Genomic DNA, 116,852 nt, shown 5'->3' with positions numbered 1-116,852 from the left:
ATTATCTTAAATAACCTATGAGATTCAACCCTTTGTAGACAGTGAGGTATTTTTTTTGTCAATAATTCGAATTTAAAATAGGCGTGTATTACCTAATTACTAGGTTATAAAAAAAAATAATTGGCAATTTTATATCATAAAATAAATCCTTAACAGTAAGTAAATTGTTTCAACTATATATGACAAGTTAAATATCCCTACAAACATTATAAGAAACAAAAACGTTCAGATTTTCCCTGTTTTTTTCCTTTTTCCCTCCCAAAATACCATAAAATCAGGGCATTATTCCTGGATATTTTTGTTAATAGGACGTTTTTGGTTGATCAGTGTAGTGAAGTGTGCTTAGAAAATGTTAAGATTTGATAATCAGATGAGAAATTTTTACGTTCACACTCCCTTTAAAGCAAACTTGAAAATAAACAAGATTAACAGATACTGAAAGTAGTGCAGCTACACAAATAAACAAATTTTTGGCCACAGATAAATAGATTATATTACTAAATTTTATAATAGTTTAGTTCCGTTGCTAATTGTAGTAGATCTTGTAAAGAATTCTTAGGGTGCTTTTCAAGGAGGATTTGTTTTGGTTGACAGTTTATTCCTATGTGATAGGTCAACTCCGAAAATGGGAATTTACAAAAATTTTAATTCAATTGAATAGGTTTGAATAATTAAACTTTCAAAATGAATTTTTAATACCATTATAAACAGAGTTGATATCAGACCAAAGAAGATAAAGTATAGAATAGAATCCAGGTAGAGGATTTCGCCAGGCTAGTCTAAAATAAAAATTTAAAGAACCAAGAATTCATATGGATTTTAGTAGAATCACATGATTTAAGAAATTATCCACAATTAATATTCAAAATAAATGACTTTTTAATCATTTAATTCTAGGAAATATTTGGGGTTTTCAGTTCTATTCCTTCTTATTCAGTGTATGAATAAAAGCACAAATAGTAAAATTTATTGTTACAAGTTTTACTCCTTAAAATATGTCTCCAGAAGAATTTACAGTTAATTATTTAACCCCTTTAAAATATCTAAGAATATAAAACACATGTGGTAACAATTTTTACAAAGTTTTTTTTTGCAGACATGCCAATTAATATGTGTTTACTTATCAGTCACATAAATCAAATATTTTTATACCCAACACATGTCAGTAGCATGCTATAACATATGTATACATTAAAGTGAAGAAATCTTGTAAAAATAAAGGGGCAATTTATTATTATTGAGTATTAATATATCATACGATTTTTTCTTATCAATAAGCTAGAATTTGATAATATTTTGACATAATGCATTTTATATCATAGAGAAAGATATAAGAGGATGAAAAATGTAATATTTGAAATGAATTTTAGTTCATTTTACATATTCTTTGTTAATTTAAAACAAGTAACTATCCATCTACCTAAGAAAAGAAAAACTTTATACAGTATATGAAAAATAACAGTAAAATATTGCTTTTAACACATTATTTTTAAAGCTCTTGACATGTTTTCTCTATGATTTTTCTTGAGCTAACATCTCAAGCATTTTTTGTAATCATTTTTTGACAACTTGTCAGTTCAGACTGGTAATCATACATTTTTTAATTTTCAAGCTTTCAACTGGAAGATAAAGTTATTCGATCAGGAAAACATTTTGCACATTTTGACAATATCTTGTTTCTCATCTGCGAGTCAAGTTTCTACACGTTTAATTGGCTATTTTGACTTGAGAATATATAGAAAAATTTTATAATAGGTATAAGTTTTGACAGATCAATTTAATTTTTAAACAAAAAAATATTGTGTATTTCATCTAACTTCCCAAATAAATATCTTTGTCCAGACTTATTTTTTATAAAGAAATTAATGTTATTAAGTAGCAAAATCATGAAAAAGCCATAAAATGATAATCAGACCTAATCAAAGGGAGCTTAAATACCAGAAAATCAATATTATTGCATTAGAAAGAAGCTGTGTTACTTCAAAACAAATATATATTAAAAGATTTCTTATTCTATGTCAGTATGATTGTGAGTACAGAGGCCACCAGGATGGTGTGTGTATCTGTAATCTGGCAGGATGAAATCATATCCAGGTAGAATAACAATAAGATCTACCAAGTAAGGTTTAAATAGAAAGTACACACATTACTTCTGTACATATCTAGTTTATTCATAATGAAAACAATTTGAAAGATTATGGTACCATAAATTGGAGACAAATTTATCAGCATGGTTTTAAACTTAATATTCATAAAAGAAAAAATTGGTAAAAAACATAGGACACATGTATTATACCTGTACTTTCTATTTACATTGTCACATAGATTTACTGAAAATGAAAAAAGTAACACAACTAAAAATATAAATATTAAAAGAAATTTTATGTACCTCTTTGTTTAACAACCTGATTAAGTATCAACATATAAAAAAATTTATTTTTACAATGTATGATATCCATTAATGATCATATTAAAAACCATGAAAAGTAAATTCTCCATTCTGAAGTAATTTTGAAGCCTAACCGGGTAACCACTATTCACCACTCGTCTAATTCATTAGCAAAATAGTTTAACTACCCGAGCAGCACACACACAATGTATACCATACTGTTGGGTAGGCATACAAAACAACTTAAATTAAATGTGTACTTTAGCAAAGTCCATAATTGATCAGTTATCAGTAGAATCTTACAAGATTGTGGTTTAAAGGTATTGTATGAACTCTAGCCATTGTCTTTACTTTTATCCTTGCAGATTATAAGAGTATAAGTCATGGCTATAATGAATGAACACCATCTATGGTCCACACATACATACTTGCAGGTTATAATAGAGTGGAAGTCGTGAGCACCAGTTTGCTTTGTGTTTAGTTTATAAGTCACGACCTCTGTGGAATGGTTGGGCAACTAGTATCAGATCTCCTTTCTTAACAAAAACTCTTATCCTCAAGCATAAAGTTTAATGAATGATCTTCTGCTCGTTGGGAACTTTTCACAGCTCTCCTTATCCATAGGAACAGAAAAGAAAGTTGAATCTCTTTTGTTTGACACGAACTTACAATGGTCAACAGAAATAAACCATATCTTAGATATTATATTTGTGTACCCGCTGACAACTGTCAATAACCTATGCAAGAATTTTATACTTCATATTGCTTCAAATGGTTCCTTTAGCTTTTATTAGCTTTGAATCACCATTTCTTGGTCGGTCAGGTAAAAATGAAAACTATTTATAGATAACCTTTAGAATAGATTAATAGGATAATGAATCGGACAAGTGCCTTTACTTTTAGAAAAAGGTCGTGCAATCAGAGGGTTTCTTTCAGAGAAAAGACCTGTCTAAAGGGGAAAGTGGCAATATGGAGGTTTTCAAAAGAAAACAAAAATTTGTCATTCGCCTTACTGTAGAAATCTGTGGATAGGTGCGTGAGCGGAATTGGAAGCCAGATTTGATTTGCACATGGTGGCTCAGATACAAAAGGATATTTAAATTAGAGCAGGTAGCAATATGTGTCATTAAATCACAAACAACTAAAGAACGCTTTTTCTTCCCACAAAAAAATTATTTTTTATCATAGAAAAGTAGTGAAATATATATGTGTACGGTTAAATCTCAAAAACTTTTATACTGATAGAAGGAATTAAACATATATCATGTACAAAGGAATATAAAATCCAGTAAAATCTCTACAAAGGTTGCTTTAACCAGATTCATAAATCTGGGGATGTTATTAGTAGGAACTACTACACAAACTCAAAGGAAAATAGATTAAAACCAAAACACTAAATATGTGTATTCCTTATTAAAAATAACTATAGACAAAAATATAAGTATATATTATCGTTCTACTACTGTTTTTAAGCCTTAAAACTCACACTCTTACGGAATTTTAGCACAACCTACCTCCCCTCTGATTATTGATAATTTCTATATTGCTTTCATCTGGTGTTTTTTACCCTTCCAAATGGTGTATAGATTCTTCAGTAAGGTTAGCTGACGTTCTATATCCGCCAAACTAAGAAAGGAGTATCTTTTTTTAGACATGGAAAGATTGGGATATTCAACGAGAGGGGGGGTTATACTGTTCCATTGAATGTATAAGAGAAAATCCTCCAAGATATTCTGTATACACATAACATGTATGTATATAACTTCATATGCAATAACAATTTGGAGAAGAGTACTTGTCGTAAAATATACATCATCATTTCATGTTCCAGCTAAATTGACTTTTTAACAGACTCGCCCGAATTTTTATAGCCTTTTCAGTTTCTCTCTCTCTTTTTTTTACTGTGTTCCGCCCAAGTGAATTTGGGTTGTGGCGATTTATCACAATAATGAATATTGTGGCACTATTACTGTTAGAGCATAATTCAGCCGTTGAAAGGCAACGGCGTACTGCAGCCCAAATTGTGGACAGTCACAGACGAGGCCGCTTGAAAATCAAAAGTCAAGACTACACAATCTGCAAAAGCATCATAAAGGACGGCTTATTGCAGAAAAATTCTGAAAATTCAACAGCCACCGCCATTATTTATATTAAACTGTAGGTCTCAGTAAAAACTAGCGGGTGCTAAGCCCTCGATTAAACTGAGTCATTTAAAGTAATTCTAAAAGGCTTGATTTATTTGACAAAAGTTAAATTGTAAGTAATAATAAACTGCCTAGTCAGAGGAGAATAAAAATTGTTATACACAGAAAGTTGAAAATATCATCTCGCTAAATCATTCTGAATTTACATTTTGTTTTATGAACCAACATAAACCTGCAGTTAGTTTCAGTTTGCATCATAAATTACTAAAGATGCAAAGTCAGGTAGCCTACATCAAATTTGTACTTTAACACTTTTTTGAAATCCTTCTATATATTCCTACATAGTACATAAGTATCATTCTATTCTACAAAAAGTTCTTTTAAAAGGTTAGAACGATTCCTTTACATATTTTATAGATGTTAGGTGATAGTCCAAGGAAAGTTTTTAGTTTGATTTGATTGTAGTCTATTAGTTGGAAAGGGTGAGAGGAAAATGACTCTGAGAAAGATTTCCATTCTTCAATTTCTCTAAAAAATTTTACAAATTCAACTAAATGAAAGTTCTAAAGTTTTCTAATGGACTATTCATAGTTTAAACAAAATTATCAATTTGTATTCACGCAGACTTCAACATTTCACTTTTATTTCAGTTTCCCCTAGGGACACAACACACATATTCTAGAAAACAAAATGAATAGCTAGTATATAAAATGTAAGATGAAAAGCTGAATAATATTGTGATAAAGGTGTAAATCTACTCCCGTTTTGATGTTCAGCGGAATACTGCACACATAGCGATTCTAGAGCAAGAAACTTTAACTTTCAGCAATCAACAAACGAAAACTTCAGTCCTATGTAATTTTGGGTCCAGAATCATAATCTGTTAAAACTAAAATCCTATGTCTTCCTATTTGCAATAAAATCGCATTAAAATTGCAACAAATATTTGCGATACCTTATTTTCATCTTATAAGAAACAATAATCCATTTTGCTAAAATAAAAATTAAAGTTAACCATTTATTAAATACTTTCATATCTTTAAATTTGCAAAAAAAGATATTTTTTTGCAGAATAATGCCATTTATGTCAGCGATATAAAAAGTCTCCTTAAAAACAGATTGTTAGAAAAAAAAAGTTAATGTAAGTATTATAATATGTTTTTCTGAAGTCATTTAATAAATTTATACAGTAAAAACCAGAATTGTGCAACTTATTTCAATGAAAAGCCAAAAAACGTAATTTGCAAAAAAATTGCAACCCCTAAATCACCTAGAAAAATAAACTTTTAACCAAACTAAAGTAATATGTTTTAAAAAACATTAAAAAATATTAATCTTTTATAAAAGAAAGTTTGTTAGAAAAGTTCTAATTAAATAGAACAGGGCAAAATTATTTTTTCAAAATGTAAACAAACACTTAACTTTGAATATTTCTATACTTTTTCTAAAACTTAAAAATCAAATCGTACTTAAAATCAATGTTTTGTTTGTTAAATCTTCTTGTGGCGAGATTTTTAAATGTTACTTTTTCATATGTATTGAATAATCATAAAAAAAAAGATAAAAAATTGCATTAAGACGATTCAAATATATTAAATATTTCCTTATAAAGGCAGCAAAATAAAAAAAGGTGTTAAATAAAAATTATTTATATTTATTTCTTAAGCTGTATAACTTTTAAAAAAAATTTTAAAACATGATTTTTGCTAAAATAGATATTTTTTCATTAAAAGGAAATATTGTTTATCAAATCAGCTGTTATCAAAGAATATATTGTTTTCTTATGTTGGGCTACGAAAAGTAATTTCAAAGGGATCGACAGCCGCGCACAAGCCTAAAATTCCGCAGGTGTGCAAAATAAGATTTTAATAAGGAGAATTGTCTGTTAAGAAACAAGTTTAGATTATCAGCTTAATTTTAAAGATATAATATGACGATTTAACTGAGGCTTACCCGCGGCTGTTGAACCCTGTTAATTTAAATTAAAAACTATATATCTTTAACAGTCTTTAACCCTCAAAAGTAGGACCCCTTTCCGCATCTTAACCAGTTGTACTTAGCAGCTCCGCCGCAGATGGTGGTTGGCGGGAAAACTTTTTCATGAAATTTTTTTCATGAAGCTTTAGTTTAAAATTTTTAGTTTCCAGCCTAAAATATAAGAAGTAGGATGTCCTCCTTATTGAACAAAACTCAAATAAAAGTTGGGTACGATTTAGGAAGCAAAAAAGCTATATATTTCTGACCACAAAATGCTGATTTTTACTTTTCTAACAGCTTTTGTTGATATAATTATCATATTCATCTGATTTTTAGATTACTCACAACAATTTTATAAGCGAAGCATCTCTATATTCAAATGTATGTTCTTCAACAGTATTTACCTAATTTTGCAACTTTATGTACAATTTTGTTTAATAACTACAAATTAATTGCCTGCTTATAAAGTTCTCACATTCTACTTTTGCACGCATCTGGGCCCTATTTTTTCATTTGCAAATTGAATACATGTTTGCGGGAGATAATTTAAATTTCGTCTTGGTTACCGCAAAATAATGCGGCACTGCTTTGACTGTAATAAAAAAAACTCCAATGCTAATTGCCTAATAACACGTTTTTTTATAATATTATTTCTTATAAAATCAAATACGAACGCTAATGCATTAAAAATCTGTTATAAATTACAACAAATTAATATTATTATTTTTTTACCACTGAGAGTTATTTATATGAACATTTATGTTATGTTGTGAACAGTTTAGCAGACAATTATTTATTTTAAGTTTATAAAGGTAAAATTTTCAGGGATATAAAAAAAAGTTTAGATTTTTTTTCATTTTAAAAGATAATTTAATTAATTGTCAATAATCGTATTTCAATATAATATATTTTTGATAGGCAATATATTAGTCCTAAAAATTGAAAGTCGTCGTACTGATTTTAATGATAAGGTTTTTAATTTTAAAAAAAAACTTAAATATCTCTGAAGAAGGGGAAAGAAGGATTTAACTGTAAATGAAAACATGAAATATAGGCCTTAATTTTATCGCCACACTTTGCGGATTCTTGCGGAGAGGTGTGGATAGTATAATTCGCCTCTGACTCGATGTGTGCACCTTTACAATAAAGTTTCGTTAACAAGCAAGTTCTTAAGGCACGACTTTATTAAATATCTTAGTTGTTTCAATGGATATATGTACATATAATATAAGTGAATACTATAATACAGGGGAAAAATTGTCATCAATTTAGGTTACTAACATGGAACTTATTTAGTGGTCAGTTCGTTCATCCAGTATATGGAAGTGAATGGGGTAAAGGGGTGGATGGCGGGGTATTTTTTAAAGCCCGCTATATACAAGTTTCACTTTATAAGAAAACATGAAAATCTGATGTAAGATCCAAGTAATTATTGGTTTCTTTCTATTTTCCCTTGTTTTTTTATTTGTTTATTGTTGTCCCAATCCCTGAGTCCCCCATGCTATCTGTTCTCCAATATTGTACACACACACTTCAAATTCAGAAACACGGGGAGTTCAAGTAAGAAAGTTTAGGAATAGAGGGACAAAGAGTTACACAAACATGCTCATTTTGCAATAATAGAGATGTATAGGCAAGGCATAAGAAAATGGAAATAAATTAATGTACAATGTGCAGTGCATCCCCAGTGATGATACAAAAAATACCCCTTTTATAGATTAAAATTAGTGGTGGAAACTTGTGGGCACTTAACTGAACCAAGCAATCAAAATTCAATAACAGTCCCCATAGTTGTTAATCCAACAAATAAGAAAACATTTTGATAAAACTTTGGGGACTAGTGTAATAAACAGACCGATGTCCCCTCCCTCCCTAAAATATTATGCAAGCATGCAGCATATTCAATTTAGGAGTTATCAGCTGAAACTGAAAACTGTGCATAATTTTTCCAGGTTTTCTTTTTAAAACTATGCCTAAACGAGTTTCTTTCTTGGCTTACATCTCTTCTTTATGTTGATTGGTTCAGTTTTTGTTAACTTTCTGAGTGTACATCTATTCTTGCCCTCTTTTGCCTTAGTTTTAGTTAGTTAACCTATTTAACATAAAACAAATACAAAAGCTTTTGAAAAACAAGGATGACAACATCCCTATAAGGGAAGCACTGAAACGGTAGGACAAACAAACATTAACACATGTTTAGTGTAAAAACTGAATAATCAGAGTATAAATGTAGAAGAGTCTAAGCAAAATTGTAAGTAAATTTGTTGAAAAACTGCTTGATACAGGATAATGTTTATGGACATACTTACATTTTTTAGGACTTGATTATAGAGTTGCTTCGCTTATAACATTATACTTTGTTGTCCCAGGAATCAACATACCAAAAATCAGATCAATCGGATGATTAGATCACATAAAAATTTGTTATTAAAAAAGTAAAAAAATCAACATGTCTAGTAATGCTTATAGAGTTGCTACGCTTTCTAAATCGTACCTAACTACAATAGGAATCACCATGCAAAGTTTGAAATCGATAGGACAATACTAGCATGCCTAAATTAACGAAAAAAGTTACCTCTCTGTGACGGACGGAAGTACGGTCCGACCCTAATTATAGAAAAGCTTCGCTTTTAATAAATACTTTCTTTCCAATTCCTCCTGTGTTACAATAGATATATTATTACTAGTATGTTGCACCAGATTTTCATCTTCTACCCCCTTTACACAATCCTCTCCCTTCCTACTGGATATACGAACGGACCAATAAATGATGTCCATGTTAGCAAATAACGAAAATTTTCCCCAGTCATAATATCCACACACAATCTATATCCATTTGTGTAACAGAAGGTCAAAAATATCTAAAATTTCTTTAATTATGATGAGTAAAAAACAAGGACAATTAAGGATCATGAATAGTTCAGCAATTGCAAAAGAAAGTGGCTGCGCCAAAGCTGTTTTGTCAATCATACAGACTTATTTAAAACAATAATCCAATATAATTACAAACTTTGACAAATCATTTTCGTTTTTACAAGAAACAGTTTTAAGGTTTCCAAGAATAAACAAAACAAAATAAGACATTAAATTAAATCATTTTGCATAACTGTAATCTGCAAAATCCAGAATTTTGCTAATGGCACAAGTAATAACGTCCTACCCCCCCCCCCCCAAATTTTTTTCTTTCTATTTGTTACAGTCTGTCTTTTTTACCGAAGGATCTCTAGACCAATCTGACTTTCTTTTACAATGAAGCTACTACTTATATTCAAATATTCAGAAACCATTGAATTAATAGCCTAATGTATTGATATCAAAATTTTCTGAATTTGCATAGGGTATAGGCGATAAGTGGTCCACTTGCGAAATTAATGTTTACTATCCGATAATCTGCTTTAATGAAAACTCTCAAAGATTCTCAATGCATTCTCAGTCAAATTTCCAATTTTGCCAATGCAGCAAAGATTTGGATTTAGATTAGTTGTAAATCAAATAAAGACTATCCCAAATATCCAGAATCAGATTAAATGTAACAAGAATGACAGCTATTTCAAGTAGTATGGCAAGGTGTCCAGGGAGAGGAAAGGTTTTTCAGTACCTTTGGCTTTGAAACCGATTAATATATGCTGGATTAGAACTGGTTCTCAGCCATACAAATCATCTATCGTATCGTAATTGTAGACAACCTATCACAAAAACAAAATACTATGTATAAGCCCAGGCTTTCGGCCCCTTAAGGCTGACAAAATTATCTTAATCTTAATATCCGCAGTGAACTGTCTATAATACGATTGGTACATAAATAACTATTGTTTCATTTTAATGTGCTAAAATTCTTACATTAAACTTTTTACCATTCGTCTGCCTTGTTCTACAATAATTTTTTAAACACATCTCCTTATCTCACTTTCTCAATATCTATAGATAAAAATCTTAATAAGCTTTATCAAAAATTTGATTATGGTTTTTATTTTAAATCCTAATCTAAGGTGAAAGAATGTAAGATGTAATACATTAAATTAAAAGCATGTAAGAATCTTTGTAATTAATTAAAATGTAATTGGTTGCAAAGTATAATGTTTCATTACTGTGGAGAGAGAGATAGTTGAACCTAATACCATCCAAGTTGTAAGGGGTAGGCAACTGCAGTTGCTCCTACATTCACATTTAGAAATCAAGCCACCGCCAGTCACCTTAACATGCAGCAAAAAAGTCAGAGCAGCAAAGCATATCTTATTTTTTACATAATTTGCAACGAAAGAATTGCAGTTAATAAAATTGTACTGTAGTTATTTTCTCCATTTTTTCCTCCAGCCGCATCTACAGTTGAGCCATTTCTAAAAATAATTTTGCAGCCTTGTCATTGGCGGATGCCGAGCCCTTTCAAGATAATTATGAGTAGTTGGTAGTCATATCAAATACAACTTTCTATTTGGCTCTTAAATATAATGAAGCTCTAATGATAATTGCACAGAACAATATAATAAACCTTACAGCACTCTCTCTCTCCTGGAGTTATTGAATCACGAAGAGAGAAACCTACTCTGTAGGTAAATTTTAGCATTGAAACGGTATTTGTAATTGTAGTGTTTTTTCTTAAATTAAAAGTAATGGCCAATTTAAGCCATGTACTTCTGTCAGAAATTAATCATTGATATCTTATTTTCTATATTGACGTGGGTAGTTTTTTATAAAAAAAAAACGAGATATTAATGGTTAATTTCTATCAAGGGTAAGTGAGTTAAATCAGCAAATACTTTCAATTAAAAGAACTGTTCTAAAATAAGACTTAAACAAATACTAAACTTTCCTAAAAGTTGTTGTACTTTAGGTCCATATTAGTAAACATACAGAAATCCTATATAATATAGTAAATGTAGGTTATTGAATTGCTTACAAAAAGTAAGAGTAAAACTGTTTTTTTTTATTTGCTGAAAATAGTTAATTATAGCATCCTATCATAGACAGCTTTCCACGGATATAAAAATGAAAAAGTGTAAGATTAAGACCGGTTTTGATAGCCCAGGCCTTAATATTATTTTAATATTCATGGAAAATTGTTTGTAATATGATGCTATTCATGATTTTTAAGTATAACGGAGAACCGGTTCTAATCCAGCGGATATCAATCGGTATCAAAAAACATACTAGGAAGTTGTATGTTATGTTTTAACCAAATATTCTTAGTTTCAGATTCAACTTCCAAATCCTTTACAGCTTGTGTGAGTATGAATGGTAAATGTAAATGAAGTTGTCTGTAGGCATGCAAATTGATCACACAGTAGGATGGCATCCTTCTCTTTCTCTCTCTCTGCTGCGAGGTAGGTAATGCATGCCAGAACATTCTAGAAGCCATGTTCAACTTAAATTTTTGTCCTACAGAATATATTATTTCATATTTGCTAATACAAACAGCAATATAATTATTCTAAAAAAAAGGATCTTAGAACAAAATGTACTTGTATGTCAAAACCTAATATTAATAGGTACTCATCAAACCTAATCCCAGAAAGCATTTTGGGGATAGAATTCCTATGTGCTTTTTAGCTAAAATCCTGACCAGGGTCAATAAATAAACCTTCCCTTTTCTAATACTTTAGAACATAGTATGAATGATCATTTCCCTGAAAAGAAATATCTTTTCCAATAATTGGTTATTCTAACATAATCAACTATTTGAAATTCTCCAATACGATATCCTAACACCAGGATATAAAAAACTTTCTTTTTAATTAAAACAGCAAGATATCCCACAATAATTAATGAATCACAAGTAAATAAATTTATCCTCTATAATACAAAGTTGCTTGATGTCTGTCTGTCCGTCCGTCTGAAGCTTAAGATCTCGGTAACAACTGAACCGATCGGATTCTACTCTTCAGGGTATACACCTATTGGTCCTGTGGTGGTTTTAAGCTATTTTCTTGGGGGGTGGGACACCCCCAACCCCCCCAAAAATGATAATTTCCCCCTCATTTTCTTTTTTTCTTATTTTTTTTGATGATGTATAATTATAATATGATTAAGATGAGGATCCTAAATTTTTTTTTTTGATAATGCATATGATGAAGATCCACCACATGTACTACATTTTTTTTTAATTACCTCTTGGGGCAAAGCCCCTAGAGGCAAGGAGCGAAACCGCTAGTAATTATGATATAGTGACAGACAGACATACTTTCATTGTAGAGTACCTGCACTTAAAAAATTTAAACAGCAAGACTCTAAAAAATGTTGACAAACTATCAAATTGTGTGAAAAGTTTAAGAGGTTTGGAGAAAATTAATTGTTGTTATTATATGAAAAGCTTCAACACATTTTCATAGAAAAAAAAACACAATCAATTCTTAATATAAATTCCCTAGGTTCCTAATAAATCAGTTTTTAATATTCATACAGTTAAATGAGCCAAGCTTTTTCCTTTTTCCTATTTACACTGCAGTATTACTTATTAATTGTATACTTAGTGTAAACTTTGGATTGTGTGAAGGGAAGTGGGAAATGAAATCAATTCGCATATACACAACATAATTTATTTACCAAATAGTTAATAGCAAGAAATCCTTTATTTTAGTTTGGCTCAAGTTTTATTATGCTTGCCTTTGCCTGGCCCCTTTTAATAATAAGGATTAAGACATATTTTCTTAAAAACAAATTATATCACTGGAAATACAAATATTATAGTACAGTATCAGTAAATTAAGGCAACTGAATAACTGAGAAAGGATCAAATTGAGGGTTAGTGACTTTTATCTGTGGTTTAATCATTGTCTGTCCTGTTGAAATAATCTATTTTACCAATACATGTCTCTGTCTGTGCTTGTGCGGACCTATGAACACATCAAGTGTAAAGGATTGATGTCTCAACACACTGGAAACTCATGAGATGAGTGTGTGTGAGGGCCAAACCTTCTTATAATAACCATCTAATCACTAATTTAACAGCTTAGTAATCACCACTTAGGACCCCACGTGGGTGGACAAAACTATTGCAATTTCAGCCAATCACAGCGCGGAATTTCACAAAATGCTGTGCTCTCATTGGTGGAAAGTTTCCAGCCAACGTGGGTATTTAATTTTACTTCAACACAAGGGACATCTATAGGTTAAATTTGCCCTTTTTGAAAGAAAATAAGTACAATTATTTATAATAAAATAATCTTAATGCAAAATTATTAAGATTTTAAATACAATTCATTAAATTTGCCCATTATTTCATGAATATTTTCATAATATCAATACTTATAAATTTTTGTTATTTTTCATAATAATATTTAGTTGACCACAATATTTAACTAAATCAATCATTGATGGATTTATAAAAAAAATACATTTAAGATTCAATACAAGCAATAGATGAAAATTTTTGAAAATGTTATTTTTAAGTTTATTTTTTACAAAATGTGCAATTTATTTTAAAAATGAGTGAAGCTAAAGAGTATATCAACAATGATTTTAATACATATATATTTGGTAAAAGAACAATCAAAACTTTGCAGAAAAGTTGAAAATTAATTAGGAACAGTTTGAGTGTGACATCTATACCACAGTTACTGCACTAATTCAGCTAACAACCAACGTGGGTAAAACTACATTAAGCTGTCCCAACAGCTGTTTTACAAATATCTGAGCTCTCATTGGTCAAATTAGAATTGGAGGATTGTGATTGGCTAAAGCCCGTGAAAATAACTCACGTGGGTTGGAAAATGATTATTCTACAAGGTTTATAAGAGTGAAAAGAAAATATGCGAAACATCAAGATCTAGCCGGGAGATAAGATGTAATACACAAAACCCTGTAACCCCCCCCCCCCTTCCTACTTTTTTTCGATACCCCTAACTAAATCTCTCCCTTCCTTCTATTGCTATCTGTGTGCCCCCTGGCGTTTCAGAAGGAAACTCTTGTGGATTGATCACGTGACTTCTTTGTTCGTTCTAGCGGGTAATGAACTAAACCGCCGCGATGCATGCCCCTTTACTTTTAGGTAGGTTTTATAGCTACTTTAATAGAAAGAACACAATACAATTTCAGTTAGAAAGCATCTTACAGTATTATCATTATATGTTTTAGAACCAGCCATTTCTCTCTCTCTCATTCTCTCCCATCTATCTCTACAATTTTTTAAGCACGAAAATAAGGGGACCATTCTCAACCTTTTCAAGAGTTGAAAAGGGGGGCGGTGATAAAAATTTCCCTTCCTTTGCCAATCTCTCTCACCCCTCTATTTTTTCTACCAACCAAAAACATTAAAAATCTTTACCCCAATCTTTGGTGCTTTGAAGCCCCCAAGCCATGGCATATTATCTTCTCATGGAAACCCATTGTTTCTCTGCCATTTACCTATACACCCCAATTACCCTTTCCTTAATTTGTTTCCCCCTTCCCTAGTATTATAACCCCTTTTTCAAGATAATAGCAGAATATATATGTTTGCGTAGAAACATTTTGTAAAAATCATAAAATTCTTATCTCCCTCTTACTTTTCTTAGCTGAAAATCCCATGTAGTCAAATTCTGGTATATATATAAGTTTTCAAATTTCTGAATGTTGATTTTGCAAACTTTTATAAAAATTTGCACACAACTATGGTGGTTATACAAGACTTTCTTGTAAACTTGTATCCAATCCTAACATTTTATTTTGTGACAACTTTAATGCATGATTTCCGTCTTAGAATAGGAAAATTCTTTAACCAAGTTAGCAGCATGAAAAGCATTAACTATTTTAACAAAATGTTTGACTTTAAATTTAATTTTAAAAGTTTGCAACTAAGAGGCTTACTCAAGCGGTAAAAAGTATATTTGTACATCAATATCTGTGTAACAGCTTAAATCAATTAAAATTTAAATTTCAAGGATTAATGATAGTGTCCATAAGAAGCGAAGCCAGATAAATATAAGAAATAAGATGCAATCTTAGGTTATGAGAAATGAAATATTCAAAATACTAAAATATGAAAAAAACTGTATGTATGTTCCTGTATTTAGTGAGAAAAGTTATTTTTTTTCTGCTTAGGTATTGGGAATCTACACCAAACAATCAGATGCCTATCTTACATAGCAATTGAAATATTCTCCAGAGCTGGATCTTTAAATCATTTCAATGGTGCGCCAAATCGAGTTGCGCCGAATTTCAGCCAATCACAGTGCGGCATTTCGTAAAATGCTGTGCTCTCATTGGTGGAAAGTTGACTCTACCCGATTTGGCGCACCATTGAAATGATTTAAAGATCCAGCTCAGATGCTATACATTATTTTTCAGTATGGTTGAGAACCTTGTCTAATCCAGCGGATTAAAATCGGTTTCAAAGCCACACTAGAAAAGGAAAAAAAGGTGTTCATAATTTTTAATAACAATATTGTCTGACCTCTGACTTTCAAGAGTTAAAAGTTTTAGAACTTTGGGATGAATTATGGCTGTTGGGGTTTAAGCAAACGACAATGCAATTTTTGGGACAAAATATCTCTTGACACTTTGAAGACTAATAGCGGCTCCTAAGATCTCAGTAAGCCCAAAAATTACTTCTACAGATAATTCAAATAATCCTTTATCTTTCATGTTATGTTAAAAACAGAATTGCCTTAAAAACCTGCAGCCCTTTGGTTTTAAGTACCCTACAATTCACTATTTTTTTCTGAAACTTCGCTTATTTAAAGCTTAAACATTTTAATATCTGAAAAGCACTTTAACAAAAAATATAAGTAGTTAGGTCCTAGGAATAAAGAATCAACTTCAAAATAAACTATTGAATACCTAGTTTTGAAGAAAAAAAAATTTCTTCAATATTTTTTGAAACCAACATTAATTAGTCATTTTTCAGGTATGGCTTTGAAACCGATTAATATCCGCTAGAGCAAACCCAGTTCTTAGCCTGAGTATGAAAAATTATGATTAGCATCGTATTACGGACAGTTTTCCACGAATATCGAAATGAAAATCATGAAATTAAGGCCAGTTTTGTTACCCGGGCCCCTTGTGTCTGACAAAACTGGTTGATCTTATAATTTTTCATTTCAGTATCCGCGGAAAACTATCGTTCTACATAAAACCAAGCTTTATATGTTAAGTAGAAAACCTTATATACTAGGTAATAAAAATAACTTTTACTTTCTTTCAAGCTAGGACTATTTATTACGCCTTACCGTTAATTTATATTTTGTCATTTATGTTTAATATATGTAACACAATCAAGTCAATAATAAGAAAATGATTACTTTTTAACTATGGGATACAACAAGGATCAAAATACCATGAAGCGCAAAGCTCTAACAAACAAATACATAACCAAAGATGCGGATAATATTAGGAAAGGGGTAGTTTCACGAAATGCTTTGAACTTAATTTCGTGAACCGCATATTTTTTGCTAGTTGATGGGTTTAACTATATTTATATATGGCATATATTTGAAAGAATTTCAATTTTCTACCACATAGTTTTGAAAATATCAAGACTTGAAAATCGTCTTTTTGTGATATATGCAATTTAAAAAGACGATTTTCAAGACGTGATATTTTAAAAACTACGTGGTAGAAAATTGAAATTCTTTCAAATATATGCCATATAAATGTAGTTTAACCATAAGCAGGAAAAAATATGCAGTTCACTTAAATAAGTTCAAATGCCTTTCGTGAAACTACCCCTTTGCTTAGTATCGACAAAACTTTATTGTAGAGAGGCTTTGCTTGTAATATTGTTCCTCATTGTCAGGGGAATTGCCATTTAAAAATTAAAAAGGATTGACTAAAAGACTATAAAACGAATGGAGATACCTTGTAGATGTAAAAAAAATCTTTACAAATGATAAATTAAGCAACACAAAAAATATAAATGATACATGGCTTTATTCATTAATCTCCAGAAGCAAAGTAATAAAACAAAGTCATTAAACTTATTATTTATGTTTTGAAATTACAAACATTATATTATAATAATTATAATTCCATTATTCAGTAGGAATAAAACTTTGTGTAGGTAACAAATATATTTAATAATAATAAACATAATTAATGATAAGGGTCGTATACTTCATGTAAAATAGTAAGTTTTGAGAAAATATGATTATTAACAAATCGCAGCGAGAGTCAATAACTTTAAATTTCAATCTTTAAAACAGAACTTTTAAGAATAAACTAGATTCTTATTTTTTTTATTAATGGAACAATAATGAACCATCTAGGGATGGCAATCCGTCAAATTTTTTGACCGGATTCGAATTCTTACAAGAATCCGTCCAAAAAATGGCGGATTCTAGCGGATTCCGGATTTGGATTCTAGCAATATTTTAAAAGGCTTTTAAAAAAATTTAAAAAGGGGGGGGGGCGAAAGTGACACTTTTTGAAACCAAAACTAAAAGTCAAAGGAACTCAACTAAAAAAGAGTTACAGGTCTGACATTTTGCATGGCAGTTGCTTTATAAGGGTACAATATGGAACTGTGAAAAACGGCGGCGCAACCGCCGAAAACCGCCGAGAAAAGGCAAAAAAAAATTTGGCGGGAAACGGCGGTTTTCGGCGGTTGCGCCGCCGTTTCTTCACAGTTCCATATTGTACCCCTATAAAGCAACTGCCATGCAAAATCTCAGACCTGTAACTCTTTTTTTAGTTGAGTTCCTTTGTTGACTTTTAGTTTTGGTTACAAAAAGTGTCACTTTCGCCCCCCCCCCCCCTTTAAGTGCTACATATGTAATAAAAATTAATGTTCTTGGTTTTTTCTATAATTCACTTCCGAGAATTGAACCAGATTTAAAAGATATATATAATTATAATCTTTGCCTTCAAAAAAGGGTGAGTAGAAAGAAAAAACTCAAGACGCTAATTTTAGCCTACCAATTAAGAATCCGAATCCGCTATTAAAGAACGGATTCCGGATTCGGATTCCAAAATTGGCCAAAAATTGGGCGGATGCCGGATTCGGATTGCCAACCCTACTAATTATGGATATTTTTAAGGCATCTAAATGCTATAATTTGTGTTTAATTAACACTTTTTTTGTGCTTCAACTATATTTGATTAAATCTTTATTTAAGAACCATTGGTTTGAGATAATACAGGGTAATTAGGCCAATTTTGACATGCACGCAGTTGCACAACAAGTTTTTCTATACATGTACAATTAAAATGCACAACGTCTTATAATCTTATTACATTTTATTAATAACTTTTTTGTTGTTTTGTTAATATAAATATTTTGTATTTTCACAGCTCTACTACAATCAACCTCACTTGTTATGTTTTTTCATTGATCATAATCATATTTTTAAAATACTGGTAACTTTGTGTTTTTATAATATATATTCTTCTTAATTTTTCACTTCATTTCTTGTGTTTTTAATACATGATTTCATAAAGAGTTGCTTTCTTATCTCCTGAACCAGTTACAATATATTTATCATCAGTGCTGATGTCACAACTCAAGACAGAAGAGGTTTCCTTAGAAACAAAAATTGAGGCTCCATATGGTGTCCTCCAGGCGTTCATGAGATTATCCTTGCCCGTTGAGACAAACCACTTTCCAGAGTTGGCAAATTTAAGTGAGAGGACACAGGATTCATGGAGGTGGAGCTGATATTTGTCAGGTTTAGAACAGTGAAGCACCTCCACATTAGAATTCTCCATTCCTACAGCCAACCAGTCTCCAGTAGGACAATATCCCAGACAGAATATCTGGGAGCTAAAGTCATGCTGCTGAAGCTGTCTTCCTTCTCTCAGGTCCCAGGATCTTACTGTGTTGTCCAGACCTCCGGTCCACAGTTTGGTTCCATCTGAGGATATATCAATACAACTAGCGCCATCGGTGTGGCCCTGGAATTGGCGGATTTGAGTTTGATTGTGCAGGTCCCAAACGGCGATATTACCATCGCTACAACAGCTGAAGCACAGCTTGGAGTCTGGACTAATAGCAAGGGCATAGCACGCCGGGGCAGAACTTGGCATCTCAGCCTTGATTCTAGGCGAAGGCGAGGCAAGATCCCATATGGAAAGATTGCTCGCCTCGCCGCCAACTACTAAAGTACGGCCGTCCGGCAGCAGTTTAATTGACCGAATATAATTTTCTCGTTGTAGACAATCTAGCTGGCTAATACAAGTTTTTGTGTTTGGCTGGGTTATATCCCAAACTTTGACACAACCCTTGCCACCGGTGTAAACATATTTCGTGGGATTCGACATGGCCACCGCACACACCACTTCGCCGTGTGAAAGCGTGTTGATCTGGCGGGCGTGCCGAGGTATGCCGGGCGCGGTCAGCGCGTCTGGCGGGAAGCTAACAGGCTGCAGCTGATTGTCACCGCCAACGTGGAATGAATAGGATCTGAAAAAAATACATCAAAATAATACTTTGGAATTTTTTTTATCTAAAAATAAATATTTTGGATAGAAAATTCAGTAGAAAAATGATTGATGTAATTAGAATGAAAATGCTAAGCAGTGCGTTTTTATCTTAATATTGATAGAATTCATATTGGAAATGTCGAGGTTAATAAAAAAACATGGATTAGAAAAGATATTCTTAATTATTATTTTATACATTAACTAGTGACATCACCCCTAGCATCCAGTTCAGAGGCTCTGTATTCGTTTAATAATATATTAATATATTTTTTCCTAAAAGCAAGGCAACAATACCTAGGTACCAATGTTATATTCAAAAAAGTAACTTAATTTAAAATATATGGGTTTAACTGGGTTGAGCACAAAAAAAAACTTACGGTTTAGTTGAAGGACCACTTAGGCCAACACCATTTGTCATTCCATTGGCAGCAGACGAGGGCACCCGAGGGTTAGGATGTGGATCATGGGGTCCCGGAGGAAGTGGCCCAGCACCAGGAGGACCATGAGGCGGCCCAATCATAGGCGGGCGTGGGGGATAGCCTTGAGCACCGGGGGGTGGTGGCGGATATCCCAATGGGTCACCGGGTGGCCGTGGGCCGAGGCCGGGATATCCGGGGTAGGGGCCGGGAGGTAGGCCCACCCCAGGAATGGGGGGACCATGTGGGGGCCCTCGGGGAGGTGTGGGCACCTTCTGCCCCATGGGAATGTCGTTGGGGGTTTGAGGTTTGCTGCCGGGGGTTCCGGGCTTATCACCATCCTGTAAAGTAAAATATTTTAAATCTAAGATAAGTTTTTCATGACAAAATTAAATTTTTGAAGACTATTGTTTAAGAGGTCCTTAGAGACATGCAAATAATAAAAAGGAATTAAAATGATAATTGAAATTGATTTAAAAGTATTTATACTTTATAATTTTTTATTTTACTATCCGCAGAAAGGTGTCTATAATATGATCAGAAAAATAACTATTCCTTATGAATACTTTAGATGCATATTATACATTATGTAAATGGGTTCATACCTTGTGTCTTAATGAGGGTGTGCTTCTGGACGAAGATGACATATTTGATGGTGGCCTATCCCTTCTATCCGGCCCCGGCGGGGCACCATTCTCGCCCCTGTGGTCCCCGTTCATTTGGGGCCGTCCAGACTCGTCTTCATTGCCAACGTCAACAACAAGGTCACCGTCAGATTTGTCTCCGCTGTCACTCTCCTTAATTTGATTAAGATAATCAAAATAATTCTGCTGAAAATAAAAGGATTTGTAAGGAATCTTGAAAAGGAATGGGGGAGAGCGGATATAACCCTCTACCTACTAGTGGACCAGTCAAAAATCCTATGAGGTTAAGTTTATAGTAAAGAGCTTCTTACCAAATTACTCCCCAAAGAAACTTAAAAACAGGTTTTAAAAAAAAATAAGGGAGGGGGAGTTTGGTCCACCAGATGAATAAAGGGAATTTAACAGGAAAACTTAAAATAATATGAAAAGGAAAAGAAATAAGTAAATTAATCTAAGGATTATTTATCTTTTAAAAAGGAGAAAAAATGATACAACAAAAGTTTAATTTGTACTAAAGTGATAATAGATGATAGGTATGAAAAAGTACTTTTAAAATAGTAATAAAAAAGATTTAAAACTTACATGTCCAGATTTTCTAATATCATCGGTTTTTAATCGTTTAGCTGCCATTTCATCGTTAGGTGTTGATGCTCTGATGGGTGATCTGGCAGAAATAGGAGATCTGGGGCGACCTAGACCATCACGTCCTTCCCGCGGGTCTCGACTAAAAAGAAAATCGATTAGAATTTTTTTATTTTCAATTGGGTAGATAGTTTTATCTAGATTATATTGAAATGTTCAATAATCTTAAGATTTGGAGTGGGAGTCATCTGTCAATGAAAAATAAATGAATCTACACAATTCTCTTAAGTATTTACATTCTGTCTAAGAGAGAGAATTTCACATATTTTCTAGTTGGAAATTAAGTTATTCTCAATTGTTATATCCCTGTAATTCAGCAAAGATTTTCACATATGTCAAAATGTAGACCCACTATCTGACATTTTATATTTTCTTAGAATATACATGTTTTTTCTAATTTCTCTAATTTCATTTACATTTTGATTTAGTAGTTATTAACGATTTAATCTATTTTAAATTGAGACAGGAGAGGAATGACAAACAAACAGATAAAAAGTTTAGAATAGGATAATCTTTTTAACACATAAGAAGATGCTCTAACATAGAATGTTGGCATACCTGCTAGCAGGGGATGCGGATGATGAATGCTTGAGCCGTTCCTCCATAGCGGCCAACGGACTCTTATCCTCCTTCATTTCCGCCCCGTGGCGGGCCATTAGCTGCTGGATTGACGTCGGTGGCATAATACCATGACCGGCAAGGCTCAATAAACCAGCGGCGCTGGAAGGTGGCATGCCTTGAAGGCCGGCGAGGGAGGGCGGTAGGCCGGGGGCTCCGGGAGGAACACCTGGAAGTCCTCCAGGTCCACCAGCTGCTTGCTGAAAAAAAATTTAAAATATAAAATAATGTTTTTTACTTTATAGAGAAAAATCAAATCCAGCGGCTAGCAAGAACGTTTGTTACAGACAAACAGACAGACCGACCTTGATTTACATGTATATTATAATAGATCTCCTTTGCAAAGATTTTATTTTTTTGCAAAATAAAACTATGTCCTCATTCAAGATAGGGCATTAAAAAATATTTGCATGAAAAAAATAGTTTGAAAATGAGAGCGGTAGCTTATTAGAATTCTGCACATTAACACCATCTCATACAAACAACACACATACACAACACACCAAAAGACATAAATGTTCCCTTTATTTGAACTTCAACCCTTCAGTTATTCTGTGTAAATATGTGTGTGTGTGTGTATGTGTGTGCATGTGTGTTTTGTGTATGTGTGTGTGTCTAATACACCACTAAAATTGAATACATTATAATGTATATTGGACTAAATTCATATATATTAATCTACACATATAATAATATTGATTATAGAAGCAACAAGGACAGTTAGGAGCTAAGATAATAAGTAGCGCAGCAAAAACAAGCTCTATTATCAATTTTGAAAGAACCCCTTAGACTAGAGCTCAGATTAAGTGACATTAAGTTATCAACAAATGTTTAACCAACGAGATCTTAACATTTTACGTATCTACTTAAATGCTTGACATTATAGAATACCAACTAGTTACCCATAGAGTACTATAGTTTCGCTACTAAAATAAGGAAGGAAAGATAGTGGCAGATGTTTGTTTGACAAATCCATGTATATATCCCCCCCCCCCCAACTTCTTTACTGACTCGATTCATCCCATAAATAACACATGTCAAATCTTCTCATACCCAAAATTGTTGTATATATTCCCCCCACCTAAAATTCCCCATGTCAAATAGGCCATTACTGAAGTCTAAAAATCACAGCACATTTCTCGGCTAATCCATATTCTATTTCATGTTATTTTTAACACCCCCAAGAACTTTAAAAACCCAACCTAAAATTCCTGTAACCCTTTCATAATTTCTCTCCCTAAATACATAAAGGGGACTATCCACGAACGGGAGCACATGATTCTAAGTACCTTCCAGCATTGATCCTAAGTATTTTCTTCCAGAATATAATAGGTCACCATATATCATTGATGTATTAACGAGAAAATTTATGTTTCACCATATTTTTTTAGGTATTTTAATTGATTTTGAAAACTTTTATGAAGCTAATTCTTTTAATAAAATGGATATTTGATGATACATATGCGAATACTCGTGTTATATTGATTGTAAATTAATCCATACTAGCATTAATTTAAACATACTTATGAGATATAGTAAATATGCTTTTAACTTTTTTTAATTTTTATCATTTGACAACATGGACAATTAAAGACACCCCGAACTCAACAAAACGTTTGATAGAATTTTGACTAAAAAACCTGAACATTTTTTTACTTTTCTTCAACTTGAAGTGGTGAAACATAAATTTTCTCGTCAATATATTAATTATTAATAGTGACCTATTATATTTTGAAAGAAAATACTCAGGATCAATGCTGGAAGGTACTTAGAATCACGTGCTCTTGTTCGTGGATAGTCCTCTTTGAAATTCTATCAGCCTTTCTGAAATTCTCACTGGATTATTATGATTTGAGTGATTGAAATATCATTATTATTTCAACCGAGGTACAAGGTATTTCTGTTTTGTAGCGAAGCTACGTAATATTATGGCATGTCTATACGTCTATATCATGTCACCAAATCTGATGAATCAAGGGGGGGGGAATTTCTGACACATTTGCGTAAACCTGGTGTATAGGCTTTATCTTTGGACTGAGAGGATAGGTTATTAGGGATAAAATCATTCTTATATGATAAATTTCCCCCAGATTTAAGCTTTTTTGGATAGGCCTCCAGGTTCCGGAGCTCCAGGCCTCCAGGTGGTCTCTGTACAGGTAAAAATTAAAAATAAGATTTTTTTTTGAAGAGTTAGAGGTTAACTTATAAAACAAAATATGCTTCTTTTTGATTGTTATTCACATATTTGAAGAAAAAACATACATATTTTGTCTCATAAGCTGACATCTAACTCTTAAAAAATTTTTTTTTTTTTCATTTTTACCTGTAGAGAGACCACCTGGAGGCCTGGAGCTCCGGAACCTGGAGGCCTATCCAAAAAATCTTAAATCTGGGGGAAATTTACCATATAAGAATGATTTTATCCCTAATAACCTATCCTCTCAGTCTAAAGATGAAGCCTATACACCAGGTTTACGCAAATGTGTCAGAACTTCCCCCCCCCCCCTTGACCACCACTCGTTGTTAATTTGTTGAAAAATGTAATAAAAATATCCTTTCTATAAAATGCAAAATGATTCCAAAAGATATTTTGAGTACGCTTCGCGCAAATCCAAAGCATTCTTACCTGCATTACAGCATTTAATTCAGCCATTGTAATTTGTTTCGCTCTCTCTACAGCCACGGCTACTTGTTGTTGATGCTAAAATAATTAAATTTACAAAAGACGAACTTAAAATCGAACACAAGAGTTACGATAATAAACAAACATTTCATCACACTTAAAAAAAATCCTTTATCTTTAATGTAAAAAGTGATTAATAAAACAAATACATTTTTATTGGTTTTGTATTTTAAATTTTTCTAAAGTGACAAGAAGTTATTTTTAAACTTTATCTTTGGAATTGGTCAATCCACTTAACTTTAACTTGTTTTTATACACACCACAGATGGATTCTTAAAAACGGAATTGGACAATCGTCTATAGACTACTTGTACTTATGTAGGTCCAATCCATAAGTTTCTATGGCTAATCAAACAATCAATGTATAGAATGAAAAAACTATCAAAATCATTGAAAGAATCGTCTAAATTTTTATATTATTGAATAATATGGCTTATGATTTAAAGACATATTTTAAAAGAAATCTTTAATTAAAGGTAGATAGTATGAGTACCCTAGAGCCGATGCTATAATTTTTAAGAATCCACCTCAATACTTTTAATTAACACAGAAAAACACAGCTATATATATTGCTGCTTTATCTCAAGAATTTTAAAAAAAAGTTAACATGATTGAAGAAATTACTGAGGGGGTAAATATCACCCTAAGAAAAACGTGTCAGTCAGTTGGAAATGTTGAATGCTTTTTTTCGTGTATTTTAGTTTAGTTTAGTTAAAAAATTTAAGCAATATTGCTCAGTTTTCCTAGTTCTTACCTCCAGGGGTCTAAAGGGATAAGACAATGACTGATTTATCGATGTACATCCCAATGTCGAAACAAAATTACCCCTTCTGTAAGTTAATGGGCCAACGAATACGAAAATGTTATTATAAAACTTTGGGAACTAGTTATATAAACAGCCCAATGTTCCCACCCTCCCTGGCTTACCTCTCCTGACAGGAATGGAAGAACTTGTCTGATGATGGCATCCAATCTTTTACATATTTCAGTCTGTTTGTGCATCTCAACGTTCAGCCCGTAAGACATCTCATAGTACTAAATTATAAATATCAATTTAAATACAAATAAGAACTACACAGTAGATGGGAGAACAGTTAAAGATATTAGCAGTTTTAGTGTCATTGTTATTATACAAATTTAGTTACATGGTAGCTATAGGTTTTTAGTAATTATAGTTTCTTCCCTTTCTTTAAATGTTGTATTGTGAGCATTTTAATACTTTTTAAAGACTTATTTATTGTCAAGCACTAAATGGTCAAAATATCTAGTAACTTAAGCTGTAAAGCAAAAAAATACAACATTTAAAACTGAAGTGCTGTTGAAAAAAAAAAAGAAAAACATTTTTATTTGCCTTAAAAGCTGTTACTGTGCAAAAATAACTTATTTATTTTGGCCCTAATTGTCCTTAACAATTTTGAGTTTGACCTTTTTATTGTGGCAAAAACAGCATTTTGCAAAGGGAAAGAATTTTAAATCAATTTTGGGGGATAGGTATCTTAATGCATTTTGGTGTTATATCGAGGACAGGTTAAATATTCTATAGAAACTACAACATGGATATAGGATACATGTTGATATTATGACAGCAGAAAAATTGTCAATTTAAGATGCCAACATTGAAGTCATTTATTAATCAGTTCGTTTATCCAGTAGGATCGCAGGGGATAAATGGGGTGACTTTATTAGAGAACATGAAAGCTGGTGTAACATCCAAGTAATAATGTATCAATGACAACAAGAAAGGCATGAGATTTAAGCATTTTACAATAAATAGAAGTTTAATGAAGTTTAACGGCATATTAATAAATGTACGGCATGTTACATTCTGCATTATAAACCAGAAACTTATTTCCGTCTATGTGTAAGATCTAGAAAACGGCTGGATTATTTGTTCCTTAAATTTCAGGAAAGAATAATTTAGGTCAATGGCAGGTTTTAGGCTATAAGGAGTATAGGAACTAAGTGCAAAGCCACTAGTTACATAAAGCAAAAGAAATGAAAATTACCATAACATAATGCCGTTGCATTTCTGTTTTCTCCTGGGCCAACTTTTCACATTCCAACTTGAGTGAGTGATATTGGTTCTGGATAAAGTTGAATTCTTCCTTTATTCTTTCACAGGTCTCGGTTATGCCCAGTTTCATAGAGCCTCCAGGGCCGCCCTAAATACAAATAAATCAAATAAGTTTTATGTAATTCTTAAAATAAGGTCATCCTTCTGTCATAGCAGCAGTATTTGCCATTTGTTTAGGTATTAAAAAGTCTAGGACAGATTATACTCCATAATGACAATTAGCAAACTCGTTAGCTTTTCTAATTCTTCAAACTAAGTACATAAAATATTATCTGTATAGTTCTTAATTAAATGTGTATTATTATTTTACCATTAGTTTTATTTTAGACTATTTTTGAACCATTTTTTGTATAGAATAGTGAACTCTATAAATAAACTTCAACATTGAATTGAAAGGAATGTATTAAACAAATAAGATATAAATAAATCTTAGCTATGATAAAAGCAAAGCTCTTCAAAAAAATAATAAAAAAAAACTAAATAAACAAAATAAAATAAAAATTACATTTGTCATGCCGGACTTTTCTTGTTGGGATTGCATGGCAGAGGCGGCCGAACTCATAGCAGCAGCCTGAGCCGCGGCCGCGCTGCTGGCGGCTAAAGACATCAAATGCTCTTGGCGGCTGCCGGCTATACTGGCCGCCAAACTTACAGGCGGCATGTCTAGTCGTGGTCCGAGGCCTCCGGGCAATCCGGGCAGGCCTGGCAGCCCTCCAGGCGGCCCGCCACCTGGAAACTAAAAAAAAGGAAAATAAATAAAATGTCATGCTTAATATAACATAAAAAAAGAAGAAAACATGGAACATTCAAAGTGTAAAATTTGGGAAAATTCAAAAACTAAGAATTAACCAACTTTATCAGCCAAGTTCTACCAATAACATTTAAGTAAACTTTGTAAACATTAAAGGATTTGAATAAAGATTATTTACTAATGAATTAATTCTATTTGAGTACTTAAAATATATTTTCATATCTAATATTTTTTTCTTGACACTTTTTGTTTTCTAAAGCTTAAAAATTCTATTCATAACATAATTGAATTGATTTAAAACATATTTATAATGAAAAGTTTTTGTATTCACCTTATTAGCCCAATTTTCTCTAGGGATTAATCTATTAAATCATTAGTTAAATATTAACAGCCCTTAAATAAGGTTTAAATAGCCCAAAACACTTTTAAAATGATTGATGTTTTTGTTCAATACAATAATATAACAAGAACATGTATTCTAATAAGTAGTGCAGCAATAACAACCCCTTGTAACTTTTATAATAGGTATGTTTTTATTTTAGTTTGAAAACATAAAAATTAAAATAAGAGGTTTTGTGAGTTTTAAGTTGTTTCAAATAAAAAATAAATGCCTAGTTAAATATTAAACTTTATAGCAGTAATAATATTTTTTATCCTTGATCAATCTTATAAACACACCAAATTTCTCAACCGTCCCACGCCAATTCCCTGTGAAACGGGGGGTCAAAATGTTACCACAGCAAGATTACTTAAAGTGACGACACACATAGTGAATTCAGAGAGAGGGGGGGGGGGGTATCTAAAGGGGTAAAACCACAATTCTGGGTTCCTTACGACCACAGGAACCACAAAATCTCACCGCAAAACTGGCCTAAAGGATCCCTCAACATACACTCATATGTATTAAGTATATAATATAAACATATGCATATAACAAGCAAAGATCTATGTAGAAATAATAAATATAAGGGGGGGGGCGAAAGTGACACTTTTTGAAACCAAAACTAAAAGTCAAAGGAACTCAACTAAAAAAAGAGTTACAGGTCTGACATTTTGCATGGCAGTTGCTTTATAGGGATACAATATGGAACTGTGAAGAAACGGCGTCGCAACCGCCGAAAACCGCCGAGAAAAGGCAAAAAAATTTCGGCGGGAAACGGCGGTTTTCGGCGGTTGCGCCGCCGTTTCTTCACAGTTCCATTTTTTACCACTATAAAGCAACTGCCATGCAAAATCTCAGACCTGTAACTCTTTTTTTAGTTGAGTTCCTTTGTTGACTTTTAGTTTTGGTTTCAAAAAGTGTCACTTTCGCCCCCCCCCTTTACAAATTATGGCCATGTATGTAGTATACAGTCCTTAAATATTGTGATCTTAACTATTAAATATACATAATAGCCGGGAGGTATGAAGACTGTAAGGGTTGTATGCATGTTATATTATTTAATATTATATTATGCACTAGTGGGCAATAAACATTGCTAAGCACTTATTATTACTATTAGAATTGTATATTTGCATAAGGATTAATGTTTAATACAAAGCATATAGAGCCAATATAAAAAGTAAAAAGAAAAGCTGTGTAAAGCCGCTCTCTCTCTCGGTCCAGAGCTAATTACTAGCCAAAGTGGGAGGGTTTAATTGTCAGGGGTACATGGTGTTTTGGGGGGTATTATTTAGGGAATACCCCCTCCCCCCAACTTTAAATACAAAAATTAAGGGTAGTAAATTGGAAAGGAAGGGGTGGGGGGGTAAGGATGGTAATTGAGATTGAAATCTTTTAACCAGGCGACTACAGGACATCGTAGAAAAGGTGTTATCTGATTTTCAAGAAAATTATGTTCAAATGGAAATAAGGGGGCGGGGCAGAAGAGATATTAAAAAGAGGGAATAATTTGAGTTTTGAAAATAAAGGGGGGTGGCGGGGGGGGGGACTAAATAGATGGTATTACCAGCTTAACAATATCTATTCAATACTCACTGTTGTATGTTACAATCTACAGACTAAAAGGAATAAAAGAAAAATGGGAGGAGTGGAAACAAGGGAGGGGGGGGGGGGGGATAAAAGAAATAAATAATGGGAGGGAATGGTGTAGGGAAAATTTTGGTAAGAGGATTAATGCACAGTGCATTTGGGGGCGGGGGGATTAGAATAATCCAGATCTAATAACATTTTATCTCAATGAAAAAAAAGGTAGTTGAGCAAACTTTAAATATATTGAGTAATGTTGGAATAAAAAAACTTAAAAAAAAACATTACGTTTGCCTTCATTTTAATTATATTTATTAATCATTAACATTATCGAACACATAGCCTTATAGCTAAATCAAAACCGAAAATATACATTAATTTCTTTAATAGGATTAAGGATTTTTAAATTTGAGGGTCAAGTTATAATCTCAAAATCTAAAACCTCTTATAAAGAAAAAAAATGTTTAATATTTTAACTAAACAAAAAGATTTTTGCACATATTTAGCAATATTGAATTTGTATTTTACATGCCACGCTTTTTATTTAAATATTAACATTAAAGTTTTGAAATATAGAAATTAAGAAAATAAATAACAGTTTGTTAGAAGAATTAAATAAAAGATAATTGCAGGGACGTCCAAGCTTTTTATTTTGAGGGGGTTTTAAAAGGAGGGGTTATACTGGCTTGAGGAGTGTAATCTAAAGTGTTTTATTTTTAAATTTAAGGTGAGAAAACACCCCTTTACCACTACCCTTGGACATCTATGGATGATTAATATTAGTCCTGAGCAAATCTATCGTTAAAAATGTTGCAAAAACTAGAGAAAAGGTTAGGTAAACTTACCCCTCTGGGGTCCACGGGGTGCCTCGAGGGCCCCGGGTACATCATTTGTAGGCTGTGCAGTGTAGGGCTGTGGGGGGGAACTGTGGGGTGTGAACAAGTACAAGAATGTACACTAGCAGTACATCACTAGAAAATTACAGTACATGCAGTACACAATAAGATTTCACTTCATCTTAATATATTATATATATTGTTTCCACTATTTTTTTTATCACTTTTTTTATTTATTTACTCATACAGTAATTTTTCTCTTGATGGATATATATATCTGCAAAAATAAATCACTTCTTAATAGCTTTTATTTCTTTAAATCATTGATATAGATTAAAAGAATTTAAAGGAATCTCAACATTATTTAACTAAATCAAATTAATTTTAATTTCACTTGCAAACAATAATATTCTAATAATAAAATAATAGAATAAAAAATACAATAAATACCGTCATTAAAACACCCAAATAGACAAAATTTAATAACAAATATAATGTCCTTTTCAGTATTATATATTTTCAATGGAGAAATGTAAAAAAGAAAAAGATTTTTATTTTATTTATTTTTGGTTAAGAAAATATCATATCTTTCAACTTTTAGCAGCTTTTTGGGGGTGAATTGTCACTAAATATTAAAATATAAGATAATAATAAATAAAAATCTTAAAAATAGATGAAATCACATAATAAATAAATAAAAACATTTAAACACTTTCAAATATAAAATTTTGCGACACTCTTGCTTAACTGTGTATGGCATGGAAGCATAGTTTCAACTGTATATATGTATATGTATAATGTAAAGTAAAGCTAAGTGAGTGAGAAGGTATTCTCTTGCCGGCACCAGACAGGCTGCCAACTATACACAATATTTAATACCACATCTTTTTTACCATAGAAAGAATTTAAAATCTAACCTACTATAAGCTTCAGAATACCAAAAAAAAAGTGTTGAAAAATTTGGACTGAAAAAAGATTCATAACTACTTTTCGTCTTTTTTTTGTGAAGATTTTTTAAATTTGATACGAATTTTTTTTCTAATAACATAAAAGTCAAAATATTCAACTCTTAAGATTTCAAGATTTAATGAAAACTATGATGTTTTATTTTTTCAAAAAAATTAACTTTATATTCATAAAAATTTAGTTTTTAGACCAAAATATGGTATAATGCATATATGGTTGGAAAAAATAAATCTTCCAAAAGCTGAATTCATTCTCGAAATTGACCAATAGGAAAAAAGCAATTAGAAATTGTCCAATGAGAGGCGAGTACCCAACGTGGGGTAGGCTTCAAAGTTGTTAGACTAGAACGGAGTCCATGTCTCTCTGCAACAACGACTAGAAAAAGAAATCTGGCCAATCCCAGCGCTAACAAACTTAGCTTGGGTGTAATTGGTTAGATTTTCCCCTTTATTGACAAAAGAGTATATTTTACAGTTTGTTCCAAAAAAAATTTTTAAAGTTTTGACTAAAACTACATTTGAATATTCAAGATTTGTATTTTTTGAAAATTCATATTTAAATTCGTCTGTAAAGGGCAATATTTAACGGGACGTTAAAGGGGAAGAGGGGGGATAATAACAAATTTTTTTCTGTCTGCTAGAAAAATCTAAACAAAGACGATATACATCTTTTTCGCGCAACTTATTTTTCAAAAAAGTTGTTGTGCTATTATTATTTTCCTTTTTTAAAATTAGTGTTGAATTTAGTGACTTGTTTTCTTTAAATATATATTATTTTAGACAATTATTTGTAAATGAAACGTTTATAAGTGGAGATAACTTTTAAATCTTGCTAAAAAGCCTTTTTTATAACTAAGTTAAAATTTTTATCAAATTTGCATCAGTGTTTTTGCACTAAAACGATTCCCCAACAAGAAATGTCATGTAACAAATGGTAGTTTAAATAGTATAATAAAAAGTTGTCCCAAAGATAAAGGAATACATATAAACGGGCATCCTTAATGGGCATATCCAAATGGACATAGCTATTTATAATTCTTAATAATTATTCTTTTATCCAATTACTAGCGGCTACGTTTCTAGCATCTAGGGGCTCTATCAAGGGCGCCCAAGCTTTTTGATTGGGTGGGGGGGGGGGGGGGGTAAATAATTGAAAATCGAAAATTTGGGGGGGGTAATCTTTCTTCATAGAGACAAGGAAGTCCAAGCTTTTTTATTTGGAAAGGGCGGGGGGAGGGGGGTGAAAATTCCCCCAAATTTATTTGAGAAGAGTTATCACCCATTTACCCATTTAATCTTCGTCGCACATCTATTCTACTATTTGTTTTTCAGTAAGTTTGTGAGTGTCCGCGATTATCTGACTGCTCAGTGAAACAAGACAACAACAATTTTGAAGTTCCAACAGTGGTGCTGTGCTATGCTAGGCTGTGCTGTAGTTTTTATGTATATATACATAGATACATGTATAATAGTACAACACTTAGATGTGCACTTCATATTACAAAATAAAAGTATAGCCTTACTTCGATACCCCTCTACGTTTTGCATTTTAGTCTAAATCCGACCAGGAGCGAAATAAAGCTAAATTTTTATAGAGTTGCCTGTTGTTTGCGAGATCTTACTGAATACACGAACGCTCACTTTCCCTACCTAATGTACTTACATTTTATTTTTTTTCCTCTAAAATTTTGAAGTTTTCCTTCTGTTAGGTATAGATTATTGTTTGTACGATTTATTTTATGTGATTCTGTACTTCGTAAAGACTTTTGCTAATATCAAGTCATTACTTCATGCTGGTTTGTAAGTCTATATCGCCACTCTGTGTTCTTTCTCTGAGTCTCAGCAATCTGTGCACTACCACACCACTCCTGTAGTTGAGCTCTGCCCATTTCCCCTTGCTTTTTCCCTTACTCTTTATGTCCGTTCCTCTCAGAAACAGCCAGGGTTGCCAACAGGGAAATAGAGATCATTTTTTTTAAAATTTTGTCTTTGATATCGGTGCTCTAATTATAATAGCTGGTTGATGGTTGTTAAGGGGGGGGGGGGTAATGCAACCATCTTGTAATCAATGTGCAAATGAAACTTAGAATCAAAAGAGGACTATCCACGAACGAGAGCACATGATTCTAAGTACCTTCCAGCATTGATCCTAAGTATTTTCTTCCAGAATATAATAGGTCACCATATATTATTAATATATTGACGAGAAAATTCATGTTTCACCATGTTTTTTTAGGTATTTTAATTGATTTTGAAAACTTTAATGAAGCTAATTATTTTAATAAAATGGATACTTGATAATACATATGCGATTACTCGTGTTATATAGATTGTAAATTAATCCATATTAGCATTAATTTAAACATAACATATAAGATATAGTAAATGTGCTTTTGACTTTTTTTAATTTTTATCATTTGACAACATGGACAATTAAAGACACCCCGAACTCAACAAAACGTTTGATAGAATTTTAATGAAAAATGGTGGACATTTTTTTACTTTTCTTCAACTTGAAGTGGTGAAACATAAATTTTCTCGTTAATATATTAATTATTAATAGTGACCTATTATATTCTGAAAGAAAATACTCAGGATCAATGCTGGAAGGTACTTAGAATCACGTGCTCTTGTTTGTGGATAGTCCTCTTTCAGTGTGAAACTTGGCATGAGTAATCCTTGGTAGGTCTATTTCTCCAAAATCGAACAAAAAGTAGAAAAAGTAACAGCTAACAGCTCAGCCGTTTAGCTGTTTTTTTTGGCCATTTTTTTTGGCAAATCTATTATAAAATATGTAGAAATCAACGTTTTGAAACATATTTTTACTTTAACTCATGTGAAATGATACCATTTTTTAGTTGTCCAGTACCAGCAGCTACTGGCTAGAACCAGTTGAAAACTTTTGGGAGCGGCTAAGAATATGATGTGTAGATAGGGCTTGTAACGGATTTGCCCTAAAAATAGCCAAAAAATGGCTTAATGGCTGAATCTCTAGCCATTAGCCGTTACTTTTCCATCTCTTTGTTCAATTAATTTGTTCAAAGTGCCCTATTATTTATTTTAGCTGAAATTTTTATTCTAATAAAAGTTGTATAAGGGGGGGGGGTCTAATGCAACCATCTTGTAATCATTGATTAAATGGCACTTAGAATTCGAATTTAGATCTGAAATTTTTTATGAGTAATCCTTGGTAGGTCTATATTTCCTACATCGAACAAAAAGTTGGAAAAGTAACGGTTGGCGGCTCAGCCGTTTATCCGATTTTTTTCCTTTTTTTAGGGCAAATTCATCATTAATTACGTAGGAATCAACTTTTTAAAACATATTTTTGGTTTAATTCACGTTAAATGATAGCAATAATCATTTTTAAAATTTCTAGTACCAACAGCTACCGCTAGAACCGTTTGATAAGGTTTTTGAGCGGCAAAAAGTATTATGTGGAGATAGGTTTGGTGACTATGCTCTTAAGATTGGCCAAAATTGGCAAAATGGCTAAGCTGCCAGCCATTAACCGTTACTTTTCCAACTTTTTGTTTGATTTAGGGAAAATCGACCTACCAAGGATTATTCATGCAAAATTTCAGATCAATATTTGAATTCTAAGTGCCATTTAATCACTGATTACAAGATGGTTGTATTACTCCCCCCCCCCCCTAATTAAAGATATCTTACATCAATATGTTCAAGTAACAGTAGCTATATTTTGTCTTACTAGGTGTATTAATTGGAACATTTTTAAAATTCTATCACATTTCTTTGAGAAAGAAAATTTAAAAGTTCTGTCTAAAAATCATTAATATCTAACTCTAGATAAACTTTTGTTTTCATCACCAATGCCATTATCTCTTAATTTTAAGGCATAGGCCATAATCTATCATCTTTAGGTTTGGCATGACTAGAGGCATTGCTGAGATATGATATTTTCTCCTCTTGTAGTTCAAAGAGGAGTACTTCTTTTGTCAGTATGATGTCTGATATTTAACTGCAATTTATAAGCACTTGTTTTGTAATTTTTAAAATTGTCAAAAGGGGTGGAAATTTGTAGATACATACATAATCAGTAAACTTTGTATTGTATTATTTTTTTCATTTTTTATGCCTAAAAGTGTACAAATTATAAAAAAAATCCTCAGAAGATTGAAATATTACTTAATGTTTAGTTGTATTCATATATAACTAAATTTTTAACAAAATGGTGCAAGGTGCATTTATCCTTTGCTTTTGTTCATTCAAACTCAAATATAAGATTAAAAGAATATCTATCTATTTTTGAATAATTTTTTGTTTGTTTCAGAAGTGTTTCCCATGGCAACCTCGGTCTGAAACACACAAACTTACACTCCACTCTGTCATGCAAACACACACACACACAACTGAACTCAGCAGCAAGCAGCGACAGCCCACAGTCGTAGAAGTTCAGTTTGGAGCTCCTTCTCGCTGACGTAACAGACCATTGTCGAATTTTTTTTTAATTAAAAGCTAAGTGCAGGAAGTTTTTCCTTTGATACATATAGCATATAGATAGTGATAGTCTTCCATATGCCTTAGCCTGTGAAGTGATCCTGTGGGTGTAAAGTTCGAGTGTACAAAATTGTGGTGACAAAATGGAATTCAAGAATGTTGTATTTAATGCAGCTAGGGATGGAAAACTACGAAGATTAAAGGTATGGTTGTGATTATGTGTGTGTGTGTGTGTGTGTGTGAGTAGGCCTATCTGTGTTGTATTTTTTATGCAAAGGTGTTCAATGATTGCGTAACTATATTGAGATGTAATAAATTATCAATATCATGGTTTTCCTACAGACTTTATGAAAATAGTTTAATTTTCTCTTAATATTTATAAATTATAAATAGTTTATGCAACTAAAAATGTTTTATAATTTATAATCTAAAAATAACCTCTTTAATATTCTTTTTATGAGAAATGTCATAAGATTTATTTATAAACCCCGAACTAACATATTATGCAAATCTGAATTTTCAAAATAGCAGCTTTATTATTCATTTAGGATGATTTTACAATAAATATGAAATTTAGATGCCTCTTTTGGTTACAAAATTAAACTGTTATTTTTTAATTAATCAGCATCAATAAAGCACAAGATCTCAAAAACAGCATTTGGGGGAAATACTGGTGAACAAACATATAATGCAAATCCAAAACAAAGCAAAAAAAAAGGTTTTTTGGCACTTTTCTCCTCTTTTAAAGATTGATTATGATAAAATAATAATTTTTTTAAGGGATTTATGCATTAATTATTATGAAATATAGTATAAGGTAGAAATTAATGATTTTTCTAAATAAGAAATGTTTGAAAAACATAAATTCGATCCCTATCACTTTAGAGGACAGCTGCTGACCCCCAGTCTTATGGATAAACCTAAATACATGTTAAAGATAAAAATTACCCTGAAAATTATACAAAAATGTTTTTTGGTGTGTTGAAAAAAACTATTTTAAAATCTTAATTTTGAGGATGATGACCTTTAAGATGCCCCTATTGGTGGTGATGGTGAGCCAAATGTTATCAAAGTGCATGTCCATGATGACAACTTTTATATTAAACTATGATCCAATTTTTGTAGTTATAGCATCCTCCAGCCCAGCATTATTAAAAAAGAAAAGAATTGCAATTTTATTTACTTCAATTCATAAGAGGGAAGGTAGTTTTTAGAAGATGGTTATATTTCTTGTCGGAAGGCTCCATTGGAGGCTGCTATGACTACAAAAAATGGTACATAGGTTAATAGACAAGTTGTTGTAATGGGCATGTACTTAGATACAGTGGCGTGCGAAGCACTTTGTCTAGGGGGGGGCATTTTGAAGATTTTGTAAAATTTTGCCCCCCCCTAAATCAAAGTGCCCCGGGGGGGCACTTTACTTTAGGGGGGGGCATTTTGATTATATATACTAATTTTAAATAAGGGCGTTTTAAGGGGTGGAATTATATGATTATGGGCCTTCTAGTTCTTATCCCTTCTTCCCCATCCCTTCCCCCATCCCTATTTCCCATTTATATCCCACTTCTCTTCCCCCCCCATCTCTTCTCCCCCATTCCTTCTCCCCACCCTGCAATGACCGAAGGGAAGGGAGCTAGAAAGCATCTTCAAAAAAAAAGTACAGAAGATAATTTAAACTTCCCCCCCCCCCCCACCACAAAACAGTTTTTATGGGTGGAAGAGGATGTTATAAAATCTCAGCAGGAAGGATGAATAACCCCATTAAAAAAATTTTTTGGGGGGGGAGATAAAAACACTCATTTTGGAAATAATTTACCAAAAATTAACCTAATATGTAAAACTAATTTTAAATATTTCTTTATTGTATGACAACAAGGATGACAACATCTTTAAGTAGCAAAGCACAAAAAATCATTAATAAGAATACAGACAAGTAGATTTAAAGAGCATCTGTTGAAATAAATATATATTTTAGGTAGAAAAAGTCACAAATCCTTTTTCCTGTATGTTGTGTGATGACAGTCAAAGTAAATTACATACTGGATGCTCGAAACAGCGAGATTTTTTTTTTTTTATATTATACACAAAAAAATTTATCGTACCATAAAAACCAAAGATATAAAGAACTATGTAAAAAATAAAAAAAATTACTTGTGGAAAATATGGAAAACTTTGGGGTATAGTCTCTTTTGTGGCAACGCCTCTTAAGGGGCATTTCATCATATTTTCATAGTAGCTTTTAATAGGTTAAGTTAGGTCAGGTGATTTCCCCGCAGGGTTAGGCAATTGGCCCCGCAGAAGCTATAAATAGGTGAAAAGCTACTGTGAAAATACAACGAAATGCACCTTAAGAGGCAATATCACAAAAGGGACTACACCCGAAATTTAAAAGATACAAAAATAGCCAAAAACGTCCTCAAAAGCAGTCTGACCTCCATTAATTTTAAATAGTTAATTATACTCCATAATGATGGGAAAGTTAACACTAAGTTTTAGCCTTCTATCTTTAATTGCAGTTGAAAAAATCACATTTCCCCCTTAGCATTACGTACCGACAGCCATAGTGAATTATAGAGAAGCTAAAAAGTTATCAACATATCCTACCCTCTTTAAATGGCACTTTAGAACTCTGTTAATTTTTGATTAAGTGGTGTTTCCAAGGATTTATAAAGGGTGGTGCGTGAAGCGCACCTAAAAATATTTACTCCCCCTTTGAACTAAAATCAATTAAAGACAGCAAGAGTGGCGTATTTTATCAAGTTATGAATATAGAGTGTAGTTAGTTTTAAGGGTTTTTAATGAAAATTGCCATAAAAAAAACATGTCTTTTTGTAAGGGTATGTACACAAAAAAAATTATAAACTTATCCTGAAAATAAAATGACATCATATATAGATATTCATTTAGACAGACATACAGTGTTGAGAAAAAGGCTTAGATAAATATCAATGCTGTTTCTTTTTTATATAAAATAACTTTTTGATTAAATATTTGTTGTTTACACATGTTTTTATAGAAATAAAAACAAAATATATGCACAATGTGATAAAAAGCAGAAACCATTTGGAAGGGCGCGAAGCGCAAATTTTTTTCTTCAAATATGCAGGGAGGGAGGGGTTTTTGGGCTATTTATTACACTAGTCCCCAATATTTCATATACATTTTTTTTATTTGTTGGCTCAACAACTTTAGGGACTTTAATGGAATTTTGATTGATTGGTTAATTAAGACGAGTTTCCATACATTTCATCCACTAATTGTAATCTATATAAGGGGTAATTTTGTGTATCATCATTGGGGATGTACAAAATTTCTTTGGTAAAAAGTTTATATTATACAAAATAAAATACTTTCTATTACCTGGTTTGTTAAGTTCAGTGAAAAAAGATTATAACCTAATTTCTACACTAATTTAAAAATTTGGTAAGGTTAAATGAATAGCAACTGTCTGTTTGGCGCGAAGCGCCAAATTTTTTTTTTTGTTGAGTATTTCTTGATCTGGGATAGTTTTGCTTTTTGTAATGTAGGGGGCAAAAAGGGGCATTTTTGTTTACCAGGGGGGGGCAAAATGGGGCATTTTTCAACATTTAGGGGGGGGCAGGGGGGGCGGTGGCAAGGGGGGGGCAGGGGGGGGCGTTTTGGTCGCTAGGGGGGGGCGATTGCCCCAAATGCCCCCTTCGCTTCGCACGCCACTGCTTAGATAACATTTGGCTCACCATCACCACCAACAGGAGCATCTGAAAGGTCATCATCCTCAAAATCAAGATTTTAAAATGAATTTTTTCAACACATAAAAAAACATTTTTGTATACTTTTCAGGGTAATTTTTATCTTTAACATGTATTTAGGTTCATCCATAAGACTGGGGGTCAGCAGCTGTCCTCTAAAGTGATAGGGATCGAATTTATTTTTTTCAATCATTTCTTATTTAGAAAAATCATTAATTTCTACCTTATACTATATTTCATAATAATTAATGCATGAATCCCTTAAAAAAATATTATTTTATCATAACCAATCTTTAAAAGAGGAGAAAAGTGCCAAAAAACTTTTTTTTTGTTGCTTTGTTTTGGATTTGCATAATATGTTTGTTCACCAGTATTACCCCCAAATGCTGTTTTTGAGATCTTGTGCTTTATTGGTACTGATTAATTAATAAATAACAGTGGAATTTTGTAACCAAAAGAGGCATCTACATTTCATATTTATTGTAAAATCATCCTAAATGAATAATAAAGCTGCTATTTTGAAAATTCAGATTTGCATAATATGTTTGTTCGGGGTTTAGATTTATAAAAGGTATAAATTTGAAGGACCAATCTGAACAATATAGTAATTTTCAATAAAAAAAGTATACCTATAAAGTTTTAGAAGTGTTTTTTTTTTGGCTTCCTAGAAACACGTATTAGGCTATTGGGAAGCTTTGAGAAAAAAACCTATTTATTTCTTGTACCTAAACGGTTCAAATACTGCTATTTAACGTATTTGTTATATATTTTTCCCATCAGTTAAAATCATGTATAGGTTTGGGACTGGGTAAATTTTTATTTAATGTTTTTTGATTTGCATTTCAATTAATTTTCCTATCATCCCCCCCCCCCCTAAATCATTTGAAAACCCCTCATTTTACCCTCATCAAAAATAGCTTGGGGAGTCCTTGTTCCTAGAAGTTGTCTTAAGAAGTTATATGCGAATTTTGTGAATTTTTTTAGTCCTAGAGGTTCCTAAAGAAAAATGAACCCCTCCTCCTTAAAAAATATTAAAATTTTTATTGTCCCCTCCCCACACCTCCTAGATTTTCTTTATTGGAGGGTTTTAAAAGCATCCTGTTTATATTCTCTTTAAAGAGTTGTAGTTTTAACTAAAAAGAACATTATTATGGTTTCCTATAGAACTAAAATTATATTGTATTATAAATTAAAAGAAATTAACCAATTTATTAAAAAGAAATTTAGAGAACTGATTTGAAAAGTAATTTTTTTTATAAAAGTCAATAAACTAAAAAGTTATAAAAGCTATTTATGTTTTTAATTCGAAGGAAGCCAGTTAAAAATTGGACTTTGAAACTGATATTTTGTTATGAAATGAATAATATTTTTACATATTTTTTTTGCATTTAACAACATTTTGATACAGCATCTAAATATTTTATTTATAATGGTGTTCTATTACTTTGTCCCCAATTAGAGCTTCAAACTTTTTGTTGTAATATAAACTTTATAGGTCATTAACCAGTATACTAATATTTTTTTAAACTTTATAAAAACTTTAGGTAAAATGGCAGGTAGCTTCAATACCTGGCATTAACTAAAAGAAATTGCAGTTGCCTAAAGAAAATAAGAAGTGGGATGGTTTTAGAGTAGCAGCAGAAAAATGATACTATTTTTTAAAGCAATATACATGGACGGAAAAAGCTTTACACCTAATTTTCCCAGGAATCGCCATTTAAATTGTGAATACATAGGATGATTTTGATATCAAATCAACCCTGTATTACTCATTCGGTTATTTTGTAAATTCTAATTGGTTTTGTGAATTGATTAAAAGTAAGGGTTAAGTCACTCAGCATAAATAGGGAAAAGACCAAAAAAAGGAATTAATTCAATATGTTATTTAATTAATAAATTTGCTTATAGGGGAAAGTTAAACCAAAAGGACATACCTTAAGCAAATATAATCAATATATTAGCATAAGTTGTATTAATAATATGTATAAAATAATCAATATATTACTTGAATATAGTACCCAGTATTATCAAATTTGACTTTAACCTTCATTTTTTATTTTTGGTTGCTTTTTAAATTTTAAATAGATTTACTTGATTGTTCTGTTAAATCTAAATTATCTTTAGCTTGACTTATCATCGTGCTACTTATTTTCATTTTGCATATAGCTTTGTTAAAAAAATTACCTAGATATTGGAAAGCCAAATTTCCAAATAATTTGGTTTCAAATCTGTCATGAAAAATTCTCTGGTTTGAGGTTTCATAGTATTTTAACCTTAAAATTAAATTTTTATTAGCGCAGATACTCTTGAAACAGGCTAATCCGTCCAAATGTTTTTCCTGTAAGTAAGTAATGAAAATACTAATGTATCAAAAATTAAAAATTAATTAGGTGTCATTTTTAGCTGTTTACTTCTGCACTGCAAATAGTTGTCCTTGTTTTCTTGATGAAAGGAAAGTTGTTGTTTTTTTACATGAATTTAGGAAAACCATTGAATTATTCTTGAATATTTTATTAATAGAAAATATAAACAGTACCTACATTTTATCTAAGAACCTAATTAGATCCTATTTATCAGAAAATCAATAAATTTTTTATTAGATAATTAAATTTATTTTTATGTTTTTCTTTATTCAATCTTAGAAGTCTCCTAAATACTTTTTGGGGCTTATTCTACCTTTAATGAAAAAAATGATTTTTTTAGTGCAAAACTTGTACATAATTCATTTAAAGTACCTACGTATTTGAATATTCAACTTATCTGTCGACGACGTAAAAAATATCAATTTTGATCAGGGAGGGAGGGGCCATTGGATTGTAAATACACTGTTGCCCAAAGTTTTATAATTCTATTATCGTATTTGTTGGCTAAAAAACTTTGGGTACTTCTGGTTGGTTGGTTCCAAACTAGTGGATCCAAAATTTTTAACCGTTAAAATTTATCTCCAAAAGGGATAATTTTGTTAATCACCATTGGGGATGTAGAGTAATTTATCTTCAATTGTCTTATCCATTAAGATCCCTGTGCTGTGTTAGTTGTTTTGTTTTCTGATTGTTGCAAATTTCATTGTTGTCAATGAAATGTCCATAGTTTTTTTTTTACAAGATTAAACCATTAACACTTTCATAAGATAATATTTAGTTCAGTTGTGTGCGGTGGGCGGGGGGTTGTCAACACCCCCCTAATTTATATAATTTCAATGGTTTGACTCAGGTTTTAAAGGGATAAGACAATGGCCGATAAAATTATGTACAATACATCCCCAATGATAATATACAATATTACCCCTTCTGTAGATTACGATTTTTGGTTGAAACATTTGGACACTAAACTTTATGAACCAACCAATCAAAATTCAAATTAAATTAGGGACTAGTGTAATAAATATTCCAATGTCCCCTTAGCTCCCTTCATTTTGGTTTGACTTCTCTTATTCTTCCACCTCTTCAAAGTTCTACATCCCCTGTACAAATGTCTGTGCACGACATGAATTGGATATTACTTAAATTCAGAGTTGGCATAAAAAAAACACTTGGTTTAAACCAAAAAAACCAAGCTTAAAAAAAAACCCAAAAATAAGGTGGGGATGGTTTTTTAAAAAAAAATCTTTATACAAAGGCCTATCTTTCCAGTTATATATTTTTATAATGTAAATAATACAGTAAATTAGTGTCTTGAGTTTAGTTGGATGTTAAAAGTGTTGTAAAAAATTCCAACCGCCTCCAGATTACTTTAATTTCCAATAAAGTAGACTGGCGGATTTCCATTTTTTGTTTGATTGCTTTGTTCTACTCGCTTTAAAAAATTACATAATTTTACCCTTTATATAAAGGGTATTACTTTACTTTCAGATAAATCATGATAAACAATAAATGGAAAGTAATGTTAACAATTCTGAAATGGTTTGCCTTTGCGAAACCTTTTACTTATTTTGATTTACTATGTTGCTCCTATTGTTTTCCTAAATTTAAATAAAAATAACCTTAGCCATAGAGGCAAATGGCGAAGCAAGTAATATTAAGGTAAATCATTTAGTAAATTACCAATGTGATTACTAGAATTGTCTCTTTTCTTTTTAATTCGGTAGCAACGACCATCAAATAAGAAAAGGATAAATTATCTGAAAATTTTAACTTTAATGGTTTTTGTTTTGGTATTTTTATAGTTTAAACAATTTTGTATAGTGATAAGTACAGGGATCTAAAGGGATAAGACAGTGCCCGATTAATGTAATGTAATGTAAATCCCGAATGATGATACACAAAATTACCCCTTGTGTAGATTACAATCAGTGTTTGAAACATTTGGTCATTCAACATAACAATCCCCAAAGTTGTTACACCAACAAATAAGAAAAAGTCTTTTAAAAACTTTGGGGATTAGTGCAATAGCCCCTTCCTTCCTGGAGAGAAACTGTTACTTTCAAATAGATGAAAGTTGAAGTAATAAAGATTAAAATGAAATATTGAAATTTTTACATTTCATCTTTAGTATAATTATAAAAAAAAGTTTCTTTGAATATTAATCTGTGTTTTAACCACGACAAGAAAAATTTCTCGCATGATGTACTTTGTATTGTAATGAACTCACAACAATTATTTTATCAGGGATTAAGAAATGTGAAAATAAAATTCCTTGTAGCTTGATATTATATATAATATATGATATTGTAGTAGGTACTACTACTAGATAAAATATTTAGATAAAATATATTGCTTTATTTTATACATGATATTTCACTATGCAATCTATTTAAGGGAGTGAGGGGACATTGAGTTGAGTGTCCAAAAGTTTCAACCATTAATTATAATCTACACAAGGAGTAATTTTGTTTACATCAATTTGTCGGCCAATGTCTTATCCCTTTATATTCCTGACAATATGCTAAGATTGATATCAACAAAGAATATTTGATGATTGTTAGAGGGATCATGGTAGTTCTATTTTTTAGCCTTATTAAACCTTTCTTTATCCCTGAAAAATTACATAGGCCTGCTTTCTGTCTATAACTTGTAAACTAGATTTTAAATTATTTTATTTGGATCAATAACATTTGTCTGCATTTTGTTATATTTTTCAAGCAGAATTAGTTTATTCTTACTATTTTTTTAAAAGGCATATTATGTTATATGTTACACTAGCAGCAGCGCCCCTAGAATCTAATGGAAGAAAAATAGCATAAAACCATCCCATGACTTAAATCTCTATAATGATTTAGCCTAAAATCATTCCAGGACCTATGTTAAGCTTCCCTTCAATGGAGACCTCAATTGGTTTAGTAGTTTTAGAAATATTAAGATTTAGAAGAAAAAAATTTAATACTTAAAGCTATACCTAAACAATATGAAAATGTCATAAAGCAGAGAAGCTTAAAAAACTAAAACTTATTTATGAGCTAAAATATTGGTTAGGTAGGTATTATAAAATAATGTTTTTGTTTAAAATACCCACTGAATTTTTGGCACAACTTCAATGTTAACAAACTTAATTTTGATAGACATAGTGCTAGATACAAAATCTTCAAAAACATTTCATTGTTCAAAAAAAATTTCAGTGGCTAAACGTCTGTAGCTTGGGATCTGATGAAATCAAACAATAGGCTTTCACAATTCCCCCCACCCTCTCATCATACACCTACCCAATGATATAATAACCAATCCCCTTTAAACTAAACCCCTGATATACTGTAAAAAGTCTTTGTAAATGCTATCGAAGCCATCCCCCCATACCCTTACACAAAGCCCACACTCGCCTCTGTGTGTGCTGTTGTCTGAGTGTTGTAACGTAGTATAGCGCCTATCTGAAATAGCGTGGAAACATGTTTTCAAAATTTCGTGTGTGTTGCCTAAAAAGCCACAGAAAATGCGCGGTTTTTCAAGACCAATAATTGCACTGAAATCACACCAAATAAACACGCCTGACTATCGTCTAATTCTACTGTTAAACTATTAAAAATAACAATTATGTTAACCAACGAATATTGGTTGTTGAATCTTCTTTATAACAACTCTACCTGCCTTAAATCATTAACATTTATATAAGTAAACGTCCAATTGTGTTAAGACACAAAAATATGTAATTTTCCACAAAAAATTGATAAAAAAAGACTTAATCTAAAGTTAAAATAGAACAAAATTAAGTAAGATGATATTTTAAAGGAAAAATTACTTGATTTCAGCTCGATTATAATGATAACCTTACATAATAATCTGCCTACTTGAAATGGTTTTTAGGGTGGTCCTAGTAACAATAAAATCCAGATCTAAACAAGCCTCCTGCTTTTTTGTAATACCAAAAAGACTAAGAGGCTTTGGAAACCAGTTGAGATTGAGAGAAAAGTTCGTTGAAGCTTGTCATTTTTTAAACATTATTATATTTGCAGTCTTTACAATTAAGATTGCATTCAGACGACGGGTTTAATTATAATATTAAAGAGTTTATTAACATTTAATTGTATCCCTTATTATAAAATAAGGCCGGATCTAACATTATTTTATATTTATTTGCAGGTTTATCTCATAATATTTGGTGATTGAAAGGTCCTTTAAACGTCTTGAAAATTGTGACTTCTGAAAAATATTTCATTTTCAAGACATTAATTTTCTAGCTTTCAGTCATGATTACAAAAACAAGAAATAAAAAATAGTTTTTTAGATATTGCCATTCAAAGTACTCTTTTTTCTTTATTTTTATTAGCAAACTTCTTTAAAAGCACTGCATACCCTTACGTTCATTCCCTTTATCTTTAATAAGAAGGAATTTTTCATGTGAGCGAAGAGTCACATAAGAGATGTGCAGGATTTCTAAAACAACGAGGCAGTAATTCAACATTCAATAATTTAACTTTGGCATTATCATTTACTAAAGAAATTTAATGGTTGCTCTACTTATGGAAAGTATTGTTCTACATTAAATAATTCTAAATTTTCCCCTATCAAAATGACGTGTTCGATCCCGGATTTGAGCCCGCTAAATACGGCGATAATTGTCCAATTTCATTTAATGATTTCCTGATATTTATTTATACTACAATATACCTTTCAATACGATATTGTTATGAAAAATGAGAAATAGTAATTACCGTCAATTTTTGCTAACAATATAAAAATTAATATCAATATGAACAAGGATGAAAATATCCATAGGCTAACTTTAGTTTGAGTCAATTAAGAGTTTTGAATAGGGATATAGTTACAAAAGAAACAAATATTTCACTGCTTAAAAATCATTATGGAGAAGGATAAATATTTATTTCAAATTTGCAGTAGCAGTTTGATTTTGATCAATAAAGAAATACCTAGTAAATATTGGATATCAAACTACAGGAAGCCACTTGTAGGCTTTATCTAAATATCTACATCTGTAGGATTGACACACACATACTTAAGAGACAAAACAAATTATTGAGAAGCGTCGCTTTTAATAAATTTTCTGACTTGACTGAAACCGGAAGGAATTAAACTTAGGCCTACCAGGGCATTAACATTAAACTTTAAAAGTGGTTTCTTTAAATTGTGATATCACATTATTACAGCAGAATAATAGCTTAGAATTGTTTGGCACAGTAATGTTATTATACTCAATTGTAAGACTATAGGAAAATAAAATTAATATAAACACCCTTCACCTTCACTTAGATTCATACGCTTGGCGGATTTTTGGAATTTTATTTGCTATGATAATGTAAGGGTGTAAATTTGTATTTTATAATTTGTTCTGTAAATGGTATAGGTTTTTGCATTAAAAATTCTATAAAGTAATAGTTTTCAATCATGTTCTTTTGCTCTTACAGGCATTGTATATCATTCATGTTTTTCTTTTAATGTGTAACCACATTAGCAGCTACGCACTTTTAAGGTACTTTTAAGATAGGGGTGTGGAAGATCGACCCACCACCTTAAATATAAGATTTAAAATGTTACAAATATATTGTTGGATACACTAATATAGAATTTGTAATTTATGCCTTAATTGTAGAGAAGCATTGCAAAAAGAAAAAAAATCTCTCGTGCCTAAATGTAAAAACTATGTTTGAACTCAGGGAGTAACGGAACAAAGAGGGTAAAATTAGTTTACAACCTTTCCTAATCAGGTGGGGAGGGGACATTGGGCTGCTTATTACACTAGTCCCCAAAGTTTTATTATTCGTTACCTTCACAACTTTGGAGACTAATGAAATTTGAGTGTCAAAACGTTTCAACCACTAATTGTACAGAAGTGGTAATTTGGTGTATAATCATTGGAGATATACAAAAATTAATCTTATCCCTTTAGATCCCTGTTTTTTGATATAATATATACCTGCCTTTAAAGATATTATATCACTCACAAGAATTTGGATGGGGCGTATAAATTTGTAGTCCTTATCCATACCTGTATCTCTGAAATGTGCCTAAATGAACTTTCATGCACACAAGATTTCTCTCGATCTTTGATCCACAATTAGACGGTTTTTTCAAACCAGAATTTTTATACACCAAAAAATTCATACATTTTAACAATAAAAAATATTCGGGTAAATCCAGGAAGGGAGAGAATAACAACTGCTTGATTAATAAATGTTTAAGTATAGATGTATAATTACCCAGACAACTACCTAACCCAAGAAGTGGGGACTATTTTCGTAGCGACTTGGCTGTGTTTATATTACCAACACTATTGGCTGATTTTCAAAGTCCCAACTGGAAGTCGTCATAGGGTTCCCACATTGTGGGTTGAGTTACATATAGCTCATGCTTTTACTTTAATGCTCGATTGATTACCTTCCTCCAGAAGACTATCATCTATAATACAAAGTAGAACGATGTCTGTCTGTCCGTCTGTCCGTCTGTCCGTCTGTCTGTCCGTCTGAAGCTTAAGATCTCGGTAACCACTGAACCGAATGGGCTCTACTCTTCAGGGAATATACCTACTGGTCCTGTGGTGGTTTTAAGATATTTTCTTGAGGGGTGGGACACCCCTAACCCCCCCAAAAACAAAAAAATCCCCCCCTTAGGGGAGACTTCAACGTCAAATAAGGAGGTATCGTACATAAAAAATTAAATTTAACAAACAAAAACATTTAAAGTGCCACTAGAGGCCTCTAGGGGCGTAGCCGCTAGTGTTTTTATAAATTAGAACTTAGTCAGTTAACATTTTAATTATCTAATAAAAAAGAAATATGGATAAATTTGCAAACGTCAACATCAATTTTAAAAACTAGTTCGACATTGATTTATTACTTTTGGGCGACTAAATTAGTCTGAGCTAAGATAATGGATATAGGATATCCATGGATATATTGACAGGGGACAATTTGTTGTCAATTTAGATTGCTAATATGGCCCTTATTTATTGGTTAGTTCATTCATCCAGCAGGAAGGAGTAGATGGGATAAAATGGTTGGATGGAGGGTATCGTTATTTTCGCCAGCTGCAAGTATCACTTTATCAGAGTTTATGAAAATCTGATGCAACATCCAAGTAACAACATTTCGATTTAGTGACAATATTTTATATTTGGACTTATATAACTAGTTTTTGATAGCAAATTTTACAGCGCATTTGGATTACTTAAAAGATATATTTTTTTCACAACATTTTAAAAGTCATTTAATACTTAATTTGGAATTGAAAATTTTCTATTTTCTTCTTCACCTTTCTCTTTCTTTGTTCCTTTTTTTCCGTATACAGTATTATTGAAAGAAATTGCTTAATTGTTAGCTATTATTAGTTGAATTAACAACTTTGGGGACTATCAATTGTTATTGGTTGGATCATTGGAGAGTCCAAACGTTTGAACCACTAATTGTAATGTACAGAAGCGGAAATTTTATGTATCATGATTTGGGATATACAACAATTATCGCAATTTTTTTTATCCCTTTAGACCGCTGGCTGCTAGACTTCCTTGTAGACATATTTGTCCTTGTATTATAATTTACTTTGCTTTTCCTAATTCTGTCATTCTTGTTATTTGATAACATTGATTTATTATTTCAAGACTTAATAAAGAGCCAATTTATCAATGCACAATATTTTATACCTCATGGCATTTAGCAAGATAATTAGTTGTGTTTTAGTTGCATAACTGACAAAATGATTTTATAAGATAAGATTTTTAATATATCCTTATACTAAAGTAACAGGATGTTTGTCTGTCTGTGTGTCTGTCTGTCTGTCTGTGTGTACCGAAGGATCTCGCTAACCGCTGAACCGATCGGGTTCTCCTGAACAGGGTAGCTTCTCATAAGTCCCGGGAAGGTTTATAACTATTTTGGGGGAGGGTACCACCACCCTCCCAAGAGAAATGACAAAAAAATCGAAATTTTTCAAAATTTAGGTGAGACTTCAACGTCAAATAAGGTGGTATCGTACATAAAAAATTAACTTTAACAAACAAAAACATTTAAAGTGCCACTAGAGGCCTCTAGGGGCGTAGCCGCTAGTAATATTATAAATTAAAAACGAGTTTTCTCATCCTTTCCTATATTATAAAGAAGTAAAGTTTTTTGTCTGAAGTTAAAGATCTCGGAAACTGGCAGTCCGAATCAATTGTACTTTTCAGAAAATTTTTAAAAATGTCTTTGGGTAAGTTTTTTGCTATTTTCGCCTTTAACTAGAATCTAGGGGCAAGACAACTAGTGGAAATATAAATTAATTTTTTTAAGTAACTAAAGTATCTAAAAAACCATAGTAGAATTACCCTAATATTGTCAAAAAATACCGACAAAATTAAAATAATCAACATAGCCTATGCCCAAAAATTGACAACGTTTTATAGTCTTATAAAGGCTATAGGACATTATGAATATAGCAACTTTCTTTTCTAAAAATCTTTAAAATACCTACTTTTAAAATAATTGAGGAAAATAAGGAAACTTTAAAAAAATTTCAATTACAAAAAAACATTTTTAGAAACTTAAACTTTGTCTGTTATTTGAATTATTTAATACTAAAAGTTCAAAGAGGTTTTTTTTAAAGATATTTTATCTTGTTGTATTAAAGTAATTTTTAACCTAGGCTAGTCAGTGGTGTTTTGTTTAATGTAATTCATCACTGTGAAATTATTTTAGAAACCACTTCAATTTTTGCAATCTTTCCTGTTTAAACATTTAAGAACATCCCGTTTCTGTGAAGAAAAATCGTGAGCGTCGAGTTTTTTCAATCCGCACAATTTTAAATTCTCAAAAATAGCCAAATTCTGAAAAGGGAATTTTTATAAGGTACTGAGGTAATTTGTTTCTCTTATGTTTGTTTTATCCGTCAGTCAATAAAAACAACGGGTTAAACAATAAACATAAGCAGGGTTTAGGCTATTTTGATTCTTGATAGAGGGTAGAAAACGCCAACAAGATAAATCCTTATACTAAAGTAACAGGATGTCTGTGTGTCTGTGTATCTGTGTGTCTGTGTGTTTGTACCGAAGGATCTCGCTTACCGCTGAACCGATCGGGTTCTCCTTAACAGGGTAGCTTCTCATAGGTCCCGGGAAGGTTTATAACTATTTTGGGGGAGGATACCACCACCCTATCAGAAGAAATCGCCCCTAGAAAAAAATTACCCCTCCAGAAAAAGAGACTCCAACGAAACATAAACTAATTATTTCTGTAATTAGATATTTTAAATAAAAAAAAACATTCAAAGTGCCACTAGAGGCCTCTAGGGGCGTAGCCGCTAGTATTTAATAATGCACTAATTATAAATTTAATAAAAGATCATAAAATACATAGTTGTACTAATGTAAGACAAATTGTACTTTTAGTAGTACTAGCGGTTACGCCCCTAGAGGCCTCTAGTGGCACTTTAAATGTTTTTGTTTGATAAAGTCTCTACTATAATTTTTTACGTACGATACCTCTTCATTTGACGTTGAAGTCTCCTAAACGTTTTTTAAAATTTCGATTTTTTTGTCATTTCTCTTAGGAGGGTGGTGGTACCCTCCCCCAAAATAGTTAAAAACCTTCCCGGGACTTATGAGAAGCTACCCTGTTAAGGAGAACCCGATCGGTTCAGCGGTTAGCGAGATCCTTCGGTACACACAGACAGACACACAGACAGACAGACACACAGACAGACAGACACACAGACTTACAGACAGACAGACAAACATCCTGTTACTTTAGTATAAGGATTGATAAAAATGTATGTGCGCATACACTTTATGTGTGGGCGTTCTAATTTAGACAATAGAGTTTAAGGTGATAGACCTATCACTAACATAAATCTTATTCTATTAGTTAATAGCTTAAATTATTATTCAATTAATACAAGATTTCATACAAGGATGATTATATGGATCTATTACTTTAAATTCCTACCTACTTGAAGTAAAAAAACGGAAAGACTCAAATTTTTAAGATTTTACAAATTACCAAATATGAAAATTACCAAATGCATTTGATATAGATCTTTTTATTACGAATTATATCCAACTATTTTATTTAGTATCCTTAAAGAAGTTGTATCAACTTTTTTTTTATAGCTAGCCGGTCCTTTTAGTAAGTAGTAGATGTAAAATTTTTCATAGAATTCAGATATGCAATCGGTTTTTTTTGTAGACCTCTTATTTTTTAAGTAATTTAAGTTTAAAAAAAAAAAATTAAGTCGATTTTAAGGTACTAAAATGCAACAAAAAAAAGAAAGAAAATGGCCATTATGAACAAAAATAGTAAGATCTTTAATTTGACACCTTACTTTTTCAATTCTGTCAGGTAATTATTGAAAAAATCGATTTTTTTAAACCCAAGAGAATAAAAACTTTGAACTCAATTTTATCATTTCACAAGTAAAAAAATATGGGTTCATATATACCTTAAGAATCAGAAAAATATTACGAATCCATTGTAAGCAAAATTGAAAAAAAAAGTTTACAATATAGTATATAAACTACAATAAAAGGAATTATATGAAAATATCATATTATATTGTACAGGCAACGTCTTAACTTTTGAATTGGGTATAAAAATGGGAAGGGGGTATAGAGGGGGTAAAGAGGGGGTAAAAAAGGGAAGACGATAGTGTTGCCAGAACAAAAAATACAATTGGCCATTTTTTTATTTTTTTACTTTTTTTCAATTTTGCTTACAATGGATTCGTAATATTTTTCTGATTCTAAAGGTATATATGAACCCATGTTTTTTATGTCTGTTTGAGAAAATATTTAGGTCTAAAGTTTTTATTAAACCGAGGTTAAAAAAATAGATTTTTTCAATAATTACTCAACAGAATTTTAAAAGTAAGGTGTCAAATTAAAGATCTTACTATTTTTGTTCTTACTGGCCATTTTCTTCTTTTATTTTGTTGCGTTTTAGTACCTTAAAACCGACTTAATTATTTTTTTTAAAAACTTAAATTACTTAAAAAATAAGAGGTCTACAAAAAAACCGATTGCATATCTGAATTCTATGAAAAATTTTACATCTACTACTTACTAAAAGAACCGGCTAGCCATAAAAAAAAAAGTTGATACACCTTCTTTGTGAGTTTTTGAATATCTACTAACTTGATTCTAATTTTAAAAGTCTGAAAAACAATCCCTTGAAAATGATAATAGTTATTATTTGCATCGTATTAAACACAGCTTTCCGCCGATACTAAAATGAAACATTGAAAGATTAGAACCATTCCGGACTAACAAAACTGGTATTAATTTTATGATTTTAGTTTTCGTGGAAAATTATCTGTAATACGATTCTGTACATGATTTTTTAGTATGTTTGAAAAGTATGTTATTGCACAGTCTAGTTGTAGATCTGATATCTCTACCAAGCTGATGCAATTATACCAACAAAATATATTTAGAAAGTTTTCTTTAATTTCAAATACAGTTCAGCTACTCTTTGCATAATTTTGGATTAAAGTTTAATATTTGAATTATTATTTTAGGTAAGTTTTAAGACCGTGAAACCGAATATAAACATCTTAAAAAAAAAAGTAAGAAATGATAATAGTTATTTATAGCATCGTATTATAGACAGCTTTCTGCGGATGGAAAAACAATAAATTGTGTAATTCCGATTTTGTTATCCCCGAGGGGCCGAAGGTTCTGGCTAACAAAACAGGTATTAATATTATGAATTTTTATTTTACTATTTGTAGAAGATTGTCTATAATAAGATGCTATACATGATTTCAGTAGGGCTGAGAATCCGTTCTAATCAAGTAGATATTAATCGGTTTCAAAGCCATATTAGAAAATATTTTATTTAAAAACAAATCGTTTGTCTGCAACTTTTCGGCTGTTTAAAATAGCATTCCTCTTAAATGTTATTTTTTTACTTTGTAGATAACAATTGTAACGCAATATTGTAAAATAGATCTTAAGTTTATATATTGTTTTATCTTTTATATTAATTATTTATAGGGGATATAAAATTTCTATGAATATAACTATCCTTGTTGATATAATAAATGATATTTTCTCGTGTTTTGTAAAGGGAGGCGACAGACAAATGGATTATAGTTAGAAGAAAGCCAATAAAAAGCATGTTGAAGGGTATCTTTTTGTTCAATTACCATATTTTCACTAGAATTGGATTTTTAGTATTTGTAGTGAAGATATTATATATTCTGAATGTTTGTATGTACGACTCTCCTATTTGTTACGTAAAAGGGAAAACATGATTTAGATGGTGTTCAAAGATTTAAGAAAATGATTTTTAGTAATTTTTCATATTTAAATAGATGTAGATTATGCGTGGATATTATGACAAGGAAAATATTGTCGCCAATTTAGCTTGCTAACATGGAACTCATTTATTGGTCAGTTCATGCATCCAGTAGGAGGGAAGGGGAAGCGGTAAAGAGGGTGAAAGGGGGGATCGTTATTCTAGCCAGCTGCGTGTTTCACTTTAATAGAGAACATGGTGTAAGATCCAACAAGTGATATATTCATTCGTATTTATGACCATCGCTGTTTATAATTGCTATCATCCTTGCTTTATTAAGAACTGATTTATTTAAAATCTTAAAGAGTTCTAATCCTTGTAAGACTTCGTTATTTTATTTTGGAAAATGTGATTTTGCGAATTTCATTTCTATTTTTAGCAGATTACAAAGATAAATAAATATTTTACATTTCAAATATTGTATCTTATTACAGTAAAATATATCATATTAAATTAAATTTTTGAAAGAGCAGAGCATGAATTCTATTATATTTTTATTGAAAATTACTTTATTTTCTCTGTATAAAACTATACTGTAATAACAAAATAAAATATCCTATTATTGCTTCATTACAAATGAACAAAACTATACTTGTTTAATTTATTCTAGCTTAATTTGTTTTTAATTTTATTATTAATAAGGTTTATTTTCTTAATAATTTTATAAAATATACTGTTTACTGTTTTTTTCTTTTCAAGAAAATTAAACAGAACTGTATTCTCTTTTTATGTTTACTTAAAAGATAATATAGGGCTTCAAACAAAATGAAATTAGGGCACCAATAGATAATATTATTTCAAATTTGATAACGAGAAAGAGGACTAAATCTAAGATTTCAACCGGGTTAGGTAAATCTGTATGCATGTAAGATTGAAAAGGATTATATTATATGATGAATTCACTGCAGTGAAAAAGTCCTTTTCTACAAAATTATTTATATGAAATATATTTTGGTGAACTTGGCACCCTCTTCAGTCTTTTGCAGTCTGGCTTTATGTTAAATTATATGAATTATGCAGTTTAGACCTAACGAGAGCATTTGACGACTCTCCAAGTATTCTTCCTAAATCTATCAATCTAGGAGCTAAACGTAATGAAATATCAAATATTCAAATATAATATCTTATAAATAGTTGTCCTTATGTTAATTTGATAAATTTGAATGAATCTTAATATTTGATTGATGTTTTAATCTGAATTTTATCATGCATTTAACCATGCATTTGCGTCTGCATGCATCAACCCTTAAAAATTCATTTTTACAGATTTTGCTTGGCAGTTGCTTCAATACAGTACAAGGTCAAATTGCCATTTTTTGACTAAATCGCCGCACGGAGATTGTACTTTTAGGCGTAAGCAACGTTTTAGCCGCAGTTTTACAGTTCTACATTGTACTACAATACAGCAACTGCCAAAGTAAGTCAGCTGTTACTTTTGTTTAGTAGTCAGAGTATACAATCAGCTGGGAATTGTTGATTTTGACTTAATTAGCTTATATATGACCAGATAAATGATTGAAAAGAGTAAAAGCATTACCTAGAAAATTGAAATAGTTTTTCTTTCTTTCAATACATCTAATATTTCCAGTTAGCTAAAAAAAGTAAATATAAAACACAATATCGCGTTTTTAGTATTTTTTTGTAGCTACTCTATAATTATGTCAGTCTGTGCTTCTGAAAGTCACTCAACGATAGCCAAAGATACAGTAAATATACAATAACTGTAGGGTCTTTACTCTAAAGTTTTTTTTATTAACTTCTTCATATATCAGGTAGCTTAACTATAGTCTTACTTTTTAGCTTATTCATTCAAGTGCCTAAATAGTTAAAGCATAGGTAGATAAAGTTAAATAGCTAAAGCATAGAGATAGGAATGTTCATATGTGTCGTGTCTGGACACTTTGGCAGCTGGCCAGCTACACACACAGGGATATGACAATTCAAGAAAAAAATTGTTTGCTTCGATTATTTAGATTACTAGTCTAATGAGGTAGTTCATTTAACAAGTTTATATTCTTAGATTGTAGTTATTTCAAGAAAAAGGATAGTTAGCATGAATTACAAGAATGCAACCTTTTTATTAATGAATTTCAAGAGATAACTAAAAATAAGCACCACTAACTGACCATGATCATTTGGTGAATTTAAGTTTTGATATTTATAAAACTACATGGTATATAAAGTTGATTTTAAATCTAATATATTTTATGTTAATGTTGTCAACTTGAAAAAATGTACATTCCAAAATTGTCTCTTTTAAAAGACAAAAAAAGCTGTAGATAAAACTTGTTTTCTTTAGTTGGCATATCCATGGCCCATGTCAGGTATTAACTAAGCTAAAACAAAAATATCTACAAATTACAATTGACTAACATTCTAAGAGAAAAAAGGGGATATTTAATAGATATTTTATTATGATTGAAAACTATCTTTAAATAAGCCTAAAATTTAAATCGGTAGGCAACTATGTAAATAAAAAAAAGACCATAGAGGTCAAGTAGTTAATCTTCTAAGAGTCGTATATCTTAAAGTAAAATTAAGCTCAATTTTTTTAGTCCTTTATATGTATTAAATTAACTGACATAGTTTATCTATTGTTTTCTATGTATAAAATCTTTCAGCTCACACACACGTCCTCCCTATGTATTTGTTAACTAAGGTAAAGTCCGTTTTTATAGATTTTATTCAAGATGAATCACAACAGAATATAGGCATAGAATATTCGGATACTTCATTATTTTTACACTCCTCGAAACCTACTCGAAGTACAGTCAGCGTTCATGAATGCGTAGCTGTTGTCGGTCAACCTCTCCACTTAATGACTTTAAAAGATTAGGGTTAAATTTCCCCCGATTTTTATACAGTAAAAAGTTTTTTATACGATTTATATATGAAGTAAGTCTTTAATTTTAAAGTTAGGTTGTAACCTGGAATATATATATCTATAATTTTTGTAGATTAGTTCTAAAACTACTAGATATTAAACGAGTTAAGTTAATAGTAGAATTAAGTATTAATATAATAGGAAGAAATATAAACTTTGTAAATAGAAAAATTACAATCAAAGCAGCATGAAAAAAATCACGCAATTTCGGAACGGACAAACGCAGGAGTATCTAAAATATTAAGTTCAACAAGTATTTCTGTACAGTTGAAATTTGTCACTCTTGCGTTTTTCCTATAACCCTTTAAAACTAATAGGGTAAATTGTACCCTAATCTTTTTAATAAGGTACAAACCTTTCAGACGTAAATGATATCTATCCATCCATCAATCAATCAAAGATTCTACTTGTTAAAGTAAAGGAAAAGGAAGAAAATATTTTTATTTAAATTTAATCTCAAACATGTGTAGGTTACTAGGTATTCACTAGGTTCCTATTTTGAATATATGTTTTAAACGTTTTATTACATGAGTTCCAATATTTTTAATCTATTCTTGAATTGCTAAAATAAGATAAAACAATTTTGATAACATCCATAAAATGAAATAAACCTGAACAGTTATGATATACTTACCTACCATGCCAAGATAGAAATACTGGATTTTTTCATAAACAAAATTTACCATTAAACATATTGTAAGTTAATTTCTTATTAAACACGTTCTTTACCTTTCAATCGTGTTTAACCTTGCAGAATAGATTAGCCCTTATAAATAAGAAATATAAAATTGGATTAAATTTAGTATTATTTATGATTATAATGCATGATAAACCTTACCACAAATATATTGGAATTCAATCTAATTGTTTCTATTCTACATACTACTAGCAAAGATACTCTGTAATATGTTCTCAATTTAGATCACAAGTTTGATAACTTAAACGTGGGCTTTAGGATTTAAAGAAAAACTATTTGCCCCTAATTGGTCTACAAATTAAAACAAATTTAAAAATTCAGATATAATTATGAATTTAGTTAGTTTTAACACCTATTAATTCTTTTCTCAGCCATACTACGGACCCTCGGGGCTAACGAAACTGGTTTCAATCTTATAATTTTTCATTTTATCCACAGAAAGCTGATTATTATACGATGCGATAAATAACTATTATTAATGAAAAATTTCATTTTACTCAAAATGCATATATGTATGTACAATTTATCATTTTGATAACTTATAAATAAACAGTTTATATTTATTTAGTTTATTTACAATATAATAAACATATTTGAAATCGTACTTCACTTCTTTAGGAATTTCCTTAACGCACAAAAACTTGAAAAGAAACATTCCAAAACATGGGGATATTTCTTGCTTTAATTCTCAACTAATTGTTGCACCCCTAGCCTCTACTGACTTTGCGCTAAGAATGGGAAAGGCAAAGAGGCATTGTTTCAAAAGATTAGTTTCAACATCTTTTTTTTTTGGGGGGGGGGGGGGACTTTGTCATGGGGTTATTAATTGCAGTAAATTATTTAATAGATACAAGAAAAAAAGTTTTGTGATTAAAACATTTAACTGTTAAAGCACCATTTGATTTAAAACAATAAACTCATGTTTTAGAATTGTGTTGACGGACACATCCTTCCTTGTTGAAATTCATCGCTTTATAGTAAAAATCTATATGCTCTCAATTATTATTTAGGTATATTTTATCTCTTTATTCAATTGAATGAAAAAGTAGTTTCTAGAGACTTTATCTCAAAGCTTGATTCTCTACATTCTCTCAAGTGTTGCAAAAAAAATGTTGCAACAGCTTTTTAAAATGTTGTTTGTTTTTAATTATTGAAATATAATTAGAAAAAATTCTTGTTGTCAATCTTAGCCAATAGAGTTATTAGAAATAGATTATTATTGAAGAAATTGCGCAAATGTTAGCTATTAGGGACGATTGTGACCATATGAAGCGCAGAAATAACAAGCTAAATCAGTCATCAATAAGAAAGTTTTGTTCTGTAAATAAACAAGAATATTAAGTTATTTGACCGACATGAGATAAGTCAGACTGGCATAGAATAATATGAAAGCAGCTTTTTTTAGCTTCAAAACCACTACAAATGATAGAAAAAATACCATCGAAATTATTAAACCGTTTTCCTTCATTCTCAAATAGCGTGATGTTTTACAGGTTATTTTTCCCGACTTCTTGATTTTGATATGACCTAGCAGTGTAAGTATTTTTCTCCCCTATCTTACTACTGTGTTACTACTGAAAACATTGGTTGTTAGATCCAATACTGGTAAAGAAAAATGGAAAGGTATAGAATAATACATGGATATATTGACAGGAGAATTTTTTAGGTTAATTTAGGTTGCTAATATGGATCTCATTTATTGGTCAGTTTTTTCATACTGTAGGAGAGGATGTGATAAACGGTGGGGATGGGGAGTATCGTTATTTTATCCAGCTGCGAATATCAATTCATTAGAATGCATGAAAATCTGGTGCAACATCCAGTCAATAATATATCTAATTTATTTAGAGAACACAGTTATTATTTCAAGATATCAAATTAAATCTAATCTGATTTTAAGATAAAGAATTAATGTGACTATTCAGGGATTATTTTAGTAGTTATTAGTAGCTGCTCTTCAATTTATTTTGAATATTGTAATAGAGAAGGTATTACTTTTGATTGTTGGATTGCATATAAATCGTAGTATTTTGAAAAATTTTGTCCTAGAAATCGATATATTATCACTTGGATGTTGCAACAGATTTTAAAGTACTCTGATATAAAGTGCTGCTCGCGGCAGGCTAAAATAACGATAAACCCCATCCTCTCCCCCCTTTTGGATGAACAAACTGACCAATAAATGAGATCCATATTAGAAAGCAAAATTGTCGACTAATTTTCCCCTGTCAATATATACACATATATCCTTTATCCAGTGCCCTAGAGGAAAACTTGGACGCACGTTAAAATCGGATGAGTAAAATGACTATAAGTAACTTATTGTTTTGCCAGCATAAAAGTAAATGCCTTTTTTCATAAGAAAAATTTGTAATGTTGCTGCGCTATTGGTTTTCTTGTTTGTCCTTGTTTCCTTTATTGATGGACCAACACCTCAATAGATGATAATAGCACAAGATAGCTTTTGTGACAATTCATATTCTATAAACCGGTTTTAGAGGGTGCCTTAAACTAGGTGGTTACGAATTGAATAAGTCTGACAATTATCTAATTGATCAGAGCAAGTTCATTTAACCAGCTGTTTAAAAGTATTATCGTTTTATCAGGGAGAGGCATGAGGAATCTGAAAAATTCTCCAATTTTACCCCCAAAAACATTTATTCGAATATCCTATGCTTAAAACTAGGACATGGCTGCATATATTCTTGCAAAAAAATATCCAATTTCTCAACAAAAAAAATTCAAATTTCCCAGGTATTCTTAAGTTATAACCAAAATTTTTATTTTAGTTGACACATTCCTGTACCTATCTTTTAAAAAACTAGTCTTGCATTTGTAAAGTTTCAGGGATCTTAAGGGATTAGACAATGGACAATTAAATGAATGTGCCCCTTATTTTAAGAAGCAAAATTACCTCTGATGTAGATTAAAATTATTGGTGTAAAAGTTCGAACAATATCATTTCTACAACCCCCTTCGAAAGTTTTTAGGTAATGGTAGAGCGAGTTTTAAAATTTTTGTGGGTGGTTTCATTCATTGTCCCCTCCTTCCCTGAATTTTTGCCAAGGTTAGATTTTAATCACAGACAAGTATTTAGAAACAAACTAATAGTACAAACAAGAGCTACAAAAAGCAGAATTTGATACATAATAATTAGATTTATTTCCCATTGTCTTATCAATTTATCACATGTATTTATGATTACTTGGATCTTACACCGGATTATCATGTACTCTATGTGAAACTTGTAGCTGGCTAAAATAACGATTAATTCCATCCAATCCCCTCCCCTCCTACTGGATAAACGAACTGACCACTAATAATGTACATCAATGTTAGCAACTTAAATTGACGATAATTATTCCGTAATATCATAGATACTGTCCATGTATATTCTACATCCATTATTTGTCTATTGTTGGAATTTATTTAATATGTATATTCTTTTCCAGGTATGTTGTTTAAAACAGTGAAGCAAAATTGTTTTTCTAAACAATAATCAAGCATATTCTTTGGAGATTGACATTGCATCTAGATACATTTCCCTTCTTGATAAAGATGGAAGTACTATAGATAAAAGTTTGATCAATTCTTAAGAATTGAATGGAAATGAGATATTTTTTCTTGGAATAACTATTAGAAAGTTTGTGGAGTAAGTTATAAAGTGATGATCTTTCAAATTAATGTCGAAATGTTTATTTTGTACATAACTTGGTATGAAAGTGAGAAAAGGGATGTTGCCATGGAAGTTTTAATGGTTTTAGATTACTGTTAAGTTAACTCTAATGCCAGGGATCTAAAGGGATAAGACAATGGCCGATAAATTGATGTACATTCCTAGTGATATTACACAAAATTCTGTCTGGACACTAAACTTAATGAACCAAAGTTTTTAAGACAACGAATAAGAAAATGTGATAGATAAGTTTCGGGACTTATGTAATAAACTTTCCATTGTCCCCTTCCTTCCTGCTCTAATGTTCTCATAAATTGGGATGAGAAACAAACCCGAAAATCTTAATTTATTACATATACCTCACCTGAGCATGGCAGGTGTCCTATTTTAATCCACATAATTATGACTTGGGAACTGTAAGTTCATTTAGTAGTTTATATAAGCTGCACTACTTTTCACAATATTTATCCTTGTCATTTTCTAACACGAATAGCATTTGATTCATTGAATTAAATGTTCAATACGTGAAATGTCGTTTTTTAGTCCTATAATGTTTATTCAATTAAGCTTAACTAAGAATATCATTTGAGAGAAGAATTATTCTAAATTTGTTTTTTAAATTTACAGAATTACAAACTTAAACCATAAGTAATATACCTATCAGAAACTTAATTTTGATATAACTTCCTATTTCCATCCAAGAATTCCAATTTTTACCATGGTATAACGGCAGTAAAGTTAGGCAAATATTTATCAGATGATGATTAAAGGGTCATACACGAGATAATCAAGTTTTTCCGCTCTACAGACAGACAAAGTAAGTTATAGTGTAGCTGCGTTACTAAAACAGCTGCACAGAAAACGTCAGAGCGAGGATCCAATAAAAGCAGGTTGGGAGGGGACATTGGGATGTTTATTACACTAGTCTCCAAACTTTTATAATAACGTTTTCTTATTCGTTTTGGCTTATCAACTTTGTGGAATTTGGTAAATTCTGACTGGTTGGTTCATTAAGTTGAGTATCCAAAGGTTTTAACCACTTCTTGTAATCTACTGAAGGAGTAATTTGGTGTAACATCATTAGTGATGAATAACAATTTATTGGCTATTGTCTTATCTCTGTACATCCATGTAATAAAAGACATTAAAAAATTAATTTACCAAAACATCTGTAGGCAAATTATTATAAATGTCTGGCGTCGTAGTTAAGTTATTTAATTGAGTGTACTTATCTATATTTATAATAGCGCAGCAACTCTTTATGTAGGGTTCATCCGTCCTCACACAATTTCGACTTACAGCAAAGGCGAAAATGAATAAATCTTTTTTTGCTTATTTAAAACCTTACAACATTTTTTATTTACTGAACCCAAAAATGTGGTAATACCTACCAGTTATTTTTATTTTGTTACATTTATTTTTGTGCTGCACTTCTTATGATCATAATTGTTATTTTTTACACAATTAGGGGTTGAAACGTTCGGACACTCAAATCAATGAACCAATCAATCAAATTTCAATAAAACTTTGGGGACTAGTGTCAGCCTAATGTTCCCTACCTCACTAGTTCCATGAAAAATGTACCAATATTGAGGTTTATTTCAGATAAATCTACCAAAATAAACTTTATATACCTATATACGCATAAAGAAAGAAAAAATCCAACTAATCCTAATCGATTAGTAGGACTTGTATCCATTAAGTTAATCCAAATGACTAATTACTAATTTCTGTCTCTCTCTGTAGTTGCTTTGTTGTTTTTTAACTAATTTTGTTTTATTTGTACACAAAGACATGGATAAAAATTGGAGAACTGTTTTAGATTTTAATTTTGTATACCATTATAAGTAGTTTAGCCAGTCAGGGATCTAAAGTGATTTGACAATGACCAATAAATTGATGTTCATCCCAAATAAGGATTAAAAAAATTACCCCTTCTTTATTTTACAATTAGTGGTTAAAGCGTTCTAAAACTCAACTGAATGATCCATCCAATCAAAATTCAATAAAATTCCCCAAAGTTGTTGAGCCAGCTAAGAAAAAAAAGTTATTATGAAACTTTGGGGACTACCTAATGTAATAAACAGCCCATTGTCCCCTTTTTTTCCCCGGAAGCAAGTCCATTATCAAGGATTCTTTGCCTGTGTGAAAACTTAAAAGGGTTCATTTTAAAAATGAGTTTAGTTTTAAAAGGATTGTTATTGCTGCGCTGCTTTTTGACATAAGTGTTGTTAGTTTTAATATACCCCTTGGTTTCATTAAGTTTGAAATAATGAATTTAGTTTTTTTTCTATTATTTTATTTTTGAGAATACATATTTATGCTGGTGAATATAAATTTGGAACTAAACAATAGATAAACAAATCATGATTTTGAATGTATCAAAAGAACAGTCTTTGGTGTTATTTTGTTTAAACTAACTTTGATTGTTTTTAATAGCAATAAATTTTACATTGCTATGTTTTGTTACAGGCATTTCTATTAAATGGGGTATAGAAAGCAAAAAAATAGCCCAAAACCATCCCTAGTCGTGCATATAAAAGTTAAAAAGCCTAAAACCATCCCAGGACCTAAGTGAAGTACTAATTCTTCCATAAACCAGAAAGATTAAGTTTTTGTTTTTAAACCATGTTGTGTCATTTTATTTTTAAATTGTACTTTTTGCTTATTTTTTTGAAACAACTTTTTAGAAAGAACAATGCTATATATTTGATGAGTGACAAAGTAATGTGTTTTTATGTGTAATTCTGAGCTAGAATTAACACTTGTATTTTATGCAATTCTAAACATGACGGTTGTATTTTATATTTTACACTTTAAAAATGCATTAAGACGATTAAAATTACTTTCAATATAATGTAATGCAAACGGTAGCGATATTCCACTCGAGAATAGATTATAAATACTTTATTTTTTTTCTAGTTAAAAGTTATCAGATTTTTTTCTGTTGCTACGGTATGATAGCATGCTGACATTGACATCATTAAAGCTAATTTAGTAAGAGTTAAAATTGCTTTTCTTAGGGTGAAAAATCTTCCCTCAATTACATGTGTAAGAAATAAAGAAAAGAATTATTTTTAGGCCATTTAATAAGAAAAAGGTCTGAATTTTCTTTTTATTAATATTTGTAAATACTAACAGCTGTTTCTATTTCATATGAAAAGTATAATGATTTTCTTTTGAATTATGAAAATATTTTGCCCTCAATTGAACTTACTATTTTTGATTTCAAGTATTATCTGTTAAAATCCATAAGTATGTACTATGTAGTTTGATAGAAATTTTATACAGCAAAAGAAACAAAAATAGAAAGTCTGTATTTTAAGAATTAAACTCTTTAGTGAAAATTTAATTCTCAATTCTAAATATCAGAACATTTTTAATTAAAAATTTTGAAGATTTCCTTAATTAAAAATTGCTTCAATGTTGCTTTTCATAAAAATTTTTCTTTTTATTGTTTTTGTAGGTATTTAAACAAGGATGTAATTATTTGTTATGAGTATGGAAATCTTCACGAGAATTTCCATAAGTTTATTTTCTATATTCAGTAATTAGCGTCTATCTTGAATAATTAAGTAATAGTTATTTTTTGCATCGTATTATAGACATCTTTTCGCGGGTATTAAAATGAAAAATTAAAAGATTAAAACCAGTTTATTTGTAATAGTTATAAATTGCTTCGCTACTTACAATATAAATATTGCATCAATGATTAGAAAACTGCAAGATTAAATACTTAAACATTATCTGATAATAAAATTAAGAAATATCTAGTAAATTCTGAATTTTTTTTTCAATTGAGAAATTAATACTTAATTTTTATGGGATATTTTCATGAAGTGCATTTATAAATATAATCTTTTAGAATATTAAACTTTAGGAATATTTGTTAGGTTAATTTATCAGGTGAAATAAGTTTTTTTTGTTAAGAATTAGATTTTTCATTGGTATTTTATACAGCAAAAATTATTATCAAAATGGTTGTCATGTTTGAAAACTAGGTAAAAATTATCGTTTTTAAATATTCTGTTCAAATGTATATGATGGATAACTCTATCAAATTTTAAATAATATTAAGCATATTAAATAAATTACAATATTTTGAAATATTGTAATTTTTATGTCGCTTTGTCTCTACATAACGGACACAATTGCGGTTGAAAATTAGATGATAAACTAAAACAAAATAAGTTGAGGTAATGCTACGAGTGACAGAACAACGGATAATAAATTAATTTCACCTCAATTAATATTTGTGAAATTTAATCTTTGCCAGTCAGCTTAAAATTTTGAGTAAGGCGAAATATTTTTTTTATAAAAATTCCAATGCACCAAATTTAGAATTATGTTTATACAGATGCGGGGAAGGGAGGGCGGTTTTTTAAAAGCGAAGCTTTTCTATAATTAGGGTCGGTCCGTCCGTCCGTCCGTACGTCCGTCCGTCCGTCCGAGATAGATAGCTTTTATTCTTTAATTTAGGCATGTTAGAATTGTCCTATCGATTTCAAACTTTGCATGATGATTCCTGTAGTAGTTCGGTACGATTTAGAAAGCGTAGCAACTCTATAATCATTACCAGAATGTCCGTACGTCCATTTTAAACATGTTGATTTCCTACTTTTTTAACAACAAATTTTCAGGTGTTTTAATTATCAGTTTGATCAAAATTTTTGGTAAAATGATTCCTGGGACAACAAAGAACAATATTATAAGCGAAGCAACTCTATAATCAAGTCCAAAAATGTAAGTATGTCCATAAACATTATCCTGTTTTTAAGCAGTTTTTCAACAAATTTACCTACAATTTTGATTCGACATTTATACATTTATGTTCCGATTTTTCAGTTCAGATACTATACAAGTGTTAATGTCCGTTTGTCCTACCGTTTCAGTGCTTCGCTTTTATGGATGTTGTCATCCTTGTTTAAATTGAATTTATTGTTAAAGAAAAAAGAAAGAGTCCCTAAATGCCAAATATTTAATCATTTCAGCTATATTACTGTAGCTATGCTTATTTGAACCTAAATTATTCTTGTTTATTTTAGATTTTAATTTAGTACATGTCCAATTTCTTGTTAAAATTTGTTACAAGCAGGTGTAATAGAATTCCTCCCCCTAACAATTAAAGGGTCAATTTTAGAATCGGAATAGGAAGAATGAATCTGCAAAATAAATTGTTGAACAGAACTTTCAAAAGTTAATATAACTAAATATGTAAGAAGAAAAACACCAATTTGGCCTCCAATTTTTAAATGTTTGGTACAATATGTATTATTTTTTCTTACTCTGCTGCGAATCTGATGATTTCTGCAGGAAACAAGCCGGCGATTGACCACGAGAGCAAGACATAATTCATAGAAATTATCCAAACATAAAAGTATTTTTTATTTCCGTTTCTGTAGACAACTGCAGATAAAAACCACTCCATAAATAAATTATATTTTATCATTTCTTATTATTAAAGTTGAAAATCTTACTTTTGAATGACAAAAAAGTTGAAAGTTTAGGTTGTACTTCAAATAATAAGTATCATGATTTAATGTAATGGAGATGTTTCTTTTATTTTACGGAAATTTCAACTTTAAGCATACTTTTCCCCTTACAAGATTTATAAAGTATAAATCTTTTAGGGTCAATTATTTTTTTTATCTCCAAATACTTGAAGTTTAACTAATTCTTTAATTGTATACATACATTTTAACTTGGAAATAAAAGGGATAGGCAAATGATAATATATAAATTCACTCTTGTGATTTATGCATACTACCACATTTCTAAATTGATAGCTTGATCAATGATCAATTACTAATAAGGCATTTGTCAGAAAAGTTTTGTTATTAAAATCTTACATAGTAAAAGCTTGCTGAAATAATAATATCTAGTAGCTGCGCCCCTAGCATCTAGGGGCTTTGTATTTGTAGAAGCAGATAAAGGGGTGAAAAATAGCCTAAAACCATAACACAACTGAAACCTATAAAATGAAATAGCCTAAAACTATCTCAAGACCTATGTAACGCCTCCTTAAAATTTAAAGGCTATTAGGTTCAATAGTTATCGAAATTTTTAGCTACAGACAAAAAAAACTAACTACTTTATATAAAAGGATACCTATGCCTTTTTAGGGAGCTGATTATTATACTACCTAACCTTCAAACTTTATCCTACATATCCAATCCCTGATATCAGTTGCTATTTAAATACACTTGACGTTTAAGTCTATATAAATAAATAGAAATAAATATACTACCCTTATTTGGTTTTTGGCTAGGATAAATCTTGCCTTTTAAAATCTCTGCCCTGGATAGTGATACATTTCTTACAAACAAAGTATTTCAAAAATCAAAACTGTTATTTTCTGAACTTCTTGTCCTTACTAAAATAAGATAATGTCAGTATTAAAATAGTGTTATTTGATCAACTCGAATTTTGATAAACCTTGTTAAATAAATATATAAAGTCTTAATGAAAATTCAAGTACTTAAACCAATAGTAAACCAGTTCAAGATTCATTCGAACATATTATTAGTGATAATTTGTTTACATTTTGATATTAAGGGGCAGGTTTTTTATTTTATTTTATAAGCAGCTAAATTTTTTAGAATAAAGAATAAGAAAATTCTATTGTGCTTGATGACCATCTAGGGTAATAAATCTATTCCTTGTTGTTTGATTTTCAGTGATCTAAAGGGATAAAACAATGGCCGTTAAATTGATGTAAATCCCCAATGATGATACACAAAATTACAACTAGTGGTTAAAATGTTTGGACAATTAACTTAATGAACCAACCAATTACTATTTAATAAAAGCCCCCAAAGTTGTTAATCCACGAATACGAAAAGATTGTTATAAAACTTTGGAGACTAGTGTAATAAACAGTCCAATCTCCCCTCCCCCTGGTTAATTTTTCCTATTACATGTCGCCAAATTTGTGTTGAACTATTAAAGATATACATTGAAATTGGGTATTGTGGTGAGAGAAAGAAATATCTGCTTTGAAGGCCGCATGACTCATACAAACATGCATGCATACATATTCAGGGAAGAAGGGAATATTGAGCTGTTTATTTCACTAGTCCCCAAAGTTTTATATATTGTTTTCTTGTTGATAACAATATACCTATAAAACTTCATTTTGTCGAAACCTTTCAACTACATTTGTAATCTAGAGAAGGGGTAATTTTTTTGTATCTTAATTTGGGGATGTACACCAGTTTATCGGCCATTGTCTTATCCAGGGTTTCGGATCCGGATCTGGATCCGGATCCGGATCCGCAAGGATCCGCATATTTTTGGGTCCAAGGATCCGGATCCGGATCCGCAAAAAAATGCGGATCCGGATCCTTGGACTCAAAAAAATGCGGAAAAAATGGAAAAATCTACCTAAATTTATATAAAATCTCAGACATTCTCTTGATGAGAGCCAATCTTTAAGTTTTAGGGTTAGACTTGAAAATTAAAAGTAATTTTGACTTCGAATTAAAGAATAAATATTTTTGAAAAATTTGGTGATTTTATTTTTATTGTCAAGGATCCGGAACCGGATCCGGTAGGATCCGGATCCGCACTGACCCAATTTGGAAGATCCGGATCCGGATCCGCAAAAAATCAATGCGGATCCGAAACCCTGCAGTTATCCCTTTAGATCCCTGATTGCATATTTATTCAGGTAGGATAAGGACGATGCGTTAACAAAATCTACAATCTTTTATTCTCCAAATATTTATTACACCACAGATTATACTACTTAAAAATATGGGGGGGGGATTAATTAATCCTCCATTGGCTCATACCTGTACTCCTGATCTTGCATATCTAATTCTTAATCCTTTTATGGGAATTAATAAGCTAAGAACATTGTTTCATTTGCATAAAAGGTTGACTAGAGGTTCTGATAAATGTTATAGCAAGCTATTGAACAATAAAATGCAGAGAGAAATAATACAGTTTGTCTTAAACTACTGATATCTGCTGGATTAGAACCGGTTCTAAACCCTACTGTAAAATCATGTATTGTATCGTTACGTATTAAAGTCAGTTTTCTAAGAATATTAAAATGAAATCATAATATTAATACTTCGCCCACTCGGGGCTAACAAAAATGATTTGAATCTTATAACTTTTTATTTTAATATTCGCGGGAAACTGTCTTTAATATGATATAAGGGGGGGGGGCGTAATGACATTTATTCGTAATCCGTGAGCAAAATGGTCTAAATATTTAGCTAGACCCTTCAAACTTGGTATATAAGCCTAGTCCTATAGGTATTACATCTAAATGGCAAAAAAATCCAAAATTTATTATTTTAAGGTTAGGTAAGGTAAGAAAAACCCTGCGGAAATGGGGTTTTTAGGCTTTTTTGGTCTATTTTGATGTGGAAACTTACCTTAAATTGTTTTTTTCTTAGGGTTTTAACTTAAATACACTGTATCTATTCATATGGACATTATTTAAGATGATTCAGCAAGTCGGGGACCGACCCCAGGGGGCTAGGTGGGTGGCCCACAGGGGTAAAGTGCATTTTTTCCAATACATATGTTGTGATACATCAAATTATAGGTTTTTTAGGTCAAGGAACTCAAATTCAGAGCGAATATAGGCATTAGACTAATCTGAAGCTAGCCCCATCGGGCTAGGTTGGTGGCCCGCAGGGGTTAAGTTCATTTTTTCCAATATATATCTTGTTATATATCAAAATATAGGTTTTTAAGGTCAAGAAACTCAAATTCAGAGCTAAAATTAGCATAAGACTTACCTGAAGCTAACCCCTGTGGGCTAGGTAGATCTTCTGCAGGGCTTAAGTGCATTTTACCTAACCTAACCTAGAAACTTACTTATTTTTTGTTTTTTTCCTTGGTTTTTACTTGGTTTTTTAAAATAAACTTTGTCTATTAATGATGACTTTATTTAAGATAATCCAACAAGTCGGGAACCGACCCCAGCGGGCTAGGTTGGTGGCCCGCAGGGGTTAAGTGTATTTTTTCCAATATATATCTTGTAATATATCAAAATATAGGTTTTTTAGGTCAAGAAACTCAAATTCTGAGCGAAAATTAACATTTGACTAACCTGAAGCTAACCCCCCCGGGCTAGGTTGGTTTTCTGCAGGGCTTAAGAGCATTTACCTAACCTAACCCAGAAACTTACTTATATTTTACATGTTTTTTCTTGAATAAACTTTGTCTATTAATGAGGACTTTATTTAAGATAATCCAGCAAGTCGGGGACCGACCCCAGCAGGCTAGGTTGGTGGCCCGCAGGGGTTAAGTGCATTTTTCCCAATATATATGCTATGATACATCTAATTATAAGTTTATTAGGTCAGTTAACTCAAATTCAGAGCTAGAATTAGCATAAGACTAATCTGAAGCTAGCCCCAGCGGGCTAGGGCGGTGGCCCGTAGGGGTTAAGTGCATTATTTTCTAATATACATCTTGTTATATATCAAAATATAGGTTTTTAAGGTCAAGAAACTCAAATTCAGAGCTAAAATTAGCATAAGACTTACCTGAAGCTAACCCCTGTGGGCTAGGTAGATCTTCTGCAGGGCTTAAGTGCATTTTACCTAACCTAACCTAGAAACTTACTTATTTTTTGGTTTTTTCCTTGAATGAACTGTGTCTATGAATGAGGACATTATTTTAGATGATCCAGCAAGTTGGGGACCTCCTTGAGTCGGCCTCCTGTATGAAGAATCTTTTAAATAATGGCTTTAGGACTGAATACTGTGTATCTATGTAAAACCTAGCCCGCCTGGGTCAGTCCCCAACTTGCTGGATCCTCTTAAATAATGTTCTCATGAACAGTTTATTCAATTAAATAACCTCCAAAAAAGTAAGATTCTAGGTTAGGTTTGGTAAAATGCATTTAAGCCTTGCAGGCAACCCACCTAGCCCGCAGGGGCTAGCTTCAGATTAGTCTGATTCTATTATTAGCTCTAAATTTTAATTTCTGGACCTAAAAAACCTATAATTTTATGTATGACAGCACATACTTTTTGAAAATGCACTTAACCCTGGCGGGCCACCCACCTAGCCTGCTGGGGTCGGTCGCTGACTTGCTTGATCATCTTAAATAATAAATAGACACAGTTTATTCCAGGTTAGGTTGGGTAAAATGCACTTAAGACTTGCAGGCATCCCACCTAGCCCGCTGGGGCTAGCTTCAGATTAGTCTGATACTTTTATTAACTGTAAATTTGAGTTTCTTGACCTAAAAAACCTATAATTTGATGTATGATAACACATACTTTTTCTTTAAAAATGCATTTAACCCCTGCGGGCCACCCAACTAGCCCGCTGGGGTCGGTCTTCGACTTGCTGGATCATCTGAAATAAGATCCTCATGAATGGACAGTTTATTTGAGAAACAAAACCTAAAAAAATAATATTAAATGTAAGTTTCTAGGTTAGGTTAGGTAAAATGCACTTAAGCCCTGTGGGCAACCCAACTAGCCCGCTGGGGTTAGCTTAAGATTATTCTAATGCTTATTTTAGCTCTGAATTTGAGTTCTGGACCTTAAAAACCTATATCTTGATATATCACAAGATGTATTTTGGAAAATAATGCACTAAACCCCTGCAGGCCAGCCACCTAGCCCGCTGGGGCTAGCTTCAGATAAGTCGGTCCCCGACTTTCTGGATCATTCTAAATAAAGTCCTCATTAATAGACCCAGTTTATACAAGAAAAAAACCTGTAAAAATTTAGGTACGTTTCTAGGTTAGGTTAGGTAAATGCCTTTAAGCCCTGCAGAAAACCAACCTAGCCCGGGGGGTTAGCTTCAGGTTAGTCTAATGCTAATTTTCGCTTAGAATTTGAGTTTCTTGACCTAAAAAACCTATATTTTGATATATTACAAGATATATATTGGAAAAAATGCACTTAACCCCTGCGGGCCACCAACCTAGCCCGCTGGGGTCGGTTCCCGACTTGTTGGATTATCTTAAATAAAGTCATCATTAATAGACAAAGTTTATTAAAAAAAAACAAGTAAAATTATAAGTAAGTTTCTAGGTTAGGTTAGGTAAATGCTCTTAAGTCCTGCAGAAAACCAACCTAGCCCGGGGGGGGGGGGGTTAGCTTCAGGTTAGTCTAATGCTAATTTTCGCTCAGAATTTCAGTTTCTTGACCTAAAAAACCTATATTTTGATATATAACAAGATATATATTAGAAAAAATGCACTTAATCCCTGCGGGCCACCAACCTAGCCCGCTGGGGCTAGCTTCAGATGAGTCTAATGCTTATTTTAGCTCTAAATTTGAGTTCCTTGACCTAAAAAACCTATAATTAGATGTATCACAACATATGTATTGGGAAAAAGGCACTTAACCCCTGCGGGCCACCCACCTAGCCCCCTGGGGTCGGTCCCCGACTTGCTGAATCATCTTAAATAATGACCATATGAATAGATACAGTGTATTTAAGTTAAAACCCTAAGAAAAAACAATTTAAGGTAAGTTTCCACATCAAAATAGACCAAAAAAAGCCTAAAAACCCCATTTCCGCAGGGTTTTTCTTACCTAACCTAACCTTAAAATAAAAAATTTTGGATTTTTTTGCCATTTAGATGTAATACCTATAGGACTAGGCTTATATACCAAGTTTGAAGGGTCTAGCTAAATTTTTAGACCATTTTGCTCACGGATTACGAATAAATGTCATTACGCCCCCCCCCCTTAATAACTATTCTTGTCATGAGAAGTTTAATCTAATTTAACTTGGTCTTATTTTAGAAATTTCATCTGCCTGACAAAGCACTATATAAGATGATAAGAAAAAAGTATAATTTCGTAATAAAAAATCTGCCAAAAAATACATTTCAACTTAAATGATTAGAAAAAAAAATTGCTGTAGTCAGCGAATTAAGTCCTGGAATGATTCTTCATAAATTTTGAGCCTATTGAAGATATGACAAGAATGAAAAAATTAAAATGATAAAGTTAAAAAACAGACTTCTATAAACTGGGTGGGTTTTAGCTATTTCTTTGGTTCTTTAATTGACCTAACCCCCACGAAATTAGCCAACTAGGACTTAATTTAACCTTAAAAAACACTAAAATTACAGAAAACCTTTTTTGTAAAATATGAAATACCTAGTTGGCGAATCTAAGCATTTTAGAAAACGATATGCTTCTGAAAAAAATAAGGAGACAGTTGAGAATTTGTATTGGAATAAGGCATTGGGAAGGAGGAGAGAAATAGGGAGTGAACTCGAGAAAAATAAGCCAATAGTATATTTTGTCAAAAAGTAGCGTAGCAATAAGTAAAAAAAATAGCATTAAATTATTTAGAATACAATCTTCAGGCATTTCTGGCAAATGTAATTTTGATAAGACAAATAGTTCAAGTAAAAACATAAAAGATGTTGTGAAATTAGACGGCATTTTCATAATCCATTTTCTTGTGTGCTTCTGATACGACTTAGATAGACGGGCACACGGACCGACAAAGTGACTTATAGAGAAGCGACTTTATTAAAATATAGGCAGTGCAGTCCAAGCCAAGCCCATACTTAACACAATTGGATGTTTCATAATCGTACTAAACTATTTTTTTAGCCAAAAATACATGCAAAATTTAAAAATATATATTCAGTCACGAGATAATAATAAAAATCTTATGGGGGATTGGGTTGTCCCTTTACCCCTCATTCCACCCAAATGTTTTCTGGAAAATGAATCTTGCCTAGTCGTTTATTAGATACTACTGGACACAAATATCGCTTACAATTAAATCGATTTAAAGTTTTTTTTGTTGTTTTCCGATAACATAAATTAGCTGTGCCTCTGTAAAAGGGCCTTATTAATGCAATCCTCCCCCCCTCCCCCAACCTATATTATGTCTCTTTCACTCCTTCTACTTCAACGCAGGGAGGGAGGGGACATTAGGCTTTTTATTACACTAGTCCCCAAATTTTTTATTAACATTTTTTTCCGTTTGACTAACAACTTTGAGGACTTGTAGTGAATTTTGATTGATTGGTTGAGTGTCCAAACGTTTCAACTACTAATTGTAATCTACAGAAGAGTTAAATTTTTGTATAATAATTGGGGATGTACATCAATTAATCGGCCACTGTCTTATCCTTTTAGATCTCTGACTTCAACGTATACATTCTAAGTTCCTAAAAAATGTTTGCCATAATGTCACAATTCAATTTTAGTTTGATAATTATGCTTATATGCTGTACTTTCATGCCTAAGAAGTCTTTAAGGCATTTTCTTCAACGCTTTTTTCTTCATCTTAAGAATCCGGTTTTTAATGCCCGAAGCGGCGGATTCTAGGCCCCCATTTTTCCTCACCCTCCCCCATGCCCTTTTTTATGATTACCCATAGAAAAGTGCAAAGATGGATGTTTATTTAATATCTATCTAAAATGATTATGATTTTTATCAAATTATCTAAGCGTGCAAGCAAAGGTTACAATCTAACAATTCAAGTTTTTAACATATATGAAAAAGAAATGTTAAAAGTATACCTAGCTATTTTGTACATTTTGAGGTTATGTTCTTAAAAACGCTTTTCTTTTATTTTTCCGTCGATATTCTTCTTAGTGTATTGTCAGTCTATAGCTTAAGATATTTCTTCTTTTAGGTCCTGGTAATGTTTATAACTATTTTGGGGGAGGGTAACACTGCCTTCACCCTTACAAGAGAAATCGTCCCTGGAAAAAATACCCCCACATTAAAACTTCTATAAAGCTGCCATCGAAAAAAAATGGGACGAACAAATTGTCTGTAGTATAATTTTTATTATTTAAAAAACTCTTGCTTTTTACCTAACTAAAATTTTTAGTTGTATTGTCTAGAAAATGTTTAACAAGAACTAACTAGATGTGGATTTAAATCAGGGACACATTGATGGATCAATGACAAACAAATTAAAATTCAAGATTATTTGAATTTTACCCAACTAATGTAGGCTGTTTTAGTAGGAATACTTAAATGTATATTTTTCTGAAGGAAAAAAGTTGTATTTCAGGGGGAAGAAATCTCAACTTAATGAACCAATCAATGATAAAAGTCACCAAAGTAATTAAGTTAACGAATAAAAAATTCTAAAACTTTGGGGACTAGTGCAATAGACAGCCCATTGTCCCCTCCCTTCCTGAATAAACTAAAGTGTCGGGAGTTTCTTTTCAGGATCTATATAAAAAGTGGTTTCTTAAAAACACTAAATCTTGAAAATTAGATAACAGAGAAGACAGGAATTTAAAAATATTAGAAAACTAGCATAATTTATCATTCCTTATTAAATTTTCCTTTAATTGCAGTTTTCAATTCGATACTTACCTACTGTTTTTATCATTTTTAAGTTTTAAAAATATTAAGCAATATATTTTTTTTAATTTTTGTGTAATTTTATCTGAACATATAATGATTGGATGAGCCTTAGAATTAGCCAGCATCACGTATTTTCATTCATCAAGATACATTTTCACAACTTTTTAAGGCAAATCTTTTTATTAATAGGTTTTGTACGTCTTTTTTTCTTTTCTTAGTTTCTAATTTTAAGTGTGATGGAACTAAGCTAATATATTCAGATTTTAAGAATTTAAAGATAATACAAAGTTATGTTGAAAATCCATGGTTTATTTAATGGATATTGTGAATACGTGTCGTCAATTTAGGTTGCCAACTTACAACTCATATACATATTGGTCAATAAGTTCCTTGACAGTCAGGGGAGGGGATGGTGTAAAGGGGGTATCGTTCATTAGCCAGCTGGGAGAACATTTTATCAGTGTATGCTAGGATCTCTCGCATTATCAACTTATTATAGTTCCTTTGTTTATTTCAACGTTCTTCCTGTGGACGATATCATCCTTGTTTTAGCCGGATTTTTCTTCTTTGCAATCTATCCATCTATCTTTCTAATGATTTTAAATAGTTTTAACGATATATGTATTTGAAAAAAGATCTAAATCAAACTGGCCCAAAGTTGAGATAGTATTTTGTTAATTAAATGTTTATCTATCTATCTAACTATCTATTTGAAGCCATTATCGTGATATTTTACTAAAATTTATAGGCCAGAATTTTACTGTTTAATTCTTAATGGCGTTTTTTTATGGGCAGTAAAAATACGTCTTTTTATCTACTTTATACCCCATTGGTAAAATTGTTAACTTTTTCAATAAAGAATTTTTTAGACAACAAGAAAAACTAAGTTAAAAAAGCGCAGCTAGGTATAATTTTAAACATTATTAAAATGCCAAAAACTTTATTGCAATAATTGTATTGTTAAAATGACCATCATATAGAAAAACTTAAGTAATAAATATTGAGCATTTAATTGAAAATCTGAGCTTTAAGAATTAGTACTGCGAATTTTAAGAATTAAAATCTTGTTCTATTTTACAATTCATTAAAATAGCAGACAAAGAATTTTTTTTCTGAAAAAATTACCACATTTATTTTTAAATGAATCAATTGTTTTAAAAAATATTTGTAATTCATTCATTTTATTATCTCTATGTCACATATTTATTTGTCGCAATTGATAATAGTTTTCTGAAAAAAATAATTTAATAAATATTATTTTATAAACACTTTGAATTCCTATCTTCTCTTTCTTTCATTTGCCATGAAAAATGAACATCTCTATAACTAAATGTGTCCTTTAGTCCATTCCATGATTTTTTGTGCTTCGCTACTTATGGATGTTGTAATCCACATCAGTTGTATCATTTCTTTATTACTTAAAGGCTGCTAGCTGCCAAACGGCTGAACGTACAGATCATGCCCGTACACTGCATAAGAAGGCCTACAAATAATCTGCAATAGCCATAAATCAATAATGCATAATTATCTCGCAGTGCAGAGAAATGCGCGAAAAAGACCTTTTTTACGCGTTTTTTGTTCAGTGAAGCTTTCCCTGTGCATAATTGGATCTTGGCTATTCCAGAATATTTTTAGGCCTTCTTATGCCGCTTAAAATGGTGTACGGGTATGATCTGTACGTTCAGCCGTTTGGCAGCTAGCAGCCTTTAAAATTCATAGATTTTTGGAAATATTGCTTACCAGCAATATTTTACCGTGAACTGCAGTAGATCCTAAGAATATGACAAATCTAAAGTTACTTAACTTAAACTATTTTAGAATAATACATGGCACTGTTATTGAAAAACTATTTTCGATAGGTATATTCGAAATCATTATCTGCTTTGTTTTTTTTAATGGATTTATTTACTTGAATGTTACACCAATGAAACACGATTCCTCCCTTCCACCCCTTTTATCACATCCTCTCCACTCCTACTGGATGAACGAATTGACCAATAAATGAGTTCCATGTTAGCAAGCTAAATAAACGACAATTTTGACCCTGTCATGATATCCACATATATTTTACATCAATTATTCATTCATTATTATAGAATAACTATCTATGTTTAAGTTTTTATCTCTTACAGTTTCATAACTTATTTACTAAGATGGTAAAGCAAGTTTTAATTCAGAGAAAGAGACTATTATTTATACTAAAAATTAGATTAAATAGAAACATTAGACTTGCCTAAGGGTCTAAAACTTATAAGTTATTAAATTAAACTAATTTTAAAGCCCCTTTGTTTCAATTAGAATATCATTATATTGTGGATTTATGTTTCTAGAAGTAATGCTTATTATTATAGTTTTTATTAAATACAATATTGTTGTATAGTTAAATATAAATAGTTAGTTAATGCATCGTATTATGGACAGCTTTCCGCAGATATTGAAATGAAAAATTGTAAGGTTAAAGTCAGTTTTAAGGCCCGGGCAAAAAAACTGGTATTAATTTCAGGATTTTTATTTTAATTTTTCGTGGAAAATTGTCTGTAATACGATGCTATACATGATTTTTCTGTATGGCCTAGAACTGGTTCTAATCCAGCGGATATCACTCGGTTTCGGTTTCGAACTGGAGAATATATTTGATATTAAAATTATCTTTCCTAGATTTTAATGTTTTCTCTTGAGGATTAATTTGTGTTATGAGCTCAAATAATGCGCAGATAATAATTCCACGGAAAAGGACTTTGTAGGCTGAACTATAATTCATTTATTTTATTTAAAATAATAAATCTTAAATGTTGAATGTTTAACTAGAAATTTGTGTGTTAGTTTTGTCCGAAGCAGAATTTTTTACTTTCTTCATCTATGTTTAGATTGATATATTATAATTTAAGCATATTATTATGAATCACAATCCCTGAGCCAACACAATGCATTGTTATCATACATAAATTATAAATATGTATTATGTACATATATTATTAGTAGCGTAGCTGCTCTATAACTCTGTCCCGTCTGTAAGTCTTTCATGGTCTTCACGTAGAATTGACTTCTTTTTACGTTGGTGGATTTAAAAAGTAGGAACAGACCTGATTTCTTAGAATTAAATAATTCATCACATTTAATATTTAAAATATTAAAATTAAATCTATTTAAAAAAACCCGATTATTTTACTGTAAATTCTCTATTTTAAATTCTATTTTTATCAAAATGTTCAAAGCTTGTTGTTGCTGCGCTACTGCTGAACATATTTGTCATTGTATATTGTTATATGTGTTTAAGATTAAAGAAATTATCATGATCAAGTCTTTGACCTTTGATATAAGCTTCAAAGGGAGAGGTCATTTTCTAGTAAATCCCGTAAAGGTGTGTGTTATAAGGCCTAAAAATAGTAGTAGAACGATAAGGTGCTCTATATATTTGTATTTCCTATTGAATAGAACAATAGGGAAGAAATTTTTTTTTTTTTTTTTTGATAACCGTACCTGGAATATCTGAAATTTCTATCAAACGCTTTGTTTGGCTCAAACTGACACAAATAAAAAAAAATATAATTATAATAAATCAACCTGTAAAGAATGACTTCTTCCTTTGTTTAATGGTATAGATTGTTCTTAACCTTTACCTTGTACCTATAGAAAACATTATTATTATAATTATATTTTTTTTTTATTTTTGTCAGTTTGAGCCAAACAAAGCGTTTGATAGAAATTTCGTATTTTTTTAGATAATCCAGGTACGGTTATCAAAAAAAAAAAAAAAATTTCCCTATTGTTCTATTCAATAGGGAATACATATATCTAGAGCACCTTATCGTTCTACTACTATTTTTAGGCCTTATAACACACACCTTTACGGGATTTACTAGAAAATGACCTCTCCCTTTATTTTGCGTAGAGAGATTCTGTACATAACAGATCTATAGTATAGATGTTTATACAGACAACTACCTCCCTTCATTTTTCAAAGACCTCTTTCGTTTGCTTCTAAATTATTATCAGCTACTTGGCTGTGTTAATATAAGTGACACCATTGGTTGATTTTCAATGACTTAATAGAAAGGTTGCGCAAGGTGGTTGCGATGGGGAAATATAGTTATTTAACCCTTTCTCCCTCTAGTGTTTTACTCTAATCTGTACATTATCAAAAGTAGAGTAAAAGTTCTAAACATATTTTTTTTCTATCCAAAACTTGTATCTTATTATTAAACTGACCAAAATCATATGAACAATTGAATTATAGCGTCATTTCATCAATTTACTTTAATCTTATTTGACTAAGGCTCTTCCATTCTTGATTAGAATCCGTATGCTTAAGCGTTACTTAAAAGATTCAACTCCTGTTCCTTTTTTTATCAGGAGATAGGGGGACAATGAGCTGTTTTGTTTATTACACTAGTCTCCAAAGTTTGATAATTACACATTCTTATTTGTTGGCTTTACAACTTTGGGGGACTTTTGATTGGTTAGTCCAAACGTTTCAACCACTAATTCTAATCTACATAAGGGGTAATTTTGTGTATCATCATTGGAGATGTTAATCAATTTATCGGCCATTGTCTTATTTCTTTAGATCCCTGATTTTCATACTTCACATAATAGATGTTAATATTTTTTGCTCCCTTTTTATGAAACAAGATGACATAAGAAAATTTCCACAATTGCTTCAAAACCGATTAATTTCCCCTGGATTAGAACCGGTTCTCAGCCATACTGAAAAATCATGCATAGCATCGTGTTACAGACAACTCTCCACGACTAATAAAATAAAAATTATGAAATTAATACCAGTTTTGTTAGTCAAGGCCTTAAGTCACTCTTGGCAAACAAAACTGGTTTTTATCTTATAATTTTTTATTATACTATTTGCGAGAAGCTGTCTATAATACGATGCGATAAATAACTATTGCTCTTTTTATGAAACAAAATTTAAAGACCACACATGATGAAAAATCACATGTTAATAATTGATTTTTCAAATCAACAACAAAAAATTCCATTCCTTTATGACATGTGACAAAAAAGTTTCTATGGAATGATATTTTAATTTTGTTTTCTTGGAAAATCTATCATATTAAACCATGTTAATATGAACTAAAGATTTCTTAAAACGTTTCTCTGCCCTGGTAGCTAGGGGTTCTAAACCAGAGACAAATGCAACCATCCCTAATGGATTTATTATTTCTTGAATCTTACACGAGATTATCATGTACTCTAATTAAAGATAAACTTGTAGTAAAAATAATGATCCACCTTCGCACTAGATGAACGAACTGGCCAATAAATGATGTTCATGATCGCAACTTGAATTGACGACAATTTTTCCCCTACCATAATATCCATGTATATTCTACATCAATTTTTTTAACGATAATTATTTAATTTCAGATATTCTTGGATCACCGACCGAAGGAAGAGGTGGCTAAACTGGTAACCGCCAGAACCAACGGTGCTACGCCACTTGTCCTGTCGTGTCGCAACGGTCACCAGGAAGTTGTTCAGTACCTTGTTGACAGGTAAGATCTTAGAAACAGCCCTTGATCTCTTGCAATGTTTATAGGTTGGTTAAAGGTAGGGGCGTTAGTAGAGTAATTTTTTTGGTGGCAGGGAACATTTTGAATGTAAATTATACTGGTACCCAAAGTTTTTCAAACACTAGAACCAATTCCTTAGGTACAAACTAGCAATATCCAAACTATCCAATCAATAATTTGAATCAGTAGTGTTAATTTTATTTGATTCTTTATTTGTCTTTATCATTTACTTACAAAAATTACATTTAAAGTATAACAACATTATTTTAAAAGTCATTCACAATATTAAAAAAAAATTGGATAATAATTATTTATGTACATATATTAAAGAATATTATATCAAAATTACAATGGTTATAAGGAATTTTTTTACATACTGTGACATTCCCTTTGTTCAGCCTTAATTTAAGTCTTCATAAAATAATAGTGGATCACATTTAAGATGTGATTGGCAGACTGAATAAGGAAGGGAGGTGCCGGGACAGTTTTATTTAGAGCAGATTGCTCTGAAAGTTGTGTTAATTTTGCTTATTATAAATGATTAGGCAGACCTAACTATCAAACTAATCAAAACTAAACATAATTCTTTTTTGTGAATAGTCTCTTTCGTGGCAACGCCCCTTAAGAGGCTATCCGTCGTATTTTTAAAATAGCTTTCTATAGGTTATTTTAGGTTAGGTTAGGTTATATTGGGTTAGGTGACTGCCCCACAGGGTTAGAGCCCCCCGCAGGGGATAGAAATAGGAGAAAAGCTACTGTGGAAAAAAAACGAAGAAACGCCCCTTAAGAGGCGTCGCCACGAAAGGGACTATACCCCTTTTTATGAAAAATTAAGCTTCTCAATTGATACCTACCAATTTGATTTGTAAATTTAGATGTGAAGCCAATGTTGAACAAGCAGGATCAGTCACATTCGACGGTGAAACTATAGAAGGAGCTCCTCCGCTTTGGTGCGCAGCTGCAGCAGGTTAGCACCACAGATCATTTCATGCACCAACAGACCAAGTAACCGACAGATGGACAGATTTTAAAAAAAGACATATTAATAAACGTTTCCAGATTAACAATTAACTTAGATAAGGGATTTATTATTACGTGGATCTTACACGATCTTTTACTTTAATAAAGTGAAACTTGTAACTGACTAAAATAACGATACCCCATCCCATCAGGTCCACAGCTGGATGAAAGAACAGACCATAAATAAGTTCCACGAGAGTAAGCTAAATTGACGACAATTTTTATCCTGTCATTACACCAAAGTATATTATGTATCCATTATTAAAGGATAAAAAAAGATTAATTGATAGAATAATTAAGATTATAATAACAGACTGCCTAATAGTATACGTCAATAAGACAACGTAATTATTATTTTTATAAAAAAATTAATATCTTTTCTCGTATTCATTCGAATCCGGTGGATAGGAACCGGTTCTCATGAATACGAAAAAACTATGTCTAGCATCGTATTATATCCAGTTTTCTACGAATATAGAAATGTACAATCATAAGATTAAAACTAGTTTTTTTAGCCGGTGCCTCCGGCACCACGGGGCTCAAAAAACTAGTTTTAATCTTATAATTGTACTTTCTATATCCGCGGAAAGCCGTTTATAATACGATGCGAGAAATAACTATTCTAACATACATACACAGCTTGTTATCTCAGTTTAGAAGAAAAAATATATTATGAAAAATATGACAAAATCAACAACGTCCATAGGCGGATAGTGCATCAAATTTTTTGTTTGTTTATGTCAATTTTAGGTTAGGTTAGGTCAAGTAAAGGTTAAAAGAGCCCTGCAGGGATAGTTCATAAGGGATATGGCCCGTAGTAACTTTTCAAGAATTTTAAAATAGTAGGGTTAGAGGTAGGTCAATAAATAGGTTTGAGTGAAAGCACCCTTCTGTAGATACTAAAATTTGTTTAGGAATCATTGATAAAATGAAGAAAATAAAACATTTTCTCGTATTCATTCGAATCCGGTGGATAGGAACCGGTTCTCATTCATACTCGGGGCTAAAAAAAACTAGTTTTAATCTTATAATTGTACATTCTATATCCGCGGAAAGCCGTTTATAATACGATGCGAGAAATAACTATATTCATATTTTCTGGGTTTTTAAGGCTCTAATGATATAATTATTTGGTATTTTGGGTCTTTTTGTGCATGCTAGGTGAAACTTGTAGAGCTGCTAAAAATATTGATATTATTGATAAAATACTAGAATATTTTATACATATATGAACGTCAATGTATTTATTTTCAAACTGTACAACGTTATTATGTTAGGTATTATGTGATGCATTGTATCTCTCAAAACATATAATCCCGAAACATGTTGTGCAGCAAGATCTCGTAAACAGCTGATTACGTGTTTCGTATTGATATTGGGCTGGTTTTATACCCTACATACCCTTACATCTTCTAAAGGAGAACAAATCTCCTACCAAAAAATGTCTTTTTTTTCCAAACAAACGAAATTGAAGGGTTTATCCCACATTTTTGGACGAAATAACATGTTTCTATAGAGGTAGTAAATGAAAATATAAAATATAATTCTGGATGCAGGGGTATAAGTTTCTAAACCAAGATCTTACACTACAGACAATAAAAACTTTTTAGTTTTTACTTGCAATAAATTTTTAATTATGAAATTATCATACTGAATAAAACTTTTAATTAAAGTATTTTTATTTCACACATTACTAACCAACAAACTTTAGGTAGCTTTATCTTTCTTGTTTTTTTCTTCTAAGAAATATAACTATCTAAAATAATCTTTATAAAACCATTTTTTAGTACCGAAATTATTCCATCTTTTGTAATAAAGTAGAATATAAAGTATAAATCGACGTCATTTTAACTTTATAAATTCTAAGTATTGAATGTTTTATTTAAGTCAAGAAGACACAACTCTTAAATTTAACAATTCGTTGAAGAACTTTATTTTAATATCAAGTCTGATTGAAATAAAATGCAATAGATTAATTGACACTTTTAGAAGCTTACGTAATAATTTTATTGTATTTTAATTCATCATTCTGTGAGTCTTAATTAAAAGTTGATATTATGAAAATTGTCGTTGATTTAGGTTGCTAACCTGGAACTCATTTATTGGCCAGTACGTTCATCTAGTAGGAGGCAAGGGGATGGTGTGCATGCGGGGTATCGATATTTTAGTCCGCTGGTGTTTCACTTTATTAGAGAACATGAAAATCTGGTGCAACATCCAAGTAATAATAAATCCATTATTAAGGTCACTTGGAAATAGTGAAGCTGGTGTAACATCCATGTAATAATAAATCCATTATTTCAGTTCACTTGGAAATATCCATGTAATTATAAATCCATTATTTCAGGTCACTTGGAAATAGTGAAGCTTGTGTAACATCCATGTAATAATAAATCCAATATTTCAGGTCACTTGGAAATAGTGAAGCTGCTGGTAAAGAGTGGCGCCAATGTAAACTCAACAACAAAAACAAACTCCACTCCACTTAGGCAATTTATTCAATATATTTTTTATTTGAGGATCTGCTTATAAAGTAATTAGTTATATTTAGGACTCGGCAGCCGTGCGTCCGCCGGCTGTAATCCTTAGGGAAATCAAACTTTTACAATTTTAAAATCATCCTGAAATCTTAATCTGTTACAAATATGGCATCTCTCTTTTCCAAAAAAAAAATTCAAAGCATCCAAAGGGGTTTAATTTTGAGGTTTAGTCGTGGCTGACGCTCGGCTGCCGAGCCCTGGGTAAATACAAAAACTCTCCGTCAATTCTGTAGGGTTTTTACAGCACTGACATTTTCAATGGCAGTTGCTTTAATGCAGCATATACCAACAATGAATTAATTCGGAAAAAAATCACGAAATCTATACGTGTTTTTCAGCTGTCGTTGGGTGGCAACACATCGTAAAATTGACGACCTCTCCATTTGCCCCCCAAATATTATTTTATATTTATTTCGCTTGTTGGTTATACCTTATACCTGGCTTTAATGTAGTTCGAATTTGGAACTGAACCGCTGTTTCCTTCTGTATAATCCTGTACTTTTGTGCTATATTAAACCGAGTGCTGTAACGTTTTCGTTCTGAGTACCTTTTTGTTAGTTTTTATAAGTGTCATTTATGCAATTTTATTTAAATGAGAATGGGCAAACAATCAATCGTATGTAAAACTAAAAACGTAAACTGTATCAAAAAAAAACTTTTTGATTAATTTTCTTGTGGAAACTAAAACTAAATTAAGGCGAATTTGGTAAAAAAAAAACCTTAACTAAATAATTTTCTTTTGTGAATAAAACACATTTCTAACAAAAAACTGAACAATGCGGAATATTTAAAATTTCTCCAATTTGAATACGTCTTGTTGTATAGAAAAAAGAAAGACAAGACTATTGTCTAATTATTTGAAAAATATTATATTCTTTCTACTTTAGACAAGGGTTCTTGGATAGGTGAATGGAGTATTTTTTTAGGAACATTTGTTCATTTTTTATTTGTAATCATTGCCTTACTGATAGATCGTCATGCCTTGTGATTTATTAACAATACCTTACTTTGTTAAAATATCCTACTAATCCTTTCTAATCTGAAATTATTGTTGACTTGTACTTATCAAGTTTTGACATTCCATATTGTTCATGTTCGTTTGTTCTATCGTTTGACTATCAGAGCTTCGCTTTTATTAATATTGTCATCCTTGTTTTAATTAAACCAATACCTACTTGACTTTTTCCACGTTAGATTTTCCATTCATTTATCCCTGATAGTGTTTAAAACTATAACTAAAAATACTTTGAGCTCGGCCGTGAAAAGGACAAGGATTGGACAAGTTTTCTAAAAAAACAAACAGTCGATTTACAAAATCAAAGTTAAGAATGAATGGACTTTGCAGTCCTTTTTCATCCCCTAATAGTTTCACACACCCCTGGTGAATCGCTGTGCACGCCACTGTTATGGCTAATTTTTAGCAAACTTTTCTTTAGCATGCATGGCCCTATTTTTGGATGAGTAGATAGTGAATTTAAAACGCATTTAACTTTCCGCCCAGACAGATATTGTGAAAAAAATAACATTGAAATTTATCATTTCTAAAGTCAATTATGTGTAGGGGAATCACAGTAATGTTTTATGCTACCCAAGGCTGAAATTTTAATACTATACTTTAGAAACTTTTTCTTGTAAGAACTAGCAGAAAAATATTAAAATTAAAAGAAAGAATTTTACAAACAACAACACTTGAAATTTTGTTTTTCCTTGTCAAGTAATATTTTCTTTTTAAAAACTTAACTTTTGTAAGGCCCATACGTCTATAGCTCTAATGGCAAATTTATATATGTTTAAATCGTCCAATTGAATTCTAACATTCCCTGGTGATTTCTTTATTATATAGGTACAATTTATAAAGCAAATTAACTCTATAGTCATTGCTTTAGTCTTTACATTACTTACATGTTAATTTATAAGAGTTAGCCTATTAATTTGATTTTTATGAAATGGTAATATCTTTGACGATCAGACACAATATCAAAAGGCGAAGCATCTTTATAATTACATTCTAAATTTAAAATACGTCATCATTTTTAATAATTTTATGATAGATTAACCTCGATTTTTTGTCCAGACTTCTGATTGACTGTTAATTTTTTTCAATGTCACCATTACTATGTTACAGTGTTCGTCCGACTGTCCGACAAACACAGATATTTTAACAAGGGATCTAAAGGGATAAGACAATGGCCGATAAATTTATTTACACCCCCAATGTTGATCATATAGTCAACGAATAAGAAAATGTTATAATAAAACTTTGGGGCCTAATGTAATAAAAAGTCCAATATCCCATCCCTCCATGTGTTGTAACCCTTGACAACTAAATTATTTTGAATAAAATGTGTGTGTATGTGCAGAGCGGCCTGTTTTGATGGTCATTTCGAAATTGTTAAATACCTTGTAGAACACAATGCAGGTGAGTGAGATAGATAGATAAATAGATATAAAGTAGATAGACAGAAGCACAGATAGATAGAAAATGCTAGGTTAGATACCTGGTAGAATATAATGCAGCTAAGATAGAAAATATATGTCTAGATTGATGTTACAAATAAGAGAACAACTAGATTATATTTAGATGTGAGTATTGGTAGGGACAAGGGACCAGGATTCTAAAACAATTCTAAGTGATAATTTCCCCTAAACTTACTTCCCTCATCCCACCCCTTTTTTATCCACTTCCGGTATTATCCTCTTATAGTTTTTTTCAATGATGAAAATTTGAGTACCTTCACTCATATGACTGAAACCTGAAGTTAAGTAAAATAATAAGCAGTCTTAACGCAGCGTATTGGGCCATACGTAAAAAAGCTGTGATTTTAATATTTTTCCACTTAAAAATTTGTGCAATTGAATGGCTTCTCTCTCTTCACTTTAAATATGCTGTGTCTGACGTCAATAGTGAGTAACAGGGATAAGGACACTATTCTCATAATTTCATAGTATAACAGGATCTATGTGTGTATCTGTGCAGGGGGATCCCGCTGAACCGATATGGTTCTCCTTTAACATCTCATGGTCTCTTTATACTAGGAAAGTTTTGAACTATGTTTGGGGAGGGTACCACCACCTTCCCAAGAGAAAACTTTATGACATAAAGGGCGGTTTTAAGAAAGGGTACGATCACTTTTTAGGTTGAGCATGAGGGATTGAGGATATTTGAAGCTAACTTTAAACTTAAGCTTTAAAAAGTACAAATTGTAGTTTTTGACGGTTGCGGAGTATCCGCCACCAGTTTATCCTATTGGTTCCATCGGGATTCCTCCTACACGGGATTCCTCCCACTGAATTCCTCCCACGGGATTCCTCCCAAACGGGATACCTCCCACACGGGATTCCTCCCACAAGGGATTCCTCCCACACGGGATCCCTCCCACGGGATTCCTCCCAAACGGGATACCTCCCACGGTATTCCTCCCACACGGGATCCCTCCCACGGGATTCCTCCCAAACGGGATACCTCCCACGGTATTCCTCCCACACGGAATCCCTCCCACGGGATTCCTCCCAAACGGGATACCTCCCACGGTATTCCTCCCACACGGGATCCCTCCCACGGAATTCCTCCCAAACGGGATACCTCCCACGGTATTCCTCCCACATGGGATCCCTCCCACGGGATTCCTCCCAAACGGGATACCTCCCACGGTATTCCTCCCAAACGGGATACCTCCCACGGTATTCCTCCCACACGGGATCCCTCCCACGGGATTCCTCCCAAACGGGATACCTCCCACGGTATTCCTCCCACACGGGATCCCTCCCACAGTATTCCTCCCACACGGGATCTCTCCCACGGTATTCCTCCCACATTGGATCCCTCCCACGGAATTCCTCCCACACGGGATACCTCCCACGGTATTCCTCCCACACAGGATACCTCCCATTGTATTCCTCCCACATGGGATCCCTCCCACGGTATTCCTCCCACACGGGACTCCTCCTAAAAATGTTTCAATTTTTTCCCATTTTCAATTTTTCAGGGTGGGGTGACCTTCCACACCCCTGTAAAAAAAATTTTAAAAAAAATTTTTTTTTTTCATTTTAAAATTTTCGAGAGGGGGGTCACCTTCCACACCCCCCTAAAAAATTTTTTTTTAAATTTTTTTTTTCTTTTCATTTTCAATTTTGTTGAGTGTGGTGACTTCCCACACCCCAAAAAAAATTTTTATTCAAATTTTTTTTTTGTCATTTAAAAATTTTTTTTTCTTTCATTTTCAAATTTTTGGGGTTGGGGTGACCTCCCACACTTCCATAACAATTTTTTTCAAATTTTTTTTATTTTATTTTCGGAGGTGGGATGACCTTCCACACCCCCCTAAAAAAATTTTTTTTTCAAAATTTTGTTTTCCTTCATTTTCAAATTTTAAACTTTTAGGAGGATGGGGTAATCTCCCACATTCCCCTAAAAAATTTTTCAAATTTATATTTTTTGCCATTTAAAATTTTTTTATTATTTGAAAAAAAAAATTTTAGGGGGGTGTTGGAGGTCACCCCAACCCAAAAAATTTTAAATCCAGAAAAGAAAAAAAATTTGAAAAAAATATTTTAGGGAGGTGTGGAAGGTTACCTTACCACCGAAAAATTGAAAATGGAAAAAGAATAAAATTTGAAGAAAAAAAATTTTTAGGGGGGTGTGGAAGGTCATCCCACCCCCGAAAATGAAAAAAAAAAATTTGAAAAAAAATTTTTATGGAAGTGTTGGAGGTCACCCAAACCCCAAAAATTTGAAAATGAAAGAAAAAAAATTTTTAGGGGTTTGTGGAAAAAAATTTGAATAAAATTTTTTTTGGGGGTGTGGGAGGTCACCCCACCCTCAACAAAATTGAATATGGAAAAAAAAAAATTTGAAAAAAAAATTTTTTTAGGGGGATGTGAGAGGTCATCACACCCCCGAAAATCTTAAAATGAAAAAATAAAAAATTTGAAAAAAAAATTTTATGGAGGTGTGGGAGGTTATCCCACCCCAAAAAATTTAAAATGAAATTACGGGGATGTGGAAGGTCACCCCACCCTGAAAAATTGTAAAAATTTGAAAATTAAAGAAAAAATTTGAAAAATTTTTTTTTACGGGGGTGTGGAAGGTCACCCCACCCTGAAAAATTGTAAATGGGAAAAAATTGAAACATTTTTAGGAGGAGTCCCATGTGGGAGGAATACCGTGGGAGGGATCCCGTGTGGGAGGAATACCGTGGGAGGTATCCTGTTTGGGAGGAATACCGTGGGAGGTATCCTGTTTGGGAGGAATCCCGTGGGAGGAATACCGTGGGAGGTATCCCGTTTGGGAGGAATCCTGTGGGAGGGATCCCGTGTGGGAGGAATACCGTGGGAGGTAACCTGTGTGGGAGGAATTCCGTGGGAGGGATCCCGTGTGGGAGGAATACCATGGGAGGTATCCCGTTTGGGAGGAATCCCGTGGGAGGGATCCCGTGTGGGAGGAATACCGTGGGAGGTATCCCGTGTGGGAGGAATTCCGTGGGAGGGATCCCGTGTGGGAGGAATACCGTGGGAGGTATCCCGTTTGGGAGGAATCCCGTGGGAGGGATCCCGTGTGGGAGGAATACCGTGGGAGGTATCCCGTTTGGGAGGAATCCCGTGGGAGGGATCCCGGTTGGGAGGAATCCCGTGTGGGAGGAGTCCCGTGTGGGAGGAATACCGTGGGAGGGATCCCGTTGGGAGGAATCCAGTGGGAGGAATTCCGTGGGGAGGAATCCCGTGACTACCTATCCTATTATTTTTTTTCTCCAATTTACATATCCCTGTCCAAGGAGAAGGAAAAAACATATCTCGAGGTCGTCTCAGAGACATTTTCAATAAACGGAGTTAGAAAAAAAAGGAGCACTGGAAAAAGGAGACAAACTAAAGTGGAGAAATAGAAAAGAAAGAAGATAAAGAGAGAGAAATAGCATAATTTTATTTTGACCATAAATAGGGATATACTTTCCAAAAACAAAAATTTGCATATGTCATGTAAAATCGCGAATGTAATTACAGTTTTGTAAAAGAGATTAAAGAAAACGCAAAAAATGGCAATTGAAGAATGTTAAAGCAATTTTTTTTATCGTCATTTAAATTCAAAATCCTTATGTTATAAAGTTATATATTCTAATTATTGTATTCTCAGATTAACAAATGGCCGGACTTCCTCTACCTATAAAATAGCTTCAGCACAAAATAATTTTCCGTAGTGCAATCCCTGTCCCCAATCTTTGACTAGGTATTGCAATCCTTTACAGGCAATTAAAAGTTTATCACGCGATCTTAAAATAACCTGGAATATCATAATTATCTCTATAATAATATTCATAAAAAACAACAATCTACAAAAGGATAAAAAACTAAATTGAAAATAGGCTCTCAACTTAAGCAGGGATCAAAGGGATAAGACAATGGCCGATAAATTTATGTATATCCCCAATGATGATACACAAAATTACCTCTACTGAAGATTACAATTAGTGGTTGAAACGTTTAGACACTCAACTTATTGAACAAACCAATCAAAATTATTAAAAGTCTCCAAAGTTGTAAAGCCAACGAATAAGAAAACGCTATTATAAAACTTTGGGGACTAGTTTGTTCTCTTCCTTCCTGAAAATATCAAGAACAATTTTTTAGCAATTGAAATCTAATAACATTAAGAAAATATTTAGAAAGGTTTTTCAATTAAAAATTATTTCTAAAATCTTCATGTCAGTTTCACCGAAAAAGCTAAATTAATTTAGCAGTTTAAAATAGTATTTTATTAATTATAGAATTAGAAAAACGATCGTAATTATGTACGTTTGGACAAACCTTATTTATTGAGTAGCTTAGCTACTTCAAATATTTGACTTTCCAAATTTTTAGACAATATGCTGTCTTAAAAATGTTAAATCCCAAAAAATATTTTTTTGAGCTAATAAAGACAACATTTATTTAAGGCGTAAAACTTAAACACTTTGTAAAGATATGTTAATTATACAAGGATGTCAACATCCTGTAAAACAATAAAATAACATAAAACGAATAGAAAAATCTTAAAGTTTTACTCAAACTTGTTTTCTATGTATCATAAGTAAATTGTCAATAAATCACAGATAATGACATTGTTTTTATCTTTAATTCTTAGAGAAATATTTGGTTGAATTTCAAAATTCTCTTTACAATAACAGAAAATTTTAATGATATAAAATGTAGCTACTCAATTAAATTATAGCTATTAGATTAGGACATTTCATGGGCAGTAGTTAATTATAGAAATGCTTCGGTGCCAAACAAAGTAGGCATTAGATAGAAATGGCTTTATTATTACTTGGATCTTACACAAGATTATTATTTACTCTAATAAAGTGAAACTTGTAGCTGGCTAAATAACAATTCTTCCATTTACCTCCTTTACCCCATCCCGTCCATTTCTACTGGATAAAGGAACTGACCAATAAGTAATGTCCAACCTAAATTTGACAATTTTTCCCCTGTCATAATATCCACATTTATTTAAAATCCATTTAGAAATTGCAATAGTTGCACCCACATCAATTTTAACATAGTTCCTTATGTAAATCTTTAGTAACTTTAGTCATCTCTTTTCCTGTTTGTTTTTACAAAAAACAACTTGAAATTGGCAAGGTGCCACTTGTTTGCGTAATAAAGTACTTGTGAAAGTAATAGGAGGCTCATTCAGTGTCAATTAAGTAGCTCTTACATGATGTAATTTTGGTTTAAAAACTTTTCCAGAAAGACAAGAATATGTTTATTTTAAGAGATTTTTTCCCCTCACTTTTTTGATGGTGGAGTTACCTTCGTTCAAAATAGTATAAAATATAAAAGACATTTGAGAAGCTTAACTGTAAAGGCCACTCTGATCTGTCCAGCGGTCAGTCAGATCCTCTAGCACTCACAGACACACATTCTGCCTCTTTTATATGAGTATTAACAAAGAAACCTAACTCTGGGAGTGTCCTCTAAGTTAGCATGTCTGTTTCCATGAGCCTAGGAAAATCGTGGATTTTTTACCCATACAAACTGTATTGATTCTAATATGCTGGAATGTGAAGTTTATTCAATAAAACTAAATTTGAATTGGCTATTGGCTATAATCTAAATAATTATATTTTTTGTTGAAATGGTTTTTGTCACGTCAACTACCTATTGTGTTTAATAGAAAGACATTTTTTAATTTTCAGTAAAAGAATTTGTTTGAAGAATATTTTTCCTATCTTATGGAGAAAATATATATATTTGAAAGGAATGCGGGTTTAATTAATAGTGGCAGTCACATGCTGAATTAGGAAATAGCCGTTACATATATTAAATATTTTATTTCTTTCTTACATCAACCTTTTTACTCTATAGCTTAAAATACCTTGATGATTTTAAGGCATATTGCACATTTATTTAAATGTTAAAAACAAGAATAAGAGACAATCATGTTTAAATAGAATGCTACAAATCTTCCATGGCACATGTAAATATTGTGTAAGTTTGACTTAAACAAAGCGTTTGACTATTTTCTTCTCCCCCACTCACTATGCAATTGATATGTTATTTCTTGGATGTTGCACCACATTTTCATGTACTCTGATATAAAGTGATGCTTGTAGCTGGCTAGATTAACGACACATCCCATCCAACCCCTTTACCATAGCCCCTCCATTCCTAGTGGAACAAACTGAACAATAAATGAGGTCCATATTAGCAAAGTAAAATGACGACAAATTTTACCCTGTCAATATATCCACATATATCCTATATCCATTCACTATACACACTTTACTATTTGTGTGATGCAACCAAAAATGTGTATTTGTAATTTTTTCAAACGATGCAATTCCATAGTTTGGGTAGTTTTTCTGTCTGCTTTACTGACGGATTGCTCTTGCTAATCATTACATAATTAGATATAAATCATGGTTTAGAAAGGTTTATTTAGCTTAAAAAGCAAACAAATCCCATACTTAATGTTTTATAAAATTTTTATTTTTCAAAAATGTAGTTTGAAAAGCCTCGCTTTTATGGAAGCTCTTGTTGATTTTCATTTAATTTAACAGGATTCGTTTTGTAATATACAAATTCTATAAGTTATCTTAACAAATTGTGTCATTAAAACTTTTGTTAGTTTTTAACTTTATTTCTGTTTAAAATACTAGTGAATTCACCCTTAGGGGGTGTTGAGGGGGTGTACGTTATTGCTCGTCATTTTATCTTTAATTACGAAGCTGGGTTATTTATTTGAATACCTTTGAGACATATAACAGGCTTTCCAGTGAAGGAGAATTAAATTGTTACAACAATTTGCATTTTATTGTGATTTCTTAGCATTTTCTATAATTCATAAAAAAAAACCATAAAGGGGGAGGTAGGTTGTGCTAAAATTTCGTAAGGGTGTGAGTTTTAAGGCTTAAAAACAGAGTACAACGATAATTTCACTAAATATTTTTTAATAATACTCTGTCTATAGTTCTTTTCATTAAGGAATACACATATTTTGTGAATTTTATCGTTCAACTACCGTTTCTAAGCCTTAAAACTCACACATTTACGGAATTTTAGCACATTCTACCTCATCCTTTAGGTACAATCCTTAATCTCTTGTATTCGTTAAAGTACTTTAAAAATGAATGAAAAATACTCAAAATAGTTATTAACAAGTTAAACTAAGTGCAAATGTCCAATTAAGACAAACTTGCCGTAAAGTACACACAAAAACTTCACAAGTTGAGCAGATTTGATAAATAGCATTTTTTCTTCACACATGTACACTTATAAAACTTTGAGTTTTCTAACTTTTAAATGTTTTTTAAGATTTGGGAAAATATAACACTTAAAAATACAGCCAGGATAATCCTGTCAAACATAGCAGGCATTAATTATAAGATTCCATTTTTATTTTTGGTGACAAATTGACTATGATACAATGCAATACAAACTTTTTCAGTACGGCTTAGACCCGCTTATGACTTGGCAGATTTGAATCGGATTCGTAGTCTTACTGGAATAGTTATTTATCGCATCGTATTATAGACAGCTTTCCGGGGATATTATAATAAAATTATTAGATAAAATTTAGTTTTGTTTGCCCAGAATTGTCTGTAATACGATGCCATACATGATTTTTCAGTATGTCTGAGAACTGCTCCTTTTCAAGCTGAAATTAATCGGTTTCGAAGTTATACTGGAAGAAATGCTTTTCAATCTTGCAAATGATTATCTCTGTAAATGAAAATATGTACTTATGTTGCGCAGAAGTACATCTAGCCTCAGATGAGTAACGTCCTTGTCAGTTACTCAGATGTCACCAGTGATGTAAGGAAACAACAATAGAAATAAATTAATAAATCCCGTTTTTTTCAAACAATATTAAAAGCTACCATATGTCAGGGATCTAAAGAGATGAGACAATGACCGTTAAAATGATGTACATCCTCAATGATGATACACAAATTTACTCCTTCTGAAGATTACAATTAGGGGTTGAAACGTTTGAATACTCAACTTAACGAACCAACCATTAAAAAATCAACAAAAGTCCCCAAAGTTGTTAAGCTAACGAATAAGAAAACGTCAATATCCCCTCCCTAAATGACCAAATGTATCTCATATATTTTAGATAAAGATAATTTTTTTTCCAGTATCCAATCCCTTTTTCCCTGTAAAATTGGCCGTTTTCCGCCTCTCTGCTCATTACTTTTATTTTGCACCTAACGTCTGTCATTTTACTTTTTTTCAATGTCAAAAAAATAGAAATATTTGTAGATTCCTTACAAATTGGATAAAACTAGTTTAAAGGATGTTTAATGTAATTTTTTTTAAAACCGCTCCGTAGACCTCAGACTTTCAACAGTGGGAGTAAAGAGTGTTTAATAGGGTCTATAGGGATTATTTTCTCGTCAAAAAATTAGGATTTAGTATACTATAGTACCCCTTGCCTTTTCCATATTGTTTATACAATTTTAGTGCTTTAGGGGGGCTAATATTGTTATATCAACTCTTGGCTATGGTGATCTCCTCATCTAGCTTACAATAGATGATTGAAAACCTACTAATATAAAGTTGCATAGTTTAATGGATATATTATTACTTGGATCTTACACCAGATTTTCATGTTCTCTAATAAAAAGTAACTTGCAGCTGGCTATAATAACGTTTACCCCTTTCCATCACCTTTACTCTATCCCCTCCCTTCCTACTGGACGAACGAACTGACCAAAATCTTGTTCTATGTTAGCAAGCTAAATTGGCGACAATTTTCCCCCTTTCATGATATACACGTATATATGTTCTACATCCATTCATAGTTTCAAGTCGTAAATGACAGATAAACAGAGAGACGGAAAACAAAAACACATCAAACGTTGTTATTTCTTACCTTCGATTGATAGATAGATGGATAGAATATTTTAATAGTTTTTTTTACTAGGTAGATAGGTAGGCAAAAAACTTTCATTTGTTAATAATGAATATTTTTGTTTAGATATCGAGGTAGCCAATCGCCATGGACATACCTGCCTAATGATAGCTTGCTATAAAGGTAACTGCCGTTTCTTAGATCTAAATGTAAACGAAGGTTTTTTTTAAAAATTAAAATGCACTAAGACATACAAACTTTGCTTAGAATTGAAAAATAATTGAATGAAACTAACAAAAAGGTCTAATCCTTATAATAAAGTAACAGGATGTTTGTATGTTTGTTTGTCTCTTTGTCTGTTTGTTTGTCTGTACCTAAGGATCTCGCTAACCGCTGAATCGATCGGGTTCTCCTTAACAGGGTAGCTTCTCATAGGTCCCGGGAAGGTGTATAACTATTTTGGGGGAGGGTGCTACCACCCTCACCAGAGAAATCGTAAAAAAAAACAATAAAACATCTAGCGGCCGACATAATATTTTGGTGAACAGCTGAACTTAAAGTAAATTTATAATAAAAAACATTTTACGTTTCGCTAGATGCCTCTAGACTACTTCAAATATAAAGTTTAACTCTTTTACTGCTTCCGCGAGCATTTAAGTTTTTTTATAAGAATGATTTGCTTGTAATATTATTAGTTAGGGAATAATTGTAAAGTTATTCAATGTCAGAGTAATTATCAATGTAAACTTTTGTTGTTCTAATACTTAATACTATTACAAAAACCAGAGTTCAATTCTTAAAAATTTTCCACGAATATTAAAATAAGAATCGTAAATGTAATACCATGGCTGACAAAACTGGTTTTAATCTTATAATTTTTATTTTAATATCCTCAGAAAGTTCCACTATCTATAATACGATGCGATAAAAAACTATTCTAAATAGTGGCACTTTTTATAAAATGAAGAAAATATGATTAAATTATTTAAGGAATAGTCTTTGTTTTACCTTCACCTTCAATATTATATTAGTTTTCTTACATTTATACCAAAAAAATAAAATAGCAAATGATTCGTCTGCTAACAAATTGCTTTCTGCTCTTTTGTAGTGGTTTGGCTGATATTCAAAGACCCAATTGAAAATCGTCACAGGGGGACAACGACGTGGGTAGAGCTACATATAGCTCGTGCCCCATCTATTCTTTTACTTAAATATATAATATATATACTACAAATTTGCCCTAATATGAAAGAAAACAATAATGGTAATAGAAAATTCATTGATTTTAATGGAACATAATAATAAAATTCCCTTCATACTTAGGTAGCCAATAAAGCACGTTGCGCCAAAAAATTATTTTCATTTTTACATTTTCCTTCTTCTATAGGTAGGCATTTAAAATAACGCCGAAATTTGAATAAAAAACTCAAATATAACAAAAGATTTGAAAAAGGAATGGCAACATCTATACAAATCAGACAGTCTTACAAACGAACAATTATAGATTGTAAGATTTTTTTAGACTTAATTACAACATTTTTCCTAATCTTGCAAGTAACCACCATCGCAAAAATCTTAAACACAATTTGTTAAGATTATAATAGCAAAATAATGTAAAAGGGTGAACGGACATTCTTGCAATGATTATAGAGTTGCTACGCTTTCTAAATAGCATCATAAATTAGAGCAATCCATGATAGACCAAAGGACCGACGTCCCTAAATATAAAAAGCTTTGCTTTTAAAAATATTCCCCAAAGCATATATCATCAATAATAATATATTTTTAACTTGACCTTGCGAAAATGAATGTCTACGTTTTTTTTATAGAAAAACAATTGACATTGACAGTACATTTATTTGGTTTCTTTATTAGTTTTAGGGAAAAGGGATAAGGTTAAAAAAAAATTTTAAATGGGATTTAAAGCGCTTCTTACAAGTTGCTATTGCAATAAGAACGTAGATATAACATAAATATTGACGTCCAAGGTGGGGGGAAGGGCTAAAGGTTTTAAGCTATCTTGTTTCGGTGTCCTTCAGCCCCCTCGGAAAGATATTGTCCTGAGAATTAATAGTTTTCCTTCCCCTAATTGTCCAGTGGGATGGAGTGTTTACCCCCTTGAAACATAAAATAAAACCAATGTCCCTACTCTAGATATTTTTTAGTAAATTTAATTTTAATATTTGATTAGTTAAATCAGTATCTACAAAAAATTATTCAAAGAAATACTAAATATTAAAGTAATAAAATGGAAAAGTACAATTTTTACATATTTGAATAGAGGAAAAAGATTATTTTAATAGGTATTAATATTACATTTAATATAGAGAAAAATAGAGAAAAAGAATTATCATGAAATTAGAAAGAATTTAAATTTTAAAATTAACTTTACTTGGAATTTAGTTTAATTAATGATAAATGTACAATAAATTAAACAAGGACAAATATTTCCATGGGTAGCGCAGTAATAAAGCTAAATAAAATCAAAAATTTTAATTAAAAGTTAGGTACCTTGTGAAATGCGCTTATTAAGTCAAACTGTTCTTAATGAGCGTATTTAACTAAACTGTTACGCACAACTTTACGGAAATTGCGCGAAAAAATTACCTCTTTTATATTTTAACTGCAAAACTGTTAATAAACAAGAAAGTCATATTCAATTTAGCTTTAAGTCTTTCGTTGATACATATAGAGTAGCTGCGATTCCGAAAAAATGATTAAAGCTTTAATTCCAATTAATTTTTTCCTTTCTTTCAGGACATTACAAAATTGCTCGTTACCTGATTGATATTGGAGCTGATGTTAACAGGTGAAATAGATAGATAGATGGAAGGGTACATAGTTTGATAGAAGATAGATAGTTCATTAAAAGATGCTGTTAGCAAGTGAGATATATGGAAAACTAATAACGGACAGAAAGATATTTATATGAAGGTATAAACATACAAATAGTCAGTAAAGAATTAGAAAAAATATACTTATAGACTGAAAATTTACAAATGTTTATTGAATAGCTGACAAGTATGCACTTTGTCTCTAGACAAATGGATAAATAATTCACCTGTAAACCCTTTCATAATTTTATCTAATGCACTTGTGCTTTACTTATAACCTTGGAGATTTGCAATAACTTATATAACACAATATTATTTTTATATTTCTTCAATACAATACTTGATATATGTATCTTTTGTCAAATTTGTATGATTTAAAAAATTTGTGCATAAGTATAAATGTATAATACAAACAACTCCCCAGCTCAAGTGGTAGAGACCCTCTTCGACTTGCTAGCAGATTGCTTTCTATTTTTTTGTAAAGACTCGGCTGTCATTGTATTTCCGACGCTATTAGTTGATTTCATAGACCCTATGCAAAATTGGGACAGGGTCCCCGCCCTGTGGACAGAGATACTTATAGCTATTGTTCCATCTATTTTTTACTATAATATTTTTAAATGCAAAAAAATATGAACTTTTGGATTAGTATATGACACATCAAGAAAAACTTATTTGCCTCCATCTTTTCTATCAGTTAAATATCAGCATTTTCAAGAATAAATGAAGTTTTATATTGTAAGAAAAGAACTTAATTTTAAACTTATTCATATGAAGAAAGGGTAACATAATAACAATATAACAATGTCCAAACTCTCTTATGGAAAAGCAATATATTTAAACCTTTTCAAGGTTAGGTTAGGTTATTTAAAGATTAGATCTAGTCTTAGGTGGTTCTTTTCTGAGAGTTTGTAGAGTTGCAACGCTAAAATCAAACTAAATCAAAACTTTAATTGTTATAAAAGGACAACAAAATTCTGTTAACGTGACAAACCTACCCAAGTTGAATAAAATATTTTCTATAAAAAAAACTGACTTTTACGCATGCCACTGCAAGCCCTTGCTTTCTTGGAATGTTTTTAAGCTAAAAAATTTGTATATTTGTTGCCATAGTTTAAAATGGTTTCTAGATTATTAAAACTGTGTACATAACAGTACATTTTCTGCTATGTTTCGTGGTGACAAGGCTGTTATACTTTTGTTAAAATTGTCCTTAGAAATTGTCCGCAAGTTTCTAGATTCTTGATTGTGCAAATCATTTGCAAAAATATCTCTGGGAATCAGGGAAAGGTTAATGCTTAATAAAGTTAATGGAACACCAGAAAACTATTGGTAGTGTATCTACCACTAGCGGCTACGCCCATAGAGGCCTCTAGCGGCACTTTAAATGTTTTGTTTGTTAAAGTCTCTATAATAATTCTTTACGTACGATACCTCTTTATTTTACGTTGAAGTCTCCCGTATTTAATTTTTTCTCTCGATTTTTTTGTCATTTCTCTTGGGAGGGTGGTGGTACCCTCCCCCAAAATAGTTATAAACCTTCCCGGGAACCATGAGAATCTACCCTGTTAAGGAGAACCCGATCGGTTCAGCGGTTAGCGAGATCTTTCGGTACAGACACACAGATACACAAACACACAGACATCCTGTTACTTTAGTATAAGGATATAAGTGATGTTTCGTACTGTTCCTTTCTGTTGCATTGTCTTTAATAACTAATTAAATATGAAAATGAGTTTATTGACTTACAATCATGACCCATATGAATATTCACAAAAAAACACTATTAGGTGGGTTAATCCCTTTTTGAGATCCTTTGCTTTAGACATAAAACTGTATTTTTTGGTATTTCTATTATTTTATTTCTCTAAGGAAGGTGGTGGTTCTCTCCCCCGAAATAGTTATAAACCTTCTCATGACCTATGAGAAGCTACACTGCAAAGGCGAACCATATCGGTTCAGCTGTTAGCGACGGCAATGCAAAGTGTTGTGCATAAAAGATTAATCCATCCCCTTATTTGAGAATTTAGTAGTTCTAAATATAAATCAATTAATCACTGTTCTGCAATACTTACTTTAGCCAATAAAGCCAGCGGTAATAGAGGGAGTAATTTTAATCAAGAACGTTCAGGCTTTATTCTTATGGGGGGAGGGGGGATCTCGATTTTGTAATATACAAAATTTTCCCTCCCAAAAAAATTTAACTATGGGGGGTGAAATTTATATGGGGTGGGAGGGTAATTTTTGGATGTTAAATGTAAAAACTACCTAATTTGTACCACGGGATTTTTTTGTAGGGGGAGGGCTGATCACCTTTTTACCCTCCCCCCCCCCCCCCCCCCCCAATGTACGTCAAATATTCATTACCTTATTTTAAATTTAAATGGCATAAAACTATGATTCTTTGTTATTTACTAAGTATATTTGCGATTACTTTTATTTAATGAAATCTTCCAATTTTTAACATGTACAAAACGGCCTGCTTAATTGCTTCAAGATCCATGTCAGATCTATATAGGAAATAAATGTCTATAAACGAGCTCAAGTTTTCCAAGGAATATATGATTAAAACTCATAGTGCTCCAATAATCCATAATAAACACTCATTGCCCAGAACAATAAGACCCATTATTTTACTTTATTAAAAATAAATTCATTTTTTTCATTTCATGTTGCTATTTACCTTATATTGATGTATTTAATTTCTAATCATAAAAAAGAAAATTTAAATTTATAATATGATAAATTTAAGAAAACTATGTTTTAAAAGAATTCGATTGTGGCGACATTTTGTGTGTTCAAATATTAAACTAAAATTGTAATCATCATCATTAACCCTTTGGTGATGGTAATGTAAAGAAAAAAATATAATTTAAAAAAATCTTTTAAAAATCATTTAAATTATTAAATATTTACTTTCTTTTAGATAGTAATGCCGGGTGAGGAAAATAGATTTATTGAGAAATATATATGCATATAGAAGACTAGCCAATAGGGAGATAATTATATCGAGCCAACTCTAGTATAATATATATTCCACACATTACCTATATACTTATAGTTCATTTCTGTTAGCAAATCCTTTTTAAGGACAAAATTTTTACCTACAGAAGTTTTACATTTTATTAATGTGCGGGTGGCCTGTTATTACCAATACCTTTATTGTGGATGCCTTGTAGGATTACCTAAACTTGTTTCCATTAGTTCAACTAGAAGCCATATCAATCAATTGCAAAACAATCATATCTACCCCCAGATGATGATGACCAACAATTGAGTTACATGGCATGTACATTTTGTACATTGACTTTTTGTTTTTAAAGGGTTACCTTCACTAATTTACCTAAAAAAACTACGAATAAAATTAAATATTGTAGGTTACAATATTTAAGGTGTACAAATTGATGTTGAACCGATTGTTCAAAGATAAACATCTAATGTTGGTCACCAACTATTATCCATCTATTTTGGACAAGTGATAAGAAATTTAAGACCTTGTATTGTTGCATTGTTAAACCCACTGATTTTTTCAAGAATTTAATATTTTTTTGTTGTTAATTGATAACAAGATAGATATTTGCAGCCTACAACTAGATTAATACTAATTATGATTTAGAATTACAATTACTATTTATTAGTTATAAACATTAAAATAAATAGAAAGGACATTAAAGTACCAAGGATTTTGTGGACATTGGACTGTAAATCAAGTCTATTAATCTTGATTGCATTGGGTTGTACAAACCAACTGTGTCCAAACTTTTCCATGGATATTTTTTAAACAATAGTTAGGGTAATTTTGTTGATCAGAAATTGGTGTGTATAACAATAATCGTCCATTGTCTTATCCTTTATCAGCGGCTACGCCTCTTAAGCCCTCTAGAGGGTGTAAGTAGACTTTCCACTTTTAATTTTAGTTTTTAAAAGTAAGAATTTTGTTTCTCTCCCCCCTAATAGTTTTAAACCTTTAATGGATCCAAAAGAAGCTTTACAACAAAGGAGAACCATTTCGGTCCAGCGGTTAGTGTGATATAAAAACTGATAAAATATTTTTTTTTATTTTAGAAAATCTGTGAAAGGAAACACAGCTCTACACGATTGTGCGGAGAGTGGATCTTTAGAAATTATGAAACTTTTACTAACAAGCGGGGCAAGAATAGACGTGGATGCTTATGGTAGGTTTTTGAAATTAATTTAGTATATCTAAAACCCTAGTCAGTAAGTCGGTCACCTACTATAGTAAGTCAGTCAAAGTCATATTTTGATCCTAAAGTTTCAATAATCGATATATTAGTGATCGGATGTTAGGCCAGATTTTCATGTACTCTGAAAAAGTTATTCTCGCAGCTGGCTACAATATCGATACATCCAAAACCTTTACCTCATTCCATCCCCTCCTACTTGATGTACGAAATGACCAATAATGAGTTCCATATGATATTAGCGAGCTAAATTGACGACAAATTTCCCCTGGCAATATAATTCCTCTCAAATTGTTATTTTGAAAATTTGTCTCTAGAAGGTTTCAATTATTAGAGAAATAGACCTGACATTAAGATTTACCTCAATATTTGTAGGTATGACACCTCTACTAGCCGCAAGTGTAACGGGCCATCTTCACATTGTAGAACATCTTATTGGTAAGAACTTTTAGATTTCATAACTTAAAAATAGCTTTTATTTTCTATAGGTATCTTTTAATTATTTAAATATCATAGACCAGGTATTTTTAATTTTTTTCTTTAGACAAAATCAAATAAAAAATCAATGGGGACTTTTATTGAATTATGATTGGTTAATTCATTAAGTTAAGTGTCCTACTGTTTTAATCACTAATTGTAATCTACAGAAGGATTAATTTTGTGTATTATCATTGGGGATGTACATAGATTTATCGGTCAGTGTCTTATCCCTTTAGATCCCTGGTTTAAAATACTTTGTTTAGGTCAAAAAGACTTGGTTGGAAGGCAGGAAAGAATCGATGCCTTGGACTTGTTAGGGGCCACCTTCGTTGATAAGAAGAGAGATATGCTCGGGGCCCTAAACCTTTGGAAACGTGCCATTGAAGAAAGGTAAATTTAAACCTTTACCTACCTCAATTACCTCATATGGGCAAGGCTACTATACATGACACTTTAATGTCAGGTCCAACAATCAAAGATAACCAAGGGGAGCCTTTTCTATTTATACTGTGCATGGAAATGAGTTGCGCATGTTTTTGGCCAATGCATTTCCCCTAACCATTAAATTCGCGCATTTTAAATAGCAGCTAGCAGTAGTTATTATTTTACCGTCTTTAGTTATGACGCGTTGTTTAGCCGCGATTCGATCCCATCACCTCCCGGCGACGAGTGGATGCGCTACGTGTTAAGCCACGGGCGCGGGTTAAAATTTTGTAAAAATGGTCTGTTTGCTATAAAGCTGGACATAATTGATTAGGTATTTTGTAATTTTATGGTATTTAGGAATATAATAATGATTCTTTAAAAAAAAACTTGCTTTTGACACTTTACATTTATTTCTTGTTCATTTTATAACAATTTTTCGGGTGGTAATTTAATCAAAAAAAAATAAGAATATTCATATTTACTTGGTTATGTAAAAGAAATGTTATATAAACCTAAGTAATTCATAATAATTATGTCTTTTTTTGTGACAGTTGTCTCACTCTAATCTGACATAATATAAAATCTTGCAGCTAAAATCCTTTGCATTATAAAGGAGTAGAGATTTGTATTTCAACAATAATGATTTATCTAAATAATAAAAGTTAGATATTTTTACCAGTATGGCTCGAAACCGATTAGAACCGTCTTAAGCCAAGATGAAACATGAGTCATGTAATGGCAATTTTCCACGAATAATAAACTAAAAACCATAATATTACTATCTGTTTTCTTGGCTTGAGCCTTCGGCCCCTATACCCAACAAAACTGGAAATAATATTTTAGTTTTATATATTTTTCTTTCCGCGGAATGCTGTCTATAATACTTGATTTGTCTTTCTTAATTCCTTTCCATGTCCTTTTGTTTTTCTGAAATTTTAAACAATGAAATAAAAAATTTATGAAAAAATCATGAAATGCTTATTTACAATCCTAAATTTTGCTTCATTTTAATTTTTAATTTGAATATTTAAGATATCCATGAAGCACTTAGAGATATTCTCCCCCAAAATAGTTGAAAACCTTCCCTGTACCTATAACAAGCTTTACTGTAAAGAAAAAAGAGCAGAAATCAATTTGATAGCAGAAGAAAAGGTCCCCGCCACTAGAACCAGGTATTTGTCTTGGTTATACATCTATACTTATACATTTATTTTAGATACCATGAAGGAGTGTTGATCTTGCCGAAAGCCCTAGTCAAATCACCTATATCAGCATATGAAAATACACTAGAGGTAACACTTTTTCCAGTATAGTTTCGAAACCGGTTTATATCCGCTGTATTAGAACCGGATATTACAGACGATTTTACAAGAGATTAAAAAAAAACATAGGATTGTTACAGTTTTGTTAGCAAAACTAGTTTTAATCTTATAATTTATTATTTTAATATCCGCGGAAAGGTGTCTATAATACGATGCGATAAATAACTATCAAGTAATCTAAAACAATGACTATTACTACAATTACTAAAAGATTTGAGATTCTTTTATTAAAATGATAAATATTAGAAAAATTAAAACTAAATTTTCTTAAGTCTATTTTCATCAAATAAAATTAAAAATCGAATATAATTGAAATAATTCTTAAATTGTTCAATTAATATTGTCATACTTGTTTTTGTAAAAGGTTGAGAGTGTAGAGGCTCTAGAAGAGATCATATCCGACCCAGACAGTATGAGAATGCAAGCATTGCTGGTCAGAGAAAGAATTCTTGGTCCAGCACATCCGGATACCAGCTATTATATAAGATACAGGTATAAATAATTGGTTTTTTATCCCCCAACCTTTTTTAAAATAAAATCAAAATATGGATGAATTAGGTTTTTTCGTATGCCTATTCCTAACCCCTGCCTGGCTACACATTATCCAATATAACCAAAACCTAACCTGACCTAAAGCAATAAACAAACAAACGTAAAACTACCCTTTTCATTGTTTTCATGGGGTTTCTGTATTCTAAAAGGCACTTTAGGATAAACGTCAGGCGATTTTACAACACTATTATCACAAGTTAAAGTTTCGCGTTAAAGCACATTTAGACTTTTCTTGCCTTAGGCAGGTGCCTTTAGATTAAGCCGCTTAAGCTTTTAATTCTGACTGCAGAAACTAGTGGTTTGTGTTTACAAATATACCTAAAAAGATATTTTTTTTTTCAGGGGAGCTGTATACGCCGATATGGGTCATTTTGAGCGGTGCATCACCCTGTGGATGTACGCGCTTGACATGCAGCAGAAAATACTAGAACCATTGTCCCCCATGACTCAATCATCTCTGCTTAGCTTTGCTGAACTCTTTAGCTTTATGATGTCTGAAGGAGGTAAAATTTTTGTAATTTTTTTATAGTAAAGCTTTCTACATTTATAGTTAATACGTCTGTGACGAATATAATTAGGTCCATAGAAGCCAAAAATTATTGACGGTATTAAAGTTTTGTATTTTAAAGAATGATTTTGCCTTTTAAAAACAACAATCTTAGATATTATATGAAGTAGTACCTATGTTTTTTGTATCTGCAGCTTAAGATTTTGATTCTTTATATTATGGAAGCTTCACATACGTCCTAGAATGGTTTAAGGCTATTTTTCAGATTTCCCTGCCTCTCGAATACAGAGCTCCTTTATACAATTGCATAAGGCGCTACCGTTAGCATATATATAAAGTATTTTAATAATTCTTTCTTTAGGACGAAACAGTCGAGGCCAGGTTCCTTTTGCCAACCTGGCCGGGGGCGGGCGTGAGGTGGCGGAGAGTGAGGGGCGGGCCAACAACAACGATGGCACGCCTCGCTCCAGTATGCCCCCTGTCAGTTTCTGTGATATTATGACCGTCTTTGATCGTGCTGTCAGGGAAGCTTTATGTTATTTTAATCACTTTTCAAAATGTAAATACACTGCACAAATGGATGTAGAAAATACGTTGATATTATGACAGTGGAAAAATTTTCTATCTAAGTTGTTATTTCCCCTGTCATTTATTGGTCAGTCCGTTTATTCAGTAGGAGGTGGGTTATGGGAAGATCGCACTATACAAGTTTTACTTTGCCAGAGTACATGATAATCTGGTATAAGATCCAAGTAATAATAAATCCAAATAATTACATTATTCATTGTAGTATATTTTAATTATTTTCTAAAGATTAATATAACATAAAACTTTGTGCGTATAGAGAGGTAAAGGCTGGACAGGCAGCGTTGGAAAGTGGTGAAGCCAAGAGTGGCGACGCTACTTATTTCAACAGAACAATTGTTATCCTGCTTCACCTTGTCTGTTTGTTTACCAAGCTTATACCTCACCTACAAGCTGAACAGGTTGGTAGATAGATGGATTAATAGTCAAATAGACAGACAGATAGAAAGATAGATGCATAGATGGATAGAAAGTCAAATAGACAAACAAGTAGAAAAATAGTACATAGATGGATAAATAGTCAAATAGACGTCCGTCCAACTTTTTTTATATTGATAGGGAGGGGGAGGAAATGAGGGATTTCAAAGTTTAAGGGGAGAACATCTTTTTACCCTCCACCTTGTACAATAAACAAATTATTAAAAATTAAAATTAAAAATCACCAAAAGACAAAATATATAAATCTGAGATCTAAAGAAGATTAGGTAGGTACACAAATGGACAATTACAAAACAGACAGATATATAGATAGACACTAACGTAGTTGTATAGGTAGATGAAAGTTGAGGTGTGACGATAATATTAAGATTTTTTTTAAAAAATTTTTGTTACAAACCTTCTTTTTTTAGGTGCATAATGTAAAGCAAGCAGTTTACAACTTTGTTAAAATTGGAGCTCGAGGGAAGGGGGGTGCTACACCACTCCATCTAGCGTGTACAAAAGAAAGCTCAGCAGTGGGAAGATATCCTATCTGTGTCTTCCCTTCAGTTCCAACTATTGCTCTTCTTCTTGAGTGTGGGGCTCAACCAGATGCTCTGGATCATGTAAGTTCATTTGCTACAAAAGGGATAGTTTCAGGGATCTAAAGGGATAAGACAATGGCCAATAAATTAATATAAATCCCCAATGGAGAATGATACACAAAATTACCCCTTCTGTAGATAACAATTAGTGGTTGAAACGATTGGACACTTAACTAAATGAACCAACTAATCAAAATTCAATAATAGTCCCCAAGGTTAAAAGACTTTGGGGACTAGTGCAATAAGCAGCCAAAAGTCCCTGGGATAGTTTCATAGAATGCATACCATTGGAAAGTAATGATTTAAATATGTTTGTAGTTTATAGAAAGGTATTGGCAAATATCTTTTAATTTTTAATTCATATATAAAAATTATTTTGTCTTTTCAGAATTTTATATGCTAAGTATCTAAATACATATCTATGTATCATATCGAACTACCCACCATTGTATAATTAAATTTTTTTTTATACATTTATCTAAATTTTAGGAGGGCAATTCCGCTTTGCATACAGCTGCAGGTTCTAAACCCGCCAAGCAGGCAGTCATTCAAACTCTTTTAAGCTCAGGTATAGTATTAATAGCCTATCTTCTGGATTTATCTGAAGTATGTTCATTCTTTACTATTTTAATGGTCTTTTAATCTCTAGAAAATATACATTCATCAGAATATGGATGCAAACCATTCGGACTTTTACAGTAAGAAAACTAGCCGCCATGCAGGCAGGCGACTGGTGATTCCTTTCCTTTTTTTTCTTCATATGATCATCTTTTAGTTTCATGTTCTAGATTATTTCATGTTAAAAGACACAATATACTGCTGAATTTACAAATCTTATCTTTTTAAAATTTCTAGCTTGTAAATCATTAATTAATTTAATTTTATTTTATTACCTAATTACATTATATAAGAATTAATACGGAGAAAAATATTTTTTAACTTGCATTTTAGGTTTTTTAAAGCGGTTTTTGTTTCTTTCACTGATTTTCCTTCTGCAAAACTGGTATTAATCTATTAATTGTTGATATTTACATAATAGACAATTATATTGGCCTTAAATCAACTATATTTTTGTTCCTTCGCCTTAAAGGTTCAAAATCTTTCAAAATAAATTATAATTTTTAATATTTTATATAGGTTGTCATTTTGACCAAGTGAACCATGCAAAGAAAGGATTTTACAATATTTTGAAAGGGCAGCCCCTTCATGAGGTAATATTTAGATTTCGTTCAATACTACTCAATACAGGTTACAATGCAAGGTTAGTTAAGTTGTGCATTAAATGCGATTGGGATAGTGATCCCTAAAAAGAAAGAAAAAGTAACTTATAACGGGCAGTTTTTTAATAAGCCCAATAATTTCTTTAGATGTTGTAAGTTTTCATTCCAGAAAAATACTCATTTAGAATTAAAAACGCACAAAAGTCAGACCATTTTAAATTTTAAAATAAAAATTATTTCAGGTTGCTAACTGTGTGAAGCATACATCCTTGAAATGCCTGGCTGCCCGCGTTGTCAACCGACACGAGCTACACAAAGACGTTGAACTCCCCCCCTCCCTGCAGCAGTTCATCTCACAGCACTGGCCGATGTCCGGGCCCTTCACCAGCCACAACGGCTCTACCACAAGGAGCATTAAATATTGATCAACTGCTTACCACGATAACACCCATTCAAACATTTTTTTTCAAAAGAAATAAATCCGTAAACTTCTTGGAAATTGTACAATGTGCAAATGAACATTGTAAGTGAAAATATTTGGCTTAAAGGGGAGTTGGGCAAAATTCAATAAATTTCAACAAAAAAAAATGGGGGGGGGGGCTTATCCCCTCCCCCTGAACCTCCGCACCTTTGAGTTTTTGTAAGCTACCTTTAAAAAAGCTTGGATGTCCTTGTTAATTTGTTAATATAGCTAAAAATGTTGGTAAAACCTTGAGTTTATGACTTTTAAGCCATTTTAATTGAGGCAAAAATAATTTATTGGAAGCAAGTTTTTCTTGAAAATAATGCCGGCTCTCTTTATACAGATTGACATCAGATAGCATCACATTAAAATCAAATTGAAAAAAAATCATTGTTAAAAAGATTCGGAATATTCCTACTGATTAAACATAAAATACATTCTTCATTTTTTGATGAAAAAAACTATATAAAAATGTCAAAGAGAATCTTGTGAATAAAAAGCTGTTGGCGATGTTTGATAATTGAGAAAGCATACTTGAAGAAATCATAAACAATAATCTATACTTGACACTTAGAATGAAATATTCCATTCTTAATATATAAAATGGAATAGCCCATTCTTGATGAGTAAAATGGATTCGTCCATTTATGACAATATGAAATGGAATCGTCCATACATTGAATGAAGGCATCTATAACTAGAACCAGTGACAACTATTTTTCAGAATTGTTATTTTTTTATCATATACTACCCAAACATATGTTATATTCATACATATAAAAACAAAAATGATTATTTACATACATATATCACAATAATAAGAAACCAGTGAACATTTTAGTCAGATTATTTTCAAAATAAAAATATTATATTTTACAAAGAAAAATTTTTGTTAAAAATTATTTTTATAAACACAAAAATGACAAATCAAGCAGTGATCATTTTTTACAAAAGATTTTTTATTTTTAAGAAACTTTTTTGAATAATTTAAACCTACAAAAATTATATTATTTCACATTCACTTTATGTAAAGTATTTTTAAAGGAGATATTTATAGATTAATAGATTCAGATACTCAATTTTATTTTATTTTTAGAAAATTTGATTTATTTTTTTATTAAGTTTAAATCTATTAATACTAATAAACATCTCTTAAATGGTTAGATATTACTTTACATAATAATCTTGTAAATTTTTTCCCGGTAATTTTTAATAATTTAGTCTACAACATAAATAATTGCCATTTTATAAATAAAAAGAGTGTTTTTAGGCATTTTTATTTAATTGAATATTTGAAAATTAATGTTAAAAGACACCTAAAAGCATTCTTTTAATGTATAAATAACGTGATTCTAATAGGCATTGCATAATTTAAATATTACCTTAAACGTTTTAGTCAAAAAAATGCCAGTTATGGTTTGTTTTCTTTTATACTCTCTAGTTAATGAAATCAAATCTATGAAAAAGCTCAATGAAAATATCAATCAATCAATTAATCTTTGTATATTCTGTTTTTAAAAATGGATTATGGGATAGAGTGATAGGTATTTCTTATCTATCTATTTATTAATCTATAAATTCTCAGCTACCATGTAACCCTCAAGGTATTGAAGTTCAGGGACATGAGTAAGAATTGTTTTTTAAAAATAATGTTTACCCCTGTCCCTTTAATTGTAATAATTCCCGGTGATTGGAAATTAGCAATTTAAAATAAAAACTATGATCATTTAAAATTGTGGTTCTTATGGTTAGTCACTCATTTGTTACAGCACTTTACAGTTTAAACGTCTATCAAGTGCTGAAATTCTAATGCGATTTTTCAATTATAACAGCTATTAGAACCACAAACTATTATTATTTAGCTGACTATTTTGAGTGGAGTTTGTTATATTATGTTGTGTGAAACAAAATCATGTATAATTATAGATCTATATATTATAAATACATACATTTGTGTATCAATAAAGTTAATTTGATTCAGAAATTATTTTTTTTTGCTATATCTCTTCTGGTGTAAAGAAAAAAGTTGTTTGGTAGCGAATAATCTAAGTACCTAGTTCATATATTTACGTTCCTTAATACTAGTGGCTGTGATTCAGCAAATCAATTCTAATTGAAATTTGCAGAAAAAAATGGATATGTTTGTGGCGTAATGTTGGCGTTAAACTTTTTTTGAGCTTTAACTAAAGGGAAGTGGATAAGAAGAGGGGAAGTTTTACCTCTGAATGATTTGTCAGAATCCTGTTTCAGTGTCCCTTCATAATAGTAGGAATAGTAATTTGCAAGTTTCATCCCTACATTCATTAAATCCTTATTTTTTAAGGATTTATTTTTTAATTCTACACTCTCATCAACCATAGAAAAATCCCTATCAAAATGTCTGTAATACAGCCCCCTCTATTTCGGTTCAAGAGAAGTATCAAAAGTTTTCGGGTTTACTAAACAGTCCAATATCCCCTGCCTTTTATATTTCAGATTTGAATTTTTTTGAAGAGTATTTATAGAAATTCCATAGTTTGACCAGGAATCTTAAAGTACAAGACAATGTGCGATAAATTATTAAACATCCATAATTGTGATAAACAAAATTACCTTTTTTGATATAAATAATTTGTTTAAAAGTTTGTACACTTCTAGTTTGGAATCAACCAATCAGAATCAAATAATAGTACCCAAAGATTGTGAGCTAACGAATAAGATAAAGTAGTTGTAAGACAAAGTTGGGTTCCAGTTTAATTTACAGTAATGATAGTAATATCATGCTTGTGTGGTAATACGGCAACAGACGGACGGGTAGTTTAAAGAGTTGCTACGCAGTGGCTTATCATGTCAAGCCTTCTGCACTAATCCTATTATATCACCATTCACCTCATGACCGCAGATGACCCCGTTGCGCAGCGGTCAAACTGGACTGGCTAAATAGGGGAGGGGCACGGACACGCAGCAATCACGCGCCCCTCAGGCAACTATACAACCGGGAGATGGTGCCTCCCCTTTTACCACAGCTACCCCCACAGACTGTCTACCGCCGCGGGCTACGCCCTTGTCTCCCACACCCCCTTCAAACCTAACCTATTGTTATAATCTATTTGTATATATATAGTAACCACCCATTGTAAATGTATTCAGTTAAATATATAATTTCTGTATGAGTAAATCCTGCTAGTTTGTTTTGGTAGAATACTTCAAGGCTAGGGCTCGTTGGATTCGAACTTGCAACCGGTGAGCTGAAACGCTTCGGCTTACCACATCTTGGTGTCAGCGTGTTTCAATCGAGCCCTACAGAAATTAGCCTATTCTACCTCTGATTGGACCCTTTTGCAAGTAAGGGGACAGTCAGCTGCCAACTGAGAAGCCAACTGACCCGTGAGACGGCCTTTTTAGGTCGATTTTCCATCATTTGAACGCATTATGTAGGCCTCTGGCCTACGGCAAGCAGATTTAGCCTGCTAAAAGCGCCAGTTTACGGCGTTTTTCCGTACCGTGTAGGAGTAGCGCTAAGTGCGCAGCCACGGTAATCGGATAATTTAGCTCGGACGGCTACAAAACTGAGTCTAAATTGGCAAGTGTAGCTGGGACAAGCCCCAGGACACCCAGGCCAAACCTACGAGACGGACAGCTAAGTGCTGGTCTCCCTGAGAAGGCAATGTGTGGCTGCGAAGCTTCAGCACACAAGTAAGGCCTACCACTGCAACGGATAGCAGAATTTGAGCCAAAGGCACGGCAGGACGGGACATTCCCTGCCGCTGCCTCCCAGGATTCGAACCCGAGGCGCTGCAGGAAGGGCCATTCCCTGCCGCCATCTTTCGGGATTCGAACCAGCGGCGCTGCAGGACGGGACATTCCCTGCCGCCGCCATCCATCTGACCCTTGCAGGACGGACATTCCCTGCTGCCGGTGCTTCCAGAATCACACCTAGAGCTCCTAGTGATAACTACACATAAGTGTGTATAAATGTCAACTAAGTGATAAAAAGAAATATAAAATTGTTGACCCAGTGATAATTGATAAGCTCTAGTGATTCGAAGCTACAGTATAAGCCACCACCAGCGGTCTACACACACACCATGGTAAGCGATACTACCATAGCTGCGGTTCGGCCACCGCCGAAGTTTCTGCCGACCCCAGCCGAGCGGGAGGCCCCCCTGTCTCAAGGGCAGGACCTCCACTTCCCCTGCCACATCAGGGTGAGGTTTCCTACTCCTGACCCTGCCCAGCACGTACAGGTTGATGCCATGGTAGATTCTGGCAACCGTGTACCAGGGTCTGCCGTCATTTCTGAACACCTCATGCACGCAATGGGCGTGCAGCGCATGTTGGTTCCAGACAACACCCAAATCCTGACTGCTAATGAGGAAGGGCAACCCCTTCAGGTAATTGGAAAATTATATGAATTATATATGGCAGTTTCACACACTCTTATACTCCATCTGTACCACGTGACTGTGGTACGGAATCTCTCACACCCTCTGAACCTAGGAGGGTACTTTCTCAAGGAGTTCGGAACTAGGCTCTGTTTCGACATGCAACCCCCCTGCTTGTGGGTGCGTGGGGAGTTTATCCCACTCCGTGGCGTCCCCATAGACCGGGAGACAGCCGAGAGAGAGTTGAGTTACGAGGGGCCTCTGCCAGGCCCACTGCCAGAGCAGCCGCGTGTAGTCGAGAAAGGCACGCACTGGGTGGATGCTGCGCTGAACGCCCACAGGGGGACCAACCTGCTAGCCATGGGGTTGCCCCCAGTACCCAAGGTGCCTCTGGAGAACCTGCCAACGACGTTTCCCGAGATTTCCAGCCCTCCAGAGCCTATCTTCTCCGCCGACACCTTCATCAACGGCCAGCCGTGTCCACCTGGCCCCCTCTACCTGGGGCCCCCAGCAATCCAACCGGCCAAGTTCGAGCCCAGGCCCGTCAAGTCGCGGTCTTATGCACTCGGAGCCACGCTCAGCCCCCAGGAACCAGCCTCTCTCGGCGCCGTGCCCGTCAAGTCGTGGCCGGACGCCCCCGGAGCCACGCATGGTTCCGATGCCTCAGCCTCTCCTGGCGCCGAGCCCGTCAAGTCGTGGCCGAACGCCCACGGAGCCAAGGCTGGCCCCGGCACCCCGGCCTCTCCCAGCGCCGAGCCCGTCAAATCGTGGCCGGGCGCCCTCGGAGCCACGCATGGCTCCGACACCTCAGCCCCTCCCGGCGCCGAGTCCGTCAAATCGCGGCCGGTGGCTCCCGGAGCTGAAGCTGACCCCGTGCCAGCCACGTATAGGCTAAGCGCTGTCACTCCAACCAATGGCCAACCACCCCAACTCCGTACGGCCAAGAGGGTGGTCTTGCCTGGCCGCGGTGTCATGGCTGTCCCTGTTGAGCTAGTGGGACACCGTACCAAGGATGCCATCCAACTATCTGCCCCAGAACAGAGGTTTGGGGAGTATCTTGTCATCCCAGAAGGCCTGTATACACACAGGCCTGGCTCCGCCAGCGTGTTCCGAGTGCTGGTGGTAAATGAGGGGGAGATGCCTCTCCTGCTGAACGCCGGCCTCCCCGTGGCTGGGGAGCTGGTAAAGCCCGACATTCTGGAGGTTTCTGACAAGCCTCCCCCTCGTATCCATTCGTTCCAAGAGCCTGTTGAGCCCCCAGATATGCAGCAGCTGTGGGCAGCCCTTGAGATGGAGGAGAACGAATTTCTGCGCAAGGACCCCCTGCTCAAGAAGGAGGTCTGGACCATGTTGTCCGAGTACAGAGACGTCTTCTCAAACTCTACCCCCGGCTGCACTGATGTAGTAGAGTTACAGCTGCGCCTCAAGCCAGGGACCCAGCCGATCCGCCAGAGATTTAGGGATCTGAACCCGCGACAGGAGGCTGAGCTGGAGAAGCAACTAGACACTTGGCTGCAAGAGGGAGTCATAGAGCCTTCAGACTCCGCCTGGAGCAGCCCCCTGGTGCCCATCAAGAAGAAGGACGGGAGCACCCGCTGGGCCGTCGACTACAGGGCCCTCAACAAGTGTCTTGAGCTGGACAGCTACCCCTTGCCCAGGATCCAGCAGCTGGTAGAACGAGCTGGGGGACACCGCGTCTACAGTGCCTTAGACGCGGTGGCTGCGTACTACACCATCTGAGTGTCCGAGGACAGCCGGCCCTGCACCGCCTTCACCACCCCCAGAGGCTTGTACCAATGGAAAAGGATGCCCTTTGGCCTAGCTACAGCACCATCTGTCTACTCCAGATTTATTGCAGGGGTACTGAACCCATTAGGCACGGCCAACCTCCAGTCATATCTTGATGACGTCCTGACCTTTCACCAGGACACCTGGGCCCACCTGGCTAGGCTCCGGGAAGTCTTGGAAGCCCACCGCAGGGGAGGAATCCGCCTCAAGCCAGCCAAGACCAAGCTGTTTCGAGCCAAAGTAGACTACCTGGGCCACACACTCAGCCGTGAGGGGATAGCCATGCAAGAGGATTATATTGACCGCATCCTTGACTGGCCGGCCCCCATCACCCCCAAGGACCTGCTGGCGCTCCTGGGGTTCTTTGGCTACTACCGCTTGTTCATCCCCGAGTATGCCGACCTCACCTACGAGATGAATCGGCAGAAAACGGCCAAAACACTGACCTGGACGGCCGAGATGGAAGCCCAGCTGGTACAGCTCAAGGACAAGTTTCGCCAAGCCCCCATCCGAGCGCCAAACAGGTTTTACTTATCAGCCGTGTTCCAGCTCACCACAGACTTCAGCAGCCGCGCCATCTCTGCCATACTCAGCCAATGCCAGGATGGCAAGGAGAGGCTCATTGCCGCCGTGGGGCGCAAGACAACCGACCCTGAAACTCGCTACCCATCCTGGAAGGGAGAGATGGCCGCCATCATGTATGGAATTCGGAAATTTCACGGCATCTTGTCCTACCGTAGTTTCCAGATCAACACTGATTCCTCAGCCTTGCTACAGATGAAGTCGCTGAACACATCCACAGGGATGGTGGCCCGCTGGCAGGAGGAGCTAGCGGCCCTAGATTTCACTGT

General features: G+C 32.4%; 2 protein-coding genes across 6 annotated transcripts; one reads left to right on the top strand and one right to left on the bottom strand.

Annotated features, from left to right (window-relative positions):
- Nucleotides 1–17,335: 17,335 nt before the first annotated feature.
- Nucleotides 17,336–30,751, bottom strand: LOC145311999 (protein groucho-like). 5 transcript variants are annotated; one of them, XM_080151075.1, is made up of 11 exons: nt 30,482–30,751; nt 27,422–27,652; nt 26,849–27,004; nt 25,770–25,877; nt 24,786–24,860; nt 22,100–22,359; nt 21,482–21,623; nt 20,861–21,085; nt 20,217–20,596; nt 18,434–19,819; nt 17,336–17,683 (listed from the first exon to the last, which is right to left on the bottom strand). In XM_080151075.1, the coding sequence occupies exons 1-10, from the start codon at nt 30,524–30,526 to the stop codon at nt 18,838–18,840; spliced, it is 2,604 nt and encodes an 867-aa protein (XP_080007201.1). In that variant the 5' UTR covers nt 30,527–30,751; the 3' UTR covers nt 17,336–17,683; nt 18,434–18,837. The 5 variants fall into 5 exon arrangements, with proteins under 5 accessions (XP_080007201.1, XP_080007200.1, XP_080007204.1 ...); XM_080151074.1 differs by having other exon boundaries at nt 18,439–19,819; XM_080151078.1 differs by having other exon boundaries at nt 20,861–21,052.
- A 5,090-nt stretch (nt 30,752–35,841) lies between these two features.
- Nucleotides 35,842–111,040, top strand: LOC145311997 (protein fem-1 homolog C). Its single transcript, XM_080151073.1, has 20 exons — nt 35,842–36,101; nt 81,198–81,325; nt 82,219–82,310; nt 84,771–84,852; nt 87,264–87,322; nt 96,362–96,418; nt 98,993–99,044; nt 103,135–103,244; nt 103,647–103,709; nt 104,015–104,141; nt 105,394–105,469; nt 105,864–105,991; nt 106,394–106,554; nt 106,921–107,083; nt 107,404–107,545; nt 107,993–108,187; nt 108,656–108,734; nt 109,304–109,377; nt 109,629–109,795; nt 110,193–111,040. The coding sequence occupies exons 1-20, from the start codon at nt 36,042–36,044 to the stop codon at nt 110,227–110,229; spliced, it is 2,052 nt and encodes a 683-aa protein (XP_080007199.1). The 5' UTR covers nt 35,842–36,041; the 3' UTR covers nt 110,230–111,040.
- Nucleotides 111,041–116,852: the final 5,812 nt, after the last annotated feature.

The sequence above is a fragment of the Acartia tonsa genome, chromosome 2 (genome assembly GCF_053477335.1).
Source record: "Acartia tonsa isolate MP-2025a chromosome 2, ASM5347733v1, whole genome shotgun sequence".
NCBI classification, from domain to species: Eukaryota; Metazoa; Arthropoda; class Copepoda; order Calanoida; family Acartiidae; genus Acartia; species Acartia tonsa.
Note: the sequence above shows the minus strand (reverse complement) of the source record. Positions and strands in the feature narration are given on the sequence as shown.

Bases quoted from the DNA above. Each gene is read 5' to 3' on its own strand.
- LOC145311999 (XM_080151075.1), bottom strand. From the start codon at position 30,526: ATGATGTACCCGGGGCCCTCGAGGCACCCCGTGGACCCCAGAGGG. The intron at 25,878-26,848 runs GTAATTTTCATT...TTTATAATTTAG, and splicing joins TGCAACGGCATTATGTTATG to TACTATGAGATGTCTTACGG. The intron at 24,861-25,769 runs GTAAGCCAGGGA...TAATTATTTTAG, and splicing joins TTCCATTCCTGTCAGGAGAG to CATCAACAACAAGTAGCCGT.
- LOC145311997 (XM_080151073.1), top strand. From the start codon at position 36,042: ATGGAATTCAAGAATGTTGTATTTAATGCAGCTAGGGATGGAAAACTA. The intron at 87,323-96,361 runs GTGAGTGAGATA...ATTTTTGTTTAG, and splicing joins CCTTGTAGAACACAATGCAG to ATATCGAGGTAGCCAATCGC. The intron at 109,796-110,192 runs GAGCATTAAATA...CTCTTTATACAG, and splicing joins CACAACGGCTCTACCACAAG to ATTGACATCAGATAGCATCA.